General features: G+C 50.4%; 5 protein-coding genes and 1 non-coding gene across 7 annotated transcripts; 5 read left to right on the top strand and 1 right to left on the bottom strand.

The window, feature by feature from the left end:
- Positions 1–59,425: 59,425 nt before the first annotated feature.
- Positions 59,426–60,775, top strand: POU3F1 (POU class 3 homeobox 1). Its single transcript, XM_087820838.1, has one exon. It carries the CDS (start codon positions 59,426–59,428, stop codon positions 60,773–60,775), a length of 1,350 nt encoding a protein of 449 aa, XP_087676964.1.
- A 19,007-nt stretch (positions 60,776–79,782) lies between these two features.
- Positions 79,783–89,127, bottom strand: UTP11 (UTP11 small subunit processome component). Its single transcript, XM_016218753.2, has 8 exons — positions 88,992–89,127; positions 85,831–85,892; positions 84,532–84,634; positions 84,027–84,140; positions 83,464–83,557; positions 83,237–83,367; positions 80,751–80,861; positions 79,783–80,026 (listed from the first exon to the last, which is right to left on the bottom strand). Exons 1-8 carry the CDS (start codon positions 89,052–89,054, stop codon positions 79,943–79,945), a joined length of 762 nt encoding a protein of 253 aa, XP_016074239.1. The 5' UTR covers positions 89,055–89,127; the 3' UTR covers positions 79,783–79,942.
- Positions 89,128–93,951: 4,824 nt separating this feature from the next.
- FHL3 (four and a half LIM domains 3) lies at positions 93,952–101,069 on the top strand. Of its 2 annotated transcripts, none has more exons than XM_087820318.1 (6): positions 93,952–94,026; positions 98,312–98,485; positions 98,573–98,747; positions 99,687–99,856; positions 99,960–100,146; positions 100,273–101,069. In XM_087820318.1, exons 2-6 carry the CDS (start codon positions 98,330–98,332, stop codon positions 100,425–100,427), a joined length of 843 nt encoding a protein of 280 aa, XP_087676444.1. In that variant the 5' UTR covers positions 93,952–94,026; positions 98,312–98,329; the 3' UTR covers positions 100,428–101,069. The 2 variants fall into 2 exon arrangements, with proteins under 2 accessions (XP_087676444.1, XP_016074227.1); XM_016218741.2 differs by lacking the exon at positions 93,952–94,026 and adding an exon at positions 97,183–97,724.
- A 3,027-nt stretch (positions 101,070–104,096) lies between these two features.
- On the top strand, positions 104,097–104,305 carry LOC148092389 (small nucleolar RNA U3). Its single transcript, XR_015715073.1, has one exon. It is a non-coding gene; the product is annotated as a small nucleolar RNA U3 (small nucleolar RNA).
- An 8,422-nt stretch (positions 104,306–112,727) lies between these two features.
- Positions 112,728–133,274, top strand: SF3A3 (splicing factor 3a subunit 3). Its single transcript, XM_016218729.2, has 17 exons — positions 112,728–112,872; positions 113,171–113,218; positions 114,476–114,528; positions 114,635–114,740; positions 116,948–117,020; positions 117,394–117,485; positions 119,357–119,439; positions 120,144–120,282; positions 120,799–120,867; positions 121,305–121,372; positions 121,509–121,616; positions 122,396–122,465; positions 124,370–124,534; positions 124,628–124,738; positions 126,637–126,727; positions 131,527–131,582; positions 132,966–133,274. Exons 1-17 carry the CDS (start codon positions 112,777–112,779, stop codon positions 133,041–133,043), a joined length of 1,506 nt encoding a protein of 501 aa, XP_016074215.1. The 5' UTR covers positions 112,728–112,776; the 3' UTR covers positions 133,044–133,274.
- Positions 133,275–137,518: 4,244 nt separating this feature from the next.
- LOC148092388 (uncharacterized) lies at positions 137,519–140,091 on the top strand. The gene is made up of 7 exons (XM_087820582.1): positions 137,519–137,679; positions 137,888–137,955; positions 138,034–138,132; positions 138,383–138,560; positions 139,137–139,201; positions 139,358–139,453; positions 139,828–140,091. Exons 1-7 carry the CDS (start codon positions 137,553–137,555, stop codon positions 140,089–140,091), a joined length of 897 nt encoding a protein of 298 aa, XP_087676708.1. The 5' UTR covers positions 137,519–137,552.
- Positions 140,092–140,982: the final 891 nt, after the last annotated feature.

The following is a 140,982-nucleotide window of genomic DNA, read 5'->3' as shown; positions in this document are numbered from 1 at the left end:
CTGCTTTACCCATCAATCTTTAACAGGTGTACAATCACCTGGGAATCTTATTAAAGTACAGATAATGGAAGGGGGGATGCAGATTATGATTCAGGAGGTCTGGGAGGGGCCTGATATTCTGCATTTCTTAGGAGCTCCTGGGTGAGGCCGTTGGTGCTAGTCTATGGACTACACTTGAAACAGTGAGGCCGGGGACATCCTGGTTCTCAACTCTGGCTGCACTTAGAATCACCTGGGGAGCCTTAAAAACATACCGGTACCTGGGCCCTGTCTGCAGAGATTCTCATTTAATTGATCTGAGGTGAGACTGGGGCATGGGTAGGTTTTCATATCTCCCTGGGTGGGTCTAATACGCATACCAAGTTCTCAGGCCACGGTGGTGAGAAGTGCTTGTTACACATACACACCATGTCCCCAGTCACCCTCTGGGATCCCCTTCTCTCTTCAGTCCTCCTGTTCCCTTCCTCACCTCCTCCCCACATCTGCAGACATTCGGCACTCAGAAGCGCCAACGTATGGCCACGCAGAGGTGCAAAGGCAGAGCCTCAGATGCACCCAAAGGCAGGCAGCCAGGCAGAGCAGAAATGGACAACCCATTTGCTGCAAACACCCACAGGTGTATATAGATAGATGGACACACGCACAAACACACCACACCTGCAGGAGCACACACCAGCCACAAAGAACTCAGAGGGGTCCTCCGTCCATCTCCACGTGTGACTCTTGGTCCTGCTGCTCCAGGCGATGGGGCCCAGGTCTGTCCCTGACAATGCTGAAAACAGGAAGCCTGGGCTCAGGCCCCCTCCTCTCCCTCAGCACCACTGTGGCACTCTCGGCTGAGACAGGCCTCCCAGGGAACCATTATGGTGCCTGGCAGGCCAGCTCAGCCCCGGGGTCTCCAAGGAGCCTCGGGAGCCGTGCCTGGCCCTGGTGCCCAGGCCGGCCATGAAGGGGCACTGCCTCTGGGGTTTGACCCTTTCTGGGGTCTGTGGGTGTCTTCAGCCCCTCAGCTCATCACAGTGCTGCTGTGTTGGGGCCTCCTTTGAGTTTAAATTCCTGCGCCCCACCCCAGCCCCCACCCCGAATGCTGGGGCCCTCCCCAGACAGGCCTGATTGATGACTCTGGGGGACTGTGGCGGCTGCAGGCCTATTTTATGATGTCATTAGGCAGCTTCGGCAGCGGGAAGGAATCCCTCCTGACATCATAAAGGACTTGATATTTCGCTAATGTTATCTTGGCGGCGTGTCGCCCTGACATTTTCTCTTTGCTGCGCTCCCCCCAGGACCAGGAGTTGTCTAACGACAGCCTGGAAAAAATGCAAAACAGACAAATGCACCCTCGGGGGACAGCAGGAGAAAACTAATAGACCAGTCCCCGGCTCCCCACCCACGGAGGTGGTTTAGGTGGGAAGCATGATGTGTTTGTCAAAGGGGACAAGGCTGCCTCCCTCCTGCAGCCTCTCCCCCTCGGACCGCCTCTGCCCCGCAGTGGGAAGAAGTCGGTGCTGAGATGCCGCCCAGAGGTCCTGGGCCTCAGTCACCCCGTCACACCACAGGGGGATGGGCCCTGACAATTTCAAAGGCTGTCTTGGGCTCTGTCGAGGGCCTTGGAGCTGTGGGAGAGGGGAGGAGGGGGTCACAGAGGTAAGAGAGAGGGACCCCATCCTACACTCGAAACAGAATCTCTGGACACCTGGGGGAAGCTGGGTTTACAATCCCCCACCCCCAGGAGTGATTTTGTGGGGCACACTCAGGATAGCAAAAGGTTTATCCAGCCCAAAGCCCAGGGTCTTCAAAAGACTAAGACCAGTTGCTGGTTCTGAGTCAAAGTCCTTGCACAGGCCTGGCAAGCAGGGCCCAGGAAAAAGTGACTATTCATCATTCCCAGGTGGCTTGGGTGGCTCAGAGCTTGGTGAAGGAGATAGATCCAACAGTCTTGGGTACCTCCTAGATCCACCTTCGAAAGGACCTTGGGTTAAATCAGTCCAAATCACCTCCCCCCAGCAGCAATCACCCACACCACCCTCACCCCAGAATCCCTCAAAGATGGGCCTCCAGCTCACCACCTCCAGGGATGGGACAGCCCAGCCATCTTCCTCCCTGTGGCTCTCTACTAAGGGCCCAAACTCCAGCTCCTGGGCATGATGGGACATGGCTGCTCCCTCTATCCCAGGACCCTGCAGAGATAGGCACAAACACCTTCCCCTGACCCCCACCCTCCAAGTGTTCGGGAGAAGAAGCCAGGGTCTGTGCTATTTTCAGACACTGGAAGATTTGCCTTCAGCAAGTGTAACTGGCCGTTTTAACCTGGAGTCCATGGTTAGAACTGCAGGTCACTGCAGTGGGTTTCCTCTGTAAGCCTACGTACTTTATTTTATGCAGATAAAAACCCTGCTTGAAGAGGGTCCATAGGCTTCACCAGACTGCAAAGTCCATGGTTTTTCAAAGTCTGTTCTAGAATCCAACCAAAGCCATTTTAGCTATGAATGTGTCAGGTTTGGGGAGATCATTCTGGCCTGGGCATCTCCCCCAGCTCTGGACAACCTCTCTCCCACATCTGAAGAAACTACTTAAAATGAAGGCGGGCCCGGCCGGGTGTGGCTCAGCGGTTGAGCGTCAACCCATGATCCAGGCGACTGCGGTTCGATTCCCAGTCAGGGCACATGCCCAGGTTGCGGGCTCGATCCCCAGTAGGGGGCGTGCAGGAGGCAGCTGATCAATGACGCTCTCATCGTTGATGTTTCTATCTCTCTCTCTCCCTCTCCCTTCCTCTCTCTGAAATCAATAAAGATATATTAAAAAGAAAAAAAGCGAAGGCAGGCAAGACCTGCTCCCAGGTCTGACCTTCACCACCATGTTCTTCTGTACCCTGAGGTGAGGAAACCACCCAAATCCCAGACTCTGGAGCCAAACAGACCACCCAGAAGCTATTGATGGCTCCTGCCGAGGGGGAGCTCTGTTCTAGACGGGCAGAGATGGGTGGAGCCCGATCCTGGCTTCCGAAAGCTCTCACCAGGCGAGGTCCGCACGCGCCAGCCACCCCTGCTGCCCTCCCATCCCCTGCACGCCAGGGGCTTCCCGCATGCTTGGCCCTGTCCGTGCTGCTCCCTGGGCCGGAGCGCTCCACGTGAGATGGGACCATTGGTGGGTTTGAGCAGACAAGTGAGGTGACGTGACTTGAATGTCAACAGGATCACTGTGGTTGCAGTGTAGAGGGAACAGGCCACCGGGGGGTGGGGCGGCAGATGATGGCGCTCGGCCTGCTGCCGTGGCAGTGGAAGGGGTGGGAAGCGGTTGGGTTCTAGGTGTGTCCCGAGCTGGAATTATACACACCAGGCATTGCCCCTGGCCCTGTGCACCATTTTCTCTCATCTTCACTTTATGAGGGACCCCCTTATGAAGCAGGTCTTTTATCCCCATTGTACAGAAAGGGAAAGTGAGTTCAGAAAGGTCACACAGCCCGTAAGTGAGAGAGTCAGCCCAGGCTTGCCCAAGCCTGAAGCCCAAGTGCTTCACACGCCACCTCAGTGCCTGCCTGTCGGGATTCCAACAAGGAGAACGTCCAGCCAGACACCAAGGGAGGGGACAAAGCCAGCGCACTGGCCAGCCGAGAACCCCATGCTAATTGGAATTGTGCATAAAATGTCATCTTAACACACTTTCTTCTTACATTAAAGTTCAAATGATACTTATTGGTGTGAAGCGTTTTTATTTTCATTTATTCAGTTTCCATCTTGTAACCGATCTTTTTGTTTTAAATTCTATCCAAAATCGACAGTGAATGGAGACAATCATAAGGAGAAAGGGGTGACTGAAGATATGAGCGAGAGCACCCAGTTTCTTACCAGGACCATCCATCAGCACGCCTATCCCCACACTGCTGTGGGCCCGGCCTTGGGCCAGGGAACCAGGGCCAGGCAGGGGTGACTCTGGCCCAGCCCTGCAAGTGGAGCAGAAGAGACATTTACAGCCAGCACATGGGAAGAGCCCTATCCAGGGCGAGGCTGCCTGGGAGCGACCCGGTAACTGAGCAGGGAGGTCCAGCCAGCGAAGGCAGGTCTGAGCACAGGCAGGAGGAAGAGGAGCCGGAGTAAATCCCGGGGAAGGTCCACTGATGGCAGACAAGACGCCGACAGACAGCTGAGCTGGGGCAGAGGTGCCCTGAAGTCTGCGCCAGCAGGTCTTCCAGCAGGGGGTGGGGCTGTCCAGTGCCAGCCCTGTAGGAAAGCTTGGCGGGGACTCCTCGAAAAAGAAGGACAGGCTGGCTGGTGTGGCTCAGTGGTTGGAGGGTGTATGACACACAGAGAGGCACAGAGGCACTGGAAAGAACACACATGCTGTAGAGTGGTGCTAGCGTGGAGGCCAACAGGAGGACGTGGGCCCACGTACACAGGTACAGAGATGGTAAGACACGCACCAGTGTGGATGCACCAATATGGACATGCCTGTGCAGATACTGAGGGGTGTGTGCAAACGGACATCCACAGAAACAGGCAGAAATGTACAGGCACACATACATGGATGTGCACACGCAAGAAGTGCCCTTATACACACTGAACACCTTGCCACACAGATGTGCACAACTACACAGATGCACTTATTCTTGTACTGATATGTGACGCATATACACACATTTATAAGGACACATGTTCGCAGATGTATCCTCAGACATGTGTACACACACAAAGGGACACCGACTGACATGTTCAGACATTGCCAACAGCCAGGCTCAGGAACACGACTGGGCTCTATTCTGACCTCAGGCTGCAGTTCTCAGCATCCCCGAGCTGGCTGTCCTCAAGCCAGATCCTCTCGTGCCCCACTCCTGCCAGCTGCCTACCTTTGGCTAGCTCCTTGGTGCTCCAAACCTCCCACCATCCCTTTGTCTGCCCACTGGCCCTGGCCCAGGCCCCAGGCTCCAGGATGTCAATTGCCCCATTCTCCCAGGTGCCGAGTCAGCCAAATTTTATACCCAGAAGTGGAGCCAGGCCAGCAGGGCTTGTTGCAGCCCGCTTGGGGCATCAGTGAGGGGGTGGCGGCAGGGAGCCGGGATCCTGTAGTGGCAGAGAGAAGAGCAGCCCCAGCTGCCGTGCAGACCTGCCTGGCAAGGCCGCAGGCTTCCTCTTCTCCAAGTCATCCACCCTCTGCAGGCCTTAGGCTCCTCACCTCTGAAATGGGACAATAGACTTGCCCCACCGACATGTGGATTCAATACATACATGATCTCCCAGATGACAAGAGGACATTGCCCAGCTTTCCCTTGTTTTATCTTTATAATAACTCTAACACATAGGTTTTATTTCCCCTGTTTTAGACTACCTAGCTGAGCTCCAGAAGGGTAAGTGGCTTACTCAAGGGAGCAGACAAGACTGGAACCCAGGTTCCTGCTCCATCTTTCACGGTCAGTAAATATGCCGCATAAGCTTCCAGGGTCCAATCACTTGCCCATAGCAGACATCATTAATCGATCACAGTCTCCTTTTTGGTGAATCCAGACTTGGCCTCAGAATCCTTCTCAACAACACTCCAGGTAGACATCAGTAACTGGCCAGAGTCGGCACCCAGGATGGAACCCGCTGCTATCCTGTCACTACATCTGATTCACCTAATTCAGAGGGTGGATGTGACGATTCAGTGAAATCAAGGGCAGAAAGGACTTGGGAAGAGAACAGTGATGTGCCTGTCAGAGGGATTTTAGTACAGTTTCACATCCAAGGCTGTTCACATCCAAGTCCTCCCAAGTCCCCACTACCCTGGGGAGAGAATTAGGGGCAAGACAGTCACTATCATTGCTCCATTTTGCAGAGGAAGCGCCTGAGGCTCAAGCGAGTGAGTCCAGGGCCACACAGCTAAGAGTCAGAGGTGGGACTGGGAGTCAAGCGGGGCCTCCCATTTCTGTGCCCTCCAAAAGTCCACGCCTCCAGCCAGCCAGGCCGGGCCAGAGTATGTGGGCATGGGGGAGCCAGGGCAGGGAGGGGAGCAAGAGGGCCCAGTCTCTTCCCAGCAGAAAGGAATCGCCCCTACAACTAATTGGTTCAGAGTGCTTCTTTTGACCCTAATTAGCTATTTGTCATGTCTCCATTTGCATACCAGAAAAGATGCAAATTTGCATATTTGTAAATGAGGCCGGGCCTGGATGTGGGTTCTGGAAGAGCTTGGCAGTTGCTGGCAGGCAGGGAGGCAGCTGGCTCTTGCCACTGAAGCATGGGCCGTGGAACCAGGAGGTTTGGAAGACAGCTCCTTGGCTCAGGGCTAAAGGGGCTCTCAAAGGGGGTCAGACAGGCCCCCTTCTTGCCCCCCTCCCCTGGGGCTGAGTGGTGGGCACGGAGAATGGGTGAGCCTAATGCTGCTATTTTGATTAGATGAAACGAGGAGGGGGGAATATAAAGTAATTTCAGGACGCTCTGTGCTGGGAAGCCTTCTGTTCCCGTCCTTGGATAGAATCTGTAACACTTGCAAAAGGGGGGGACGTCCCCCTCCACCTCACAAGAGATGAAAAGGTTTGGGAGGGAATGAAGGTCAGGAGGAATCGCACCCTAACTCTATCTGTCTGTCTATCTATCTATCCATCTATCTATCTATCTATCTATCTATCTATCTATCTATCTATCTATCTATCTATCTATCATCTCTACCCCCTCAGAGGGACATAAATACTTTACACACACCTACAACTCAATCACACATACACATTCACATACACACATCCACACTCACACAAGCCTCCCCACCCCAGCACCCTCATAAGCGGCACCCCAGACCCACATGCAACTCTAACTGGAGAGGCGCATTCGCACATGCAGACATTCCCAGACTTCCCGCCACATACACATTCACGCCCTTACACATACAGACACACACTCAAACACTTGAACATAGATGTAGGCATACAGACTCACTTAAGCTGTGCGTAAATATTTACATACACACACACACACAAGCCATACATGAGCACATCCTTGCTAAGGCCCAATTCCCAGGCAAATTCTGGAAACTCTGACCCCTCTGCCAGAGTTCCCTCTGCTTCTGCAGGAAGAGACAAAGGAAGCCAGGGAGTCATCCTTCCTAGAAAGGGAGCAGGTCTGTCCCCGAGGAATTGGACCCCAAGTAAGGACTGGTTTCTTGTCCAGGAAAGCAATGACTAGGGAATGCCCCGGTGCCTTCTGGGCTTTGGTCTAGGACTTGGAGTGGGAGCTGGGTGGGTCTTGGCAAACAGGAGAGCATGGAGGCAGAGGGCAGGGGAGTGGGGCCTGCCCCGTGCATTGAGCAGGAAAGCCTGGATGCCTCAAAATGTCCATGTTGACCTTAGGAGTCGGTGTGGGATGGGTGGCACACGCTGCTGCACCTTCGGGCACCAAGATGCCAAGCTTACAGGGAGCCCCAGACCCATGAGGCTTCCCAGGTTGGGGGCCTGGGTGCTGACTTTGTGGCCTGGGTGCCCAGGGTCAGGGACCAAATGCCTCAACCACAGTTCCCATTGCCAGCACCTCCTCCCCAATGCCTGCATCTCAAAAGGCAAGCTAAATAGCTCCGTATTTGTAAATTAAATATAGCTGCACTCCAGCTTTCCAAAGAGCTGGGAAGGAGAGAAGGAGAGAGAAAGAGAGAGGGAAGAGCAGAAAAGCTGCCGCCCTCAGGAAAGTCTGGCTGGTACAGATTGCCTGAGTCATGAATATTCATCTGGCGAATGAGGAGAGCGGGAGTTTGCATAACAGCTCCACCCACCCAACTGAAAGAAATGTCACCGCCTTTGCCAATAAAGTGCCAAAGGAAGCCGGTGGAGGCTGCCAGCCAGACGGTGCCAAACTGCTGACTTCCACTCCCGGGCGTGGAGAAAGCACATTGTTTCCGGCCCAGGGAGCCGCCACTCGGGGCTGGAGGAATGGAGCTGGCTGCTGGGAGAGAACCAGGAGGGAAAGTTTCGCTCGCCACCCACCGGGAAGCCTGGTGGGTAGGGTGCCTGGGCCACAGCCCCTCTGAAGAGAGCTCAAACCCACTGATCGAGGGCACCCACTCTGGCCAACCAGCAAGGGCCTGGGGCCCAAAGGCCAGAGCTCCATGCTTGGGATCCCCTTAAAGAAATCTCAAGAGCGTCCTCATGAGTCCTGAGAGGTTACCAGAGACCAAGAGGCAAGGGGACAAACTAGATGTCACTTTGGGGCCTAGAAGTCCACGGTAACTTTGGCCCCATTTCACAGAAGGGAAGACCCCAACTGTAGGTGACTCTTTCCTCTCTGGGTCACACTCACTGCCAAGGCCTAATCCTACTGTCTCTATTCCAAGAAGTCTCTGACGCCCTTCCCCAAGACAGAGTCTATCTGTCCATCCTCTGTACCCCAGTCCTGAAAGTTTGCCCTGTGCCAGCCTTTTCTCTGCCCACGGCTGTTTCCTCCCCTAGGCTGTGAGCTCTGAGGTCAAGGGCTGTGGCTGATCAATCGGTCTCAGTGTCCCAGCCCAGATGGAGATTCAGAGAAGGCATCTTGAGCAATTTGTTGAATGAAACCATTTTCTTCCATCCACTTCCATCCTCTGCCTGTACCTGGCCCTGGGTCCTTTTTGCTGCCCTGAATTGTGCTCGTCAAGCCCCTGGGAGGCGACTGGTCCTGACCCAGCAGCTCAGTCGGCACCCACTGGGATCAGGATGGGTGCTCTGCAGCTGGCCGCCCATCCTCAGGCCCTACTTCCCATGAAGAAAGCAGAGAAGTTCCAGGCCAGTGGCATCCCATCCTCATGGTGGCACCTACTCGGTGGTGTTACAAACCCGCCTGCCCGCCCGTCTGCCGCAGCTGGCTCCTTCCAGTAATTACCTAAATGAATGGAAGAAGCAGAGCTGGAGAGAGGATGTTCTCTTGGTACAGAAAAGCAATTAGGGCTGTGGGCGTCTCCAGCTGCTGCTCCTGTTATGTAAAGTTTGGGATGTGTATTTGGGACTTAATGAGGATATTTATGTGTTCACATCTTACCTTCACAGGCTGTTCATTTCAAGCATCCCAAGTATTCTTGGGCCAAGTACTCAGCAATATAAGCCAGGCAATAATATAAGACAGGCTCCAAGGGAACAGTACCACCTCTGGGGAGCCAAAGAGCCCCTCTCCCAGGGCTTGTGGGCCTCCAGAAATAAATGATGACAGCCACCTGGAGCCTGGCTCCCTTCTGCAGCATCCCTGACAAGCCCACACTCTGCTTGAGGCCTCCAAGGACTGGAATTCCTTTACTGTCTCTGTTATGGTTAAGATATCTGCAATTGTTGCAAAGTTCTTCCTTGAAGTGAGCCAAAATTTGTCTCTTTGCAACATCCCTATATCAGGGCAAACTCTGCCCTTGGGACCACATGGCACATGTCACTCCCTCTGCCCCAGGTCAGCCACTCATCCTGCAGGAGTTACATTGGTGTAAAATTGAAAACGTTCCCGTAGCTAAATAAGTTTCAAAAGGTCTATGTCAAAGTTTCTTTGCCAAAGGACTTCTCAGAGCCTTTACTGTGCTCACCTGTACCGAGCTGTGGGAGCTACATTTCATGAACGCAGTTGCTCACAGAGCCCTTTTCTATAAAACAACCTCAAGAAACTAGGATTCCAAGGAGCTGTTTTGGGAAACACTGCTTCAGCAGGTTAAAAGCAAATGTCTAATCCTCGGCCTGAGCTGCTTCAAGCATTCCTCCTAGACTGAACAGGATGCCGGGGCCCCTCCCATGCTGGTCATTTCTGGAGGAGAGCTCTACCCATGCGCCTGTGTCCTCCACTGCGTCAGACAAACTCTGGCCACTGGAGCGCAGAGGAGCCTTTACCTCCTATATCCAGGACCCTATGCTCCCACTAATGCGATCAAAGCACACTGGAGACACGGCCGCTGAGTCACACTGAGTCTTTCCTAAAAGTCCTCCCAACAGGCCACAGTGGAACTTCAGTTCCTCGGTGTGCTCTCGGGCCTGCATTGGAGCCCTCAGGCAGACCCCGACGTGCCATGTGTCCCAGACAATGGGGCTCCTGCTCCGCCTTCCCTGGGCAGCCAGATGGCGGGCCATAGTGAGCCCCCAAATCTCTGCTCACCAACCAGCGATTCGCACACAGTTGGGCTTTTTTCACAGCATCGCCCGAAGCGTAAATTTGTTCTAGCATCTTGTCACCTCAGATTCACAGACGGGGCTCTCCAGTCATCCTGGGCTCCGGGCCCAGAAGTCTTCCCGGGCCGAGGCCATCGTCCACACCAGCCCCAGGGGCCCTGGATCCACAGGCCTCCTCGCTTCTGCACCTTTAATCACCCTTCCATGCCTTCCTTCTCATCACCCTCCAAGTATGCGTTCAAGCCCGGGCATGGCCAACAGGTTCATCTCCCTGGCCAAGCCCATTACACTGCTGGTGGCTCCCGGCCTGGCTGTCCGGGGAAAGATTCGGAGGCTTCCTCTGGGCTTGACAGAAGGATTAGTGACGCCTGCCCGTGCTGGGGAGTGGGCAGGGTGGCTCACGTGCCAGCTATGGCCATCCCTGATCAAGGCTCAGTCCCTCACCCTCAAATCTGCTACCCCAAGCTGCAACCCTCCTTTCCCCCAGGACAAACTGTCCCCCACGCCCCGCACACACTCTCCCACCAAGACTGCTCTCTCTGGAGTCACCAACAAACTCCTATTTGTCAAGTCCTGTGCCCCCTCTTGGTCTCAGTGCCTTTGCTGCATTAGATACGGTTGACCTTTCTCTGGAAATTCGCCCCCGCCACCACGGAATTCTTCTATGCCGCCGGTGGTCCCTGGCCTTCCTGACCACTCATCCTGCTGCTTGTCCCATCTCATAAATGTGGCCGAGCTCCAGGGCCCCGCTCAGCCCTCTCCCGGGCCTGCTGACGCGCTCCCTCCCTCCCTCCGAGGTCTCGTCCACAGCTTTGTCCCCGGGAAGAGAGGCCCCTGGGCCCGGCCTCTGTGACCAGCCTTATAAGCCACAAGCCCACCCCCTGAAAACCCGGCGCCTTCTCCTTCCCCCAGAAGCAGCTCTGGCTCTAGCTTTTCCACCAGGCACAAAAATCAAGTCCTATTTAATATTTATCAAATATCCAAAACGAAAAGAGCTTTTTTATTTGTTCCAATTGAAAAACATATCCTTTTTTTTTTTTAAATCAAACCAATACTTAAAAGTAAGAAAAAGAAAGTAAAAAATCACCCAAAATCCTACCTCCCAGATAGAGCCACTCCCAGCATTCTGGTGAACAGCCTTCCAGACATATCTCCATGCATATATACACACAGAGATCTATGTATATAATTTTATAGACAAGGGATTGTATTACACATACTGTTCTCACTGACACCTACTTTTCTCTCTCAACAATATGTCATAGACATCTTTCTGTGTCAATAAATAGAGCTCTACAAGATTATTTTAATTCCTTCATGGTGTTTCATTGTATGTATCATACTTTAACTGGGTCTCTATTGATCCTTTAGAATGTTGTCAAGATTTACTCTCCTAAACAATGTTGTGATAAATAGCCATGTGCTTGTCTCCTTGCTCATTTTTGTAACTATCTCCTTAGAATTAACTCCTTCAAATAAACTGCATCACTAAGGGTGTGTTTTTTCTAATTTCATCAGTCTGCCCTTCAGAAAACTTCCAACAATGTGCTTCCCATCCACAGTGCTCCAGCACCTGTCTGCCCGCACCCTCGCCAACCCCGGGTTTTAATATTTGGCCAAATCGACAGAAGGCAAATGACACTCATTTTTATTGGCATTGCTTAGATTAGTGAGAGTAAATGAATATCTTTTCATGTGTTCTGGTCATCTGTAGTGATTTTCTTTTCGAATAACCTGTTCATGTCCTTTACCCATTTTTCTAATGAGATAATTATCTTTTTCTGAATGCGTTGTAAGAGGTCTTTGTACATGGAGGTCATATTAAACATTTGTCTATCATATATGTTTTCTCTCTTTTTTTTACTTTCATTTTAATGATCTTTCAGGTATTAAATGTTTAAATTTTATATATCAAAATTTCCAGTCTTTTATGGTTTCTAGATATCAGATCATGCTTAAAAGGACCCTCCCCAGCTTAAAATGACCAAAATATTCATTTCTATTTATATCTCTGTGGTCTTCATGGCTTGATCAGAGTAAGGTAGAAAACCAGTTTGTGTTGTAATGGCTGGTCTGTTATCCCAACATCATTTATAAAATAGCCCATATTTTCCCAAATCAATGGAAACATCATTTTATCACATATAGAATCCCCTAAAATGCTTAGATCCATTTCTGGGACTCCATTCTGTCACAATTACCTGTCACTCTTACATAGAATTTTAACTATTGTCCCTTTATAAAACATTTTAATATCTGGTAGCATAAATATTCATCATTTTTTTTCAGCATTTTTCTGATTGCTCTCATTTTTTATTCTTCCAGATGAATTTTATAATAATTTTGTCAAATTCCAAAAACAAGAATCCTGTTGGGGTCTTGATTGAATTGCCTTAATTTCGTATATTCATTTAAGGAGAATCGACATCCTTTAACTTTTATGTATCAAAATTTCCAGTCTTCTATGGTCTCTAGATAGATCACGCTTAAAAGGACCTTCCCCTCCTTAGAACGACCCAAATATTCATTCTTATTACATCTCTCCACCCAAGAACTAGGTGTGTGTCAGATGCATTCCAGTCTTTCATATCCCTCAGAAAAAAATTCTGGTTTTCTTCATATAAATTCTAGATGCATCTTATAAAGTTTATTTCCAGGTATTTTGTATTATTGTTTTATTCTTGACACTGTGGGTGAGGTTTTTTGTTTTACCTCCTAGATAGTCATTTTATAAATAAAAAAGCTATTTGGTTTTGTTCATTGTTTTGCTACTGGCATTTTACAAAACTCTTTATTCTTTTTAATTTTGGGGGGGAAATTGAGTTTTCCAGATAAACAATCGTCTTCTCTGAAAACTATGATTATTTTCTCTCCTCCCCCAATATTTACGCTTTCTATTTCATCTTCTTATCTAATTGTAACATCCAGCACTTTAGGGAAAGTCTATTGTGAAATATTGATACCCTGGTCTAGATTCCAAAAAGAATATACATAGGGTTTCACCAGCCTAATGTCTATTGCCCATCCTTTCCACCCCTGTGATCACTATTCTAGTCTAGCCCATATTAATTTGTCACCTGTTTTATTACAAGTGTGAGGAGTTAGAGTGCAGAGCTGATTAAAGCCTGCAAGAACACTTTATGCAAGCTAGCCCTTCTGACCTTCACAACAATCATCTAAGACTCAGAGAGGTTAAGTGACTTGCCCCATGTCACACAGCCAGAGACATGATGACATTGCCCCAGAGGCCTCTACAACAGGTGGCCTCTTTCTCTCTCTCTCTCTCTCTCTCTCACACACACACACACACACACACACCCCTTATCCCTCCTCCACTCCCCCACTCAGGCCTGACCTGAAGATGCAGAAACCCCCTGGCACTGCCTCTTTTTTCCCACTTCACCTCAATTTCTAGAGCTCTGAGACTTCCTCCAAAAAGTACAAAGTTTTCTTGCCAGACAGCAGTTTCTAAGATTTGTGTGACAAGGCCGGGTAAAATTCAAATGACTCTGGGTGATTTAATCTGCTTGGGGCTGGGGTGGTAAATCAGCTCAGCCCAGGCTGCCACCGCCGCCCCAGAAAGCCACAAGCCGAGCCGACGATAGGAGTCTATCTGCTGATCTGCAGGTGAGGGCCCTGGAAGCGTGAACTGCGGCCTGGGGAGTTCCCCTCCACTGTGCTCAGAATACATTTGAGGGGCCTACAGCCCACAGCCTCTCCCGGCCTACATGTTCCACCAGCAAGCACCTCTCCCAAGGATGCAGCCCTGATTCCCCCCTCCCCCGCCTCCCCCACCGGCAGAGCTGCCTCCCAAGTCCACACTGGACTCTTCAGGGAGGAGGCCAGCATTGGTCAAGCTTTCACTGAAACTGTGGCCTCGGTGCCAGGCCCTTGCACACCCACACACCCATTACCTCATTTCATCTCCACAACAACTTAATGAGAGAGGCATGTCCATCCTCAGTTTACAGGTGACTTAATTGAGGCTCAGAGTGATTAAATAACTTGCCCAGGGTTATTACATAGCCAGCAAGAGGCAGATCCAAGATTCAAACCTAGATTCGTAAGATTCCCAAATCCCTGTGCTTTTGACTCCACCCCTCCGTGGAGGCCAAGGAGAGATGACAGCTTTCCCGGGAGCCACGTCGCCTGAGATGAGAGAGGGGACAGCCCCTGGCTGAAGGGGAGTTGTTGCTCTGGACAAATGGAACAAAAGCTTTTCCTGTACGAGGGAAATGCCGAAGGTGAAGGCAGTGACTAGGACGCACCGCTGCGTGAGCCCAGGCAGGGGCCGTGGGCCCGCAGCTAACCGCACCTGCGCAAGCAATGGGATGCTCGCAAACATCGGCCAACCAGCCATCTGGAGGAAAAGGCAAGCCCTGATTTACAGCGTCTGCCAATTTCTGTGGTGTCAAGATTCCCACCACGGTCAGGTGCAAGCTACCAATGGATGTCGCTGAATACGGGGTTGGAGAGAGATGCCCTCAATCAGCTCTATAGCCATAGGCGTGGAGCACGGGGAATACAGCGAATAAGACGGTAATAGCTACGTCTGCTGGGTACTAGACTTAAAAGGGAATCACTTCCTAAGGTCTATTAATGTCTAACCACTATGCTGTACACCTGAAACTAATATAATATTGAATGTCAAAGCACAAAAGCCAGTAGGAGCCAACTCCAGCACACCACTGCCTGTAAGAGAGGTTTTATTAAACCCACTTAACAAATGAGACCACACAGAAAAGCACTCGGGCTGAAATCCATTTCTTTATAATTTTCTAAAGTCTGCATTCTCTCCACAGCTCCATGTTCCCCGAACCAGAGGTGATGTGGGAGCCACGATCACTGATTTCTAATCTCTGAAGGACGGTAGACTCTGGAGAGGTCCTGAAGGGCAGAAGAAAACCAGTGGGTAGGTCGAGGTTCAGCTTAGGAAAACTTCCTAGATGGACGGCTCTGGGAAGCCAGCATCCAGCTGTGCCTGGCACATAGTAGGTGCTCAATAAATCATGAATGACTAAATAAATGCAAGAAAAAGCCTTCACATGCATGTTCCATTGATACCTCCAACTCACCTAATCCATTACAGAATTCATCATCTTTCCCCCAAAATCCTATCCCCCCTCCTGTGTTTCTTGCCTCAGTGGGTATCACCAAGCCAGCAACCCGGGAGTCCTTGGCTCTCCCTCCCCGTCAGCCTCCACATCCAATCAATCACCAAGTCCTATCCATTCCACACCCTAGTCTCTCTGGAACAGACGCTGTCCTCAACATAGCCACTCTGCTCCCTGCCTCAGACGTCACCACCTCTCACCGCGCTCACACCAGAGCTTCCTAACTGGTCTTACTGCACTCGTTCCTGGCCTGGACCACCTCCAGCCCCCGTCTAATCCATCAGCAAGGAAGCTGCCAAAGTGATCTTTCAAAACTGCCCCTCTGAGTGTGTCCCATCCCTTCAATGGCTTCCCATGGCCCAGAGGATGGAATCAAAGCCCTTGTTCGTCCAAAGTCTGGCCCATCTCCCTCACCCGTTTGACCACTTAGCTCTTCCTCCACCCACGTTGTTATTTACTCTTCGACCCCACCAAGCAAATGTCCTGCCTCCATTCGTGCCTTTGCTCAAGCTACACTCTCTGCCTGAAATGCCCTTTCTTCTCTTTTCCATCTCCCTTCCCTTCACCTCCAAAACAAATATTCACCCTTTCAGACATAACGTAAGACGGCTCAGTAGATGATTCCTTTTAGCACTAACGTCTCATGACTCTACTGATAAGAAGGCCTTCTGGATTCTACAGTCACCTTCTCTCTTCATGGGACCCTGTAAGGATCATTAAGGATCCTCTGGTTCAACTCCATCATTTTACAGACAATCTAAGACCCTGAGAGGGAAAGGGACTTGACCAAGATCATACGGCAAGTCTGTGGCAGAGCCAGGACCAGACCCAGACACCTGCCTCCCAGCTCAGGGCTCTTTCTCTGCAACACACTCTCCAACCTGATCACCCCCCATCCACTTCAACACTTATGTTCAAACCATCACTGCCCCACCCCAACTTACCTCCTCACACCCAAGCCAGGCTCTGCAGCAAGGCCATTCCATCTCCTCCATTCAACTTCCAGGGCCCTGCACCTCCGGGAAGCCCACCCTGGTTATCAAACCAAACCCACCCACAGCCCACACCCTTCCCCAAGTCACCCATATTTATCAGAACCCAGCAACCGGGGCTTAGTTCACTCACAGCGGTCATTGTCTTGTATTATCTCGAGCCGGGTAGGATGTCCACTCCTCAGAGCTGGCCGGTGTCTCTGCACCTTCTTTCACATCCCCAGCTCCATACACAACTGCTCGGGTGACAAAGTAGAGCAAAAAGAGGGTCAGATAGACGGAGGCTCAAATCCCAGCTCTGTGTCCCTGACTGGCTCACCTTGGTCCATTTGGGCCTCAACTTTCTTTATCTAAAAGAATGAGCTCGCCCATAGTACAGGCCCAGCACTTAGTAGGCTCTTGATGAATGACAGTTCCCTTCCCAAGTGAAGCCCCACGACCCTTGGAGGAGGCAGCCCCTGAGGGCTGGGAGGTGAGCAGAGTCATGAACATCTCTCCTGCTCCCGCCCTCGCCAGGCTATGAGCAGCCTGTGCGCAGAAACTGGGGCGGCGCCAACCCCCGTCCCCACCCCCAACAATCTGCTTTAACCTTCCTATCACAAATGCCTTGTTTATTTCAATATCATCCGTTTTACTTTTCCGTTCCTGCAAAAAAAAAAAAAAAATTTACAAAAACAGATTTAAGAGGAAAAGAAGTCTTTAATGAGTAAAACTGTCTGCAGCCCTGTTTCTTTCTCAGGAAAAAGTGGCTGTGATTCTGGCATGAGAGGGAAGCTCAGCAGCTTCACTTCACCGCAGCTGCCAGGAGAAGTGCATTTCAGAGTGGAACAGAACCTCCAAATTAAACAGTACGCCTTTGAGCCAGGCGCTTCCTGTGCCGGATTCAGCTTGGCAGGTGACACCCAGCTCAGGCGGCATCCAGCCCCGCTGTGAGCAACTGCCAGGCTCTCTGTCCCTGCCCGCCGCCTGCCTGGGGGAGGCGGCCCCGCCGGGCCTGGCAGACCACTGACCAGCAGGTAAGGGCTCTGAGACGGGAAGGAGACAGCGGGAGAGGCGGCGGGCACACCTGGCCGGTGGCCAAGGGGACCAGCACCTCTCCCGGTTTCGGAACATTCAGGGACCGGCGCTTCCTCTCCCCCAATGAGGGCAGTGTGACATAACGATCAGATCCGGGACTTGCTGCTCAAACAAAAGTTCAGAAAATCTGCAGCCTCGTTCTCTCCTTCAAAGGTGTCATTTCAGGGGGCTGCTCTGGGTGGGATCCAAGGGTCAAACTCCAGAAGTGCTCTGCTCCTCTAAGCACCACCCCCCCCCCCAAAAAAAAGCAGAGGAAGAACTGAGAAAAAAAAAAGAGAAAAAAAAACAGAAAAGCACACATGACCTTCAAATATGAACAATAGTGACTGCCCCAGGGCAGAGAGCAGGCCAGGTCAGGATGGTGGTCCCCTTCCTTGTCCCAAACGTCATACCTTTATTAATGTAGCCCACTGACTCATACTGAACTTAATGGCCCATGACTACTAAATCTCTTTCTCTTGAGCTGCTGCTCCTCTCTACAGTTTTTCCTGTAGTTAAGATGGGCCCCAGCATTTGTACCTGTGACATTTCATTGTGCCATCTTGAACCCGAGCCCATTTAGATTTAGATCTTTCTGGGTCCTGATTCTGCTATCTGACCTTTTCTGGGTCCTTTTTCTCTGTTTTACCCCCTCCTACTATTATAGGGCTGCACCCCTTATGTCTTCTCTGGATCTTTGGCATATATTGGTCAGAACAGGGTAGAAGGCAGAGCCCCCCAGCAGCTGCTAAAGACCTTCACAGGCTGACCTGGTTCCATTTACATGAACGTTCCATGGCTGTTGTTCAGCCAGATGGGAGGCCCCTCTGTGCCCTCACAGCCATTCTCATGTCCTCAAGAGGCATGAGGGACCTGTCCTGTCTTAGGAGGCAGTGTGATATGGCAGAAAGGATCGAATAGATCCAGGCCTAAATCTCAGCCCCACTGGTCTTGGGCAAGTTATTTATCTTCCTGGAGATTCAGCTGCTCGTCTGCAAAATGGAGACTGTCACATCTAGTGCACACGCATGTGAAGATTAAGACAATGTATTGAAGTATCCAGCACACAGTAGGTGCTCAATAAATATATTCTGTTCCTCTCCTGTATGGGAAAGCCCAGTTCGAGATATTTTCCCACTAACACTAATTCCCACGTTGTTAGATGCTCCCAAAGACCTGCAGAAGCTACCAAATGCAGTGAACGTGGAACACTCCTGGCAGGAAGGCCGAGCGATGTCACCAAGTCAGTGGATGATCACCGGATCCTACTGCCTCTTCCAGCTAACACCATGTTTCCTTCCTTCCCCAAGTACTGTCTAAGCTTTCTGTCTTTGCTCTGTCTGCTCCACCTCCCTTCCTGGCACCCTAAAATCTCTTCTTTCATCCTCAGAACTCCATCAGAACTGTTCCTGGAAAGATAGGCAACTCCCTTCCTTTAAAGTAACTTTCCTCTTCACCTTGCTTTCTGTGCTTTTTCTGCATTTTGGTGATATCAGCTCCTACTGGTCCACACATAGTATTTTTATGATTAACCACATTTGGGGTGGGGGGGGTTGACACTGAAGGGAACTCTTGAAGAGGTGATAAAGTTATTCATTCATTCATTCATTCAATAAATCTTTATTGAACATCCACCATGCCACTGTGTGCCGGAGATTGTCCTAATAGGGGGGATACAGACATGTACAACACAGCTAAAATTCCTGCCTCATAGACCTCACGTTCTGGCAGGGAAAGAGAAGCCATAAACAAAATAAAAACCCTTATCTGAGGTTTCGCTTTCCACAGTTTCAGTTATCCGTGGTCAACCATGGTCCGAAAATATTAAATGGAAAATTCCAGAAATAAACAACTTGTAAGTTTTAAATTGCACACTTTTTTTAATCACCCCTTTGTCCATCACATCCACGCTGTAAACACTCCCTGCCAGCAGCTGGACAGTCAGATAGACTGTCGTCATATGGCAGTGCCTGTGTTCAAGTCACCCTTATTTTACTTAACAATGGCCCCAAAGTGCATGAGTAGTGATGCTGGCAATTCAGATATGCCAAAGAGAAGCCAGAATGTGTATGTATGTGTAGGAAAAAGCATGGGGGGGGGGCTTCAGTCCTATCCTCAGTTTCAGGCATCTTGGGGGTCTTAGAATGTATCCCCCCTGGATAAGGGGGTCTACTCTAAGCGAATATATAGTGTGGTCAGTGGTGATCAATGTTACGGAGATTAAAGAAGAGGAGTAGGAAGGGGAGAGGGGTGCAAGTTCAAGCAAGGATCGAAGGCCTCCTGTCCTCACCTCAATCTTTCCACTAAGCAAAACACACCCACAGAATATTTCCCAAACATACCATCACACACTCACACTAGACTCCACACAAACACAGGCGCACGGATATCCTCTCTGCTATGAAAAGTGCCCTTACACACACACACACACACACACACACAACACGCTAGGCATGAACATGCACACAAGCACACTCAGCACACACACGCCCAGTTCACTCAAACCTGAGAGGAACACACCCTCAGATCACACAAAGAGACTAGAGAGTCAGAACTGGCAGAACCCTCCACAGCCAGAAGGAGCTGAAGACCAGAGAGAGGCGCCAGCTCCCCCAAGGCCAGCAGCAGGCCAGCGACACGGCGGGTAAGACTCCAGTCCCGAGTCCTTCACAATATACCATTTCCTCCCCTGTCCACACACCGTCAACCTCAGCACCCAACAAAGGCACCCACACTTGTGAACGCCCACAGGTGAGCACACAGGCTTGCGCACAGGGACACACATGCAGACACACACATTCACTCACTCATTCATTCCCTCTTCCGGGCGACGGGGAGGGGTGAGATTTGGAGAGCCTCTTGCAGTTTCAGCATTGCTTGTCCACTTCACCCCCTCCCCCCCACCCCCCACAGGTGCCAGCTGTCCAGCCGCCACCACATTTCCTCCTGCCCTAACCTGTGGCCAGGAGCTCTCTGGATGGTATGAGTGTGCACACAAAAGGACCATATGTGAATGGGTACACATGTGGTTTGCAGATGGGGTGGGCAGGTTTGTGTGCAAGTACTCACGCATGGGGACTCTGCCATGTGTGAGCACCTTGGTGTGTGCGTGCAAGCGCGTCTGTGCACATGTGTGTGCATGCTCCCAGGAAGACAGGGAAATTTAGAATCTAAATCTGGCTTCTCCCGGGAATAAAAGCAGAGTAAAGTTCAGGTTTAAGTCACGCCACCACGGGCAGGAGGGTTCCCTGGCCTTACGTGGCTATCTGCAGTGTGCAGTGGAATGGGCTGGCAGGCGGGAGGCAGCCAGCAACCCATCAGCAGGGAGGCATTTGTTGTCTCCAGGCCCCTGGGACCTGCTATGACTGCTCCAGGAGCGGGAGACCTGGGAGTGCAGCAGCGACAATCACACTCCCGGCCCAGGTGCTGGGGATGGGGGGAGGAAGCGGGCTGGCATCCGGCTCAGGCTTCCTTGGGCTAAGGAAAAGCAGAGGGAGAAATGGCAGGAACCCACAGGCAGGAAAAAAGCCCAGGCACTTCTTTGCCTGGATGGAGAGAGAGGGTCCAGGCAAGAGGTAACCCTGGCCCCAGGGCAGACCCCACCCTGCCAACCTCTTCACTGGCCAGGAAAACATCCTCAGGGCTCCAGGAAGTCAGAACCTTAGGCACCCCGAGTTCACCTGGCTCTCTTTTCCCTGTGACAGTCACCCGTGCCCTCTTCTCTGTCTCTCTTCCTTTCTTTTTGCTTCTGTGTGTTTGCTCTTTGTCTCTCCCTGTCTCTCTGCCTGGCATTCTTTTATGTGTGTGTCTGGCCTTCTCTCTCCATCTCTCTATTTTGCACTCTTTTTTTCAGTCCTTCTATCAACCCTAACCTCAAGACTCCCCTTTGCTGACCCCCATCACCTATAACCTCGCTTGCAACACATCACACACCTCCCAGACATGTCAGGACCTGTGAGCCTCTCATCATTTGCAGGGGAAGGCTGGGAGACTAGAAATCCCATTTTACAGATGAGGAAACTGAGCCCCCAGAAGGCTTACCCAAGGCCACACTGTTGGCACGGCATTAAAAATCCAGGTGTGCCCTGATCGGTGTAGCTCAGTTGGTTGAATGCCGTCCCATGCACCAAGAGGTCACCGGTTCAATTCCCGGTCAGGGCACATGCCCAGGTTGTGGGCTCATTCCCCAGTAGAGGTGGGCCTCCAGGTAAGAGGCAGCTGATTGATGTTTCTTTCTCTCTCTTTCTCTCTCTCTAAAATCAATAAAAATACATATTTTTTTAAAATCCAGGTGCGTTCCCACTGCATGACCAGCCTCCCATGACTCCACATCACCTGGAAGCAGGAGCAGTTCCCCCAGTACCCCAAACCCTGAAGGGAAAAGAACTTAAGAGCCCAGTGCCACAAAGCAGCTCATCCCAGCGCAACCACTAAAACTGCCTTCAATTCACAAAAGGTCCTAGAAAACATAAAGGCTGAGGTGGGAGGCATGAAGACTCTCTGTATGTCCTCCCAAGGATGCCCATCCCAGCCCCACTCTCTCCCCGAGTCTGAAGTGCCTGTATGTTCCATATTCCCCAGGCCCCCTCGGGTAAATGGGCTTCCTGCTTCCTCAATAGGTGCCTTTTGAGGTCTCAGTCTTCCCATCTGTGCATTGGAGCCGAGGAGATTGTAATGGTCACACTGCTGAGCTAGGCCCCTGCTCCAACAAACATACCTCTCCCCCTCTAGGACCCTGATCCCTAAAAGACCTCTGGCTTCAGCCACCAAGAGCCCTCAGGCGCCTCTGGAGATCGCTGTGGTTCCATGGGCCCAAACAGGCTTTGCCCACATAGGTAGCTGGGCGGCAACGGTGAAGCCACAGGCCCAGAGACAGAGCTCCATCTGCAGCGAGGTCCAGCAGCGTCCTAACGCCTCCCGGCTGCCTCGGCCCCACCGAGAGGCGTCGGCGTCAACGACCCGCCAGGGCCTGCCCATATTCCTTTCTTTTCATTGCCGGCTCCGCGCGCGGTTATAGAACCAGGTCTCCACAGAGTAATTTACTGGCAGAATCTCTCCCAGAATCCAGCTTGAAACCAAGCTGTAAAAACAGCTTCGAGTGTAAATAATTCATGCAGACAATATGACTTTTTTATGTAAATTCGGTGCATTAACCCTCTATTATAATGATGGACGACAGATAGGGGCGACGTTGCCTTGGTAAGAGCTAATGGATGGCCGCCATAAATTCACTGCACATTTTATTGTGTTGCTGGAAATTGTGCCTTCAGGCAATGCTGTTTACTTTTATGTAAAACTCTAGGTTCCCTAAATATTACAAATATTTTACATCCAGCTCCTCAGCATTTGGGCTCGGCCCACAAATCAAGCTTTCTCCATGTGAGTTGTAATTAAAGGTTTGTTGTTTTTTATTTTTTTTCCTGGGACAATTATCTCCTACTATAAAGAGAAATATTTTTCCCCTTTAGATGTTCCGTCATTGACTTATTAACAAATCCTTTGAAGAAGGAGGTTGTCAGCGACTCGCTGTGATACTTGGCACGAGTGGGTCGCAGGAGAAGGGGCGCTGTGGGTACAAGAGCTTGGTGGCTGGCTTTTATGTCTCGCCGCCGCTCCGGTTTATTTACACATATGATATTCTGGGTCTTCCTCCCCCCTCTTCCTTTCTATAATTCATGACCACTTTAGCAGGGTAATTCCTCCAACCACCTTTGCAAGAGATTGGCCCCTTGCAAGCCCCCTGCCGGTGCTCCCCCTGGGATACAGACAGCTGGGCCTTATGCCCAAGAGGGTCAGAAGTGGAGCCTTCACAGCTGGCTGCCCATAGACAAGCCAATTCCTCCCTCCTTGCCCCACACCGCTCGCATGGCCAGAGCACCTTGCGGGGCGTAGGGGGGGTCCTGCACTGATTCTCCTCCAATCCAAAGTGCGGGCAGTGCCTTGGCCCAGTCCCTGCCCAAGCAGCAGTCACGAAGATGCCACTGAGTCTTGCACGAGGTCTGGGGAGAGGAAGGCAGAGCACCTCAGAAGCTTCTTAAGGAAGGGAGGCAACAGCTGGAGCAGCAGCCCTCTTTAAAAATAATCCTCACATTTGTTTATTATTGTCATTAATATTAATGGCCACGCTGTTAATATTCATATAGCTGCGTTAATATCATCCAGGAGCACCTGGGATCTCTAAGCACTCCGAATGGCATGTGGATGCTGCCTTCAGGGCCCCGCCTCTCTGCAGGTCACCACCCACGGGCATGACACCCATCCTACACAGGTTGCAAACCACCCTCCTCTCTGACTGGCACCTGCTTTTGGAAACCCACCGCCACACAGATCCGGAGCCACCTCTAAGTCACCTTTGCCGGGAGGATGGGACTATGGGCCAGGGACCCAGGACATTTCCTGCTTCTCCAAGGGGCACAGGAAGGTGTCTGATAAAGGTGACTTAAGAAAGAAAGATAGTTCATTTCCCTACAACAGCTCAATTTCCTGGAGAGTCGGAAAGGACACTTTGGTTAAAAACAAAGATGAGATATCACTTTTCACTAGATTGGCAACAATAATTATAATGATAATGATAACAGCAGCGGCCAGCTCGCTTCCTGTGGGCAAGTGCTATGCTTAACCCCCCTCACCTACCCTTACCAAATCTTCATGACAACCCCCCATATGCCCGCTATGGGATTGTAAATTCGTAAAACCTTTGTGGAAAGTGATTTATAATATGCGACTAAGTGCGATCTGCTTACCCTCTGACCCAACAATTTTATTTTTAGGAATTTTCTGTGTGTTAATAATGGAAGCACTTCTCCAAGTGAAATCCTCTTTCGGTTCCTCTCTCTGCCCACCCATCTTCCCCTTTCCATCCCCTGACCCTGACTCATCTGTCAACCTGAATGTTACCTCGTCAGAGAAGCCCTCCCTGCCTCCCACATCTAAGTTACCTTCCCTTTTCTTACTCTCTCATAGCCTGTAGTTTTCTTCGTAATATGGGTACTTTCCCTTTGTACTCCATATCACCTGTTTCTTGGACAGCTATCTGTGTGAATGCTTAAGACATAAATCCATTGCAAAAAGTTGCTGTCTGGACTGCTGGCAGGGGCTGGATGTCCTGTCTTCCCATTACATCAAAAAACTCTATAGAAGCAGGGACGGACCATGTTGTTTCATTTATTATTTCTGTCCCCAACCTGGCACTAGGCTGGTATGTAGAATATACTCCATAAACATTTATAGCTCGAATGAATGAATGAATGAATGAAATACACAAAGATATATGTACAATGATGTTGGCTGCAAGGATGTTTATAAGAGCAAAACAATTGGGAAAACACGTATGGCCATCGGCTGGGGGCTGGGTGAGGTTTAGCCATACACACAATGCAGGCATTAAAACCACAAGGTGGATCTATATGTACTGACATGAAGGATGTCCGTGACATATTGCTGAGTGGGGAAGAAAACAGGTGACAGAACAGCGTGTGCCGTCTGATCTCGCTCAGGGTGGAACTGCATGCATGGAATCTATTTGTGTGTATTTATGCGCTGAGAGAAGCCTGGAAGGACGTTCACCAAAATGTTATGTGGTTATCCCTGGATGGCAAAATCCAAGGGGATTTTTACATTTTTCTTTGAACTTTTCCATATTGTCTGAATTTTTTTGCAGTGAGCATATGTATCCCTTTTTTACAAAATTATAAAGCTGCTTTCAAAAGAAAAAATAGTATAGGAACATTGGGAAAGGAGGGGAGGTGCCTTGCGAGGGGTTCATCCTGAGGCCAGGTGAACGAGACAGAAGCTGAGCCCCAGGGGCCCGGGGCTATCTCCCCTCTGCACGGACTGGGCACCTGCCTGGCTACAGGGGAGGGGTCAGGGCCGGCCCCTGCCCCATCCTTTCTGCAGGCACCTCACGCCTGTCCAGCATGGGGCTTCTAAATAGGGATTTCCACATTTGATCCTTCTGACATGCTTTACCGCCTCAGAGCTGTTTTGCAAAATTCATAGCAGTTTTCGCAGGCTCCAGGCTTCCTGGGACCAATTCCATTTTGAACAATAGGGGAGCGTCTGCGAGCGGGCGCGGCCAGCCCGCCCCAGAGCAGCCTCCCAGCCTCTGCGAGCGGGATCCAGGGGCTGAGCGTCGAGGCCACGGCATGAAAATACATGAGCTCGTCCCTGTCCTTGTCCTCACCCTTCTGTCAAACAAGAGGGGAAGAGGGAGGTTGCTGCCCCCCTTCCTGGCCCTCCCGAGCCCTGAGGGGACTCCCCCCAAGGAGGTGCCAGAAACAAAGTCCTTCCCAACATCCCCCCTTTCTTCCTGGATCGCATGCTGCAGGTCTCCTAACCCAAGCATCACCTGAAACCCTACAAGATAACTGGCTTGGCCAAGCCAAGGTCACGGGGCAAGACATGGTAGGGCCTAGGGCCGAAACCCGGGTCCCTGCTGCCTGCCCTGTGCATGCCGTAATTTAAAAAGGCTTGGTGCCCCAATCCTTAAGACACGGCAGCACAGCCATTACCCCAAACTAGGCCACAGGAGGCCCCATCGCTGGCCTCTCTGGCCTTAGCCCTGCCCTCCCTCAGTCACCATGCAGCACTCAGTATGCACGGTGATTTCTGAAAAACACAAAACTCACCAGCCATTCTTCTATTTAAAAACCTTCTATGGCTCGACGTTGCATATGGAGGGGGGGGCATCTATGTTCCTTAGCCGACGGTCAAGGTCTATTGTGATTCGGCCTCTCTCCCACCTCCCTCTCTAGTCCTTCCTGCAGAAGGCAGAGTGATGTTTCTGCTCTGGTCCTGACCCTCTCCTTCTTAAAGGCCTTCCGCCTCCCCACTGCCCTCGATATACACCTGCGATCTACCCCAGCCCCCTTTCCTGCAACTTGCTCCTGGCCTCCAGCCACTGTGAATGGGCCAGGCGGTCCTCCAGCTCCATGCCCGCGCACCCGCTGCTGGCGCACTCTTCTCGGCTTCTCTGTCTGAGTAACTAAGATTCTGCTCAACAATCACCCCCTCAGAGAAACTGTCCCTAACCCCTCCCAGCCCCTGTCAACTACCCGGAGCTAAACAACGGTCCTCGAGCACCTGTGCTTTCCCCCCATTAACCTTGCTGGCGCTGCCTGTTGGTGGGTTCATCTCTCCCACTGCGCTGTGAGCTGCTCAACAGCAGGGTGTATTTATTGTTATGATAGGAAACGTAGGTTTCCTCAGTCCCATTTTACAGATGGGGAAACTGAGGTGCAGAGAGGTAGAGAGACTGTCCCAAGTTCGCAGAGCTAGCAAAGGCTGGAGGCAGAGTTTGAACCCAGATGTCACTGTTTCCAGTGCGCTGCTCTCGCCACTGCATTACAACTTCCCTTCAGAACCACTCTAGCAAGCACTTCATGCAATACACACTCACACTTCAACATCCATAGGAATGAACATGAGTATATCAAACATATATAGAAACACACATCGTCCCACTGACACACAGATGCACGTACACAAATAGCAGACCCCACAGTGCACCTAATGACTCACACAGACACTTACACATGAGCATCCACTGATGTACCCATATGAACATGAACTTACATATTCGTGCACATATGCATGTGCATGCACACCAACACGCATGAAAGGCACACATACATAGTGCATACAGACATGGCACAGACACATACATTCATGCACACAACCCAGTCACAAATACACAGATCCACAGACATGCACATATAGGCACGCAGAAATGTACACACGCACGTTCAGAGGTGCACACATATAAAACCACACTCATATGCAGTCATACCCAGACTAACACACAGGTACACACAGACGCAGGCACACATTCATATGAAAACAGGCAGCACATGTGCACACACACAAAGGCACATATGCACACCCACAGATCCTCCCAAGAAGAAGCATATACACTGGCCGGCGCACACAGATGCACACGTGCAGACACATTCCCTAAGACACGTTAGTGAATGGCACAGGTCAAACGGAGCTGTCTGCTAGGGGCGGGGGCCTGTCTGAAGTACCTCGGGGCGCTCGCGTTTTTGCAGCTCAGGAAGGCAGCTGACATACCAGCCCGGCTGTGATGGTATTTTGCATAAATGCTAATGTATTAATTACCATGTACAGTACACAGAGCTGCCATTTAAAAGAAAAAGTTAAGACTTTTTAATTCAAAAGCCCCATGTGGGGTGGGGGTGGGGGGCCTGCCCTGCATGGTGGGTGGAAGCAGGCAGGGCAGCCAGGCCCGTGCCCGCTGTCCCCGCACTCGGGTCCCCACCTGCAGGCTTCCAGCCCAGCCGGCCTGGGTCAGCCAGCAAGACCTCCGCCTCAGGAGTCCTGGTGCTCTCTGGGGGCCATGCACATCTGGAGCCCTGGTCTGGAAGAGGGATAGAGGCGCACGGAGAGCAGGTAATGCCTAAGCTGACGAGGGGTGGTCCCCGGATGGGGGGCGGACTGGGGCAGAAGAGGGAGCCGGAGATGGACAGCCATCGGGATTCTTTTCTCCATTCATTTCATTCTCTGCACGGCAACTGAAGTAACCTTTTAAACCAGTGCATGGGATTATGTCATGCCCTGACTTTAATCCTTTCAAAGGCTTCCCATCGCTCTCAGAGTAAAGTTCACACTCCTTAAAAGGGCCTGCAAAGCCCAACAAGAGCTGGCCTCTGCTCCAGCGCTCCCCCTTCTCACTAGGCGCCTGAGCTGGCCAGTGCTCCCTCAGCTTCTCTAGGCTGGCTTCCTCTCACCAGCCAGGACTCAACTCGCCTGTGGCCATTGTAGGGGGACCTCCCTGAGCGCCCCTGACCACCCCATCTAAAGGAGCCCCTCCCCCATCGCTCTTGCTTCGCTGGGGGCTTTTGTCTTTGCAGCGCAGCTCTTTGCAACCCTCTTCGTTGATTTGTTTTACTTGGTAACTACATCCACAAGCCCCACTGTGAAGTGAGCTTTGGAGGACTCCGCGGACCTTGTTTCATCACTATATTGCAGCCCCCTGGACAGGGTCTGGCACTTAGTAGATGTTCCGTTAAACGTTTGTTAACTGAGTGAAAACTGGAATGAACGAGAGGCGCCCTTTCTGGCCAGCTCCATCCCAGGTGCTCGCCTCAGGCAGGAGTGCGCTCCCCACCTGCCGTCAGGACAGCCCCAGCTTCCACCTCCCATGGGGGCTCACGGCCCAGAGCAGGAGGTGGAGACCCTGGCAGAAGGCATGTCCAGCATCACCTGGCATCTCAGAGACGAGTGTCCGGGCCTCCTGAGTCCTCCCCATCACGTGGAAGGGAGCCTCGAATGATGCTATTAAGCAGCAGCAACAAACTGCTCCTCAGCCCTTTCCCCTTGCAGCTGACTTTCACATCCACTGTCTTACGTGGGCCCTGTGAGGGAGGCATCATTTCCCCCAATTTCAGAAGAAATTGAGGTTCTGACACATTGGCAATTCTCCCCACGTCTCACAACTTGTCAGAGGAGGATCAGGGTTTAAATGGTGCCTGATGCCAACTCAGGGCTTCCTCCACCGTACCACTGGTCTTCTCTCCCCCTGAGCCCTCAGGGTTGCTCCCGACACTAGAGCACACAGTGATGGGAGGCCCAAAACATGCCCCGTAGGCAACTCCTCCTCCAGAGGCAGGAGAGGCAAGGTGGTCCTGCCAGGCAGGCCAAGAGGGCACTTTGGACCAAACTGGCCCACTCCCCAAGCTCAGGGCGAAGTCCCCAACTCTACCCTCACCCTCACCCTCACACCCATTCAGCTGCCAACCCCGTCCTCCCCTCCCCATGCCCCCTGCTCCGCCCTACTCGAGGCCACATGGCCATCATCTCTCTATGTGACAGCCTCTAGTCTAGACCCTCACATCCACCCTCCACCCAGCAGCCAATGTGATCTTCCCTAAGCTTAAATCCTTTGTCCCTCCCCAATGGCATCCCCACTCCCCACCGCAACTCCCTGTCACTGCCCTTACAGTGACTTGTAAATATGCGTCATTGTTAATGCACACTGCCCTGGCCGGTGTGGCTCAGAAGGTTGGAGCATCATCCTGTACACTGGAAGGTCACGGGTTCAATTCCTGGTCAGGGCACATACCTGGGTTGTGGGTTCGGTCCCTGGTCGGGGCGCGTGCAAGAGGCAACCAGTCAATGTTTCTCTCTCACGTCAGCGTTTCCCTCTCTCTCCCTCCCTTCCTCTCGCTCTGAAATCAGGAAGCATACCCTCAAGTGAGCACTTACAAAAAGAAGAAGGCACACTCCCAGAGTTCAAATTCTGGCTCTGCCACTTCCTAGCTGTGTGGCCTTGGGCAAGTTACTTAACCTCTCAGTGCCTCAATTGCCTAATCTGTAAAATGGAAATAATAGCAGTATCTCCCTCACAGGGCTGTTATAAGGATGAAATGAGTTAAAATATGTAAATATGTATCTAAAATATCTAAATATGTATCTAGAATCTGAAAAACACTACATAAGAGTTTGCTGTCACTCACATTTGGTTTTTGATTATTTGGTTTGTGACTTTGTCCTCCATGAAGCTATAAGCTCCCTGAGGAGGGAGGTTAGACTGGGATGGCTGCTCAGAGGAGTCTGAGCCCGCGACCCAAGTCCCTTTGTCCCGTCTTCCCCTGTCCTGGCTGGGTGTGGCCCTGGAGGGAGAAGGGCATGCCCTCGGCAGGAAATGCGCTCAGCGTCAGAGTTCCGTCCCCATGAAAGTGACAGGCGGCCCAGAGAGGACTGCTCCCCGTGGAGGGCTGGGGAAGGGCTGTACCCTCCGCAGCCCCAAGTTCCCTGGGAGCCCCCCCAGGGCCAAAGCTCCCTTTGTCCGGAAGGTCAGGAGCAGCTGGCCGGCCGTGGGGGAGTTCCGCTGCCCCGCTCCGGCCCGCAGCCCAGATGCGCGTGTTTGCACAGCCGAGCCCGGGCTCTGAAGCAGCCTTGTTGAGCATCATGAAAGGGGGCTTGTGACAAGGCAGGCGGCCTCCGCACCCCGGCCTGCCCGCCTCCAAGACAGCAACCAGGAATGCAGCCCGCAGGAAGCCCTTCCTCCCGGGCCTGCCAAGTGCCCTTCTACTGCCCGGAAAGTCGGGGCCACTGGCACGAGCAGGTTGAACTTGCCAACTGCAGAGGAGATGTCTGGGGCTGTTCCTGCCTTGGTCTCCTCTTCTGTAAGATGGGGAGAGGCCCCAGTGTCCCCCTCCTCTCAGGGAGGCCATGTGATTACGGGAAGCCTGCGGCCGTATGGGCAGAACAGCAGCGTGGCTAAGAGCTCGGGGGTCAGAAAGACCGGGAAAGAATTTTAGCTCTGCGAGCCTCGGCTCGTGGGGTTGTCCTGGGGAAGAAGTGGTAATGAGAAGGAAGGGCCGAGGAGGTGCTGACATAACAGGTGCCAACAGCTCCGTGTTCCCTCCTTCTCCAATCACCAGGCCTCATGAGGAGCCTGAGGTTGCCTGCATGGAGAGCAGGGGATCCCTTCCCACTGTCCCAGAAGAGCTGCTGCCAGAGGCCCTCACACCAGGCGCGGTGCCATGCAGCTGGGCAGTGCTATGCCAGGCACATGGCTCTACTTCCATTAAGAAGGGTTTCTGCCTCTCCCCGTAGTCCTCGGGCACAGCTGGTACCTGGGCACAGTGGGTCTTAGAGCTCCAGATACAGTTCATCCTGGTCTAGTCCAGCTCTGGGCAGGGCCACTCCCTGAGCTCAACCGGTTTGCCAGGTACAGCTGTCCTTGGACACAGTTGGTCACTGGCAACGTCAGTCTCTGGACACAGCTGCTCCCCGAAACAGTCTCTGAACACAGTCAGGCTACATACAGTCAGCCACTGGGCATAGATGTTCCCTGGCATAATCAGTCCCTAGGGATGGGTAGCCCCTGGGTCCAGTCAGCCCTTGGGTGGTCATGGTAACAAAGTCAGTCCCTGGGCACAGATGAGCCCCAGTCCAGACACAGGGAGTCCTCAAAGGGTTTCAGTAAGTCCCAGGCACAGTGTGTCCCAGGGCACAGTCATTCCCTGGACAGCTGGTTCCTGGGCACACTTGGTCTCTAGGCATGGTCAGCAGTCAACGGGCACAGTTATTTCTGAGCTCAGTTGCTCCCCTAGAACCTAAGGTCAGTCTTTGACCTTAGGACAGAGCAGACCTGACATAGTTCATTCAGATGCCCCCTGGATTAACATTCATAAACCCACCACCTGCTTCTCTGTGGCCCCCGCCCCTCCTCAGATGACCTGGAGAACTGGAACCCACAGAAGGGATAGGAAGTGTCCTCAGGGTCCCAAGAGCCCTGGCATGGTCTGCTTCATGACAAGTGGAGGTGGCCGGGCAGAACTGTGGTGGGGAAAACTGGAGGACTGGTTCTCAGGAGCAGAGTTTGCCCTCAATGCGGGGGTGGTGGTACAAAACACAGTAGAAAAGCCCTGGGCTGGAGGCAGGAGACTCTCCTTCTCTCTACGCTGTTCCCTCTCTATGCACAGAATGGATCCCACAGCTCAGTGGGAGGAGCACAGCTGGCCTGCTGTAAATCTCCGCGTGACCGTGGGTAAGTGTGTTAGACAAGTTTCTCCTAGTTCTAAAGATACAAATTCCCAACCAGGTGGCCATCCCTGTTCTCCAACCACATACTCACAGCCTGAGGTGTGGTACTCACAGGGAAGGGGGAGATGGCCTGTCCTGGGGGATTGTCAGCTCCAGGAGACAGCTGGTGCTGGATTTCCAACTCTTCCTAAGTCTGATCAGTCCCGAGGCTCCATCACCACCCAGTCCAGCTGGGAATAGAGCAGCAAGCCCAGGGCAGGGGTCCAGCTGCATGGAGGTCCCATTCCCCAGGCCTGTTGGGTACTCGTTTCCTGATGGGGCACAGCTCCTGCAGGATGGTAATGCGATGTGGCATCCCATTAGCCAGCACCTGCCCTTCCTGCCCACCTTCCTCCCCCAGCCCCCATGCACATCAATGTTTAATTGAATTGCCAGCGTAGTGGTGCAAGTCACATCTGTTTCTGGGTCTGGGAATGAAGCAAGTAACACGCTCCAGTCACCCATTATGGCGACACCATCCACACATGAGCCCTGCCATCCCAGACAAACCCCAACACTCAGGGACATTCGGATCCCCTGGGCTTGTACCTTCAAAAAGAAATTGAAGGAAAAGTCTGCGTCTGGGACAGGAATGGGTAGGGAGAGCTCATGTGAAGGGGACTCCACAGGGACAGTGTAGGAAGAGGAATGGAAGAGGGGGTGCTTGGGCAGAGTTGGCCAAGCCACAGCCCAGCAGCTGAGGTCTTCTAGCTGCACACGCCTAAGGGTCCAAGAGCTGGTGAATAATTTACTTACACTTCCTCTCACTAGTGACTCAACCAGGGAGTCCAAGAGAAGAAAGTCCACAGGGAGTGAAAACCCTAAGGCCGAGCAGGAAGTCAACCTGAAGAGACGAGCGGCCTTAAACTAGGTCAATCCAGTTCAGGCTGATCCCGGATGGCTGCCACTAGATCTAACTGATTCAAGCCGGCTCCGGTCGAGCCAGGCCTGTCGGGGCCAGCTCAGATGTGTGGAGCTGGCCAAGACTGGATGCGGCTGAATTCAACTGGTTGTGACCTGCTCAAACCACCTGGAGCCATTGGAAGGCCAGCGATTCAACGCCTACCTCTTTCGCGTTGGCCTTTGCCTAATATATCCTTACGTTTCCCTTCCTCTTAAAACGTCCTGAGTCCTTTCCTTTTCAGTATGTATTTTGGAAACAGTTTTTAATCCAAGCATCACATGAGAGTCGTAGGATATACAATACTTATACCTTCTCAGGTACTAAGGTGAATACATGGCTAAGTTCAAGGGCCTTTGAGAACCTGGGCTCAGGTCCCCGCACTGCAGTTTCCTGGCTGTGAGATCTTGAGTGAGTTGCCTGCTTAGACTTACTCTCAATCTCATGTGTAAAAAATCCAGCTCATTACAGAACTTGCCTCGTGGAGGACAGTTTTGCAGATTGAGACTATATACACACCAGCACTGTGCCAGGCATGTAACAACCACTCGGTACATGCAAGTCATCCCTATGGTATTTTATCCCTTGGCTCTGACCTCGTACAGCGCAACCTCGGGTGACCAGGTCTCAGAGTCCAGTGTGTGAACCTGGACATTCACTTAACTTCTCTTAAGCCTCAATCTCCCCAACAGAAAGAGAGGTACTAACACCTGTCATTTTGAGGGTTCAATGAAGTGAAGAAAGCACTTAGCACCATACCTGGGATATAGTCAGCATAGTACTCCATAGTATTATCATATTAGCTATTATCATATTAATGATTAATACTTAAATAATGCTAACCCTGTGCTAAATGGTCTATGTACGTTAACTCAGTTAATCCTCAGAACAACCCTACGAGGGAGGTGCCATCATGTCCCCATTTTTAGGAGAGGAAACTGAGGCTCAGAACATAGCACAGTGATTCTGAACTATTTTAGGGAGCAAAGGAAGTTATACATTTGTCAAGGTGAAGGGCAGTGAAGACTGAGCAGAGGACAAGTCTGGGGAGGCGGGTGGTGACTAAAAAAAGGACAGGCTTTGAAGTCAAGCAAACCTGGACTCAGTCCCCAACTCACACACTTTCTAAACCTCAGTTTCCTTCTCTCTCAAATGGGAATAATAATCCTGGTCTTATGGAATTGTGAGGATAAGTATATATAACTCAAAAAAATATAAGCTCCCTCTCTCTTCTTCCACAGGGCACAGGCATCCCCAGCGATGTGCATTTGCATGGCATTTGTCTAGGGTGAGCTGTGTGTGTGGCACACCAGCATCATCTTTAGATGACATCTGCCCACATGTGCGATCCGCCTCTACTGTGGCATCTGTCCAGAAGCCACCCACCTTCCCCTACACACCGGACACCTGCCACAGAGAGACATGGCTCTTCACTATCCTGTCACCTGGCCCAGGTTTCTGCTGGAACCAAGCACAATTGTACTCGAGGAAACAACCAGAGAGATGTAACAAGCTGCACCTCCGGCCAAACATATCCGTTGCGTGAAAGCCCAGTGAAGAAGGGGAGGGCGGTCTGGAGGCGAGAGCATCCTTGGAGGGACGCTGCCACAAGCTGGGCCAGAATGCCGGGCCCTCAACCCACGAGGGTCTCCTTCATCCTGCATCTGCGAACTCTCCACCTGCCACCACCTTGGGCTGAGACCCTCCTGAATGACCCTCCTCTCTGCTTCCTACCTGGATGGATGGGGCTACAACCCCCTGGTCCCACTGATGATGACGACGACGAGGATGGTGATGGCAACACCTGGCGCTATTTACAACAAACACTGAGTGGCAGGCACTTTTCATAAAATATATTATTACATTCCCAAATTCTGAAAGACTGGCACTACTGCCTCTATTTGATAGAAACTCACAGAGGATGAGTCCTAGTCAAGAGCACAGAGCTGACCAGTGAGGGAAGTAGAGACTTGAGACGTTGTCTCGTTCCAGAAGATATTTTCTGCATCCATCTTGACGGGCCCAGAGTTCCTTTCCTTGCTCTCTTCCTTCTGCAAAGATTAATGCCCTCTGTGTGGCCAACCAGCCCTGGGAGAGACACAAAAAACAAAATATGCTCACTAACCTGAGGGGCTCAAAGTGGATTATTCCGAATCACTGCAGGGTCTGATTGAAGAGGGATGGTTTCACCTGAGGTGTTACAGGAGTGACGAGAGAGACTTAAAGTCTTACATGAGTGAGCAGCAGGGCAGGCCTGTAAGTCAGGTTTGGCTAGGCTGTGCTGCAGTAACAGCAACCACTCCAGCAAAAATGTCAGTGACTTAACACATGAAAGTTTCTTTCTGCACCTACAAAGTCCACTGTGGGTCCTGCAGCTCTTCAGGGACAGCTTCCTTTCCAGTGGTGACTCAGAGATCCAGGTTGCTTGTTTCTCATAGCAACACTGTCTGCAACACATAGCTTCCAGGTCACCATGTAAAGCAAAAAGGGCTGGAATGTCACTCACCGGCTCTTAAATGTTTCATTCCAGAGTATCACATATAGCTGCAGCTCTCAGACCACTGGCCAGATTAATCACATGGCCCCAGACAGCCACAAGGAAGCTGGGAAATATGAGGGTCACATGAATTCAATGAGAAGTAAACGTGTCTGCCATAGAATGAAGCTATTCATCCCAGTTGGGCTACTATCATTAAAGGTCTAATATCCAACCTGAAGAAGGTGATGTTTCTGTTCAGCTCTACCATTCTAGAGCCACGCCTGGAGTGCTGTGCCCAGTTCTAGATGTTGTATTTTCAGATATTCTCAAACATATTGGATCTCCAATAAAAGAGAAGACCAAGCTGAAGAAGGACTTGAAATCTAGTCGTATAAGAAGAGTTGAAAAGAAGTTTGGTCTAGAAGAGAATAAGCCTCAGATATCTAATTTCAGATTCTGGAAGGGCTGTTATGGGGCAAGAAGAATAAAACTGCTCTGTGGGATTCCATGGGGCAGAGCCCAGACCAGTGGATAGTTACATAGACACTTCCAAGGGTGAAAGTCAGAGCTGAGCACTTTCTTAAAGACTGCTTCAGGACAGACAAAATTTCCTGTTGAAAAAATATGCAAGCTGAGTCCAGAAAGCCATTGGGTTAGATGCTGTGGAAGAATTCAGGTATCTGAAGGCATTGAAATAGGCATCTAATAAGAGTCCTTACAGATAGAGTTTAAATGGCAGGGGTAGGGAACACAGCTCATTCAGACTTTAAACTTGGCATCAGAGGTATCAAGAAGGACCTCAACCCTCAGGACCCCTATTAGTCAGGTTAGGCTAGGCTTTGCTACAGTAACAGCAGCAAAAGCTCCATGGCTTAACAAATACAGGTTTCTTTCTCTGGGGCAGGATGGACTGTTCAGACCTGTTTTCTATGGACTCAGCCTCCTCCCCTCACTGCTCCTGTGGTAAGAAACGTTGCCGTCTGGGTGCCTCCCACTCTCAGGGACACTTATGAAGGACACCCAACGTGAAAACAAATAAAAAGGAAATCACCCCATCAGAGCTATAAGTAATAATCAATAATTCAAAGCCTTGATAAAGTCTTGCTGGAGAGCGCTTCAGAGAGAAGGCACAGGCTGAGTTTCATGGTTAATTCAATGTCAATTAGCTGATTGCTAACTTCCCTCCAGCGAAATCGCATGCAGTGCAAGGGAGAGAAATCAAACGTGCTCTCGCTTTAACAAGCCTGGTGTTTCAATCATTCATCTCTGGCCGCAGGCTCAGAACCAATGCCAACAGACGTTTCTTCACAGTTTTATCAACCATTTCTGCATGTCACTGTTTTCTCAGCTACCCTTAATTGTCCCAGGACCGTCTCTGGGAACCAGGGCTACTTGAAACCCAAAGTCAGAAGAGCAGCTTTCTGCTTCCTGGAAGGTGGGGGACCCACAGCTCCTGAAACTCAGTTTCCCCATAATAATCTCTTCCTCTGTGATCAGTCACTGTGGCAATACATGTAAAGGGAACAGCAGAAAACTTGGTACAAGGTACATGTTCAATCAGAGTAGTTTTTCTCTGCCAACGCAAATCCTGAGATGAGTACGTTGCTCACCTCCAGGGCTCCAAGCCCCTATAGGGGCCGTGGACACCTTCAGCACCATGGCCAGAGTCTCAGCCCAGAGGTTGGAGGTGGGAGGACAGGAACAGGATCAGAAGATGCTGTATTGGCTCAGAGCTGGAGGGCCCGTGGGAAAATCAGTGTGAAGGGATCCGATGGGTCACTGAGGCCCCTGCTTTCCTTTGCACAGGAGGAAACAGGCCAGAGAGGGCAAGGGACTTGCCCAGAATCACAAAGATGCCAGATCTCTGGGCCCAGCTACAGATGCAAAGGGGAGGGTTCTGGGTCCACTCCTCTCCTCCCTGGGAACCCCGACAGGGAGGGACACAAGAAGAGAGTTATTGATGTACAGGGAGACGGGAAGGGGCTGCCTGGGGGAATGGGTGCTGCAGGAGAGCTCAGCCCTAGTCTAAAATTCCTAGAAAGTGTCCTTTGCCTATGTCTTCTCCCCACAGTTCCGAGCTGGGGCTTCAGTCAATCATTCACATGTCTGGCACCATGCATGGCACTGGGAGGGGAGGGAGAGGCTCCTTACGCATGTCCAGCACCTTCTCCGGGCAGGCAGACATATGTCTCTCACAGTGTGCAGCATGCTGTGATCGCTAATTTTAGGTGTCAACTTGACTGGGCTTAGGGATGCCTAGATAGCTGGTAAAACATTATTCTAGGTATGTCTCCGAGGGCATTTCCAGAGAGATTAGCATTTGAATTGGCAGGCAGAGTAAAGAGGATCATCCTCACCAATGCGGGATGGCCTCACCCAATCCACTGAGGGCCTGAACAGAACAAAAGCCTGCTTGAGCTCGGACATCCGTCCTCTCCTGCCCTCAGACACCACTGTTTCTGGGCCTTGGGCCCTCCGACTCTCACTGGGACTCAGACCACAGGCTCCCCTGGTTCTCAGGCCTCCAGACTTGGACTGGGACTGACTTACACCACAGGCGCTCCTGGGCCTCCAGCTTGCAGACAGTAGATCATGGAACTTCTCATCCCCCATAATCACACGAGCCAACCTCTCACAATAAACCTGTTTCTATGTATCTATATATATCCCATTGTTTTGTTTCTCAGGAGAACCCTGAGTAATACACATGCCTGTACCTGGTGGACTGTGCCCAGGTGTGTGATGACTACAGATATTTTGTCCTATGCTAGACTGGGAATGTTCTGTCCATGACCCAGCAGTCCTCTGGGTCCCTCTCCTTCCCCTGAGGTTGAAGAAAGCCACTCTCTCTAGTCTCCCCTGCCACAGGCCACAGCTGGGACTCCCAGGCCAGGGGAGAAGACCGGGGAGCTGGGCCCACCAGCCGACCTGTGGCCCTTCCTAGTTAGAGATGTGTGTTTTGGTTTTTTTTATATATGTCTTTATTGATTTCAGAGAAAGGAAGGGAGAGGGAGAGAGAGAGATAGAAGCATCAGTGATGAGAGAGTCATTGATCAGCTGCCTCCTGCACGCCCCCTACTGGGGATCGAACCTGCAACCCGGGCATGTGCCCTGACGGGGAATCGAACCGTGATCTCTTGGATCATAGGTCAATGCTTATCCGCTGAGCCACGCCGGCTGGGCCTGTGGAGTGTTTTTAAAAGAAGAGGGAAAACCACACCTCTGCTCTCTGCTGGGGAGGATAGCATGATCCTGAAAACCTACAGAATCCGACACCTGGGTTTGAATTCTGGCTCTGCCACGTACTGGCTGTGGGATACTGTAAACGCTATTTAACCTCTCAGACCCCAGTTCCTTCATCTAGAAAGTGAGGGTGGTAACAGCACCAAACTTATAAATTGAGGGGATTAAATGAGATAATCTACGCAAAGGGTTTCGCATGGTGCCCAGCACAGACTGTTTCATGAAGAAGCAGTTTCCTAAATCTTCCTCTAGTGAAAGTTTCTTCAGGGAAAATCCCAAGCCTCAAGGGTATGCTAGGAGTCTGACCACGACAGAGCAGGTACGGAGGTACTCACGCACAGGCGAGGCCCCTGTGGCCGCCGGGCCTGGGCACTGTGAGGCTCAGCCAGGGCCCGGCAGGGACTCCCTGTGAGCCAGAGTTCAAGCCCAGTCTGGGCCCAATCAAAGCTCTGGTGCTGGCTGAGAACCCAGCCTTGGGAAAGCCTCCCCCATCAGTCTCACTTTCCTCACCTATGAAATGGAGCACCGGTCCCGCCCAGCGCGCCTCCCGGAGGAGGCGGGAGGGCGCCATCCAGCCGAGCACGTGTCCACCTCGAGGTCGGCTTCGTGCTCAGTTACTCCGTGTTCCCCTGGCCGCCGGGCCGCCGGGGAGGGACGCTCCCCTGGTTTGCATAAACCCGTGGCCGAGGCCACTCCCACACCGGGACAGGGGACAGGAAGGGAAAGGGAGGACTCCAAGGCTCTGCTGCTCCTCCCAGGAGCTGGGAACAGAAGGCTTGGAATTCGCTGCGCACATATTTGCTGACTTCTCTGCACCCTGCCAGCTCCGGGCCTTCACTTCCCAGAAGTTTATTTGAGGAGACGCAGCGGAGCCGGATTCGGGTCCAGCAGGCCTGCCCAGGCAAACAGGCCGAGCCCTTTCCCGCTGCCTCACACACGCTCCACCTCGCGCCCGTCCTCTGCTCCCTCTCCTTGGCCACCCGCCCCTCGGCCCCTCTTCCCCTCCTGCTTTTCATGCTCTGCTTGATCCCCTGCCCCCCACTCAGCCCCTGCCCTTCTCGGCCCTGCTCTGCGCCCCGCCCGGGCTGACCCCACGGACCACATTTGCCGGGCTGGGTTCAGCTGGGGAGGCGCTGGCGGAGGCTGCGGGGGGGGGGGGGCGGTCAGGGGTTCCCCCCCACTCCCTCTCTCCTGGGCAGCGTTTTCTCCATGACTCATCTTGCACGGGCATCCCGTCCTCCCCAGCACCAGCCCTCGCTGGCTGCATGACACCCTCTCCTCCCCGTGCACCACCGGCCCTAGAAGCGGGACAGGCTCCTGAGTATCGCCGGGCTCTCCTGTTCCTTCCTAAACTCCACCCATGTCTTGTAAGTAACAGATCCACCGCAGTCCCTGCAGGTAAACCACTCCAGATGAATTCTGTCCCCTGCCAAGAACCTAATCCCTAGCTCCTCGACCCCACCCACACTCTTTGGCATCCTCAGCGTCTCTCACCTTCTCTCACCTTACTGGTTCTTCTGAACTCACGGTGGGAAACATTGAGATTGCTTCTGTCACATCCCTCAGTGGAGATCACCCCAGGGTGCTGGGGTGGGAGGAGGGGGCCCCTGCTGTTACACACATGCACGTGCACACACACCACAGAATCAAGAGCCCTCGAAGCTCCCTCGCAGATCAGGCAGAACTAGGGACAGCCTGGAACTCAGTCAGAAGAGCTGGGTTATAGCACCCCCTTTGCCACAAACCAGCTAAAGCATTAAGTAACCTACATTTCCTCCTATACAGCTGAAAGAAACGCACGTGTCTTCCCAAGCTGTTAGAGGGTCTGGTGGGCTGTGGATGTGGCTGTGGTCTGTAAACCGTAACCACGATATGGGTATGAGAAATTATTACTGGGTCCCCACAAGGAGCCAACAGGCCTCCTGCCTCTCTAAGGCCAGTGGGGGAAAGGATGGCAGGTTTACAGGACAGCCAACATCCATGACCATGGTTGCTCCCTGCCCCTCTCATGAGGAGGGGCCAGTGTTTTCCAAGGGACAGGCTGGTGCTATTGAGGTTGAGGTTGGAGCTGGAGCTGGCCTGAAATTAGGAATGAGATTGTGGTTGGAATTCGTGCTGGGGTTAGATTTAGGCTGGGGCCGAGGCTGGGGTTGGTGCTAAAGTTTGGTTGAGGTCTGGTACTGAGGCTAAGGTTGGAGTTGCATCTGTGTTCAAGTTGGGGCTGATGCTGAAGCTGATTTTGAGACTGAAGTAGAGTTGGGGTTAAGACTGAGACAGCCTATGATGGGTTGGAATTGAGCTGAGGTTAGAGCTGGAAAGGGTTTAAGGTTGGGGCTGAAATCAGCATAAGAGATCAAGGCTGGGGTTGGAGTTGGAGTTGAGTCTGGGGCTACAAGTTGAAATTGGGGTAGACGCTGAGATCAGAACTGACTCAGGGCCTGAACACGAAGTTCCAGAACCCTCCCAGCCTGCTCAGACCTCCACTGGCCTTTGGGAGTCAACCAACCTGCACAGTGGGGGTGTTGACACAGTGATGTCTCCTCCAATGCTCCCCTCTGGGGTGACTACTTCATTCATTTATTATTTCATTCACCCATTCAATAAAAAATCAATCAGTCACCTAGTATGTGCTGAATACTGTACCAGATGCTGGAAATGCACTGGTAAGCCAAGGAGATATGGCCGCTGCTCTCACGGAGCTTACACTTAAAGGAAAGATAATACCCAATGATCACAGAACTGGATGCATAATTACAGGCATGCAAAGGGCTATGAATGAAAGGCCCAGGAAGCCATGTCTGAGAAAGCCCAGCAGACAGAGTCATGGAAGGCCGCTGGGTGTGATAAAAGCTCCAACGTAATTCAAAGTTCATACAGGGGGAACGGAAGACAGAGGGATTGACTCTAGCTAGTAACCAAGGAATGCTTCACAGAAGAGGTGGCATTGTGCTAGGTTCTCCATGGTTACCTCCATCCGTGAAGCTGGGAGGCAGTGGATGCAGTGCATTTGGAGTCAGATAACCTGGGCTCAAAGCCAAACTATCCAGTTACAAACCAGCTAAGCTGTGTAGCCTTGGGCAAGTAACTTTCCCTCTCTGAGCCTCAGTCCCATTCTTTAAGATGGAGACAGTAGTTCCTACTCTGTGAGACTTGTGTGAAGATTCTAGATGTGTGTAAAACCCTGGCACAGGTGAGGTGCTCAGTTAACGTTAGCTCTGTTCCCTTTTCCAGGGCAAGGGGAACAGTAGGAGCTCCATGTAAGCAGTTGACACTCCACAGGCGACCACTCAGGGTCCAGATCTCCAGGCTCCAGCTGTCACCCCGACAGGCTCAGGCGTGATTTCTCCCTGGAGTTCATGCTCCCCAGTGTGCCGGCATGATTTACACAGTCATCCGGACAACTCCAAATTGGACTAAAACCTAGTGACTGGAAACGAGACGAGTAATGAAATTCTACGCAGGAAATTTACAGGGGAGATTTATTAGGTGGGTTTTATTTACGACGCTGAGCACTTAGGGCCCTGGGGTGGGGTGCAGCATTGGACAAATAAATCCAGTGCACATCACCTGCAGGGGCACTACCTCCGCTCAGCCACCCTAGGCCCCTGCTAGGTGGGAGACCCCTGCAGATCCCCTGTGCTCACTGGACCCACAGCCCCACTACCACCCCCTCGGCCAGGCTCCTCCCTTCCTTTCCCTGTACCGCCGGCCTCTCTGGACCCTGGATCTCTCACTATCTTTGGGAAGACAGCTGTGTCCTTGGGCAGGCTGTGCCTAGAGGCTGGACCTCAGCTGGAAACAGGAACTTCAGGGGTGGCCAGTCCAGTAGTTGGCACTTAATGAACCTGACCATGGAGTAAGTGGTCCCTGAGGTGCAGGGTGGCAGGCAGAGAGGGCAACAGAAACCCAGACCAGCAGTGCCCTTGAGGTCAAGACCTTCTCATGGTCAGGACAGGGGAGCAGCTGGTAGGAGTGTAGAGGAGACCCTGAGGCAATTCTACATTGCACCTGGGTGCACAAGGGGCCAAGGACCCAGTCAAGAGCTGCAAGAGTGCTTTTAGCTACAGAAAGTAGAGCCTTCTTCTGGTCCCTCCCCTCACAGCTGTCCCTCCATCATCACCCTCTCCATGCCTCCTCCCCCACTGGTCCTTTCTTTCCTTCCACCTGCTTCCCTTGACTCCAATAACTCTTTGACCTATTTTCCCCTCCATTCACCCCACTCCAAGCACACTGGCCTCCTTGTTGTTGCTCCAACATTCCCAGCAAATTCCTGCCTCAGGACCTTTGCACTGCCTAGAAGGGTCTCCCCCCCCCCCCCTTAAGCAGCACAGCTTACTCCCTCACTTCCTTAAATGTCACCTTCTAAGAAACACCTGAGAGGGTCCTTACCCAGCAAAATTTCAGCATACCCCTGGATAATTCCTATCCCCCTTCCCTGCTTTATTTTTTCCTTCTTAGCGCAAATCACTAAATGCTTTCTTTATATTTTATTTCTTTATTTGGTTATTGTACGTCTCCCCTACTAGAACATAAGCTCCAAAGCGGCAAAGATTTTTGTCAGTTTTGCTTGCCACCGTAACCCACAGCTCCTAGCATAAGGAAGGCACTGATAGGCTTGATGGGTGATGGAGCTAGTCTCTGATAACCACACTGCCCCTTAAGGAGTAGTGTACCTACGAGCACTGGGGCGATGTGCCAGGCACTGTGCTGGAGGCTTCCTGTGATTACCTCTGTGAGCGGCTCATTCAGCAAGTGTCCTCAGTGCTTGGTCCTGGCCCAGGTTCTGAGGGCACCAGATGAGTCAGACCCCAGCACTGAGCTCAAGGAGCTCCCAGTCTCGGGGTAGGAGAAACTCAGACTTGGGAAGAGCAGTTTCAGGCGTCCGATGCACAGCCCCTGGGAAACGGCAGAGGAAGTCAGCCAGGGAGGCCTGGATGCCAGGACCGCCAGAAAGCAGGCCTGGCAGCCACGCAGAGGCAATACAGGAGCTGGCAGCAGAGGTCCACGGCGCCAGGTATGGGTCTCAGCTCTGCCGTTTACCAGCTGTGCGACCTCAGATGTTCCTCAACCTCTCTGTGCTTCATCTCTAAAATGGAAATAATAGCCTACTCATTGGATGGCTATCAAGATGAAATGAATCGAATTTGCAAAGCTCTTCAGACAGACCCAGAACATAAAAAGCATACAATAAATGAGAGCCATCATTATCATTGCCAATGAAAACTGACAGGCAGAGGGAAAGAGAAAGAATTCCGGGGGACAGCCTGGGCAGCGGCTAAAGGCAGAGTAAGTACAGGCACGTTCAAGGTTAGAGCAGAGCCTTTCAGAGTGGTCTCGGGGCTGTGCTAGTAAAAGTCTAACAAGGGGCTCTGTGGTGGGGGGACCCTGATTTGCGGCTTTTGTCAATTTCTCTGAAATCAATACTCCCACCAAGGTCAATTTCAAACTATCTCAGTGACATCACTGAACAAGAAATGTACATGGAAAGAGGTACACAAGTGACACTTTAGGCACACACGTGTCCTCCAGCCTGTAGACTGGCTCAAAGGGGATGGCCTGTGTCCACCCCAAACCACCACAATCCCTGGCAGGGCTAGCTCTGTCTGTATCCCGCCCTGGGCCCTCAAATTGGGCTCTAGAAAGGAAACAGATTAGGCATGGGGTAGGAGGCAGGGAGAGACCAGCACAGATGTGGCCTGAGGTCCATGTGTGGCTAGACCTCAGAGATCCCTGCCCCAGGGAATCTTGGGAGTCAATCACACACACACACACACACACACCCCTGAATCCACAGCCCTGAGCCCCGTGGCCTTCAGGATATGGCACATCTGCCTCTGGGGAGGCCAGGGTGATTTTAGCCCTTGGTACCCTAGATGGAGAAGGGAGGGAGAGGTCCTTCTTCAAGCCACACGTTCCAGCCTCCCACATGAATTCCCTTCTGAGAGCCCTGGTCCCTGCCTGTGGGCTCTGATGAGGGAAGCTCCAGAAACCAACTTCAGAGAGTTGGGGCTGGGCCAGCCCCCGCAGAGCTGCTCTGCTGCGGGGGGAGGGGCCCTCGAAGCTCCAGGGTTTGCCACCTTGCTCCCTCCCTCCCACCTGCCCTCCCCAGCAGGTTATCAGCGTGAAAACAGGAAGGCTGGCAGTGCTATTAATAATACATGAAGCCAGCTCTGCCCCTGATCTGGCGGGCAGGCAGAGCCGGGGAGGCAGCTCCAGCCCCCAGGGAGAGAGAAAGCCAGGCTGGGGGGGCCTGCCTGCCTGGGAGGTGGGGCAGGGGTGTGGGAGCCCCTCTCCCTTCTCCCATTTGCTTTGTGCACATCCAACATGCAAGGCCAGACCCTGGTGCTCCCTCCATTTCACTGTCATTTCTCTCCTCAGCCTCTGCCTAGGTCCTGCAGAAGCTGCAGCCAGTACAGAAAATCTGGCCTGGGATGCATGAGACCTGGGGATCTGGGAGGCCACAGATGACAGAGGAACACCTCAAGCTTTGTTGTCAAACAGATCTGGGTCTGAACCCTGGCCCAGGACCACTTACTGTGGGGCTTCAGACAAATTACTTTACCTCTCTGAACCTCTGATTCTTCATTTGCAAAATCAGATACTACTAGGGAATGATGCAGTTGGTTGGGCATCATCCCATGCACCGTGCAGAGGGGTTGCTGGTTCGATTGCCAGGCAGCACATGCCAGGTTGTGTTGCGGGCTCGGTCCCTTAGTGGGAGGTGTGCGGGAGGCAGCCCGATCAATGTTTCGCTCTCACTGCTCTCACATCGATGTTTCTCTCTCCCTCTCCTTCCCTCTCTCTAAAAATCGGTACACTATTCTTAAAAAAAGAAAAATGAGGGAGTGAGCATATGAAGATGTAGGAAAATAACTCCTGGCAGAGAAAACAGCAAGTGCAAAGGCCCTGAGGTAGGAATGACCTCAGCAAGTTTAAGGAGTTACAGGGTGGTCAGCATGGCTGGAATAAGGGAGCAAGGGAGAGGATGGCAGGAGGGAAGATCAGCAAGTAAACAAGAGAGTGGCTGATCATGCAGGGCCTTAAAAGCCATGGTAAGAACGTGTGAGATGCGAACATTTAAAGGATTCTGAAAAGAGGAGAGACATGGTCCAACAAGGTGTTTTAGGCTCCCTCTGGCTGCTAGGTGGATAATGGACCCTTGAGCAGCACTGCTCAATGGAAATATAATATAAGCCACATACACAATTTAAAGTTTTCTAATGGCCACATCAAAAAAGGTAAAGAAACAGATGAAATTCATCTTAATTATATATTTATTTCACCCAAAACATTATCATCTCAATATGTCTATATAAAAAATTAGAGATATTTTACATTCTTTTTTTCACACCAAGTCTTCGAAATCCAGTGCATGTTTTATACTTGCAGCTCATCGCAGTTTGGACCAGTTACATTTTGAGGGCCTGCTGTATTGGACTGACAGCTCCAGAGGGCAGGAGTGAGAACAGGAAGGTCAGGGAGGAGGCAGTGGCCAGATGCAGAAAAAAGAGGCTTATAGTTAGAGGTGGGGATGAAGGTCAGGAAGAAAACAAGGCTGGGGGGCCCCATGGTTGGAGTCAGTGTCATAGGTCAGATTCCCTGAGAATGCCCTGAGACCATGAGGTTTGCATGAAGGGGTTAACTGGTGAGTACTTGCAGGAACAACAGCAAGAGAAGGAAGTGGCATTGGGGAAAGGGAGGAACTGGTGGGCAAGACCATCACACCAAAGGCCTCCGCCTGTCTCAGTCTCACAACGAGCTCTGGAGCTGGGACAGCCCTTCAGAAGAGTCCCAGGTTGAAGCAAGGGGGCCTGGCCTTTGCACACTCCCTTCCAACTGACCAGCCACTGGATGCAGGCTGCCCCATGGGGCAGGCACGACTTTGGGCAAGGTATCCACCTTCCTCCCACCAAAGGCAATTCCTGGAGATGGATTAAGCTGTGAGCTGTCAACCGCCCACACTCAGGAAGCCAGGGGACAGGAGAAAAAGGACAAGAGAGGCCTCCTCACTCGGACAACTTCTTCCTCCCAGGAAGAGCAGCAATGGTGGCCTGGCAGGAGCATCAGGCACAGGCCAGCCATGTTCTGTGGGTAGCCTCTGAGCCCAGCTGGGGAAGTTGCAGTCCCTGGAGGAACTCAGGCCCAGCCTGGGAAGGGGGGGGGCTCTGTCTCTAAACCACCCCCCAACCCCCACAATGTGGGACTCATCTCACAGCCAGTCCTCAGGTTCCAGTCCGGCTTTGCAGCTCCCCCTCCTGCACACTGCTCCCCACCGAGGGCACATCCCACCCCCATGCTGGTGGAGGACTCCAACCGCCCCCCCTCAGCCTCAGCCCAGCTATTGTGAGGCTTGAATGAGCTTAAGCAAGTGGAAAAGTTTTGTTCACTGTGGGGTGCCATCCACATCGGAGGGGGCTGTTATTAAGCTCCAGACTTCCTGCCTGTGGAAGAGCTGTTCCCCTGGGCGCACCACTTTCTTCCCTTGCCCTGTACCTCCTTCCCTGCCCTTTCTCTCCTCAGACCTTTGAATCTTCCTACTCTCTCCTCATTTTCTCTCTCTCCCTCCACCTATATCCCTCTGCCTCTCCGCATCTCTCTCTGTGTGTCTTGATCTGGGTCTTTGTCTATGGCCCCTCCTCTGAGTTTCACCTTCAACCAGGGCAGCTCAGAGCCACCCCACAGGTGTGCCCTGGGCAGGGAGGAGGGCAGGAAGAGTGACCACAGGCTCAAAGCCTGCCCACCCACCCCTCTGAACCCCACAAGGCTCCTGCTCTTGCCAACACAGCAGCCCCCTTGACCCTGGTTCCCAGCCTGTTTGTTTCCCAGAGCAGTGTGGAGAGGCTCTGCCGCAGCTCGACTTCACCGCTCTGAAAGCTTGGTGCTGGCAAGGGGCCAGCAGCCCCTGCAGCACACAGGCCGGCTGCCACGCAGCGAGGCCCTGCCCTGGAGCAGCTCAGCATCCTCCAGGCTGGGTCATAGTGAGGATCACAGGCCTCGCCCAGTGGAGGTGGGAACAGCAGGCAGGATCCCCACAACCCTGCCCCCCCAGGATACCCAAGCCTGGCAGCTGCTGACAACCCCACAGCAAAAACAGAGCCTTGGCTCTGTAGGGAGGGGTCTCCACTTCTCAGGGAGCCTCTCTAAGGAGCAGGTGGGGAGAGGAAACACACAAACAGAACTGAGATACAAATGTATAAACACTGACCAGCTCTCCAACACACACACTCAATAAGTATAACTGAACTGGTGGTTGTGTTAGGCATTCAGAGAGCAGATGGATGGTTGGATGAATGGATGGGTGGGTGGGTGGGTGGGTGGATGGATGGGTGGGTGGGTGGATGGATGGATGGTAGATGGATGGGTGGGTGGATGGATGGATGGATGGATGGATGGATGGATGGATGGATGGATGGATGGAAGGATGGGTGGATGGCTGTATGGATGGGTGGGTGTATGGATGGATGAATGGATGGGTGGATGGAAGGATGGGTGGGAAGCCAGATGAAGTCACAGTTTCCAGGTTAGCGTAGCCCATCAGTACAAGATCTTTCTTCGTCTCACCCAGAACACACCCTTCACTGGGTTCCTTTATTCATCAGACTGACTGAAGAGCTGAACTCCTTCCTTGGCCCCTGAATTTTTAACAACCTTTCTATTTCCTCTTCTCCATCCCTTTTCCTGCAGCAGAGGGGATCAAGTCCAGGTCATGAGCATGGCTAGGTGGTCAGACACCAAGAAGACCACCCTGGCTGAGGCCTGTGCACTGATGTTCTTAAGGAAAGGTCAGCAGGAGTCAGGCAGGGTAAGTATGGCCCCTGTTGCATCTAAAGCAGTCTTATCAGACAACAGGTATGGAACCTTCTTTTTTCCCTGCCAGGAGCCTCAGCCCTAGGCTCTCTGAACAGAGCCCATAGGACTGAGAACCCCCCACCCCCAAAGTCATCTCTCCTTCCCCAGTCAAGGACCCTTACCAAGTATGTACACACACACACACACACACCCGGACAATCCTAACTAGGCAACCCAGGTCTAGGACTTGAGCCAATGGGGCTCTGGCCTGGCAGGTGGTCCCTCCCATTCACTGATAGCCATCAGTATCCAAGCATGACAAGGGCTCAGTCAACCTACCAACCACCTGCTCCTCTCAACCAGCTTTGGCAAGAACCACGGTACCATCAGAGTCCACTGGACCAGCTCTAACACTTAAGGGAAAAGAAATCTTTTATTAAGCACTTACTGTGTGCCAGCCACTGTGCTAAGATCCATACACACTTGAGCTCATTTAACCCTCACAACAATAAAACAAGGTAGGTCTTATCCTTATTTTACCCCTGGCCAAGGCAGAATAAACTGGCTAAGTGTTTGGGTTATTGAATGAGCTGCATTGAAATCTAGACTCTTCCACTCGCTGTGTGACCTTGGGCAAGTTACTGCAGCTCTCTGAGTCTCTGCTTCCTTCTCTGTAATGAGAAGATAAGACAGCCACTGCCTTTGATCCTCACGAGGATCAAAGGAGATAATGGATGAAAGTGTAGCGTTGTGCCAGGCATGCAGCCTTCAATCAAGGTCAGAGCCTGCCCTTCCCTCCTTATCTCACCAGCATCCCTGCCAAAGTTTGCAGGCTGGGACTGGTCTCATGGTGCCAGGCACAGGGCTGGGCACAGCCAACACACAAAGAATATTCTTGCTGATTGGCAGATTTCCCCAAGGCCTTAATTGCAGAGAGCACTCTCTTTCCCAGAGCACCCAAGCAGGGGATTCCTGCCCCCGGCCGCACCACGGGGAGGGGCCCAGGAGGAGGCCCCTTCCTGCCTCTGAGCTTCAGCTTGTTTGGAATCCCTCACCACCACCACCTGACCCACCCTGGACCCCAGATCCTGTTCTGCTTAGATCAGTCTGAGTTCTTACCTAGAAAGCTTGACTGGCACCCTGGCTTCTCCAAGATCATGGCCACCTATAGGCCCACCAGTCACTCACTCAGCACCTGGAGCTCACGATCCCTTAGCTGGACCATGCCATATGCTACTCATGGGCACCTCCCACTCACACCAGCTCCAGATCACCTGCTCCAAAATCCCGGGCTCCAGTCTGCCCACTACTCAACCCTCAACCCACAGTCACTTGCACCCCACCCAAAAGTCCCCACACAGGCACACTCAGAACTTGCAGCAGGCCCACCCTAGCCATGCCCTCTGCAGGGCCCTGTAGCCTGGCAGAAAAATCACCAAGACGCTTTGACATTAATCAAAGACACGCATAAATAAATATGTGTAAATCACATGCAAACCAACGTAAAAATTTACATCTTTCACTGCTGAGTTAGCATCTCCAGGCATCCAGTGGGGTGGCTGCCTGCAGCTCAGGAGGTTTGGGACAAGAGCCCTCCCCCACCATCGCCATCTAGGGGCCCACTGACTGATCCCAGATTCATCATCTGACATTCTCAAACTTCCAAGTTGGGAGTACCAACCACCACTTAGTGACTGCCTACTACACGCCAGGCATTCTCTTACCCACTAGCTTCTACAGGCATTAAAGGTGACAACACATGAAGTGCTTAGAATGGTGCCCAGCATGCAGTAAGCACCCAATATATGTGGGCTATTATTATCAATATCATCTCTGAGCCTCAGTTTCTTCATTTGTAAAATGGGAATAATGGTTCCATCTAACCGCTCATGTTTTGGTGAGGATGCAATGTGAAACCCAGGTAGAAGCACAAGTCCTGCACATAGTAAGCACTCAATAAATCTTAGCTATTATTATTAAATAGTGTGTGTCCACACCAACAAGTTCTGGAAAGATATAGCCAATAGGAGGTAGTTATGAGGGGTGAGGCAGAGAGATTCGGGAAGGACTTCCACTTTCTGTTTCATATATTTCTAAGGTAAAGAATTTTGACAAATTAATTTGTATTGCTTTTATCATCAGCAAAAACAATAAAGATATTTCTATCTGGGGAATAAAAGCCAACATTCACGTCTTTGCTACCTTCTACGGTTCTGCACCCTTCCCTACTCGGCCTCCCTCCCCATATGCTCTCCTGGGGATCTGTGTTCCTCCAAGCCTGGCTGGGTACCAGGTAGGCCTGACCAGGGACAGCAGTTTTCTCTGGACACAACATTCATATAAATAACAGCTTACATGAGTCTCCTCTCTGGCTGGAAGAGCAAGCCTCGGAGCCCTGGAACATTTCCACATGAGCTAAGCCAGGCCTCATTCTCCCACCTGGCCTCAAGGATTTGGGCCTGGACCCAGGCAGAGGTTCTCTTTCTTAGATTTAGTCCCTCCCCCGCAGCCCACAGAGAGGCTATCAGGTCTGGATTCAATGCTGCCCCTGACCTTCCCTGCTCTTCCCTGCTCCTGTCAGCAGCAAATGTATTGAATCTTTGGATCCTGTACATCTCTATCCCGGTCACGGATAAAGAACACTGGGCAGGACCGGCTCCAAAAGGCTCAATTGGTTGAGCGCATCCCCTGCACTGAGAGGTCGTGGGTTCGATTCCCCGACAGGGCACATGCCTGGGTTTCGGGCTTGATCCCCAGTGGGGGGCGTGCAGGAGGCAGCTGATTGATGTTTCCCTCTCATTGATGTTGCTCTCTCTCCCTCTCCCTTCGTCTCTCTCTAAAAAAAATCAATAAAAACATTTTAAAACTAAATAAAAATTAAAAAGAAGAAACGAAATGAGATCACAGTGGCACAACCACGTGGTCAATCAACAGGTATTCTTCATTGGTACCACTGCGGACCAGGAGCTGGGCTGGGTGTTGGGAGACGGCGATGAGAGAGCCAGCTGCCCCCAAGAGCTCACAGTCTGGGAGAGACAGACACACAAAGAGTAATGACAACACAGGCCCAGAAACACTAACACAGAGGTGTCTTCACAATACGGTGTGAAAGCAGGTCAGAGGTCCTGGCTTAGTCCAGACAGGGAGCAAAAAGACTTCCCAGAGCAGGTGACCCTTAATCTAGGACTTGAAGGGTGTGACGGGGAGAGAAAGGGCATTCAGAGGACAGGGAATTGCATATGCAAAGTCAGGGAATCGTGAGGGTCTGGTGTGTTCATGGGGATAGGAGCTCTGAGCTGCTGGATTCCGAGAGCAGACGGGGCAGGAACACTGGGGGCTTTGGGCCCGATGATGTATACCAGGGAGCAATGGAAGGCTTTCCAGGAAGCAAGTGACATGTCTGAGTTGTGTCTCAGAGGAGCACTCAAACTTGACTCAACAAAGGGGCTGGAGGAAGAGAGAATTGTCCTAGACCTGTCACTAGATTTTATGAGCTATCTGCTCCCCTTATACATTCTTTTAACATTGGCTTCCTGGAGCCACTGGGGTGTAGGCTTTGGCTGTCCCTTGAGGTACCCAAAGCAAGCAGGCCAGTAGGCCTATAGCTGGAGGTAAACTGAGGCACTACCTAAAGCCCTTCCCTGGTAGAAAGGAGAGCAGGGCATGAGTCTGGCACATGCTCTGTTCTCAACCACAAACCAAAGTTGATACTCAAGGGTGATTTTATCTGCAATGACATGTCCACCCCCAGGCTCAGACAGGTATTGTTCCAGGCTCAGCAAACGTCCCCAAGTCAGACAGATGTCCAGGGCTCAAACAGACATTGCCCCCAGGCCAGGAAGATGTTGCACCAGGCCCGGACAGATGCTGTGTCAGGTTCAGACACATGTCCTGGGCCCAGACAGAAGCTGTCCTGGGGCCAGATAATGTGCTGGGCTCAGCCAGGTGTCCCAGCCTCCAACAGATGTTGTCTCCAGCCCAGGCAGATGCTGCCCTAAGCTCGACAGATGTCTGCCACTAGAGATACATAAAGATGCTAAGAGATCCCTGGGAAAATATAACTCCTAAATCTTCCTTTTCCACCTTCACCCTCCACCTGCCACCCCTAGGAAAGCTGAGGCGCACAAGCATGGAGTCCAGCCAGCTCGCCCCAGGGTCTCCCGAGGAGCTGTGCCCTCCTGTTCTTCCCCGACTCCAGGCTCCTGCATGAAGGGAGGGTGGCACATACTGTGGGGCAATGAATGAGGGACGTAAACAGGAATATGAGCATCTGTGCCATCTGTGGAGCGGTTAATAGTGATGCCCAGGCTACCCGAACTGACTCTGCAGGAAGTGAGGGGATGGGGGGGGGGGCGGTTTAATGTAAGGACCAAGCCCACTAAGATCTACCTCAAACCCTATATTCTGGGACTGGAGGGGAGGAGAAGCCTTGTGACCTCATCCCCACAGTCATATCTCTGGTCAACACCCAAAGAATGTCATTACTGGGCGATCTGAAGGTAATTACTGCTCCAAAGCTGGCTGCATTAAGCTAGAGAGAGAGCAATAAGGAGGCCAGCCCAGTGTGGACATAAAGTGGGGGACAGTCCCATTCATCAGCTAGGTCCTGGTTGGAAGAATGACTTTCCCAAGAGCCTTCATAGGGGTCTTCGGACAGGGAAGGAAAAAGAGTTTCCCTCTCGGCCACACAGCTCCTATCAGGAGCTACAGGTGGGCTGGGTATTCCTGGCCCATGGAGGAGGCAGTCATTAGAACTCAGACTGGGGAGTGAGGTGTCACAGTGAGAGCCTGCCCTCCCCAACTACCCTCAGAGGCCTCCTCAGACTCTAGTCTGGAGCTGAGCCCAGCGGCATGGCTCAGGAATATGTCAATTGACCTTGAGCTACGCCCCCAGCAAGTCCTACTGGGACTTCCCTCCATCTCCACCTACTTCCCCTCGAGAGCTACCTGGAGGCTGAGGAAGGTGAGGTGCGGTCCTTAGAACCACTCTCAAAAGGAAGCACTGTCTGACACGCAATGCACACACATTAGCACACGCCAAGCACGAGCACCCTGACACAGGCACACAAATACTTATGGGCATCTGTACAGTACAAACACAGGAGCCCGTGCAAGCATGCTAACATACAGTCACCACACACACACGCCAAGCCCCCAACACACTACTGCAAACACTGTACCGCACACTAAAGCAAGAGAACTCTCGTCCCACCCTCCCACCCCACCCAAGCTGCGCCCCCCAAATCGGTACACAAAGTCAACGCCAGCCCAGGAAGGGCACCTTAGTCTTCTTATGATGGTGACAAGGACTTATATTATCACTCGCTGTTCCCACCCCACCCTGTGGTGGTGAATTTTGCAGCCATCCAGATAAAAAGTGTTAAAAAAAAAAAAAAACCACCTTAAACCCAGCCCCAGCCTTTCAGAGTGATTAATCCCACTAATGATTTACCGATTTGCAGAGAGCGTGTTCTGCATAGCTGGATTGTGGGCATTAACACCAGCTCAGAGACTGCCATTCTGCTAAAAATGAAAGTAAATTTCAAGAGCAATTGGCCACCCCTTGTCTGACTATTCTGCTGATGCACTGGGAGGACCCCACCTCCGCCCACAGGCCTAGGGGGCTGAGGGGAGGGAGGGGAATACAAGGAAAGATTCATCCCTAAGAGATGTTTCACCTTCCATCTCGCCTTCGCTTCACCAAGACTGAGAGATAGGGAACTTCAGGTTAAATAAGGGAGCCGGCTTCTCTCTCCTCTACCCTCTGCCCCTCTATTAAGAGCTCTGTCGAGCGCAGGAAGGACAGAAGAGGTGCAGACACCTGGAGGATCTGAGTTTAAAGGGGGAGGGCTTGAGAGCTCAGAGCAGCAATCACATGCCACGTGGGAGAACTTTCTGGATGTGGTGAGCACAATGAATCTGTTTAAGTGAAGCCAACCTGCACCAAGGCAGCCAATGGACAAGATGACTCTGGCGCTGCCCTAGGTGGGAATCTGTGACAGCCAGGACCCTGCCAGACTCTTCCAGTTGAAAACACATTCCAGTCCAGAACAACAGGGTATGGGCGTGGTCACTCTTGACATGGCTTAGCAAGAACTGGTCGGGGGAGCAGGCAGGTTCTGATCCTGCTCACATAGCCTCTCACCCCAGGCAGCTGCAGAGAAAAACCAAGCTGCACTTTCCCTTTCCAAGTTTCCATGTGGGCAGTGATCTCACCCCGCCTTCACAAGAAACCAACAGAGACCATCCTGCCCAGCTTACAGATGAGGATGCTGAGGCTCACAGCCATTAGGAGGCTGAGACTGGTCCAACGTCATCCAGCAGGCCTGAGTCTGAGCCACAGTGGAACCCAGATCTGTTGATGCTCTGAGAATGTGGGATCTAGGGCACGAGGAGAAGACTGGCAGAAGGGAAAGGTAGCGAGCTGTGAGTGCTTCCATCCTGTCCCTGCCCCCAGCCTGGTCCACTCCCAGCCTAGTCGGACCTGGACAAAGACTTAAAGCCCCCGTGCACAGGAGGGCATCCTAAAGCCACCAGCTCCTCCAGCAGCCTTCCCCATGGGCCCTCCCTTTAGCTCCTCAGCACTCCTCACTTAAAGGGATCCAGGTGGAGTGTCCTGGAGCCTGTCTCCCCCCTAGAACTAAAAAGGCCTTGAGTCTGCAACTGCATCTGCTTGCAGCGATTCTTGGACTCCAAGTCCCCACTGACTAACTGACAAGACATAGCACAGGGCTCACAGTCCAGAGGGAGAAGGCAGCCAGACCCAGCTGCCCCCATTCCTCCCTCCCAAATCTAGCTTGGTGTGCCACTGTGCTCGCCTCTCGGGGGAGGGTGGGGTCTGGAATATTACAGTGCATGTGTGGCCGAAGGGTGCTGATGGGGAGTGTGGTTGTGTTCCAGAGGCTGTGTCTGAATCTCTCAAGAGGGAGTGTGAACGTAGATGGCAGAGATTTGTGTCTTTAACTTGGGGCTCTGCAGAGAAAGGATGTGGGGCTGGAGCTTGTGTAGTTGCCATTCATCCCTGCAGAGCCTCCCCCTGCAGCCCCTCTGGCTCTGAGACCCCCCACAGTGAGGGCCCCATCTGCTGGAGGCTCGGTGACCTGTGTCAAATGAGCAGGCGCTCGGTCACACTCCAGGGCCTGGCGGAGGCTGAGCCACTCTGGGAAAGCCCTGGCAGCTCCTGGCCTGGGGGTGGGCTGGGCAGGGGCCCCGCTGGGGAGAGATGCCTGGGAGCCTCTGAGACTGGCGGCGGCCTGGCTGGGAGCTGCCCTCCACAAACAAGGGGAGTGAAAAAAATATGAAAAGAAAGGGCTTTCCTGCTTCCTTAGGACTAGCACTGCTGCTAAACCACATGGACCAAACTCTGGGCTGGGCATGCCCCTTCCTCTGCTTCTGATCCCATGCAGATGTATAGTTCCTACAGGATGTAGGTGCATGTGTGTACATCTATGTAATGTGTGGGGTGGGCCTCTTTGTATCTGTGCAGTGGGGACGGGTTGGGGGTGAATGTACGTGGCTGGCTCTATGCTCATGTGTGTGTACATGAGTGCGTGCCTATTTGTGTGAACTGGCACGCCAGTTGAGAGCCTCCATGCTTGTGGCCCAAAAGGCCTGTAGGTCTCGTGTATTTCTGTGTTGCTGAAGGAATGCCTACTTCAGCCCAGTCCAGCCTACGTGGAGGTTCTGTGTGTGTTCCTGTTTAGATGCCTGTATTTATCACTGTGTGTTGGTCTGTGTGAATATGAATATCTATGATATCCAACCCACTGGTACAAGTCCATGTGCCCCTATTGTGAATCTGTGTGTTTGCCTCTGAGCTGAAGTGCACGTGTGTATCTGCGTGTGTGTGTGTGTGTGTGCGCATACACCTGTTCACGTGTCTGAATCATTCTGTGTCTGTGTGATGAGCTGGGTGTCTGAATTTTGTGTTCCATGTCCTCCCCAGGGTCCGTGAGGGTAGGGCTCTGGGAGAGAGGGGCTGTCCTGCAGCAGGTGTTCTGCCAATGGCCATGCCACAGTCCACAGTGTCCCACACAGGATCTCTGGCAGCAAGGGCCTGGAGGATGTGGGGACTTCCTGGAGAATAAAAGTCCCAAATACAAGAAAATTTTAACTCAAGACCAAACCCTTATCATTGTAAAGGGTCTAAAACTTCCCAAGCAGAGAAAGGAAGAGTATCCTTTCCTAGTTCACACTGCTACTCACCCCAGGGGCAGCATGTGACATTCAGAGGGCATCTAAATAATGTGCTTGGCTTCCTCTCCAGGGCTTCAAAGCAATCCTGAGAACTAGGCAGTACTGCTTCTGTTTTAAGATGAAGGATCTGAAGCTCTGACAGGCAAAGCAACTAGCCCAAAGTCACAGGGCTGCTAATGGGAGTAAAGGGATTGCAAGTGAGATTTGCTGACTGACAAGCTGGTAACCTAGGAGCCTGGTTTTGCTACAGACACCCCTCTATTCAGCACAGATCTGAAAACCCAGCTTAGAAGCACCAGCTGGCCTGGCTTTCTCCCAGAGAGCTCCCAGAGATAGGGTGGTGGGCTCTCTGTGCTGTGATGGCCAAAGCCACCGCCTCCACAGGCATCCTTCCCCATCCCACTGGGAAGAAAGATGCGGAGTGGGACCTTTATGAATTCTGTGTCCCCGGACAAGTCTCAGTTCTTTCAGCATTGCGATGATGATAGCAATCTCAGTACACTCTCACGGGGCTGAGAGGTGTAGGCACAATGAGGAATGAAAAGCACTTGGTAAAGCACTGTGCCATCGTTCAAGTCTCAGCGACAATTCCAAAGACTGGACCTGTCCACTGTCCAGACATCTCCCTTCCTCCAACAAAAACTGAGACAGATTCATAGAATCATAGACCATCAGGGCTGAAAGGGCCTGAGAAGTTAACTGGCCCAACCTCCAGAACTCCACTCTACGAATGAGGAAACCAAGATTTAGTTAGAGCAGGGGAGTAACTTGCCCATTCACTGGGTACTAACAATAGAAACAAGCAGGGAAAAAGCCCTTTCTGAGACCCTTTCTCCCCCATTGTCTTGTACCACCCTCTGACTCGCCTTAGTGAGACAGGTGGGCTGCCTATGGTACTGTTATTCCCAATTTACAGATAGGAAAACCAAGAGCTAGAAAAACTGAGCCAAAGTTATCCTTGCCCAAGAAGATAGTGGCAGGTCTAGGTTGGAAGATCAAGCATCAATGTCATGCAGGTCTGATTAGAGCTGGCATGAGACAGACCTTCATTACAGGATTCCCGGCTGCGGTCCTACCTCCTGGGGCTGGGAGAGGGGCCAGGAAGGCAAAGTGGACCAGGAGCTCTGCTGCTTTATGATCATATGAAGGAAATGTGATTCAAGGTGACCACTTTCTGAGCCATAGTCCAAGAAAGCTCAGCATCCCTAGCTGGATCCAGACCCTCTTGAAGCGAGGGTGATACCTAAGGAGCCTGCTCAGGACACTGGCCACTGGCCAGACAAAGACCTTGCCCTGTCTCACACCCTCCCTAAGGTGCTCAGAGACTGAGTGAGCACAGTTTTTGCCCAGGATGACCCTTGTCACTGTGGACTCTGTCCCAGCCACCCCTGGGATCATCATACCCATGGCAGCTGCCACCAGAACCCCCATCACCCTTCTCACACTCTGAGGCTTTATTTCACAGTCCTAACTTGCCCAGTAGGGCCCTAGCTGGTCCCCCAACTCAGTCCTGTGACTGGGACCTCAGAGCCCTGGAATCTATGACCCCATTGGAGGCAAGATCAAAGAGAGAAAAGGGGCAGGCTAGCACTGGAAGACTGTGCCAGCCAACCCCAGTGTGGGAAAGAAGTGGAGGCCACAGCTCACTCCACTCCGCCTATGACTCAGTGTGGGGTTTAGAGGCACAGACCGGCTGATGCTGAGGTCCGAGTCCACTCAGGGTCCTTCAGAGAGTCCTCAAGGGGGGAGAGTGGGGAGGTCCCCGAATTGCATGCCTCACTATTCCAAAAGGCCTTCTCTATCTGAATTCCCTCTTCAGTAGCCCCAAGCAAGTCGGGTTAGATCCAGCCCAGGGCTCCACCGCGGGCTGGACAGCTCCCGGACTGCACGCTGGATTTCTGACGTGCCAGACGCCTTTCCCCAAGTCCGTGCCACTCCTCACCCACAGCAAGTTTCCCGGAGCATGACCCCGCCGTGACCCCGGCCGACGAGTCGGTCAGGGAGGGAGGAACACGAGCGAGAAGGCTGCGTGGGACAGAAACCGATGAGCCCAGCGTATCCACCGCCCCTGTCCGCCGCGTTTTCCGCGAAGCCGCAGTGGAAGACCTCTCACTCCGAAACCGCGGAAACCCCGCGCGGCCTGACGACATCGCCGCCCCGGGCCGCCCGCACGGTTGCACTCACCTGAGCCGGGGAGAAGGGGAGCCCCCGGGAGGCGCGAAGCCGGGGCGGGTCCGACTCTGCCCGCGCCGGACGCGCTCCCAGGGCAGCCGAGGTCGGCGCGGTTGCGGCGCTGAGTCTAGGAGAAGAGGGGAGAGGAGACGCGCCGGGGAGGCGCGGGGGACAGCCCTGTTCCCGCTGTAAACCGCGGGTGCAAGGCGGGCGAGAGGAGCGGCCGCCCGGAGCCGAGTCCGGGACCCGCGCCGCCTCCCCGCAGCCGCCGAGACCCGCGGGAATCCTAGCCCGCCGCCAACGGCCCCACGGAGATGAGAGCGCGGCGCCGCGCTGCTCCTCGGAGCCCGAGCGCCTCCCGTAGCCCGCCGTGCTCGCCGCCGCCTCTGGCTTGCCGGGCGGGAATTCAGCTCCCGTGGAGAGTGGGACCCGCCGGGCTCCGAGCATCCAGCGCGGGGGGAAAGAGGGGCCCACGCAGCCAGGACGAGAGGGGGTGCGGTCCCACCGCCACCCCCGCGCCACTCCCCCACGTGGCAGCCGCGCCCCCGGGGCGTGAGTGTGTACGCGGAGGGTGGGGGCGCAGTGAATGAAGCCCCAGCGGCCAATCAGCACCGCCGGCGCGCGGGACCCCGGCAGCGAGGCCCAATGGCGAGCTCGGGGCGGCCGGGCCGAGCGGCGGGCGGGCGCGGGGGGCGGGGGCTGAGGCCGGGGGGCGGGAGGCGGCTCCGCGGGCAGCCAATGGGCGGCGGGCGGGGTGGGGCTCCGGAGCGCTGAGCGGGTCGGGGCTTTAAGCCGGCGGAGCGCGGCGGCAGGGCCCGCAGACGGAGAGGAGCGGCGGCGGCGGCGGCGCGGCGCAGGGCGCGGGGCGGCATGGCCACCACCGCGCAGTACCTGCCGCGGGGCCCCGGCGGCGGAGCCGGGGGCACGGGACCGCTTATGCACCCGGACGCCGCGGCGGCAGCGGCGGCGGCGGCGGCCGCCGAGCGGCTGCACGCGGGGGCCGCGTACCGCGAAGTGCAGAAGCTGATGCACCACGAGTGGCTGGGCGCGGGCGCGGGCCACCCCGTGGGCCTAGCGCACCCCCAGTGGCTACCCACGGGAGGAGGCGGCGGCGACTGGGCCGGCGGCCCGCACCTGGAACACGGCAAGGCGGGCGGCGGCGGCACTGGTCGAGCCGACGACGGCGGCGGCGGCGGTTTCCACGCACGCCTGGTGCACCAGGGGGCGGCCCACGCGGGCGCGGCGTGGGCTCAGGGCGGCACGGCGCACCACTTGGGCCCGGCTATGTCGCCGTCGCCGGGGGCCGGCGGGGGCCACCAGCCCCAGCCGCTGGGGTTGTACGCGCAAGCGGCCTACCCGGGGGGCGGCGGCAGCGGCCTGGCCGGGATGCTGGCGGCGGGCGGCGGTGGCGCGGGGCCGGGCCTGCACCACGCGCTGCATGAGGACGGCCACGAGGCACAGCTGGAGCCGTCGCCTCCACCGCACCTGGGGGCCCACGGACACGCACACGGACACGCACACGCCGGCGGCCTGCACGGGGCGGCGGCGCACCTGCACCCGGGCGCCGGCGGCGGCGGCTCGTCGGTGGGCGAGCACTCGGACGAGGACGCGCCCAGCTCCGACGACCTGGAGCAGTTCGCCAAGCAGTTCAAGCAGCGGCGCATCAAGCTGGGCTTCACGCAGGCCGACGTGGGGCTGGCGCTGGGCACGCTGTACGGTAACGTGTTCTCGCAGACCACCATCTGCCGCTTCGAAGCCCTGCAGCTGAGCTTCAAGAACATGTGCAAGCTCAAGCCGCTGCTCAACAAGTGGCTGGAAGAGACCGACTCGTCCAGCGGCAGCCCCACCAACCTGGACAAGATCGCGGCGCAGGGCCGCAAGCGCAAGAAGCGCACGTCCATCGAGGTGGGGGTCAAAGGCGCGCTGGAGAGCCACTTTCTCAAGTGCCCCAAGCCCTCGGCGCACGAGATCACGGGCCTGGCCGACAGCCTGCAGCTGGAAAAGGAGGTGGTGCGCGTCTGGTTCTGCAACCGGCGGCAGAAGGAGAAGCGCATGACCCCCGCCGCGGGAGCGGGCCACCCACCCATGGACGACGTTTACGCACCGGGCGAGCTGGGGCCGGGCGGGGGCGGCGCGTCGCCTCCGTCCGCGCCCCCGCCGCCCCCGCCGGCCGCGCTGCACCACCACCACCACCACACACTGCCCGGCTCGGTGCAGTGACCCCGCGGGCCGGGTCCCCGCCGGCGCGCGGCCAAGCGCCGCGCGGCCTGGACTCTTTTTTGTTGTTGTTGTTGTTCGGTTGCTTTGGATTTTACAAAAAGCCCAGAAACTTTCGAACAAAACCAAACACCCGGACGACCTGCTCCGGCGAGCGGAGAAGACGACGGATGTGCTGCGTCGCCCGAACCCCGAGGGAGAGGAGGGAAGCCCCGGACCGCGCCAACTCCCCCCGGGCCTCCCGCCCGCCGCCTGCTCCCTGCCCCCACTCCCTCGACGACCCCCGCCCCCGCCCCCCGGGCTGTTCGGGGCCGGATCCCGGCAGCGGCCTCCCCGCAGCGACAGGTAACGCGGTACGGGATTAGGAATTCCCCGGGAGGCAGGACGGAGCGAGAAGGGCTCCCCGTCCCCTCTCCGCGGCGCGGATCCCCGAGCCTGCGGGTCGAGAGTGGGGGACTGTCACTTTATTCGCTCTATGCCTCTTCTCTGCCATGAAGATGCGCCCCATCCCCCTGATCCTTCCTCCGGGCTTGGTTTTTTACGGTTTTTATTTATTCATGGAGCCTCTCGGCTCCTAGGGACCTTCTAACTCCGCCCGCGCCCTTAATTTAAATCGCTGTATACTGTATTTATCGGGGCCCCGGAGGGGAGGCCGCGAGAGCCGCGTCTGTGTATAAAAGCAGGAAATAGCCAAAGCTTTAATCTAGCCTAATTTATTTTTTCCTCTTACCTTCCCAACCCTACCCCACAAGAGCAAAACAAAAACAAAAACAACAAAAAAAAAAAAGCGAAAACTAACAAAAAAATTTCGAGTGCTCATTTTCGTTTCGTTTTACCCGAGCTCCAGCTCGGTTCCCGGCCACGCCGGAGGGGTCTGCGCTCCCACCCACACCCCGACGGGAAGGGGCGCCTGCCCCGCTGCGCGCGGAGCCCCCTGCGCGCGCCCGCCGCTCCCCGCGGGGCCCGGCCCGCCTGGCCGCAAACAAACGAAACTTGGAAAAGTTGGAGGTATTTTTTAAAACAGCTGTAGAAATAAGCCGTTCCCTGAGCGCCTTCTGCCTGAGTCCCTGCAGCTGCCGCCTGCTCCCTTTGCAGCCCCCTGGGACGCGGGAGGCTGGGAGAGGAATTACCCAAGTTTGGGGTGAGGTGGGAACCATGTAAATATGTGAGATATGTACACATTGGCGGGGAGAAGAAACATTTTGTGCTTGATTTTTATTTTTGGTTTTCCGGGTTGCCCTCGGTCCCCATCCTAAAGGATTTTGTACACCGACTAATCCGAAAAAAGATATTTTAATATGATTTCCAGATTTCTGACCCGTCTCTATTTATTTTCTGGATGTGTTTGGAGCTTCCCCCTTCTCCATTTCTTGTTTTGTTTGTTACCGTTTGAATTTACATTTTGTTATTTTTATTATTTTTTGGAACAATGTTTTGGTGCATTCTCTTTGTATCTTTATTGCAAAAAAAATAATAATAATGTAGACTGGGAAGTTCCCTTTATATTTATGTTATAGTAAATATTTTATTACTCACATAAACATGTACCCCAGGGCTGTGTCCTGTCCTCTTTACTACCAGGGCTGGGTGGGTTTGTGGGTAAAGTGTTGGAGTACCCTGGCTCACCTCCCCTAAAGTGCTGGCCTCGGTATTTTAGAGAAAGGTAACCACACAAACCTTCTTCCAGACCAGCATCGGTACAGACTGTTACTTGGGCAACTGTTGGGCCCCTGCCTCCAATGAGTGAGTTTAGGGAAGATGAAGCTGCCTCGTGTCCCCTCCCATAAACAGACTATCCTGAGACGGGACCAGGGCCTGAACAGTGAACCGCAGACACCATGCTGAATTCGGGTCAGCCGTTCCTCAGGCACAACTCCACTGCTCTTCTTATCCAAGGAAGAAGACAACCTTGACCTGGACCATTAGTCTGACATCTTTGTATCTCCCTCCGGAGACCCCAACCCCTGCTTTGGTTTCACTTTGCGCTCCGCATGTGGGGTCTGGGCTAATTTCACCATTCCAGGTCCTGGGGCAGCTGGAAGCTAGGTCAGGCCCCACCAGCCCGCCCCAGCTGGCTCTCCAATCTCAAGCAAATAGTCCCTAAACCTATCTAGATCCACTGGCAGTTCCCTCAGTGGTCCTTCAGGAGTTGAGTGGGCCTAGGGAGGGAGCCTTACCTGTTTTGCTTCAGCAAAGGCTGTCCTACCTCTCAGCAAACAAACCACCTGCCTCGACTTCTCCTGTGGAAGAGGGGGGGTATAAACAATTGTGCCACCAAAAGCCCTTCCATCTCTCTGGGGATGGATACCCAAGGACACCCCCCCACACACACACCAGGGAGTGATGCAGATGCCTATGGGAGGACCCCACAGTGTGCAGTCATGACCTGGGTGGAGGGCCTAGATATCCTCAGACATCCCCCTCTCAAAGCTTCAGCAGCAACATGCCCCTCCCCAGAGTCAGGATGATGGAGGCAGATCAATATTCCAGGCCCAAAGCTCAAGACTACCTGTGTACCAGCCAAGATCTTCCTTTAAAACAACTCTTCTTAAAAATACTAATAAAAAAGCCCTCTTTCCTACGTAGATTCATTCTTTTCCCTTCTCCGGAGAAACTACATGAGGTTTCTTTTACTCTGCATGGAGACAGAGCTTGAAGGCACAATTGCTTGACTGGGGAGAAAGTTGTGTCCCCAATGAGGGTGTATGTGTGTCCCCCCTCCCACCAGGGAAGCTGCCCACGCCCAAGCCCGTGAGAGGCCTTGGCTCCAGCCAACGGCACCTGGGGTGCCCAGAGAGGTGTTCCCAGGCCCCTGAGTTGGTGGTCCCTGCCCACGCTGGGGCTTCAGGATGACTGTGCCATGCTGAGAGTTCCAGTGACTTTCTGGGCTCTGCCCCTCAATCTTGGGAGAATTGTCTCTACAAGTACAAAGGCAACCTCGGTTCTCAAATGCTCAGCCTCTCACTCACTGCTCCCTTTTTTTTTTCTCCCTCCTTCACTCCAGCCTAGTGAGCAATTAGCCCTGTAATTGGCACCCGTGTCCCAGCCAGTCCCCAGTGAGCCTCCCATATTTCTTAAAGAGGAGGCCAGGAATTTACGGGCCAGCAGGGTGACAGCATGGCCCAGAGCAGAAGGCTACCCTACCTTGACCTCTCATTTCCTGCTCCACGAAGTATAGAACTTCGAAGCAGTCCCACACGCCCTCCTTACGTCTCTATTCCTGGATCTGTCCCAGCCCCAGGACCCTGAAGCACACGAAGCTCAGAGCTCCCTGCGGCCTGCGCCGCCTCGAGCCTCAGCAGGTTTGGAGGCTGCAAAGGGCGACGGGGAAGACAGGCCCTTTCACTGGCCTCTGCCTGCAGCTGACACCAATTGATTGATTGATTTCCTAATTATCTGCTTAATCCTGTACAAGAGGGTGGATTTATTATTTAAGCAAGTCAACTCAAAAACAGCAAAACAATGTGGCCTCCCAAGAACCAGCAGCAGCTGACAAGTAGAACAAAAAGATGAAAAAAAGTAGAAAAGGGGATGGAAGAAAATCTTCTACTTTGTGAGAATTTTGCTTAATGAGACACCAGCCTGGGACTGCTACCCAATAACCAACCCCTGGTCACCGAAGGCCCCCCGGCTCCTTCCCCCCGTCTCCAGCCTGGGATGAGGGTAGAAACCACAGCACATTTGACCTTATAAGGAGAAGCTATAGGGAGAGAAATATTTTACCCTGGAGTCTTGCTCCCTGAATAGAGTTCAGGAAAGGCGCAGTCGGCTATGAGCTTGACCAAGCTGCTTGTCCATCCCATGCCTATATGGATCTACCTGCTCGCTCCTGAGAGCCTCAGGCTGCCTTTCGTTCAAGAGAGGGAGAAGTCTGCAGCACCAACCTCCGAGGAAGCCCAAGCTTTCCCTAGATGATTTGGCATTTTCTGATCCCACCCTCCTTCCTCATTTGAACAAAATTACTTTCTATGATCATGTGGCCACATGTTCTGTTAGTTAGAGCTTCGCTCTCCCCATGTGAACTTCTGTGTGTTGGTGTATGAATTTCTGTGTGTGCCACTGTGCCCGCAAATCCATAGCTGCTCCCAGAGGTAGGAGGGGAAAAGAAAGTCTGTGCTATGCTGCTAATGCTTTGAGCTGGGAGAGCATTTGCAGGGTCGGAGGGTGGCCAACAACAGGAAGAAGAAAGGTGGCCATTGTGGTCACCTGCGGACATCCAGGCAAACCCAGAAGGTGCCCTGTACTGTCCCTCAAGGACACCCACCTCCTGTACCGTGAAATTGCACTAGCTTATATGTTGCCTGGCTTAGGTCTGGTGCAATCATCCCTTGACCCCAGGACTTGACTGCATGTCCACTGGACTAGCTGATCCCAATCACAGCTACCCACTTAGAGCTGTTCGGAATCCAGTCTCCTCTGGAGAGGCTCTGGGCCTGCATGTGGGAGCAATCAAGACCCCAGTGATGCACCCAGGCCCAGGCTTTCCCCAGCAGGGGTGGAGCTCCAGAAAGGAGATGCACCTGAGCAGGGGGAGGAGCTCGAGGAGGTTTGTTATCCCGGCCCAACTGCTCCTTGTAAGCTTAACGAGGATTCACCCAGACCTCCAGCTTAGTGACTGAAGCCAGAGCAGGCGTCAATCTTGTCCTTGCCTAGCGTATTGAAAACCCTAGGGTGAGTGTGTGGCCAGCCTATCTGGGCCCTTCTTGCTGCCTGGGAGGCCTCCGTGTGGGAGGACTGCCCTCTATTGGTCCCTGAGCTGGGACATGGCAACAGGCACCAGGGCCACCTCACAGCTGAGTGTCCCCCCAAAAAGTAAGCTTCAAGTTGTCTACTTTATGGGAGCACCAGGTAGAGCAGAGGCAACTGTCACCTCCAGGGATGCAATCCTGTTTCACATACACAACCGGGCTTGCCGGAGATCCTTCCTTCTCCATCTACCACCCCACCCGTTCCCATGGCCACTCTCAGAAATTTGCCATCACAGCTACCTCTTCTGCCTGCCTCCCACTCACACCCATCCCCATCACTTCTGTCAGCCAGCTAAAACCCCGCCGCACACTCTCACCAGCTTGCTCACTCACACACTCACACACTCGTGGTCATGCCCATACCACTGTTTGGCTGCCCAGTACCAGTTTTGGGGTCTTTGGCACTGAGCTCTCCAGAGTCCTCAGATACCAGGCACTGGTAATATTTGACTAAACACACACAGTCTTCCTTCGCAGCATTTGATGAGGCCCCCCTACTCTCAGGATTTCCGAGCACTTACCCCACAAACCGCTTTCCAAACACATCCATGCCTATCATTGTTCTCAGCTCCTCCCAGCTCTCTCCTCCCTTCAGATAATTAAAGTTAGGCTGTGTGTTTGTATGTATGTGTGATCTTATTTTTTAAACACACACCCCCACACGTACATATGCGTGTATATATACAAACACACAGCAATTAGATCTATCCATTCCTGCCATCGCTCCTCTCGTGCAGTAAAACCTCAGCTACTCACATGTCCCCACATCACCACTCGATGAACCCAGCATCACCTAGTCACGGGCTCTGATGTCACACACACACACTGGCACTTTCACACAATGACACCCACCCCCAGTTCCCCGGTGTTTTTCCAGGGGCACGACCCACCTCCTCGGCATCTGAAAGGGCGCCCCTCAGATGAGCTAAGTCCCGGGAGGGCTGTGCTTCAAGGCCCCCCACACATACGCCCAGTGGCCGTGTCTCCCACTGAGCCTGACCAGGGTGGGTCTCGGTATGATTAGGCTGCAGAGACAGCACGGAGGCATATGGTCTCGTACACAAGAAATAATGTTCATGTTAAATCAGACCTCATGCATAATGCATGGTGCCTGATCTCACATTATTTTGGGTGTTCGTCAAAATCAGTGTTCTTTCTTGTGAGGGCTTCTGAAAAGAAGGGGGGAAGGCGTTTGCTAATTGCACCTGCAGCCTGGACCCAGGGAGCCTTCCTCGGCCCCACTTCACCCACCAGTGGGTCTCATCCCACTGTCCCCTCCGTCTTTCCACATGGAAGGAGGGGCTGACTCAGGTTTGTAGCAGGCGGAAGGCCCCGTGTTATTTTTATTTCTTTTCTCTCGGCGCTCTGTCCCCAGAGGGTTCTGGGGAACAGCAGTGGCTCCATCGTTCTCACACCCGATTCATTTGCCGTTTTATGAACTCCCCGTTGATTCATCGCCTCCCTAAGTCAATGATTCACTCCTGATGGCTTTTCAGAAATCCTTCTTCAAAGGCTCCAGATTATTCAGCTCTGAACAGGAGCAGAGCTGGACCCTGCGCTGCTACTGTTCCCCTTGCTTAGGGTGGAAAATTGACACTGTCCTCACTCAGCCTTTCCCTGGGGCTGGCTCGCCTGGGATGGGGGGAGTGCCCCCTCTATGCAAAAGCTGCTACAATTGACCCCAGCAGCTCATGGACAGACCTCGCCTTCCAACAAGGCCCTGTCCAGCCAGTGTGGGTCACCTGCCTTCTCCCGTTGTCATCAAAGTCCTTGAGGAAGCTCTTCATGTCTCAGGGGGAGGCAGAGAATAGAACAGTGAAATGTGGGGACTGTGAGACCAGACAGACCTGCATATAAATCCTGGCTCTACCTCCTATCAACTGTATGACTTTAGGCCAGCTACTTACCCTTTCTGTGCCTCAGTTTCCTAATACAGCAACAATGGCAGTTCCTACATCATAGAGCTATTTTGAGAGTTAAGTGGGAGGATGTGCATAGAGTGCTTAGCATGAGTAGGTGATGAATGAATGAAAGCTGTTCGATTGTGGGGCCTGGGCAGGGCATTGTACAAAAACAAGGGAAGAAAACCAAAATGTAATGAACTTTTACCACAGATCCCACTCTGTCCAAGTGACTTGGACATAATACCTATCCAGCACTTATTTTATTCTTTATTTTCATATCTCATATTAGTTATTCCTATTTTGCAAATAAGGAAACTGACGTCCAGAGAGTTGTAGTGACCTGTGCAGAGCAGGAAACTAGATAATGATAGAATCTGGGATAAAATCTGTTTTACCTGACACCCAGTCAGTGCTCTTTTTATATTCCCTGCTGAGGCGAGCAGCACTGTCCAGTGCTTGGGGTACTTGGGGCACGTGCACAAAGCAGAAGACGTTTCAGAGCTCAGGACTGGGCCAGGGAGAGAAGCTGTGAACCAAGGGTGTTGGAGCTAATTGGCTCAGATCTGCCCCCCTCTCCACCGGCTGCCATCAGGTAAATCCCATGAGGCTCAAGGAAGTTGGATGGCTTGCCTGGGGTCACCAAGCAGGTCAGTAAGCCCTCCTGATGCACCCATTCAGAGTGCTGCGTACTCAGCAACCCATACAGCAGCTAAGAATGTGGGTCCTGGTGTGTGCACAGGCTTTCATCCTGGCTGCACCACCTGCTACTCATGGGACATTGGACAAGCCACTAAATGCTTGCCATGCCTCAGTTTCCTCATCTGTCAAAATAAAAGAATGATAGTACCTGCCTGGTAGGACTGCTGTGAGGATTAGATGAGAAGTGATATATGTAAACACTCAGAAGAGTCTGGCAGGTTGTAAGTGCACATTAAGCTTTAGCTATAAAATTAATTTTATATGCACAATATATACTGTTATATTATTGCTGGGCTGAAGCAGTGCAGAAAAATAATACCTGGTGCTCACCCCCCCCCCCCCCAGATTATTTCTCTTCCTTCTCAGAACCACTCTGGAAAGAAGAGTCCAACCTGCCCACCTCCAGTTCACAGGTCCGAGGAAATGGAGGCCCAAGGATGGTGAGGGACTTGCCCAAAACCACCCAGAAAATAGTGATAGGTGTGCAGTCTGCCAACCTCTTCCTCACTCCTGCCTCTTTGTGGCAACCACATGTCCCCAGTAATGTACACTGAGCCTCTCCCAAGCTCTATGCTAAGTTCTCGGGGAAAGCACCCAGAGGGACAGGAAGGCCTCATAGCTGGTGGTACCATTAAGCTGGGTCATGAAGGATGAGTAGGGATTTGCCTCAGGGGCTCCCGGCTCAGGGCCTGATCCCAAGGAGGCGAAGCCACTCAGCCCCAGTGCCCTCAGACCCCACTCATTCCCCCTTCCTGAACCTTCCTGCCTCTTCCTGCCCTGCTCAGGACCTTCCACCAGCCAGCTTCCACCCCCTCCTTTGACCCCAGCAGAGAAGGTTCAACTCAGGATCAAGGCCCTAGACCTCGTGGAGCCACCTAACATGAGATTAAGTCTGACTATAGATTCCTTCAGGTACCGACTCCTGGTTCTACTGCACCCCTGCCCAGGAGCTCACCACCAAGCCATGCCACAGGGCATCCTGGCCTAAAAGGTGGGGGTCAGTTACCTGGGTCCAGGCCTCACTCCACTGTTCATCCTTAGTATGACCCAAGTTGGGTCATCTGTCATCCTGGGATCTTGATATATGAAATGGCCATTTCCTCATTTAAACATCCGTCTATCCATCCTACATCCAACCATTTATCCATTCATCACCCCACCCACCCCTCCATACAACCATTCATTCATCCATCTGCCCACCCATCCACTCATCCATTCATTCATGCAAATCTCAATACCTCTTCAGCCACCCACCTATCCAGCCATCTACCCAACCACCCATTCCCTCATCTAACCATCCAGTTTAACAATCAATCCCTATGTTGAGCAGCAGGAACACAGACATAAAACATATATATACATATTAGTCCCCCATCCTTAAAACACTCCTGGATTAGCTTCTTCCCCTCCCTACCTCTCAGCCATCTAGGGTAGGCATTTGAGGGCCCAAGTGGGGTCATTGTTTGGGAGGAAACAATGAAGTCTATTGTTGCATCTATGATTCCTGTGTGTCAGAGCACTGGGAACCTCCGTGCCCTGCTCGTTTTCTAAAGGGCCTTCGGAAGGTATAGTCAGTATGGCCTCTGCCTGGCCCTAGGATTTCCCTTAACTCTAATTTCTTACTCCAGAAATGCCAGGTGCTGACCTGAACTAGAGGGATTTCAAAGGAATTGGGGGAGAGGAAAAAGCTTATGAGCATAACTTCTACAAAGATTGAAGATCACTGCTGGACTGAGTTTTTCTGCTGGAAACGGCAGCAGCATCTCAGCACTGGGGAGATATGGGGAGATGCTCTGGTCCCAGGCCTGTCACCACCTAGCTGTGTAACCTTAAGCACATCCCTGCCATTCTCTGGACCTCAATTGCCCCTCCAGTGCAGTGCGAGGGGTGGCCTGTGGGTCCTCCCAGCTCTGAGATGGCCCCTCTTGATTCTCAAATCCCTTCCAGCCTGGGTGGGCCTTCCCCTCTGACAATGGAGCCTCTCTGACCGGCCCACACACAAGGAGGGGTAGGAGATGACGTGGTTGGTGTCTAGGGCCCTGAGTCCTCTGGCTATTCAACCCTCCCTCCCCTGACACAAACAACCCTCAGTCACCTCCCCCTCCCGCCCCCCAGAATCTGGGCACAGCTGGGGCTTGCTTTGCCCTAGCCACCCCATGAATTACCCCTCTATGGTCCCCCGGGGGAGTGGTCCAGGGAGCATCCTACGCCCCCTGCGGGGTGAGAGCCAGAATCTCGGCCCTCAAGCAGGCAGTGTCTACAGGAACAATGGGGGCCTGTGGCTGACAGCCGGAATGCAGCCATTGTCCTGCCCTGGCCCCCAACCCCAAGGCCTCAGGTCCCCAGGCCGGGCAGGCAGGCGTGGGTCGGTGCGTCAGGCGCTCGTGTGCCAGGGCCAGGACACATGGCATACCGCTTCCCTTCTCTGGGCAGGCTGGCTGGTGGGCCAGTGGGCCAGACCCCACCTCCACACACAGCCTCACAAAGAACCCCACGCACAGGGTGAAAAGCAAGACAGGACCCAAGGAAGCCAAGCCGGCCTCCAACCCACCCATCCCCGGGGTACCCGGAGCAGCCTCAGAGAAGGGGCCTTGAAGCGGGAGACCCAAGCTATACATCACAGTGGGGAGGGGGACCACATTAGAATAATGCAGGATTAGAATGGGGTTGCTATAGCGACGTATTAGGGCAATACATCTAGGGAGTCCCAGCCCCTTGGTGATGTACGACTCTGCTCAGCTGAGGGGAGCAGGGGGAGGGGACCTGTCCCGCTGCTTCCAGGGGAGAGCAGACACCAAACATTCTCTTTATGGACTCCAAATATAGGCTTCTCAGAATTCTGTCAAGACTGAGAGAGATACCCTGCCAATCCAAGCTCCACCGACCCCACTTTAGTCCATGCTCAACTCTGCTGCAACTTCACAAATCAGCTCCTGCTCCCCCAAGCACCCTGCCACGCTCAGCCCGTCTCCATCTCAGCCCCTCCAGGCTCTGTCCTTTCTGCTTCAGTGCTAAGGACCATCCTTGTACTCCCTCCCAGCATCCAACGGGATTAATAGGACTATATCTGGGGAGGGAGGGGGGATTGTCTACAAACACTCCTTGGTCAAACCACTTGAAGCCGTTAATTTGAGAGACACCCGGAGACTAAGTCTGAGGGCACACAGGCTATCTGTCCCCTTCTCACCAACAGGCCTCCTCATGCCAGTATCTGGGCACCCCACCCCCACCCCATCCCAGGTCTGGGAATTTACCTTCCCTCCACATACTCCCAAGGCCACAAACAGGGTGTATGGGTGACTATCCCTAGCAAAAAAATTGTATGGGGCTCCCAAGAAAGAACTCATTTAAAATCTGCACATAATGTTTGTAATGTTATACAACAAAGTCAACCATGGACTCCCTTTCAAAGTGTTGTATCGAGTCATTTGTACCGGCTGACCCCATTTCAGAGGCCCTGGTCCTCAACCCCCAGGGCACTTTGGGAAAAGATTCTCTTGAGATAACCCCCTTTGCTATGCCACCTTAGCATCTTGGTGAGAAATAGGAGGAAGGACCAACTACCCCTTTTAAGAATCATTGGTGCCCGGCCAGGTGTGGCTCAGTGGTTGAGCATCAACCTAGGATCCAGGAGATCAGGGTTCGATTCCCGGCCAGGGCACATGCCCCGGTTGCGGGCCAGGCAGCCGATCAATGACTCTCTCATCATTAATGTTTCTCTCTCTCTCTCTCTCCCTCCTTTCCTCTCTCTGAAATCAATAAAGATATGTTTAAAAAAAAAGCAAAAACAATAAAAATTAAAAATTAAAAAAGAATCATTGGTGCCCGGCCAGGCATGGCTCAGCGGTTGAGCATCAACCTAGGATCCAGGAGATCACAGTTTGATTCCCAGTCAGGGCACATGCCTGGGTTTCGGGCTCCATCCCCAGTAGGGGGCGTGCAGGAGGCGGCCGATCAATGACTCATCACTGATGTTTCTCTCTCTCTCTCCCTCTCCCTTCTTCTCTTTGTGAAATCAATAAAAATATATATTTTAAAAAATCATCAGTGTACCTATAAGTACATCCCTTTCTCTATCTTGACTTACACTCTGTGTATCCATGCCTGTGTGTAACTCTCACCGTGTGCATGTGTGTGCACATGTGCGCACGTGCACACACCTTGCTTCCTCACTGAATGGTCATTTTTAGTTAACTCAATTGATTACAATAATTACACAACCCAAAAGAGTCTTCCTTTTTCCTTTTGAAAGTGACACTCTGGTCCTGTGCCAGAGAAGAGTGTGCGGCTCCAGCCCAAGCTGGAAGATGCTGACCATAGAAGTCACCCCCTCCCATCAGAGGTCATAGGACAAGGCAGAGTAGGAAACATAGCTCTCTGCATGTGCACACGTGCACACTCCTGCCCATGAACACATACATGTATACTGTGGCCCTGCCCCGGTGGTGTCCTCACAATGGGAGAAACTAGTTTCATCCTTGATTGGAAAGAACCGACAAAGGGAGTCTCTGCTCTCGCTGTCCTTCACTTCTGGCTGTGTCCTTTCTAACACAGAGAAATACATGCTCACACACAATATGCACACACGTTCACACGCAGCAGAGAGAAGAGAAAGCCTAAAAGAAGGTAGGTGGAGACAGTGCTCAGAGGGCAGTTCCTGGGGCGGGGGTGGCAGGGTGCCCAGGGCACTGAGTGGGCAGGAGAGCTTCATGGCTTCCTCTCTTCCCTAGCCAGCGACCAAAGGTCAGCCCAGGCAGCTTAGCCACGTGCGGTCCATCCACCCCCGTTCAGTCATGTGAGACCAGAACCAAAGCCTCATCAACACGCCATTGTCCTCCAGGGCCCAGCTTTGTCTTGAAAGGAACAGGTCCCCTCCAACCCAAGGCTAGTCAGTGCCCCTGTGGTCCTTGGGCCTAAGGGGACCCTCTGAGGGGGGCTCCTAGCCCCACCTTGAGGACAAGCTGGGTGATGCTCTGCAGAATCCTATCCCTCTGTGGGACTCTCCATTCCCTCCTGAGAAATGGGAAAGAGCAGCTTTCCACTTGGTCTAAGAGTGCCTGAGGTGGGAGCAGGGAGAGGAAAGACCCACTTCCTCATGTTCCCTCTGAGGAGTACATATGCCATCCCATGCCAATTCCACCACCACCCCGCCCATTCCCCAAATGCTCTGGAGAGGAAAGAGAGCAAAGCAGAGAGGGCCGAAGAGTAGCCCTGAAGGTCATCTTGCGCGTCAGCACTGGGATGGGCCACAGAGCCCCTTGCACCCTGGCTCCCAGCCTGGACCACAACACAGACTCCATTGACTCCTGGGCACCCTCTTTCCCAAGATGCATGCAAAGCTGTGGGCTCACGGTTCCTGCCCACAGGCCCCTGGCCCCATAGGACCCACCCAGGGAAAGAGGTCAGAGCTGGACGGATGGCCATGGGTGGACGCAGTTCCCAAGGAGCTGGCAGAAGGAAGGAAGAAGGAAGGGATGGATATGGCACCTACATCCTAATCTCCTGAATCTGGGCTGAAGGCTCCTATGGCCAATGTCTAGGCCTGTTCTACCCGGCCTGGAGTCGAGTCAAAGACCTTGGGGACCTAGCTAGGACAGACTCTGCCAGTGTCACTTCTACCCATTCCTAATTCATACTTATTCCTTGCAAAAACAGGGCCCTCCCTACCCCCGACACTGAGACTAAACCTGGGGCAAAGCCAGCCTGGCCCACCCTCTGTCTCCCACAAGGGAAGTCAGGTGGGGAAAGATGGTTGTGTCTGGGGGAGGAGGGCTGGAGGAAAGCCGGGGCTCCAGTAAGGGGAGGGCTGCCCCAGCAGGATGACAGAGAGATGATTAAACCCACAGAGAAGATTGATAAGGGAGCTAAACAGCTGCAGCTCTGCAAGGTGGGCTGGGGACAAATCTCATCTTGTCCTGGCGGCACTCAGAGCATTGGGGGGCTGGGCCAGCAAGACTGAGCTCATGACCTACACGAGCTCCAGAGCAGGGATGGGGGGGGCCTGCTCCCACCTTCTTCCCCCAAGGCCTCTGAGGGTGGCTTCCCAAGCCCAGCCCTCATTCTTGCCGACCCAGAGCTGCCTCCCCACCTCACCCCCTCCACACCTGGGCAGCATGCCCCTTCTCACCAGTGTCCCCTGCAACCACAGCATCTCTGCCACAGCTCTCACTCTCGTTATTATTAGATGTGATTTACAGCGGAAATGCTTAGTCAGACAAACCAAGACTCCCCAGAAAGAAGGGGTGGGAGAGGAGAGTCCAGGGGAGGTGGCCCTCTCCAGGCAGGGTGGTCAGAAGAGGGAGGTGAGGTGGGGCTCTGGGATGAGCAGGAGGTTCATCTCTCCTATTTCTGCAATCGGCTCCAGGCCCAGGAGCCTCACAAGAGTCTCATGGACATCCTGACCCCTTTCTTGACCTCCACTCGACCTTTCAGCTTTATTCTCTCAGTCTCTGATCTTCCTTGGCAAAGGAACAGCCCAAGGACCTGGAAGTCTTGAAATCAAGGCGGTTCTGCTGGGCCATTTCCGCGTACAGGGCTCACAGTTCAGAAGGCAGCCCCTGACTCCCAGGGATGGAGAGAGGCAGGAAAAGTGCATTGCTGGAGCCCGGCCTCCACTGCAGGCAGGGAACATGGGCACCGTGTGTTCATGTGGACATCCAAAGGCACAAGAATTCATGGGCAGCACACACTCATTCCTGCTTCCACCTTGCTCAGAAGAGCTCGGCAGGCAGGTCTGTCTCTGCTCCCTGGGTCTCTGACTCCCTGGCAGGGAGGAACTGGGCATTGTTGCCAAAAATAAACGTTCCCTCTCCCGCTCCCTGGCTCCTGGCTCCCGGCTCCCGCTCATTAGGATGCGTGGCGTTTGGCTGCGGTCCCACACCTTGCAGCTCATTATAAATATGCAGTCGCTGCTGGCGCTACCCCAATCATCTCTGCAATCAGAGCTTTTAATTAGGTTAATTAAATTGTATCAAATCTCGCAGGGACGCAGTTCACTGATGCTGATGAGGCAGCCAAAACAGACCCCAGCTCCTCTGCTAATGAAGGCCGCTGCCTGCCTGCGCAGTGAGGGAGCCCGAGCGCATAATAAACGGAGCGTCCTCTGGGAGGAGCTGCTGCCCAGGCCCTGAGCTCCCAGGACATGGCAGGGGGTCTGTATCAAGGTCACCAGGCTACAGCTTGGGCAGAGCCCCCAACCTGGGGACTATCCCCTTCCCTGGAGAACGAACTGGGGCAGCTTCAGGAGCCAGGGCAGGTGAGCAGTGTTAGGGCCCTGAGCACCTGCCACCCCTACACGGCAAACTTAGGTGTGTCCCCAAGATCCACCGACTCCATCTGGGGTTCCTTTTCTACTTTCCCCCCCCAGAATGGCCCAATAAGGCCAGGACTCTGTCACATACACACAGGGCCCTGTCACTGCCCCTCTGGGTTGTCTTATTAGCCAGGGAGGCCAGGCTGACACTAGAAAGCTCATCCAGCCACTGGCGGCCTAGTCTCCATCTGCCATGGAGGCCATCTGCCCCTGTGGGGAGTGGGGGTGGTTTATAATGCTACCAGCCAGTAACAGGAGGGGGTGGCACCCCCATCTCCATATGCCAGATGGACCCCGCATCTTCCCACCCACCACTCTACCTAAAGAGCCCTCTCTAAGGGACCCTTGCCCCCATCCTCCTGGGATCAAATTGGCTCCTTCCCTGGCCCCTGCCCATCCTGGCTGTCTCAGGCCACTGGCAATCCACTGCTGCCCACTGGAGACCACAGGCTCCAGAGTGAGAGGGCCCTGCAAAGGTCCTCCCCTGCCTTTGAGCAGGAAGACAAGTGCTGCCACCTCCAAAGGGGCTGTCCCCAACACACTACCCAGCCTGGTTCCAACCCCCCCCTCTTAACCCCTCTGGCGCTGGTCTGTCACAGAGCAGCTGAGATAGGATGGGGAAATTTTCAGTGCTCTCGGGACATGTTGTTTCTGCTGTAGAAGCTGTTTTTTTGGTTTGGAAAGGGTTTTTTTCCACCCAGTAATGTGAAAACATGAAACCTGAAACCAACCTCCCCACATTTGTCACCTCAGAGCCTTTGGGGTAACTAGGAGAAAGCTGTAAATGAGTCAGGCTGATTCAGAGCAGGGGGGTGCTGCCCAGGTGCCTCTGGGGCTCCACAATTTCATTAACACTTATGATCTGAGCATGGCCGTCAGGTGACAGACGACAGGAGGAAAGGGCTTCCTTCCCACCCTCTTTTTTACCCCAAGCACAGTTCCCAGATGCACTCCTCATGCCTAGAAATAGCTAGGTCCTTGACACTGTTCTGAGCCAGCCCCTACGACCACCCCAAAGCAGGGGCTTGGCTCCAAGCAGTTTGCTTCTCTCCCAAGAGAGGGGAGATGGCAACTGCCATTATTCGGGCCATCAGGTGAAACAGGAGAGACCGGACAGGGAGAACTAGGTACAAACTCTGGTTAGGAGAGATGCAGATTAGCCAGCACTTTCCAGAGGCAATGAGGATGGTTCCAAGAATAAGGAACAGATGGCTGCTTACAGGAGTCTGAAGAAGCAGGAGAGATTTCTTTCCTTGGACCAGAGCAGTTTAGAAAAGACCAAGCAGGAGCATGAACAGGTCAGTCTCTTCAGCCTCCTAACTCTTAGTGGGCTTGGGAAGGACGCTCTGCCCTCTTGGAGTTTCATAACTTCTCTCTGATCCTTCCCGGCACTTTCTGCTGAGACAGACTCATGTTGCTGGGTGGGAGCCCTGCCAGCAGGGAGGCCCCGTGACCTGGCTGGCGAGAGTGCACCCTCTGACCCCAGGAGGCAGCTGCACAAGCCCAAAAAACCTGCTGGCTCGGCCCCAAGGAGGTATCTCAGGCCCACCCCCAACCCTCCACTCACCTGGGGCTTTGGGCCAGGGCTCCCACCCAAGCTTTGGCCCGTCCTCCCCGACACCCGGGGCACAAGGCTCTGTGAACTGACGCCCTGGGAGCGCTTGAGGAAGAAGGGAGGCCAGCACCATACACCCACTTGCCTCACTCTTTCACGTCCCAACAGGCCTGTCCTCACCGGCCTCCACAAGTAGGCAGAGAGTCTGAGTCTGCTGGCTGCCTTCCTGCTGGAGGACGTGCAGCTCTCATTGCTCACTGCCCCACAGCCAGCTATAAACAAACACTCCATGCTGCATGTGGGGAGACCCCTACCAGGTCTTGGTGGAACCACCTTCTGGAAAACCTGGGATTCCAAGACATTTCCTCCAGGGTCCTCACTAGAAATGTAAGGGGAAAGCCCTTCCCTGCCCAGTCCTTGTCTTGGGACCACACTAACCTCAAGCTGGGGGAGCAGAGGTGACAGAAAACTTTTTTAACAAGAGCTCTCCCCAATTAAATCCAATAAAAAATATACACTACGCACCTAATGACTACAGATGCTTCTGACAGAGGCAAAGTGTGCTAAGTTGGGTGGACATCAGCACCCTGAGAACTAACCCCAGAAAAGGGGCAGCAGCTCCACCTACTGGACCTTTTCCCATCCTGTCACCAGGAATTAGTTCTCTAGTCATAAGGTTTTATTCAATAAAGCTAGGGCTTGACCCTCCGGCTTTGGTCAGAAGGGCCCTAAGCTGTGGCAATGGACCAAGTGTCTGCTGGGCAGACTGGAGGGAGGAGAGGGGTTCCATGTGGTCCAGGTAGTTGCTGCTTTGGAGACTAGGGTTGCACAAGAGACCTGAACCACACAAGTTCTGACTCACAGAAATGTTCCCCACCTCTGTAGGCTGCCCACATTTCCCTTGGCACACACAGCCAGGGCAGGAGGCCAAGAGTGCAAACTACCCTTGGGCCCGGAGGAGTGGATCCTAAGGAATCAAGCAATGAGCCAGGAGTCTGAGGTCCCACCGAACACAAAGCCATCAAGGCCCTGGCCTATTTTCAGGACTCCAGGCTCCTTGAGGCTGGAGCCTTTGTCTTGGGTTAGTCACAACGGACAGCCAATCTCTTCCCTTAGAATCCTTGGGTCTCAGAGACAGCCCTCAGTGTGAGCAATTCTAGACACCTAGCTTTATTCCCTACATATCTGATGATCTCCAGCCTAGACCTTATGCTACTCCAAGAGGCTGGACTTCCAGCTCCTTTTGGCCTGTGCACATGCCTCGACTGGAGTTGTTAAAACTATACACTATCACTGGACACCTACATATCACATGAGGACTTGTGGGAAGTACAACCTCTGTATGTGAAACCCGGCAGTGTGTTCGTGTACCAGAGGGTAAGTAGATGTGCACACACCTGTTCACAAGGCCTGAGCAGTACATGCCTTGTGCCATTTGTTAATGTGAAAGCCTGTGAAGTATGTGTACCTTTGTGTGGGCACAAGCTTAAGAAGGCATTTGGGTAAACTCCCTACCATCCCCCACCTTCCTAACCAGCACAGGCAAAGGATAGAGTCAGAGCAGTAATCAGGCTGCTCTGTCCCAGGAACAGATTGCGATTGGTCTGTTCACTCCTCTAACACCTATGTGGCGAGTTCCTTCCCTGGCTAGGACTCAAGTCCCTATGTCACAAGACTATAGACATTTACTTAGCACCTCCCCAGAAGGGAGTTCACCTGAAGACTGGGAAGCACTTACTTTCTAAAGGGAAAAGCTGCTAGTTCCTATTCCCCTTCTTCCTATTTTCCAGGGCCCCCAGATCTCAATCCCAGCGTATACCAGGAGGTAACAGGCTCTCATTTCAGACTTTGTACAGGAGCCTAGCTAGCAGTCATGGGAACTCAAGTTTTAACAATTTTTTTCCAATCCTTAAAATCCATGCATAGCTGTTCCCCCTCCAGGGGATGAGTTGCAGCAAGCCTCCCAGAACCCTGCTCCTCCCACATTTCCTCTGAGCATGCTCAGTGCTGCCCTACCGGCCTTCGCCTACAATCCCAATATGGGCAGGTTAGGGAAGGGTGGGACTCTGGGAAGAGAAGGAAGCTGCCACACACACCCTAGGTCCACTGAAGGTGAAGGAGGGCTGTCCCAAGCCATTTATAGCCTTGGATTCGTGAGTTGAGGAGCGCAGAGGGCAGAAACGAAGAGCCACGTCTGTGCTGATCTGAGCTTCGATAAAGAGGTGCCGCTGTGGGTTCCTAGTTCCAAGCGTTTCTATCTGCAGCTGTAAACTGTTAAGTGAAAAAAAAATCCCTCCTTGGCTAACTCATGAAGCCACCTGAATATCAGCATGAATGAGGGTAAACCCAGTCTATTCACTGGATAAAACATTATGCAAACATTAAAAATAATATTTATTTTATTTTTTACTATGAGCATATATATTGCTGTTTTAAAATTTAGTGATGTAACGAAGGGATAAGAGCAAATGATTTTTAAGTGAAGAAAACTAAACTATAAAATTGTTTACTATAATTACAACTACGATACACAAAAACACACACAAAATCAGGTGTCTGTTGTATGGAGGAGATAAGCCAGAATGCTCACATGGTTCGCCTCCACTGGCCTAGCTCCCAGCACTGTAAGTGTGCAACAGCTATTTGTTGCTCTTGAATAAGCACTGGGATTAGGAATGAACTCTATTATTTCCCAAACTTGCTGTAATGAGATTATATAACTTTCATAATTTTTTAAAAAGTATATAAAAATAAGTCTACTTTCACAACCCCGAAACAATAAGGAGAAACAGTAAGAGGCATTAATGTTGTTTATATCAAATGTCAGATCCACAATAAATTATAATTACAAACAAGAACACATGTCCTTTACAATAGTGGAATTTGAAATTACTGGGGGAAAATAACACAATTCTTTTCTCATGCGGAATGACGAGTATTATCTATAACACTTCAACGTTTCCGACGACTCTGAAATTTATAAATAGCTGGGGAGTTCACCGTTTCTTTCTTCACCTTCACTTTCCGAGTTTTATCCTATAAAAAGTAAAAAGGTTACCAGTAAATAGTAGGAGAGGGTTTTGTAAAACAGGAAAGTTCATAAACTACCTATTAGGAAACCCCTAATTCTGTCCTTCTCAAAGGGCAGGAGAGACAAGCCCATCGGCCCTAAGGCACCCCCAGGATACACGAATCAACACCCCCCGGCCCCCCAGGCATCTGCAATGGCACTAGTGTGCAGAGGTTCTTGAGAAAACGGAGAAGGTACTCAAATCATTTGGGGGTGGAGGTGAAGGTAAGGCTTATTCTCTCAAGTACCACAGTTGAAAAAGGCACAACTAAATGATCTGCAAAGCTAAAGAATTTGACATTTAGAGGAATCATAATATGAAAGGGGCATCATATATTCCTCAGCTCTGTTATTTATCTACACAATGTTGCCTATTTTTAAACACCAATGAGAGGCACGCACTGTTTTGTTAACCTGTTTAAATGTTAAAGATAGCTGCTCATAAGCTATAAAGTTCATATGCTACCTGATCCTACCCTTTGCTGTTCCAAAGCACTGACTAATAAGCTTCTTATTACCTTCTTAATCAAGGCACATTTCAACACTGTCAGAGTAACAGACACTGGCTCAAACCACTGCCCCTGAGGAGCAGACATTTTCACTGGGGTTGATTTACACACAGCTGAAATCAGTCTCAGTTAAGACCTTCACAAGGGGAAAAAAAATGAAGGCCTAAGGCTCTCTCCTCACCAGAAGGTCTTTGCGGGTTTGAATTTTCTGTGCAATAACGAACAATTTCTTCTCTCGTTCAATCCGCTGTGTCAGGCAGTTATACTGCTTCTGCCTTTCTTTAGCTATCCGCTGCAGAGGAAACACACATTTTCAATAAAACACACTTAACAGGATAAAAAATGAGTTAGAAACCGTTTCTTAACACACTTAGGCCCCAATGCACAAATGGTTTTACCAACCCCCTTCTAACTCCACAATCAATACTATAAAGTTGTCCATTTCAGGAACATCACATTCTAGAGCTGAACAGAACCTTGGAGACTTGCCCAGGACACATGGTTCACCTGGAGCAGAGTCAGGACTGTCCCGAGCCTCATAGGCCTCGGGAATCTGTCCGCTGCTACTACACTAAGCTGCTTCAACCTTTCTGTGAGCGTCCGGTTACCTAAGGTGATGCAGAAATGAACCAGTACCAGAAACCCTACACAAAGTGAGTAGAGAAAAAGAGAAGGGCACCAAGCAGTGTGCTGGTGCCTGAGAACCGCAGCCCAGAGAGTGGACAGTTTGTCGGCGAAGTTGACTGGAGAATTCTCAGTGCTGACAACGCCTTAGAGACCAGAGGCCCTTCCACTTGGGGGAATTGTAAGCCTCTGAGAAACTGACGAGAGTTTTGGATTATTTCTTGAAATGAATGTACTTGTGTGTGTACAAATTTGTAAGGCTTATTCGCTCTGGAACCCCAGCTGAGAGAGGCACAGCTAGATGATCTAAGTTTGTACACACAAACATACCTATTTGCTCAAAATTTCAGTGTGTGAAGAGGGTGTCCAGAGACTTCCTAAAGCCCATTCATGGACTGCCCACCCCCCTCCAACTTACAGACTGAACATTCCTTTGCAATCCACCCACCAGCAGTCTCTTAATAAAAAAAATTTTGCTTTAAACACAACATTAAAAGAAACAACACTACTACACAAAAACGGCAAGATCCAAACTTTCCCAATTTCTCAAAAAGTATTTTAGTGAACTATCCTACACAGGAACTTGGTACACTCATCTCCTTAGGGACCATCACAATACTTGAAGAGCATCAGTGACACAGCTAATTGAAAATACAACTAATTGGCAAACAGGGTTATCACGAGAACACTAGTCAGCAGGCTCCTCGCTGGAAGTGTTATCTGCATAGAGGGGAATATTACTGGGCCCCAGACTTAAACAATTCCCTAATTCTAGCACAGTCTCACAGCAGTGGTTTCAGACAGCTTTTGTTTTCACTTTATTGCACAGACTGTCAAATTTATGGGATTACCCAATATAGTCAAACTAATTAGGGGTATTTATATTACTAAAGCAAGTTTAGCTGCCTCTGAGCTAGAGAAACTGCTGTGAAATTAAACATTGGAAGCAAAGCTGATGCGGTGTAAATGATTCAAATCAAAACATAACAGCTGTCTGACTGAAACACATTGACAGCATTTTTTTTAAATGATTCAGTCAGAAGTGAGAGTTCAACTCCAGAAGGCTTTGAGAAAAAGCATGTCTTCTGCACAAACCCAGTTACAGTGATGGAAAACACCATAAGGAAAAGGCAATACAAAATTCTCATACAGCAAATGCATAATACGAAGACTTTTTGATACATGGATCCATGCTAAAGATTCAGTATCAAAGTATACCCAAACCCTTAATTTTTAATGCCCCCCCTTTCCCTGTATTTTAAAACTGTTTGGCACCTGTTCCAAGCATTAAAAGTACAAAGCCCAGCCCTGGCCGGTGTGACCAAAGGGTTGCAGGTTCAATTCCTGGTCAAGGGCATGCACCTGGGCTGTAGGTTCATCCCCTGGCCCCAGTGGGGCGGGGGGAGGCAACCAATCAATGAGTCTCTCTCACATCGATGTTTTTCTATGTATCTCTCTCCCTCCCTCCCCCCCCACTCCCTTCCACTCTCTCCAAAAAGCAATGGAGCCCAGATGGTGTGGCTCAGTGGCTGAGCATTGACTATGAACCAGAAGGTCACAGTTCGCTTCCTGGTGGAGCATATGCCCGGGCTGTGGGCTCGATCCCCAGTAGGGGGTGTGCAGGAGCAGCCAATCAATGATTCTCTCATCATTGACGTTTCTGTCTCTTTCTCCCTCTCCCTTCCTCTCTCTGAAATCAATAAAAACATATTTTAAAAATACAAAAATAAAAAGCAATGGCACAAATATCCTTGGGTGAGAATTAACAACAACAACAACAAAAGCACAAAGCCCAGGGTCAGAGCTCGGATTCAAATTCAGATCAAAGGCTGAAACCTACACTCCTGACCACTATGCTACTTGTCCTCCAATCTTAGAAACCAAGGAACTCTGCTCCACTCCCATCCCCATCCTCAAACCCTCCTTCCACTTTTCTAAGGGAACTTGATGAGTTTTCCACAAATAATTATATTAAATTTGGTGGCAAAAAAAGGAATCTAGATCCCCCTAAATTCAGACCCAAAGAAAAATGGAGTAAATTACCTTAAGTAGAGTCTGATGAGTAACTCCTTTCACTTTCTCTTTCTGCAAGGTCTCTATCGTGGGTCTATTAAAGACTCTGTCCACTAATTCCGGGGCTGTTCGCAGGTGAGTTGCAATATCAAACCGTTCAACTGAAAGTCAAGACAATCCTTAAGGCACTGTCTCTAACACCAAACAACACAGACAAATATGCTAGAATGTCCCAGGAACCTTCAAACATTTCATACCTTCCTTTTTAGTGTCAAAAAAGAACACATGCTTATTCTGTTGCTTCCCCTGGAAATCCAGCAGATGGAGCTCTGATTTTAGTCTTTCAATTTTCTAGAATACAGAATATAATCTTATTTTATATTGGGTTCTTATATTTGCAAAAGTTTAAACCATTCCAAATTATTATCACCAACCAGCAAAGAAAATACTTCATTCTTTTAAAGGAAAGGACCAGTAAAATTTACCAAGCACCAACCACGTCAGGCTTGGCATAATCCAACACTCATTTAATCCTTACAACAATCCTATGAGAGAGAAATGAGGAAAGAGCTTCATAGAGGTAAATTTGTCCATAATCTTGGGGCTAATAAACGGCAGAGCCAGAATTCAATTAAGTCTGTTTCATTCCCCACATTAAACTCTTTCTACTCCACCATGCTTCTAAATCACTTTCCCAATTACGCATACTTCAAGACTGTAAGTGCCAGAAGAAATCAACGTATAACTTTAGATTGAAGGACTTATATTTCTCTTCTTAACCAACAAAAATACATCAGAACAATGAGTTTTCAGTTGTTACCTTAGCTTCTGCAACCCTCTTCATTTCTATGTATTTGACATCCTGAGTTCTCATCAGTTTCAGCTGTTCTGGAGTTACTTCTTCCTTAGTCTCCTGAATAACATGAACTCCATCCTAAAATTTAGATTTAAAAGATACATTCCCTATTAGATTTAAAGTCATTTCCAAGTTGTTGACATAGTTCAAGGTTGGAACAAAGACAACCAAAAGCCTTATGCAATGGCAATTCCATGCACTAGGCCCTCGAGGTGCACAGTCAATTTAGCACCTCCAGTCATCCACTCGCAGAATAGCTCCAGGCATAAGGCAACTCAGAGCCCAGACAGAAATGCATGCTGCTCACAAAAGGGCAGTTTTGTCTTGGATACTGGCCAAGAGCAGCACCTGGATCAACTAGAGAGAGGCTAAGTAAAGGCCAAGATTCTTTCTCTCCATCTCCTCCCCCATCCTTAATTTCCTTATGAAGCTGGGGCTCAAAACACCAACTGATCCACTGGACACCCACCTGGAGTTTAACTCGAGTCATTTTATAGTAGAATTCATCTGGATTTTTTTCAAGAGCTTTCTTTCGGAGAGCTCTGAGGTATTCTTGCTTTTTCCGGTAGTCACTAAAAAGCAGATTAAACAAGGTTCACAGCGAAAAAGAAAAGAAAAAAAAACACAACAAGCAAACTTTACAAGCACCTAAAATTCACAGAAAATGAAACTCATAAAAGCCAAAGCAATGACTACATTCAATCCACACTCCAGTGTCACTGATGCTGAGCTCCTGTCTCTATAGGTCCTCTTCTAGCCCAGTCCTACCTGAAATTAACTGCCCCTACCTCACATATGTCTTAGTGCCATTTATATCATTACAAGGAGAGACCAAACAAAGCACAAATTAAAACTGGGTTGTGATCCAGCTTGGGCACCAAGTGACCAAATAAGATTCAGAAATTACACAATGCAATATAGCACAGTATAGCAAAGTGACTAGAATCATGGACTCCGGAGCCAGACACCCTGGGTTCAAACCCTGACGCCACAACTTCCAACTGAGTAGTCCTGGGTAAGTTAGTTAACCACTCTGTATCCCCATTTAATCTGTAAAGTGGGTAGGATAACAGCAGTACCCCAGAAGGTTGCTGAGAGGAATAAATCAGTATAAAAACTGTACTCATTTATTCTGGCCCAGTAACAGCCCTCAGTTAGTATTATTAGCCTTAAAAACTCTGGGACCCAGAGCAATCCATCACCCACCATCTGTACCAGGAGCATAAAAAGGACTTCAGCTGACATGCATGGCTAACAAATAATCATAAAGTATTTTGCAAATAAAGTGCTAAAGAAGAATGGGGATAATTGTTTTATCAAATGTTTTCAGAATTCATCATCACCCACGCTCAGTCTCATGAGTCCATCTTTCACATCTCTTCATTCCACACCACACACATGGTGATGTAAGAGACTCAACAACTGGAATTTTAGATTTTATCTTGCACTTCAAGAAAAAGGAGACAAAAAAGACTCAGCTTTTGGCTCAAACACCAAGGCAGAGGCAAATCAAAGCCACTGTGAGAAAACGATCTGTAGCAACATAATAAAAAAAACTCACAATGCAGCTACAGTTAAATAAATAATGCTCTGCCTAAACAAAGACAGAAGTTTAGGGTCACAGACAAGTATATGACAGACTGCCAGAGCTTTGGCCATTTTATCAATGGCAGGAAATTATACCATTGGACACCCAGTCAATTCGACTGCAATACAGGGAGGTTGGAAGCTTACTTGGCAGCATTTCTACCAGAAAGACTGAACTCACTTTGCACGAAGTTTGTAATCTTTCTTTTTCTCCAGCAGGCCCAGATGTTTTCGAAAGCCAGGCTAGAAGACAAAAGGAAAAAAAACAGTATTACGTTTCCTCACAACATGAAGGGAATGAGTATCTCTGCAGTGCCCAGTCAATCCATGTCCTTGGAGCCAACACCATATCCTGTTCCCTCCTGTCCCCCAACTGGGCTCTGCCCAAGGATGAGAGGAACTGCCAGAGAGGTCACAAGCACTGCCATAGTAGGCTTCTTGGCCTATTAAGGACAGAGAAAGGCAACAATGACTCGGCACTAAGCAAGCAGTTGCCAGTTGTACTAAAATTACTACGGACTTAATCCAAGGGTTTATAAAATACTATGAAGGGAAAACATAGTAACAGGCAACTGTGGTAAGAGAGCTAAGTTTAGAGTCTGGAGAACTGGATTCAAATTCAAGCTTTACCTCTTAACAATCTGTGACCTTGGGCAAATCACTTAACTTCTCTGAGCTACTGTTTCCTAACTATAAAATGAGAATAACAGTACCTACTTCTCATGGCTATTATGAGGATTAAATGAGCCTCTGTAAGAGGTAGTGCTGGCACATGGCTTGGCACACAGCAGGTGCCCAGAATATGTTTACAGTTATTACTATACCTTTGGTACAAAATATGAGAAAAAAACAAGTATGACAGAACATACTTTCTATGACACAGAACTTGGAGAGCACAGAAGGTACAAGGATTATATCTTGCTATTATCTTTCTACAAACTACCATTTGTTGAGCATCTAATATATACCAGGATCTGTGCTAAATGCTTGTGCCTACATCATCATAACAGGCCACATTTATTAAGTACTTACTCTGTTACAAAGCAATCTGCTATGCTCATTACTTATGATCACATTTAATCCCCATAACAATCATAGAAAGTAGGTAAAGCAGACAAAGAAATGGTTATACCAATATTCCAAAGGGGAACAGGTTTAGAGAATGACTTGCCCAAGAACAAAGAACTAGTAAGTGGCAAAGGAGAACCAGAACCCACTCTATCTGGAGCCAGTCTGTGCTCTTCCCCTCCCCACTGGACTGCATCCTCTCCTGCTCTGAATAATCTTGACTTTTGAGGAGCTGCATGCATATACTTCTCTACTGTTTAAACTTGTATAATAATTTTGGTGGGATTTTTAACAGTCACCTTTCTCATCTTTCATCTTTGAAGTGATACAACAAATAATTCAGTATTTTAAAATAACATCCAAAACCTCACCTGATCATTTTTATTTTAATTGTAGCAGACAAAGGAAGACTGACAGAGAGTGGAGAAAGAAAACTCAAGGGTCAAAAGGGCAACACCACGAGGCAGCAATCTTGAAAGCTGCCACGTCCACTTGAATATACACTGGCATTATAGAAAAAATCTTGGCACCGCATCTGAAACAGTTCACATAATTACACATCCCCCTCCATAGAGAATATCTTCCATGGCTCCCCACTGCCTCAGTGAAGGACCTATAGGATAAAGTCCAAACTTTATCCAAATAAGGTGTGTTCTTGTCAATGTTTTTACCAACCTTTCCAGCATGGCTTTCTCCATACCTCTCCCACAAAGACCCTCTATTCCTATGCAGACATGGCCATGTCTTGTTCATGACCAGCCTTGCAAGCCCTCTGTCTTCTCTGCTAATCCAAATCAACTACTTACAACTGTGACTTTGGACACACTATTCAGTATCTTTAAGTTTCAAATGCCTCACTTGTAAAATGAGGATAACATCCACGCCATAGGAATGCTGTAGGATTGATTATATGCGATAATCCTTGTACAGCATGTTGGGCTGTACCTAACATATGGTCAGTGCTCAAAAGTGACAGCTACCATCATTGCCTTCCAAGTCCAACAAGTTTCATCACGATGCTTTCTCTCATCATCATCTCTACTCTTTCCACTCAAATTCCTCACTTGGCATTTTTTTATGTGCCACCTCACATAAAGTAGCCTCTCTATTCATCTTTTAGTAGCCTCTAGATTCAGAACACTTGATCTGATTCCTGGCTTTGCCACTTGCCAACTATAGCTGTAATTTGGGCAAATTACTTAACCTATCTGAACCTTAGTTCCCCATCGGCAAATGTGAAATTACAATAGTACCACTTCCACACATCGTTGGGAGTTAAATGAGATAATGAGGAGACAGCACTTTGCACTTTTTCTGGCTCGGGCACACAGTAAGCACTTCTAGCTATTATTACTTTTAGATAGATCCACACACAGGTCCAAACAAGGTGGCAAATTACACTATTGCTCCCAGCACACCACAGAGCACACTGCAAGTAAACAATAAATGTCTAATAAAGGCTATTAAGCAGGAAAACTGAAGTGTGGTTAAGAGGCCTTATTCCAAACCATCAGTTGGTGACACATTAGATACATCCTTCACCCTCTCTTTCCCATCTGTAAGATGAAGTTGGACCAGACCTCTCTAAGGGCCTTTCTGGATTGGATGTGTGATTCCATAATTTGTCTTGCACGTGTAGGAGTGGAATAAACCGATTCTGCATACATTAAGCGAATTTCTACTCAAGCTCCACACACACACATCCTCCAGAAAAGTATTACAACTGTTTATTCAGCCTGAATTTGGTGTTTGTGACTGAGCAAGTCACTTTAGCTCTCTGGACCTCAGTTTCCCCATTTGTGTAATGGGGATGGAAAACACCAACTTTACAGGGTGAGACATAAACAAAAAGCCTACGATGATGACACCACATTTATGACACCGGTTCTCTTCTGTCGCAGCCCCTACACTGCAGCGAGCAGAGCTAAGCACCTTTAGATGTGGGTGCCAGTTCAGGCCGGGCACATAACTGGCTGTGTGAACTTTGACCTCAACTTCCGCAGAGGTCAAGCCCTCTACACACACACCACCCCACTTAATTATCTCACCGAAAACTCGCAAGGTAGCTCTGATTATCCTGTGCCCTTCCCAAAGAGAACGACAAGCCGCGAGGCTCCGCCCCAGCCACGCCAGTGTCATTACCATATATTTGCATTTACATACATGGAAAATCTACGTCAGGAAAAGACCGGGACCTGCAGGCAAAGAGGGGGATGGGGCGCGAGAAGCACATGGTGCCACGAGCCAGCACTCGAGAATCCTGTGCGGTCCTACCTGGCTTCGCTCTCGGTGTTCCCGCTGTCGGGACTTCGCTGCCTTCCGAAAAGCCGCCGCCATGTCTGCTCACTCCAGGGAAAGCTCAGCAGACAACGCCAGGGACGCACTGCCTCAGTCGCAGCGTCCTCCGATCCTACAGGAAACAGGCCTAGCTGCCGGTGGCTTAGGACCGCCCACTTCCTCTCCACAGCCTATGCGGAGCCTGCTTTTCCGGAAATACGTCCTCTAGCAAAGGCGTCAAGCACAGGCTGCTGTGGGAAGTGTAGTTCTCTAAGTCTAGTCTCGTGACTCGACAAGAGCCGGTTCTTATTGGCTAGAGCTTGTCCACGTGTACCTTGCCTTCGCGCTCGGCTCCGCGTTGGCACCTGGGAACACGTGGCTGGCACTGCCCTGCGAAGAGCTGGGCTTGGCGTGTGCGCATGCGCAGTCGCGTACGGCTGTACTCCGCTTGCGGTGTTTTCGCGGTGCGTTTAAAGCCAGGGGCTGTGTGAATTTTACACTGTACTGGGAAAGAGCACTGGATAGAGAGACAACAGACCTTAAAATCATGACTGACTCTGCCACTTACTGGCTGTGTGACTTGTGACAAGTCATTTGACTTTCATAAGCATCATTTTTCTCATCCATAAAAACAATAATACTCGCATGCACTGCTTGCCTCACAGGGCCATCAAGGGGCTCACTGTTGAATGGAGGAGTCATATCACGCAATAGTTGTAAAGTTCTGAGCCTTACACCCTCGAGAGAAAGGCTGGTTGCCAGGATGAGCGCCAGAGGCAGTACAATGTAAATGGTTAGGACCATACCCATGGAGGTGTGTCTTGATCCGAACTGCTACCAGCGACAAAGTTAGCTTCACTCAACCTTGGTCTCCCCATCTGTAAAATTAAGGTAATAATACTGTACCCACAGAACGGTGGTGAGGATTAAATGAAATAATATGTTTAAAATGCTGTGTTCAGCCCGGCTGGGCTTGGCTCAGCGGTTGAGCATCGACCTAGGATCCAGGCGATCAGGGTTCGATGCCCAGTCAGGGCACATGCCCGGTTGCGGGCTCGATCAACGACTCATCGTTGATGTTTCTGTCTCTCTCCCTCCCACTCCTTTCCTCTCTCTGTAATCAATAAAGATATATTAAAAAAATAAAATAAAACGCTGTGTTCACAATCAATTAGAGCTATTATTGTTATTATTACTAAGCCTAACTGTATGGACAGAGAGAGGGTTGGACACAGCAGAGCACTCCAGAGGCGTTTGGTTTCTTTTCCACCACCTAAAGCTAGCCTTCAGCAAGTTCTGAAATTGTACCCATTTCACACTACAGGGCTCACTCCTCCAGCTGAGAAGCTCTGGGGAGATCTCTGTCCCTGGAGGTGTGAGTCCAGTAGACCAGTGGACATGAAAAAGCTGAAAGCTGAGATCTGCAGTGTAAAAATTTTTTTTTCTGCCTCTGAGTCTGAGCCTTGCACAACTAGGGCCACAGGCATTAACAAAATTCCATCTCATTTGTTTCTTAACCATTGAAATACAAGGCCCTTCATGATCTGGCTGATGCCCACCTTTCCAGCCTCATCTTGATTAAGAAGCCCAGCCATCAGGCAGAGTGACCAGGTGGCAGCCCCAGTCACTCCTGCCACTCCCTTTGAAGAAGGCATTGAGTGACGGGTATACCCAGGAGAAGGCAACTCTGCACACTGAAAGGGGGAAGGAGCCCTAGGCAGCCCAAAGGGTAAGAGTGAGCAATATATCCAAAGAAGGAAAGAAGTTTTCTCACTGGGGGAAGAAGGGCTTGTGGTTACAAGCTTCAGAGAGTGATTCAGCACCCAGAGGAAACCATGAGAGGCCTGTCAGTCACCACCCAAGGCCTCCTTCTGGAAAACCTTCCAAGGTAAGAGAACAGCTGTGAGACCCTGAGCAAGCCCCCTTCTACCACAAGTTAAGGAAGGGTGTGTGTGGACCTCCTGGAGGGGGGTGTGTGAAAGGATAACCAGATCTCACTTACCCAAGGCTAGTCATCCAGCACTCAGGCTCTGCTTCCAGCCCAGGCTCAGGCACACCTGTTCTGTGGGGGGGAGGGGGGAGACTGATGGGAAAGAGGAACAGGGAGTCCATGTGGCTTATCCCTAGAGCTCCCTGGGGCACGTACTCCTGGGTCACCGGAAATAGAGCAGGCAGGGAAATGTGAGCCCACTGGGGAGCTGGAAATGGAGAAGGGAACCGGAGGGGCACTTACAGTTTAGGCATTAAGAACAACAATGATAAACAGCCCCTGCCCTACACCAGTTTCCCTTTCCTAGGCTGGGCCAAGTCAGAGATCTCCTAACTTTTTCTGTTCTCCAGACTCCAAGTCCAGCAGCAGAACCTTAACACTTGACTATGAAAGGGAGTGTGTGGGGGGTAGGGGGAGGTCCCACATATTGAATATCTACCGTGTGCTCTCATCCAATCCTCACAAGAATACCGTGAGACAGGAAGACAGCCACTCTTAACAGATGAGGAGACTGAGGCTTAAAGAAGTTAAATGACTACAGAGGTTGTAGAGGCTAACAGTTAAGCTCTTGGAGGGAACCAAATTTTGTCACCCTGAAGCTGCTTTTTTGGGATATTGATTTTAAGCTGTTTATTAAGAAACAAAAGACTCAGAAATCTAATACCCCATCTCCCCCCCTTTCTCCTCTGTCCAAAGAGGTCTTATATACCCATTGTTGCCTTACTGTCTTTAGAATTTTCATGCCTATGTGGATTCCCCATGCACATATATTAAAAACTTTTAATCTCTCCTGTTAATCTTCTCTGCTAATTTGATTAGCCCAAGAAGAAGAACTTAGAAGGCGGGAGGAAAAGTATTAATATTTTTAGCCCCTCATCTTTTTTTTTTTTTTTGGCATAAGGAGTTTTGACATTTGATTGGATTTGAATCCAGCTTGCCGTTATTAGCTGTGTCGCCCTTGGCAGGTTACTTACTCTCTCTGTGCCTCCATTTCCTCATCCTTAAAACAGGGATAAAAATACACATTTCGAAAGTGGTTGGAAAATCAAGTGTATTAATATTTATAAAGTGCCCAGATAGGCCTGGTGCAAAGTAAGAACTCAGGAAAGATGGGCTCTTATAAAGGCTGTTCAAGCCATGAGTAAAAACCAGAGACCCCAACTCTGCCTTTGATCCAGCACTATCCATACTCACTCATAACCCCTTCCTTTCTGAAGGCTGTTCACCTGTTCCCTTCCCCCAGAGCAGACTTTTTTGCCATCTACTCCAAACCAACAGTTTTCCCTGCACTTCCCACAGCTAGGAGTCTCCTACACCTGCAGGACATATCCCAAAGGAAGGGCCCACACATTGGCTGGCTGTTCACTCCCTGGATTCCAGATAGCAGGTGCCTAGGTCCAAACTAGGGGGGAAGGAGGGATCCAAACTGAAGCATGTCTGTCATTCATGCATTCATCGAACATTTGTTATCCAGACATTGGAGTAGGTATTGGGAATGGGGCGGTGATCTTGAAGGACCCATTCCCTGCCCTCGCAGCACTTACTGTTTAGGCATCAAGTACAACATAATAAGAAAGCAATTAGTTAATTTTGAAAGGAAACCTGGCTTCAGGGGTGACTTGGGATCCAGTAAGGCAGGCAAGTAATTCAGAGGTGGGAGAAGAGGATACTCAGGAGCCCCAGCCTGGGAGGGAATGAATCTCTGCTCTGACAGTTTGGCTGGACCCAGCCTGGGGATGGAAGAGCCTCTGTGGGAGCCTGAATCTCTACTCCAGGTGCTGAGGTGGTTTCCAGGACTGGTTTTGTTGTCTCTTGTTTTGCAAACAGCACAGCAGAGCTGCCTCCTCCCTTCTCCACCATTTCAGATCAAGGCTATTTTTTCCTAGTGACAAGCCTGAGGATCCCAGGGGGGATGGCCTCAAAGACCTGCTGGGGCTTTGTGTCCCTGGCGGCGCCAGTCCTCCCTCATGGGCACAGAGAGGAAGCCAGAGGGCTGGAAACTTTAGAGGTGAAGAAGGAGGGGTTCCCTCCACTTCCCTCCACCACCCCTGGAGTGCCCTGACCATGCACACTCCTCACACTCCTCCCTGAGCTGCCCAAAAATCATGGGGCCAAGGATTAGGATCTCCCCTGGGCTTCAAAGGCCAAAATTATTCCTGGACACTGTGGAAGCCTAAGCAGGACTTCTCAGTCCCAGGATGCAGCTGGAGGTGAGGAGGCGGCTACTTCTACTTTTGCCACTCAGAGCTGTGGAATAAAGCCCTTGGAAAGTCAAGGCCCTGTTGGGAGGGGGTGGGGGATCCTCTCTTCACTCCATGTTTCCAGAGATGACCTAGGTCGCTGACAGGGCTATGACAGCGCAGTCAAAAACCACCCTCTCATCCAGGCTGGGTCAAGGCCTCTCTCACCAACTGGGGCTGTGTGACCCCTGGGGGTAAACTGGGGGGGGGGGGGGGGGAAGGACACGAAGAGGGCATGAAGACCTTTGGTCCCCAAATGGACCTGGGGGGGCTGGGTCCTGTCCCCCTTGCCTGACACTGAATACAGCAGTCTCCCGCTTGCAGCTGAGGGGGGAGGGAGGGTGTTGCGGGGGGCGGGGGGAGCAGGGAGAAAGGACAGCAAAAGCTCGGTGGAGGGGACCGAGGCGGGGTCCTGGCCGCCGAGGAAGGCTGGGAGAGCCAGGTTAGGCTGGGCTTGGGGGGGGCTGGAGCGGGCTCCCAGTCTACGAGCGAGGCGGGGCGGGGTCTGGCCCCCGCCTCGGGTACGGGGGCCGGGGGCGGGGTCCGCGCGGGCGGCCGGGGGCGGCCGGGGGCGGGGTCCGGCGGGGCGGGCCCGGCGCTCACTTCCTCGGGGAGGGCTTGGGGCCGCGCTCCCACTCGCCCGCACGGTCCGGTGCCGCCGGCAGCCTCGCCGGCAGCTCGCTCGGCCTCCGCGCGGCCGGGCCCGCAGGTAGGAGCCGCGGAGGGACGCGGGCCCGCCTTCCCGCACATCCTCCCCCCCGCGCCGCGAGCACCGCTCCCCGCCGCCGCCGCCCGCTTCGAGGTGAGCTCCCCGCGGAGCCCGGCTCCGACCCGGGCTCCCGCCCCTGCGCGCCGGCCGCGGGGGGAGCGGGCGGCCCCCCCGCCCCCCTGCCCCCCTGCCCCCCTGCCCCCCTGCCCCCCTGCCCCCCTGGCCCCCTGCCCCCGCTGCGGTGCGGCCGCTGAGCCCCGCAGGGCGTCCCCCGGCCAGCTCCGCTCTGAGCCTCCCGGCGCGGCGGGGGTTGCGGCGGGAGTCGGGCGGGGGAGGGGGCAAGTTTGAAACAGAAAAGCCAGAGCCTGGAGATAGAGACCCGGAGGGTTCTAGAAACTGAGGTTCCCAGAGAGCCCAGCGGAGCGGGAGACCGGGACCGGGACCGAGCGACAGGCTTAGACCGGAGGCTGCAGAGTTACTCGAACCGGGCACGGAGCATGGACGTGGAGTCCCTGAGACACAGACCCGAGGCATAGGCAACGGCCCAGGTTTTGTGGAGCATTTTAGGAAAAAGCGAACAGTGACCCCAGTGACCACTCCATAGCGCCCTTCCCAGGGCCTGGAGGGTCCAGGGCGAGCGAGGGGCCCAGAAGCCTAAGCTTCCTTAGCCTCGTGGTGAATCAGCCTCTGTGAGGCCGGTAGAGACATTCAGAGACAGGAGACAGAGACACTCAGCATGCAGAGATGCTAAGAGGTAGAGAAGTGGGGTGGGGTGGGGACCAAGACATTCCTCCCAATAGAGACACTAAGACCAGACGTGGGTAGAAATTCACAGAGGCGGGCTGTTGGGAGACAGCCAGTCAGAGATACAGAGACACCCACAACATACAGACAGCTGTGAAGTGTGCAGACACACAGACACAAGCTGAGTGGAACAGCACTAGGCAGGAGAGCCTGAGATTTAATGGAGGCGCACTGACGGCTTCCAGGACAGGCCAGGAAAATTGGGGAGCAAGAATGTGGGGAAACACAAACTCCAGGCCAACTGAGTCCCCAAGAGGAGAGGACCTGAGACAGTAAGATTGAGATCAAGCAAGAGCCCCAGGCATACACTAAGACAGGCTCAACTTATTTTTAAACTCAGATCTTGGACGGGCTGCTTCAGCCCTGGGGGACCCGGGGTGAATGAACTGTTCCTCTCTTGTCCCCAGAGCAGCTGCTGGATCCTGCTTCCCAACCCCCCCCTTCCCCTAAGCTGCTCTCCCAGGCCCCATGGGGAGGGAAGGGGAGAGTTTGGGGTAGGTGCCTGGTAGCAGGGGGTGGGGTGGGGGTAGTTCAGTTTTCCCCCCTTTAGTCTCCTGTCAACTCCAGGGAACTGGCGGAGGGGTCTGTTCTGTTCCTGACTCACAGCTGTGGGGCCTGGCCAGGGTTATGGACAGTGGGGGCTGGAGGGGGTGCAAAAGGGCTGAGCGGTTGGCATGGGTAATTGGAAAGGCTTCTGGGTGTCTTCCAATGGGAGGGCTGGCAGCTGGGGAGAAGAGCCCAGCTCCTGTACTTCTGATGTCACCCAGCATCTCATGTCCCTCTGCTCTTAAATGCTGACCACCGCCTCCACCACCACTGCAGCATTTCCAGAAAAAGAGAAACAGGAAAGGGTTCCTGGGCTCCCTGATACCTGAATGACCTTGAGTGTGCCCCTGCCCTGCCCCTGGCCTCTGTGCTCAGCTGTAAATTGGGGATCAGTTGGCTGAGAAACTATTGTCTGACCCCAGTATGAGGGAGGGGCTAAAATTAAAAACACTGATATCCTCCATTTACTGACAACTAACTAACTGAAAGGTGCTTCCCAAGTATCATCACATTTTAGCCTGACAGTAACCCTAGGAGGTAGGAGGTAGTATTAGATGGGAAAACAAGCTCAGAGAGCTTGAGTGACTTGCCCAAGATCATTCAGGTTTCTATTTCACAGCTCAAGCCTCTACACACCACATGCCACAACCACGTCCAGCTTTTCTGAGCTCTGAGAGGCACCAGATGTGTGTCTAGGTCAGGTGTAGGGGTGCGGGGGGGGGGGCGGGGGCAGAGACTGAGAGCCATCTGGCCAACTGAGTCTCCCCTGCACAGCCCTCCCCACCATGAAGGAACACAAGACTGGCTCCCTCAGTCCCCCAGTCCTGCCAGGGAAAGGGGGAGGAGGGAAATGGGCAGAGACAGGTGGGCCTTGATAGTGCCCTTCACTCTGTCCTCATTAGAGCCCAGCTGGACAGACTAGGGGATTCTGGGAAGGAAACAGAAGCCATGCTCATACCCTATTTGGGGTGCCCCTGTCTCAGAGTGGTGACTGCCTCCCAGGGGGTGGGCCCAAGGCTAGCATGGCCTGGGAAAGGTAGTGGCTGTTTAGGGCCAAGCCAGGAAGGAAGGAAAAGGCCCAGGGCACTCCTGGACAGAGGCATGGCCACACTCCACCTGTGTGGCCCCCTGCTGCCCAATGGCTGACAGCCCAGGCAATCCTCAGATGTTGGGCCAGAGGAAACCCAGGTCTGAGTGGTGGGGAGGGGACTGAGAAGGGAGGGTACCTTCCACCCTACAGCAGAGCCCCTGCCTCAGAAGTTCCTACTCTGAAGACCCCAGCTTCTGGTGGCCTCATGCCCTGGCCTGGGGTATGAACTGAATGTCCTCCCATTGTACAGGATAGCTATGAGCTCACAAGCCATCCCTTCAGAAGAGCCAGACCCTACAGGCTTGGGGCGTCTGCTGGCGCCTGGAGTCTGAACACCAAGCCAGAGCAATGCTTGTTGGCGAGAATTTCCCACTGGGGGTGGCTGAGAGGAGGGCTTTTCCTTCAACTTGAGCCAGGGCAGGCTCTGGGGACTGCCAGTTCCTGAGGTCTAATGTGGAGAGAGTAGGTTGGTGGGTTCCTTTGTACTCCCCAGGTTCATCTGCAGCTGTAAGAACATCTCCTTCCTATGGGTCCTCACCAGGTTCCTCTCCACCCATTCCGGGATCCCAGTCCTCAGAGAGCAGGCTTCATGATGGAGGAGGCTGGAGATGGGGAGCTCTGAATCCGGGTCTAGAGACTGGAATCAGGGGCAGCAGAAGGGACCAGGAACCCCATTTCCCTGCCCCCCCCCCATGCTCCTGTTCCTGAGGCAGCTGTGTAGATGACCTCATCCCACAAACATGCTTTGTTCCTGAGAAAATGGAAAGTGTCTGAGGTTTGGTGGGGGGGTGGGTGTCTGCAGCAACAGCTCTTAGGGCTCCCCCTTGCCTGACTCCCCATCCAAGAGGGGGCCTGACTGGGGAGAAAATGTCTTTAGTGACTCCCACTTTCACCTTTTATTTCCCCTATCCCAAACCCTTAGAAATCAGAAAGGCTGGGGAGAAACTGTCTCTCCCAGAGGCAGGAGGAGAGAAATCATGACCCAGGGGATGGAAAGATTCCTGGGTTTTGCCAGATGCTGCCAAGAGTGATGCCCCCCAGCAGGAGATGGCAGGGAGGCACGCTGCATAATCTGTCTCCAGTTCCCCTCTCCCTCCCCAGGCATCTCATTTCCCTTTTCTCTCCCCTGTTGCTGGCAAAACCTGACATCTGGCCATCTGGGCTGCTACAGCTGCTGCAGATGTTGCAGGCCAAGGCTGCCCAGGCTGGTGTGACCAGAAACCCAGCAGGGGGTGAGAGCAGAGGGTCCAGCTGGGGAAGCTTGGCTGGGTCCAGCTTGCAGGATTTCCTTCCTGCTTAAACCTGGGCTGAGCCTCTGAAGTCCTTGTTGCTGGGCTGAGTCTCCTGGGAGGTGAGACTCAATGACATCGCCTCCTCCAACTCCACCATTCATCCTCCCAGCATACCTCTAACATTCCACTGTTTCCTGGATGGGGCTGTGCAGGAACAGCCCATTCCCATCCCTAAGCTCCCCACTCCAGACCTCTGGGTAGGGGTTCCTTTTCCCATATCCCAAGGGTCTCTTCCTGGGAGTCAGGAGAAGGTAGGAGTACTGTTCATATGGGATTGGATGGGGTGGCTCTCTGCCCCTGCTCTTGCCCCCTTGGGGACAGTAGGGACGGTGGAGGCTAAACTCAGGCTGGGGCAGGAAATGAGTCACTGACCCAGGAAAAGCCCCCTCCCCCCAGATCTGCCAGGGCCCAGATAAGAAAACAACTTCTGCTTCCTGATTTTTTCCTGACCCCCACCGTTAAATACAGAAATAAACATGCAGGACTCCTGGGTTCCCAGGAGCACCCCTTGGCCCCATCACCGCCTACTCTGACCTAGCATTTTCTGTGCCCGATCTCTTGTTCTTTATTTAACGCCAAGGGCTCTTGCAAGAGGCTAAGGCACAGCCCCTCTTGGTGACCCTGCTGCACCTTGTGTCCCTAACAGAGCTCACTTACAGCCACCATGAGTGAGGCCTTTGACTGTGCCAAATGCAGTGAGTCCCTGTATGGCCGCAAATACATCCAGACAGACAACGGCCCCTACTGCGTACCCTGCTATGACAATACCTTCGCCAACACCTGTGCCGAGTGCCAGCAGCTGATCGGGCATGACTCGAGGGTAAGGACCAGACCAGACAGGCCAGGGAGTGGGTGGAGGCTGGAGGGAGGAGGTCAAGGTGCCAGTGCCCCGCCACGCTTCCGGCAGGAGCTGTTCTACGAAGACCGCCACTTCCACGAGGGCTGCTTCCGCTGCTGCCGCTGCCAGCGCTCCCTAGCCGATGAGCCCTTCACCTGCCAGGACAGTGAGCTGCTCTGCAATGACTGCTACTGCAGTGCCTTCTCCTCACAGTGCTCCGCCTGTGGGGAGACCGTCATGCCGGGTATGTCCCCGGGGGCTCATGGTGTGTGGGACCGGCATGCCTGGCATCTGTGTAGGGTTCGTGCACGTGCAAGGGACTGGCACACGTATCTGATACATACGTGGAGGTTTATACGGTAAAGACCTACACAGGCAGCATGTTCCCGGAAACTTCGTATACGTAGCATCTGTTGCGCTTATGTGATCTTGGGAACTTCGCATGCATAGAGACCGGCATGCACAGGTACACACATGAAAGCTTAGCGTGTGCAGGAACTGGCAAGTTTGGTACATTCTTGAGGGTTTAATGTGTGCTGGACCGGTGGGCCTGGTATACACCTGTGGGCTTACCGTGTATGGGCAGACTGACACACCGAGGGGCTTAGCATGTCTGAAGAGCTGCATGTTTGGTACATATAGGAGCTAAGGAGATGCTGAGACTGTTATGCTTGGTGCATTGGGGCTTGGTGTGTGCAGAGACAGGTAAACAGAGGGCTTAACATGTGTGCTGAGCTGCATGCCTAATAGACATATGTGAGGATTTAGAGTGTCTGGAGAAGGGCATGATTAGGATATGCAGGGGCTTAGCATGTACTGAACCTATCATGTCCAGAACATTAGAACTTTGTGTGGGCAGAGACTTGCTTACCTAGTATAAGTGGGAGCTTTGCGTGTGCGCTAAAACCATCATATCTGGTCCATATGGGGGCTTCACATATGCCAAACCCTCATGTCTAATGTATGAGGGCCTAGCATGTGCTCAGCCGGCACGTCCAGTGTTTGGGGGAGGTTAGCATGTGCAGTGTATGCTGTGGGGGCCCTGGGGGCTCATTGTGCATGGACACCACCCTGCTTGGGCTGTGGAAACCGGGGATTCTCCCTGGGAAGGTGGGGGCATGGAAGAGGGTGGCACTCAGAAGCTTGGGACACAGCTTCTGAGGGGGACCCCTGTTCCCCACAGGATCCCGGAAGCTGGAGTATGGAGGCCAGACGTGGCATGAGCACTGCTTCCTGTGCAGCGGGTGTGAGCAGCCCCTGGGTTCCCGTTCCTTCGTGCCCGACAAGGGCGCTCACTACTGCGTGCCCTGCTATGAGAACAAGTTTGCTCCTCGCTGTGCCCGTTGCAGCAAGGTGGGGGCCCTGGTCTCCACTGTATGCGTGGGTGGGGGTGAGCAAGGCTCTGTGTGGGGTGGGAATCCCCACTCCCCACTGCTGACAGACGCTGCCCCCACAGACGCTGACACAGGGTGGCGTGACATACCGTGACCAGCCCTGGCATCGAGAATGCCTGGTCTGCACTGGGTGCCAGACACCCCTGGCAGGGCAGCAGTTCACCTCCCGGGATGATGATCCCTACTGTGTGACCTGTTTTGGAGAACTCTTTGCACCCAAGTGCAGCAGCTGCAAGCGCCCCATCACAGGTGGGATAGGGGTCAAATAACCGAGCGGGTAGGGTGCAGGCAAGGGCAGGGGCTCTGGGATTGGGTGAGGCTGAGGGCCAGGACCGCCCTCTGCATCTGCAGAGCTAACTCCCAGCCTCCCTCCAGGACTCGGTGGGGGCAAGTACGTGTCCTTTGAAGATCGCCACTGGCACCACAGCTGTTTCGCCTGCGCCCGCTGCTCCACCTCCCTGGTGGGCCAAGGCTTCGTGCCGGACGGAGACCAAGTGCTGTGCCAGGGCTGCAGCCAAGCAGGGCCCTGAGCCAGGACTCCTGGGCCCAGGCCCTCCCAAACCAGGGCTTGAGGACTAAGGCTCCTTTTCCAAACCACCTCTGGGACCCAGCCTCTCCCCAGATTGGGGCACCCCCTGGGCTCCAGGATTCAGCCTCCCTACTCCAGTGTCCCCAGACTGGTACTCCCTGACCCAGGGCCCCGACACCTGGGCTCTTCCAGAGCCTCTATCATTCATACCCCCTCCCAAGCCTGTTCTCTGGAACTCAGTCCTGTCCCCTAGAGTTGTGGTTCCCAGACCAATCCCCCTGCCCAAACCAGACCTCTAGATCCCAGCCCTCTAAACCTGGACTCTGGGACCCAGGCCCCTTCAATCTAGGCTTCTCTGCAGACTTTAGGTCTCCTAGGGGTGCCTGAGAAGTCCTATACTCAGACTTGACCCTCCCCACCCCCATTCCACTCCTGTCCCCAAGGCTGGGGCTATTTGGGCAGCAGGTCAGGGGTTCACTGGTTAGGAGGTCCTAGGGTACAGGGTTTTGCCCAGCCCGCATTCGTTGAGTGTTTTCTCATTTCAGCTCCATTTTGCCCAGAGATGGGCAGAGGGGTGAGAGCGGTTCACCCCCTTAGAGATTCTGCAATAAAGCAGCGTGAGGTAGCACAGGCCTCTGTGTGTCTGTCCGGGAATGGAGGGGGAAGAAGGTTCCTACCCGCCCGGGAGACTGAGGCTATTTCAGAGCCCAGTGCAGGGCGGAGGTGGGAGCTGCGGGCCACAGGATGGGGAATCTTTCCGGAGAAAGGGGATCCCCGCCGCCGCTGCCAGCGTCCCTCTAGGGCTTAGGCTGCCTTCCCCCGCTGGCGAAGGGCTTTTACCTCCCGGGGGGGGGGGGGGTTTCCGAGCGGGAGGGGGGAGTGCCGGTGGGTTCCCCAGTCTGGTACAAATCACCCCCTCCCTTCACAGCCCTTCCCAGCTCCCGCGGAGCCCCGGTGCGTATCCCCAGTCTGGGCCCAGACCCTCAACCCCCTTCCCCCTCTTCCCGAGGATTAGCGGAGGCGGCCCGGGATCCGCTCGCGGCCGCACGTTTTTTGCCAAAAAAGGCAAGGATGCAGCTGCACGCGCCGCGGGAACATCTGGATCCGATTCCCGGCATGAATGGGTCACGGCCCCGCCCCTCCCCCGCCCCCCCTCGGTTCTAGGGCGAGGGCGGGAATGAGCCAAGGGGGCTGGACCCCAAAGTGGGGAGATGGGGCGGAGCGCTGCCCTCTCGCCGTCAGACACCCCCGGCTCTGCCCGCGCCGCCGCCTGCGGTCTGGGCTCCCGGTCGGGCTGTCGGAGGCGGGAGACCCGCGGGGGCGGCGGCTGCACGCGGGGCCGTAGGTGCCCCGGGGCGCCCGCCGTCCCCCCGCCCGGCCTTAGGCGCCCCGGGGCGCCCGCCGTCCCCCGCAGCCTCCTGGGTGGGGGGCGGGGCGGGGAGCCTCGCGTCCCGTGGAGGAGGGGCCCTCGGGTCTGGCGGGACCGACCGCGCGATTCTATGTATCTCATACGAAATCCTCCCAGGAATCGCGTGGGCGGGCGTCTTCCCGCTTCCCAGGGGTGCAGGGGGCTCCGCCTGCCAGCTCCCCTAAGGCAGGTAGGTGGTCGCTGGCACGCCAGGGCCCCGGCCCGCTGCGCTCTGCCTCCCCGGCCCTATTCGAATTCTGAACCTTCCGAGGCCCCTGCTGACATTTTCCACAAACCTTCATGAACGCCCGCCGTGGTGCTTGTCATTAATGAGTATGTTTTTATTTTTGTCTCTCCCACCAGCCTCTGAGGTCTGGGCTCAGGCTGCCTTGCTCAGCCCCTCCATTCTCCGCTCCCAGCACTTACTACGTGCTCAATAAAGACCTGGTGAGGAGGAGTAGTCCAGGCATAGAAAACAGCTGGTGTAAAGGCCTGGAGGCCTGAAAAAAACATAGGGTGCTCTGAGGAAACAGCCAGTAATTTCATTTGGAGGAAGTGCCGAGACACTAAACTGGCAGGCAGAAGGCCGGGCATGAAAAGGCAGATGCCAGGTAGAGCAGCCAGTGGAAATGTGTAAGCAAGGAGGCGAGAGGATCACTAGGCTCGTGCAGTGGTCCCGGGGAGAGAGAAGGAGGCAGGTGGCAGCACCCGTGGAAAAGACAGGGCTTGGTGACCGGTGGGACAGAGTGGGGAAGAAGCAGGTTTTAGGGAAAGGAAAGCGTCTGGTGAATGGTGTTGCTAAGGTGAGCTTCCCGCCTAAGAGGAAGAGATGTGCGGATACAATACTGTCATCGATTTCAAGACAAACATTTTTCAGATTTATCGTCTCAGAAACCCAGGTGCATTGTATAATCAAAGGTGTGACATAGCTTAATTGACAATTGTTTTCTTTCTTTCTTAGTGGAACATAAAATAATGGTGGGGTTAACATTTGACAGGAGCTCATGTTCAATAAAATATGATAGATCCCAAACCTGACCAAAAAAAAAAAAAAAAGATACTTGCTGAGCTTCCGCAATCTTGAATGGAAATTTCTCACCTCTTTGCCAGTGGTGCAGGAAAAGCCTCTGATGAGTTGTACCTGGGGTCCTCTCCCTAACATTGAGGCCTTGCTTAAATTTTTAGACATAAATATAACCCTCCCAACACCCCACGAGCAGGTAAGACAAGAGTCATTATCTCAATGTTATTTTTCAAACTTTAAAAACAAAAAGTAAAGAAAACAAAAGTAAATCACTAATAATTTCTCGGTATTTTATAGCCTCTTTGTTGTTGCTGTTGTTTTGCTAAGCATGCATGTGCATATGTATTTTCATTTTTAGTTTTAAGTTTATTTGGAAATTGAAAAAGTCATATATGTATATGTTTAAAAAACAAGAACTTATCATACTATACTTTGGGTACAAAGAAAAATTCCCTCCCATACCAGATCTTCCAAGCTACCTCCTCATAAACAGCCACTGTTTACTCGTATTTGGATATCCTTAGAGAAATAATCTCTTCATACATACTGTTGTACATCAGGCTTTTCACTTTGTGTGACTGTCTTTCCATAGGAGTTTATACAGATTTTTAAAACAGCTTTATTGAGGTATAAGTTATGTGGACCCCAGGAAGAGAGATTCGTTTGGTGTGAACCCCAAGAAAGAATTTATTTGCTGAGTTGGAATCCATATATTCAACCGAGGACCCAAATTTTACAAATAGAGCCTAGCAGCCATCTGCTGGCAGGGGCTTCTCCAATATTCTGTACACCAGGAAGAATCTCTGATTGAACTCTCAGTTTCCCGCACTATGCCTCCTTGTTTATGTCATCTGAGTCAATTATATTTTTTTCCCTAATCCTTACCGAAGGATATGTTTTTTCATTGATTTTAGAGAGGGAGAGGAAGGGAGAGGGAGAGAGAAAGAGAGATACATCAATGTGAGAGAGAAACTTCAACAGGTTGCCTCCAGCATGTGCCCCGACTGGGGATTGAACCCACAACCTTTGGTGCATGAGATGAGTTCCAAACAACTGAGCCACACAGGCCAGGGCATGAGTCAATTATTACAAAAGAGTTCCTGGCTTCAGCTTTCAACCGATGGACTGAGACCAGCCTCAGCCAATCAGAACTGTGTGAATTTGGATACCTCAATTACATAAAATGGGCCTAATTAGGAGCCTGGGTGGGAACTTAGGGTATAAAGAACATCCTCCCCAAGACGATACTTTCAGGGATCATTTCTATAGTTTGTTACTAGAGAAGTTTCTCTGAGTGTGTAGAGCACCCAAAGCCACAGTGAGGAGGAGCAGCATTGTCTCCTGAGTGTGAACCAGCTCTTGGTGGTGTTTTTTCAACTGCTGTTGGGCATTAAGACTGTTCTCTTCTGGGGAAACAGTAGGAGGGAGAAGACACAGTCTGAGTGGTTTTTGTAAAGAGCCTCCCCTTTGTCTCAGGTGGAGCACATTTTCACTTGTTTAGGGGAGGCTGTGTCTTCCCAGTTTGCAAACTGTTTGCCTGAATAAAGTTTCTCCTTTTTTTATTCTAATACCTTTTGGATTTGTTAACATTTTGGCGGCAGTGGTGGTTATCTGAAGCAGCACCCAGGTTCTCCTCCCAATGCCACCTCAGAATCAATGCCCCGGCACCAGCAAGAGTCCTTTGCACTCAGTTGTTTCCCAGAGGTACTGAGAGCCTCAGGTAAGTGTCCTTTCAGTTGAGGTCTCAGAGACTCTATTTATTTCAAGGAAGGGACCTGTCATAAGGTTCAGTTTGGGTTTGGTCCATATGGCTCTTGGGACCTCATCCATAAAGCTCAGACTCCATATAGTTCTTTGGACTCTGTCCATAAAATTTTGTGGGGACAGTTAGTCTTAAGGGGCACTCAAGGGGATGAAAGGACATCTTTATTAGGTGAGTGTAAATGGGAAGCCCACGTTCTGAGCTCTCTTTCAACGACCAGCCACCCTCTGGTACCCCAGTCAACTTTATGCACAAGACCTATGGCCCAGAAAGTTGTAACTGGCTGGGTCTTTGGACAAAAATCACTTAGACCCAGAATGATATTAAATTTTGCTGGTCCAGATGGGGCTCTTTGGAAATTTTGAAACTTGCTTATTTGCACCCACAATTGGAACAAAGAAAATACTGAACCTCCCAAAGACAATGGGAAGCTTTCTTTAACTGATACCTTGAGAGTGCTAAAGGAAACCTGTTATCACCTCTCTTAAAGAGAGTAATTCTGAATTGCACAAACGCCTTGATAAATTAGAAAAGGGAATTTGCACTTGTGAAATGAAGTTAAAGAGGAACCATGGGGGAACTCTCCCTCTAAGTTTTGCACATGTTATTATGAAGCCAGACCTACTAACAAGCCTCCAGAAAAACCACCTCTTCAGCTCTCCCACTTCACACCCCACTTTCTCCCCCCTTTCCTGCTCTTTCCGAACGTCTCTGTTTTTCCTCTCCTGATTATCTCTACTTCTCTTAATGCGCCAGACCTTCCTCCCCCTTACATAATAGCTCCTTTTAAGGTCGAATCGGATGATGGAGACCACCAAAATTCTTATGCCTGTTTGGACTAAATCCGAATTTATGACTCTAGTAAAGGACTTCCCTGACCCTGAGATTAATTCCCTTGAATTTGAACAGCATTTCAATCTCATTATCAATGCCTAGCAGCCTGGTTTTTCTAATCTTTATCAACTTATTCGCATGTTTGTAGGAAATGTTTAGCCTAGAAATTTTTGTTGGCCAGTGATTGGAATGAACCTCTGGAGGACTTTAAATTAACTGGTGCCCAGGGCTTTGAGAAGGCACAACAACAGGCCACTAAATTAAGAGTTATTCCCTAAATTTTTCCTTGTCAAGTCATTTGGAAAGCCATACACCTTTCTATACAGAAAAAAGGGACAAGCCTGTTCTTGACTATTTTGATAGATCTGAACAGACTTTCCAACAAAATTTGGGGATAAAAAATTTGAATGATGAAACTCTCAGTCTGTTCAATTCTGTATTTGTGGCTGGCTTTTCTGAAGCCTTCAGTACTTTAGTAAAACAACATGATCTTAACTGGGCCTCAAGACAACCCCATGATATAGCCTCTTTTGCTAACCAGCTACCTAAGACTTTAGAGAAAGACTGGGAACCTAGGGCTATACAGCCCTAGATTATCAGGAGAAGACTGCTAAGCTTGGTACTCCAACTACAACAATTAAAAAGAGATGCCCCACTCTTTCCAAAAGCAGCCAGTAGTGACCTCTGAAAATGATTCATTACTCATTGACCCACAAAATCATGCAAATCAAGAGGTTCAAATTTTTGTGTTCACTTTATTTTTTTAAATATGTTTTTATTGACTTTAGAGGGAGGAAGGGAGAGGGAGAGGGAGAAACATCAATGATGAGAGTCATAGATTGGCTGCCTCCTTGGGGATCGAGCCTGCAACAAGGCATGTGCCCTGACCGGGAATCGAACCATGACCTCCTGGTTCATAGGTCAACACTCAACCACTGAGCCACGCCAGCCAAGTGAATCTTCATGTTCACATTAATAACACTCGTGAAACTGCCCAGGCCATCAAGGATATGCATATTCAAAGATCCTCCAGGTATCTGAAGGATGTCACTTTACAGAAGCAATGTGTGCCATTCTGTAGTTAAAATGGTGGAGTTGGTAGGTGTGCCCAGGCCAAACTATGGGGCTGGACACAGGGTCGTTAGCCCCAAAAAATACCGTTGAATTTTTGCTGCACGTGCTTAAAAATGCATTGAGCAATGTTGAACTTAAGGGTTTAGGTGTAGATTCTCTGGTCATTGAGCACATCCACGTGAACAAAGCTCCCAAGATGCAGCACAGAACTTACAGAGCTCATGGGCGGATTAACCCATACATGAGCTCTCCTGCCACATTGAGAGGCTCCTACTGAAAAAGAGCAGATTGTTCCTAAACCAGAAGAGGAGGTTGCACAGAAGGAAAATATATCCCAGCAGAAACTAAAGAAACAAAAACTTATGACCTGAGACTAAATTCAGCATAAAATAAATACTAATAAAGTAAAAATTTAAAAAACAAAAGAGACTGATGCCCTAGAATTGTCAGCCCTTCAAAATCAAAATTAGAAACTTGTTTTTTCTATAAATACCCTGGACAGTTTAAAAAGGGACTGTCTGGCCCTACCCGGTTTGACCCAGTGGTCAGAGTGTCAGCCCACAGAGTGAAGGGTCTCGGGTTCGATTTCTGCCAAGGGCGTGTACCTTGGTTGCAGGCTTGATCCCCAGCCCTGGGGCATGTGAGGGAGGCAAGCAATTGATGTGTCTCTCTCACATCGATATTTCTCTCTCTGTCTCTCACTCTCTCTGAAAAGTAATGGAAAAAATATCCTTGGGTGAGGATTGAAAAATAATAATAAAATAAATAAAAGGGACTGTCTCAAATACAAACAATGGCTATAACTAAACCCTGATAAAGTTTACCAACCCTCATTCTTTAAGCAGGACTGGGGATGCTCCAGGGACATTAAGGGGACATTTCCTCTACTTAAAATGAACCAATTAGGGGAATTAGATATAAAGATTGGGGGTGAACTGGTGTGAGCTCTAATTGACACTGGAGCCACGCTGTCACCCCCAACATGCTTTCAGAACTACCCAGAGCTCTGAATTTATCCAGATGGTCAGGGTAGCCAACCAACCTATGACAGTCCCTAAATCCTTACCCACCTCTTTTCAATTGAGACCTCTTACTGGTGATCATCATGTATTATTCATTCCATCAGCTCCCATACATCTCCTGGGAGGAGATTTTTTAGAAACCTGCCAAGCCCACATTTCCTATTCTCTCCACTTTATGAACTACTCAAGAATTCCTCCTCTGACCCCCTACAATGGACCTCTGATGCCCAACAAGCTTCTGAAAGACTAAAAACCCAGCTTACCTTAGCTCTGACCTTAGGGCATCCAAGTGATAACCTCCCCTTTTCACCTCTTCACTCATGACCTCCAAGAGAATGCTCTAGGCGTTCTTACTTAATCTCTCCGGGGACAGAAGAGGCCTATAGGATATTCTAGTCACCAGTTAGATGGAGTCGCTGGAGGACTTCCCCCTTGCCTTGAGGCTGTTGGGGCTGTTTACACCCTTATAATGCTACTGAGAAGATGGTGATGGGATCGCCTCTTACTATGTTCCACTCTGTTGAAATTCTCCTTAATTCCTATCGTACTCAGCACCTTCCTGCTAGTTGTCTCTCGCCAAATACAAAGTCCTCCTTCTGTCTTCACCCCCCCTTACTATCACCCGATGCACCTTCTTTTCTCCTGCACCCTACTTCCTCTTATTATGTTGACTGACCAACTCCTTACCCCACGACTGCATATACAAGAAACCCCATTTCCTATTGCAGACTACGGGTGGTTCACCAACGGATCCTGTTTAAGGGGAGCCAATGGCAATTACTGAGCTAAATGTGCCATTGTTTCCCTTCATAAAGTCATCTATGATCCATCCAGTCCTCTCCCTGATGCCAAGCCCGCCCAACAGGAAGAACTACATGCTCTTACTAAGGCATGTTTATTAGCCAAAGATAAAACCGTCAATATCTACACTGACAGCAAATATGCTCTTGGAGTGACCCATGATTTTGCTCTGGAAACAACCAGGTTTGCCTACCTCATCTGGACAGAAGATTAAAAACAAACTATGTCCTGCCACTCCCAGATGCCACAGTGACTTTCAGAGCCTTTGTTGTTATTAACGTTCAGGGAAATTCTTCTGTCCAAAATATGGAACACAAGGAAATTAAATCGGCTGCTTTACAGAAGATAACAACAACTCTGCCCCTAAAAACCTTATTTACCCCTGCCCTACCTTCATTTTCTCTAAACCAAACACTAGCTAGATCTCATGCCATTTTTCTGGAGGATTAAGGGGGGAAATGGATTAAACCAGGCTGCCCCTTGGATTCTTCCCGATACTTATAGATAGGCCCTACCAACCGCCCTTTCTTCCCCAGTGATCTCCAAAAGGAGATTCTAAACTTCATCCATGATTTAACTCCTTCAAACAGTGAGAAAATGATCCAATGAGCAAAACAATATTGTTGGGGCCCTTCATCCACTCTTGCCCACCAGACATATCAGATGTGCAAAATTTGTCCAAAATCTACCCCTGGGAAACTGTTACATCCCTCTCTGGGCCACTTTCCATTATTAATGGGCCCTTTAGAGGTATGGCTATTAGACGTTACCCAGCTTCCCCTTCTCCCACGCTTGTAAATATGTGCTGGTCACACTCGGTGTGTTTTCACATTCGGCTGAGGCTTTCCCTTGCCATGGCCCTGGCAGTAGCAGAGGCCCTATTAGAAAAAATTATTTTAACTTCAGGAATCCCGGGAGAACTTAATAGTGATTGAAGAACTCATTTTATAGGACAGATTGTTCAAACATTTATAAAATTTGGGGTATCTATCAGCATTTCCATTTTTCTTATCACCCCCAATCCTCTGGATTGGTAGAACCAACCAATGGAATAATAAATTCCCAGTTGGCAGAAATTTGCATGGCATTTAGTCTGTCATGGCCCAAGGCCCTCATGAACCCTCCTTAACTTTTGTTCTACGCCCACTGGAAAACATAAATTTTTGCCTTTGGAGACTATCACAGGTCATCCTGTGCACCTAGATGAAGAACTGCACCAACCGGTACTTACCAAAGGAGATCTCCTACATTACTGCAAGGAGCTTATCAACACCCTACAACATCACAGTGCGCTCCTGGGAGACAAGGAATGTCCTCAGAGCCTCGGGCCCGGGCGTTCTGTCTGCTGGAGAAGACACCAGCCCAAAGGCTCTCTTCAGCTCCAGCTGGAAAGGGCCTTATCAGGTACTTCTGACCAATCCATGTGCTGCTAATTCCATGGTGTTGACTCATGGATTCACGTTTCTCGTTTGAAAAAGGTCCCAGGGCCTGGCCGGTTTGGCTCAATGGTCAAGGGCATGTACCTTGGTTGCAGGTTCCCTGCCCCAGTCCAGGCGCATGTGGGAGGCAACCAATCAATCTGTCTCACATCAATGTGTGTGTGTGTCTCTCTCCCTCTCTCTCTCCCCCTCCTCCCTCCCTTCAAGTCTCTCTAGAAATCAATGGAGAAAATGTCCTCACTTGAAAATTAAAATAAAATAAAATAATAAAAAGGTTCCCAGACTGTGTGGCCAAATGGGCTTCCCAGCCCATCACTGAAACAAAACTCAGACTGACCAAAATCCAGGCAACAGGATGAGAGGAAACTGGACCAGGCCTGTGTCACACCAGTTCTTACAGAGATTCTGAACTTAAATGCCTCGTCTCTATCCCGTGCTGGTCTTTGTTTATAAGGCTACCCTGTATTTTAGAGATTGTTCTTCCTTTTCTGTCTTTCTTTTTTTGTTAATCCTCACTCGAGGATATTTTTTCCATTTTTTAATTTTTTAATTTTTTTTTTTTAGAGAGAGTGGAAGGGAGGGAGAGAGAGAAACATCGATGTGAGAGAGACACATCGATTGGTTGCCTTCTTCACGAGCCCCAACCAGGGTGGGGATCCAACCTGTAATCCAGGTCTTTGCACTTGACCGGAATGGACCCCAAGACCAGTGTGCAGGCTGATGCTCTAACCACTGAGACACACTGATCAGGGCTGTTCTTCCTTTTCTTACTCTCTCCCTCATTTCTCTCTCTAATGCTTGGAAAGACAATAATTTACTAAAACTCTCTGAGAGTGCTGCTAAGGTAGGAAATTTAACTGATTGTTGGATAAGTCACCCAAACCCTAAATTGATAAAAGACAAATACCTGCCACTTGTTGGTCCAGTTACCAACTTTAATACTGTTCCCAATGTCACTGTCAACCTATGTCAACTTTGCCTTTCAGGTAGACATTATTTAAAAACTAGAGCCCGGCCGGGCATGGCTCAGCAGTTGAGCTTCGACCTAGGATCCAGGCGATCGGGGTTCGATTCCTGGTCAGGGCACATGCCCGGGTTGTGGGATCGATCAGTGACTCTCTCATCATTGATGTTTCTATCTCTCCCTCTCCTGTCCCCTTTCTGAAGCCAATAAAGATATCGTAAAAAATAAAAATAAATAAATAAATAAATAAAATAAAAACCAGAGACATCTGCCCTCTGCTTATTTTTATTCATTGTCTCTGTTGTCTCCACTGAATTTAAATTTAAATATGCCCCCCACCTCACCCAGCTGGCATAGCTCACTGGTTGAGCAAGGGCTGACCTATGAACCAGAAGGTCATGGTTGGATTCCTGGTCAGGGGCACATGCCCAGGTTGTGGGCTTGGTCCCCAGCATGGGGCATGCAGGAGGCAGCCGATCAATGACTCATCATTGACGTTTCTCTCTCTCTCTCCCTTTCCCTTCCTCTCTCTGGAATCAATAAAAACATTTTTTTTAAATATATATCTTTATTGATTTTATTTTATTTATTTTTTTATTATTTTTTAAATAATTTTTATTTTTGTTTAAAGTATTACAGATGTCCCTTTTTCTCCCAATAAAAACATTTTTTAAAATAAATAAATATGCCCCCATCTCTTCCTTACTTGATCTCTAAATATTTAAGTGACAAAATTAAAAAGAAAGATATAACCAAATTATGCAAACTTGTTCCTTCAGTTGATTACCACTCTGATGGATTTTGCAAAGCATGCAAATGTTTTTACCCTTGTTTGGAAAAATTCTCTGAATCGTACCTATCAATGAATCCACAAAGGAGAATACTCGGGAGGGGGTATTGTGCACCTCGGGGTTCATTTTATTTTTGGTGTGGGAGAAAATACCCTGACTAAAGGATGAGCACATTAATATGTAGACAGTTGCCTGTTGGGGCAGTTTGTCACTTTTTTATCTATTCATAAGAACCCCAGTCTTTCCATAAGTTCCCTTAACAAAGAACCATTTCCACAGGACCAAAGGCCGATCATGAGAAATGGTGGCTGGTTATGCAGACAATATAGGACAAAGCATACTCGGCATATTAATCCTGAGTGCTAGATTATGTCAACAGAATATAATTAGGAATTTGTCCACCAGCATCGGACAAATCGCTGAAGAAGTGGCTAAAACCATTGCTGCCCAACCAAAGTCCCTAGATTCCCTTGCTCTGGTGGCCCTTGACAATCCCATAGCCCTTGAATCCTCGCTGGCCAAGAGGGGTCTGGAAAAGAGTTACTCCGGTATTTCAAAGGTGTGTTAATCTAGGTGCACTAGAACAGGAACAAGGGCACAAGAACCCTTTGCTAAAAAGGTTATATGCCTGTGGCGTGACTACTCACCATGACCTACCCAGTTAGGAATTCAGGAGCAGATCAGTCTGTGAGGTTACATTTTGTCCCTGGGCTTGTCGGTTTTATTATAGGTTCCCTTTTTCATTTGCAAAAGAAACATAAAACCACTATCATCCCCATTTCACTGACAAGGACACTGAGGTCCAGAGAAGGAAAAATGTTGTCAAAAGTCACAAAGAGAGCTAGAGACTGAAGTTCCAGTCCTCCGACTCCCAGCCCTGCTCGTCAGCGGCTCCTCAGTTCACAGAGTCCCCCCTGCCCGCCTGGGGGCCTCAGGAAGGCGCCACGAAACGTCAGGTGCCTGGACTTCGGTCTGCCCCCTAGAGGCACCTGCAAACCTGTCGGCATCACGCGGCCCCTCTCCCCGCCAGCAGGGGGCACTGCTGCCATCCCGATAGCACAGACTGGATCTCCTGGTGGTGCTCACTTTTCCTCCAGTCCCCGAGGCACTTCCGGCACCGCGGAACTTGGGTGCAGCGGGGCGCGCAGCGTGGGGACGCAGGCGCGAAGGCGGCAGCAGTAGTTTCCGGCCCTGTAGGTGGTCTGAATTGAGTTGCGGCGGCTGAGGGAAGATGGAGACAATTCTGGAGCAGCAACGGCGTTATCATGAGGAGAAGGAACGGCTCATGGACGTCATGGCCAAAGAGATGCTCACTAAGAAGTCCACAGTGAGTAGGCCTGGGCAGGGGCTCCACCTGCGGCTGGGCCCTGTCCCCATGTGTACCTTCTGAGAGCTTTCCTTGACCCTCAGACCCGCCCCCCGCCCCTTCCCCCTCCCCCTCCCGGGGCTCCCTCTCCGACGTCCGGCCTTGGTGACCTCTTCCCGGGACCCAGCGCTCCAGGGGCCTCTGCTTTAGCCCCTAAGACCTGAGCGGGTAAGCTCCGGGTAAGCTCCGCCCTCGGGCGGCCTTTGCAACTCCAGAACTCCGACTAACGGCGTCCCTGTCACCCTTTGCCTTTCTGCAGCTCCGGGACCAGATCAATTCTGACCACCGCACACGGGCCATGCAAGATGTGAGTGCCCCGCTGTCCGCTTCTCTTTGCGTCGGAATGAGCTGGGAAAGAGAGAGAGGGAAGGCGGATTGCAGGGTCTCTTGAGCCCTGGCCAAAGGTAGCCAGAGTGGCCAGTAGCGGGTTGTCTGCCTGGAGATGTGCACGCGGCTGCTAAGCTTGAGGGTGCTGAATTGCCCCTCCTCACTTCTCTGAATGGGAACTCATTCATTCTTCATTTCTCGGAAAGACACCCCTTCTTATAGCATCCTTTGTCCCATGGATGTGAAAAGAGTAGTTATGAGAAGTTGATTACTCAGGCGCAGAAGGTACTCTCTTCTCTCCAAAAGAGAACACACCGCTTTCAAGTATTTGAAGTATTTTTGCCTATATTGTCTGCATTTGCCTAGAAATAGTTCAATTTATTACTTTTAGAAAACTAATCGGAATGTTTATTCTCATTAAAGCTGAGTGATAGGTAAATGAAGGTTCATTATACTATGTTATCCTGCATATGTTTGAAGCCTGTTAAGAAAGAATAAAAGATCTAACCAGAGCTTCTGATTTTTTTAGGAGATAATTAATATTACACGTCTCTAGTTCCGTATATAAATACCCAAGTCCAAAATATTCTTAAAACAAACGGGTTTTTTTGTTTGTTTGTTTTGGTAATTATTTGGTGCAAAACCTCAGGTGAACAGATGAGAGGATTTTATGGTTTTTACCCCACTTAGTAAATAATGCATAAGTTTTACTGCAGAACTATTAATGTTTGTTCCAGATTCCACTAGGGATATTACAAAACATACAGTACCTTTCTGAACCTAAAAATTCTAAATTCTGAAAAAGATCTGGTCCCAAGTTTTGGAGAAGGGATTATGTACCTGAGTTTAAATCTAAAGGAAGCTCTATGATGTTTAATTTAGCCTGTGCACTCCTCAGTCAAGCTTTTTGAAGAAGTGAAGATCATCTTGGATCACCCTTTTGTCTTTGAGGGTCTTAGGTTGGAACTGCTGTTGAGCATATGGCTATTATGACTCTTAGGGGAAAGTTAACCATCAGTTGCATGTAAACATAGGAACCCTCTGCCACCCCTTAAATTGACCTCTTTTAGAAACTGACCAGGAATCAGTGCTGTCTATTAAAGGTACCAGAAAGCACAGGAACTTTTAACACCATATTTCTTAAGGTTTCCCTGGACTTTGGAGAGTCCTTCTTGGTTGCTTAGCTCTGTGGTTGTACAGAGTGCTTCATTCTGATGGGTTTGTGTTTGTCTTTCAGAGGTATATGGAAGTCAGTGGGAACCTGAGGGATTTGTATGATGATAAAGATGGGTAAGTGATAGTCACAGTCAATCCAAGAGTTAGTGCTTCAGAGAAGTCATTGTTAAAGGACTGATTTTTATACTCTATGTTCTCTGGATTTTTTCTGAAATTGCAGGTTACGAAAGGAGGAGCTCAATGCCATTTCAGGACCCAATGAATTTGCTGAATTCTATAATAGACTCAAGCAAATAAAAGAATTCCATCGGAAGCATCCAAATGAGGTGTGGCTTCAAAATGTATTTTCTCCAAACGTGCTTAAAAAGCTGCTATAGAAGAGGTATAAGGAAAATGGAGATCTGCCACTTAGATGTGCCTTCAGAAAAGAACTTGTTATTTAGCTGCAAGCAGTGTAGTTAGAGAACATCCTACAAATCCACTTCTTTTAAGATCCCTCTCAGCTGTAAGCCAAAGCCATTCTCTTCTTGGGCGGTCCCCAGCCAGTGACTGAGCACAGTGGGGTTAATACAGCCTGGCTTTCTGCCCAGTATGAGACTCTTCTTACGAGTAATCTTTGTTCCATTGGGTTGGTAAAGATTTTGTCCTACTGGTTTCATGGTCTAGGCTTTCCCTGCCCAATCATTCTCTCCCCATTTTATCTTTCGTGGGTATTACTCCCTACCCCCAATGAATTGCTTGTACTCCTTGGGGAACATAGAGAAGGTACTTAAAAATAAAATACTTAACTGAAAAAAGCCTGGGAAGATTTCCATAACAGAAGTCAGTTGACAGCTCCAGGTAATGTTGTCGTACTGAAGCTAAGCAAAAGAGAGTTTCAGAAAGGAAGTCACTTTTATCAGCTATTGTTGGTTGCTAACTGCTAGGATTGCTGCTTCATTGATGTATTAGGAATGGATATCTGGTCACAGGAGTAAAAGTGGGTAATGGGGAAATACTATAGTAGTATGGAGTGTGGAACATGCATTTGGAAGACTGGCAGAAAATAGAAGAGGAGAACAAGAGGATCATAAGAAAGATAAGGAAGATGTACATAATTAAAGGAGCAGTTGGAAAAAAGGAAGAGACTGAAAATACCAGAAAGGAAAGGCTATTTACTGAAGTTAAGCAGAGGTAGATGAAGGTTCTTTTACACACCTACATGTATCATCCCCACCTCCCTTGGAGGGTAGAGTATGAAGTCTTGCTAACCAAGTGAGAAGACATGAGTACCATTTTGGTGTGTTGACCATGCTCCAGCCCTGGTAGAAAGGCGATGAGGAATAAATGCTAAATGATTGGAAAGATGCTCAAGATATAATATGTAGAAAAAAATAAGTTTGATTATGTGAAAAACAAAATAACCTTGCACCCACTAGTATGTGCTTGTACAAATACAGGGTGGGGCAAAAGTAGGTTTATAGTGATCACATGAAATAGTTTATTTATGTTATTTATTAATTATGTTATTTTCCATACAAACAACTATAAAACTACTTTTGCTCCACCCTGTATATTTAAATACATAGAGCAGCGGTTTCCAGATTTTGCTGCATGTTTGAATCACCTGAAGATCTTTAAAAAGTACTGATACCATCCTAGTCAGTTTGGCCCAGTGGTTAGAGTGTCGGCCTGCAAACTGAAGGTTCCTGGGTTCAATTCCGGCCAAGGGCACGTACCTTGGTTGCAGGCTCAATCCCCGGTCCTGGTTGGGGCACGTGCAGGAGGCAACAATTGATGTGTCTCTCTCATGTAGATGTTTTTTTCTTTCCCTTTCACTCTCTCTGAAAAGCAATGGAAAAAATACCCTTGGGTAAGGATTAAAAAAAAAAAAAGTACTGATACCTGCCACCCCACTTCTGATTTAATTGGTGTCAGGTGCATCAGAATTTTTTTTTAATCCTCACCCAAGGATATTTCTTTCCACTGCTTTTCAAAGAGAGTAGAAACTGCGGGGGGCGGGAAGATAGAAACATTGGTGTGAGAGAGACACACTGATTGGCTGCCTCCCACTCTTGTGCTGACCGGGGCCGGGGATTGAGCCTGAAACCGAAGTACATGCCCTTGGCTGGAATAGAACCTGGGACTCTCAGTCTGCATGGGCCGATGCTCTAACCACTGAGCCAAACAGGTCAGGGCCAGGATTTTTTAACACTCTTTTAGATGATTCTGATGTGCCGCAAAGTTTAGGAATGGCTGGCATAAAAAAGATCTATTAACAGTGATTACCTATTTATAGGAGAATTAATAAAAGGGGAAACTGATTTTTCGTTTTGTATTATTTGAGTTTTTGTGAGCGCATGTTACTTTAGCAATATTTAGTCAAACAATACACAAAAGGAAAAGGAAAAGATAAATGGAAAACAGTAGTAGGCTCCTAAAGTAAAACAAGACCAAATAAAGTGTCGGAAGTCCCACTTTCTGTACATTTTTGTGATACTGCAACTTTTATATTGAATGTTTTATACTGAATGTTTCTCTTTTTTTCCATCAGATCTGTGTGCCAATGTCAGTGGAATTTGAGGAGCTCCTGAAAGCTCGAGAGAATCCAAGTGAAGAGGCACAAAGTAAGTAGGATTTAATTTGCCTATCCAGCACTAGCAGAAGTACAAGTTCATGACAGATTAGTTTGCCCTCAGAGTCCTAGAAAACAGGGCCCTGGAGAAACTTATAGCCAGGTTCTCTTACTAGCTTTCTTTATCCTGGTTTCTCTGGGCTAGATTAACCTCCACAATGGCCTTGGGTGAAACATCAAATTTTGTGCTACCCTATCTCAAATTTACTGGCCTAGAAAGCTGATGTCTCTTCACTTTGAACACAGAGAGGACATTTGGGTGGAGAGCTGCTTCATGAAACAGGGAACTAGCAGTCCATTTGAAAAGGCAAGTCCAAGGAAATGGTCTTTATTATCTGAATCATTGGTATCTTTGATTCCTTCAGATTTGGTGGAGTTCACAGATGAAGAGGGATATGGTCGTTACCTGGATCTCCATGACTGTTACCTCAAATACATTAACCTGAAGGCCTCTGAGGTAAGACCCAGGAGGGGAGAAAGTGGTTCTAATTCTAAGGGTGAGTCAGGACACTGGGCTGGGGCTAGTAGACATGAAGCAATTAGAGTGTCTTCCTCGTGTTTTGTAACTGCCATGTAAATTATAGAGGTAATGCATTTTTTTTTTAATGAAACGGCGTTCAAAATGTCAGGTTTCTACAGTGACTATACTAAGCATATTATTTTGTTAATACAAGTATATTTTGCTTTTGTAAAAATGAAAACCTCACAAATACATATCACACTCCTGTGTTAGGCACATGTAGGTACCTACATGGAAGATAGAAAACAATCTCACCAGCAAAGAGCTAATGTTTTTCCTTTTTTTTTTTAATCCTCCTCTGAGGATATTTTTTCCATTGATTTTTAGAGTAGAAGAGGGGAAAGGAAGAGGGTGAGAGAAAGAGAAAGAAACATTGATGTGAGAGAGATACATCAATTGTTTGCCTCCAGCACGCACCCTGACTGAGGCCAGGGATCAAACCTGCAACCAGATACGTGCCCTTGACAGGGATTCAAACTCACGACTCTTCAGTGCCTGGGCCAACACTAACCACTAGGCCACACCAGCCAGGGCTAATGTCTTTTTTTTAAAAAATGTGTGTGTGTGTATTTTTTTAATCCTCACCTGAGGATATTTTTTCCGTGGCTTTTAGAGAGAGCGGAAGGAGGGGAGAGAGAGAGAAACATCGATGTGAGAGAGACACATCAACTGTTTGCCTCCCACATATGCCCCGTCCCAGGCCAGGGATCGAGCTTGCAACCCAGGTACATGCCCTTGGCTGGAATCTAACCTGGGACCCTCCGTGGGCATATGCTTTAACCACTGGGCTTAATATGTTTTTATTGATTTTAGAGAGAGAGGAAGGGAGTGGGAGAGAGAGAGAGAAAACATCGGTGAATCAACACAATCAGCTGCCTCCTGCATGTCCCTGCTGGGGATTGAGCCTGCAATGTGGCATGTGCCCTGACCAGGAATCGAATCAGGGACCTCTTGGTACATGAGTTGATGCTCAACCACTGAGAAACACCAGTGGGGCACTAATATCTTTCTTAAAAGACACTGTAAAAATAACTTACACCGTGGCCCATGGACCAAGGGGTTGCAGGTTCAATTCCTGATCAAGGGCATGTACGTGGGTTGCAGGATCCCCCCCTGGCCGGGCATGTGAGGGAGGCAACTGTTCAGTGTGTCTCTCTCACATCTCTCTCCTCGTGGCTCTCTCTCCCCTCTTCTCTCCCCCCTCCCACTCTCTCTAAAAAAAAAAAAAAAAAATCAGTGGAAAAAATAGCCTCGGGTAAGGATTAACAAAAAAGATAACTTACCACAAGAGATGTGATTTAATGTGACAATCTCAGAAAGGTCTCAAGAAAGTGTAAGATTAAGTTCTCTTGGAATTGTCAGGAAATGTCCCAAAAGTTCACTGACTAAACTTTAAGCTTCATGAGGGCAGGTTCCGTGTCTGTCTCGTTCTCATCTGTATCCATGTACTTGGTCCAAAGATGCTCAATAAGTGATTGAATGGCTGAATAATGGCACCTTCCAGAACCTTATTTTAGGGTATAGTGGCTACCAGAGCCTTGAACCAAGTGCTTGGCATTGAAGTTTTCAACAAATACTTCCTTTAGTTCGCTGCTTATTAACTTGATCTTTATTTTGCAGCATTAATTGTATGTCTGCTATCCTCCCCAGCTAGTGTAGGAATTAAATGATAGAATAGAAAATGACTAAAATAAGCCAGGCCTTGTGACTTTGTTAGACAACACTAAATTTTTACTTCATTTATTGGAGATTATACTGTAACTTGGTGAAAACACCTAACTGAAGCCCTTATCACTTCTCCTTTCCAGAAGTTGGATTATATCACATACTTGTCCATCTTTGACCAGTTATTTGACATTCCTAAAGAAAGGAAGAATGCAGAGTACAAGAGGTAAGCGTTAGCGTCTGGGCCTCTGCTGGATTATGTAATGAGGAGAATTGAGGGCAGAGTTCTGAAATCTGGTGCCTGAAAGACCTTCATGAATGACTTCCAGGTTTATTGAAGGGTGGGGATTTTGAAGACATGGTTTTAAAACCTTTGTAATACTCTGGCTCTAGAAGAACGTGTGTCTATGAGCACATCTGTGATCTTATACCCATACTGTTCTTAATTTTGCCTCATTGTAGAAGAAAGTCTGTCATCCAGGGACCTCTGTGTCTTCGGAGTTTAATGGGAAAAATGAAACTTTCTTAGATTGCGACTGAAGTGAGGTGCTTGGGTCTGATGTGTACATGTTAAGTTTTGTTTGTGTTATACCCCTGGTTAGTGATAAAATTTTATTTTTACCTGAAATAAAGTTTCTTTTACCTGAAATCTTTTATATGTGAGTTAAGATGTTAGTATTTGGAATTGATCCCTGGTAGGGGGCGTACAGAAGTCAGCCAATCGGTGTTCATCTCTCACATTGATGTTTCTCTTTCTCTCTCTCCTGTCCTCTCTCTAAAAATCAAAAATATATATATTTTTTAAAAAGTAGTAGTGTTACTTTTAAAAAACTAGTATTCCTAGATTTATAAGTATATTTTACAGGGCATAACAATATATTAAAAATAGAAATCCTCTTTGCTTTTTCTGTGCTGCTTGTTTGTCTGTAGATACCTAGAGATGCTGCTTGAGTATCTTCAGGATTATACAGATAGAGTGAAGCCCCTCCAAGATCAGAATGAACTTTTTGGGAAGATTCAAAATGAGTTTGAGAAGAAGTGGGAGAACGGTACCTTTCCTGGATGGCCGGTGAGCTTCAGTGGGGGTGTGGGTGGAGGACATACCCAGGAATTAAAATAACTATTTTACTTTAATCTAGAGCCTCTGCTTTAGGGCATTTTGTGCTGATCCCTCAGGATCAGTGGTAGCCATGAGGAGTTCTCTGCCCAGTGTGCTAGATTTTCTCTGTGTACTTTGGAATGAGATTTCTCAGGGTCCACTTGCCATTGGCTAGGCCCAGGATTTTCATCACCATGTCATTACTGCTATGTGGTTCCTACTGACCGAGAAGAGATAAATGATGTGCTAGGACTCTATTCAGTTCGTGTTTTTGGTTTTTTTTACAAATCTTGGGAATAAATAGTCTTCCTGAAATCTCAGGAAGAGAATGTGCCATCTGTTGTTTTTTGGTTTTGCTCTGTTCTTACAGGAATTCGATTCTTATTCCTACATGTATGTACAAACGGCCAACCAGCACTGGTCATTTAGGTGACTCCGTTGCCTTCATAACCTCGATCTTAATAAACATTGTATTGTTCTTGCCAGAAAGAGACAAGCAGTGCCCTGACGCATGCTGGAGCCCATCTTGACCTCTCTGCTTTCTCCTCCTGGGAGGTATGTTTTCTTTAGTCACTGTACTGGTCTTGCCTGTTTCCTCCTCAGAGGGACCACTTGGTTTTCTGTTTTTAATGCCATGGACTTACTCTGATAAGACACCAGTTCCTGGGACCAGGCATCTAAAAGAATGTGAAAAAAGGGAAAGAAAACAAAAAAACTTAAGTACTTTGAGAACTGTGAAATAATAATTCAAACTATATTCAGCTGTGGTGGAGGTAATGGAACAGTACCAGTAATGTTATTAATGAACTTGACCACAGAGTCCACCCTTTGGAGAGCTGAGCTTACTGCTAGGAGGTTGGCTGTGGAATATGTGGTATTGCCACAGCTTCAGGAACAGCCGCACCACCAGCTTGCAGAGACCTGAATTTGAGCATTTGTTGTTTGTCAGAGTCTGTTTAAGTAAAATTGTAACTTGTCTCTATTTTATATAGGAGTTGGCCTCCCTGGGTCTGGACAGATTGAAATCTGCACTCTTAGCTTTAGGCCTAAAGTGTGGTGGGTAAGAGACTTTTTTTATCATAACTTCCATTTTTTTCTGACACCATTTTTTCTGTCATCCCCCTCCCTACTGCAAAAATAATCACGCCTGTATGGTAAAGTAATCCTGAAATTCTTTTTCCCTCTTCTGTCCTTAGGACCCTGGAAGAGCGAGCCCAGAGGCTATTCAGCACCAAGGGGAAGTCCCTGGAGTCACTTGACACCTCCCTGTTTGCAAAAAATCCCAAGTCAAAGGGCACCAAGCGGTGAGTGATTGGGGAGCACCTCTGCTCACATTTTTTAAATGTTATTCCCATGCAGCATTTTTATCACAACAGATACTTTAAAGCCTATTTTATCACCATTACCCTTAAAAGTCCAGTCTGCTCTTTTTCCCTGCTGATGGCAGAGAGTACTGTTATTGTTATAAACCAGGCAGTTTGTACTCAGGTGATTGAGAATCGGTGAAGTCTCTAATGCTGAAACTGCTCTAGGTACCCTTTGTTACCTTAATAGCTTATGGGTAAGTTCAAAAAAATATTTCCTAAATCTGTTTTTCTTAACGACAGTTGAATCTGTTCTTAAGCCACATGCTTATACAGGGTATTTTTTGTGTGTTTTTTCTAATTCTCACAACACTGAAAAGTACTTGTTATCCTGATTTCTTTTACAGATAAGGACTCAGAAAAATTATGGGATGTGTCCACTTTCTCAGTTACTAAGTAGCAAGGCCAGGATTTCGGCCCAAATCTTCCCGTTCTGGAGCATGCTCTTTGTACCACATTTCCTTTGTAAATTATAATGATAAAAATTTAAATATCCGGATATGTCTTCTACCTTCTAGAATGAGGTCAAAGGAAGCTTCCATGCATTCCCAGAAATAACCTCAGTACTTATATCAGCGAGTCCTGAGCTGAACAGAGCATTTGCTTTTTCATGTGTTTATAATTTTTAATGTACCTGTTGAACAAATGTTCTCAGATACAGGGAACACGACATTGATTAAAAGAACCCTTGAGTGATACAGCTTGTTTCTTGTTCTTAGAGACACTGAGAGGAACAAAGATATTGCTTTCCTCGAAGCTCAGATCTACGAATATGTAGAGATTCTTGGGGTGAGTAACTGCCTCTGGGGAGGGCTATAAGTGCTACAAGGTATAGAAGTAAGAGAAATATGAACTCAGGATATTTTTTCTAGAATTGAAAGAGGAAGAGTAGGAAACTAGTTCAGCAGAAAATAGAGTTCTCTCAGGGTGCTTGGCCCTTCAGAGAGGTCCTGTTCTGTTCTCGGGTGTCTGTTGTTAGGTGATACTCCCAAGGCTGCCCAATTCCCGTGAGGCTAGGCAGAAAGAATGGCCTGCCCTCTCAGTATAGTATTCAAAGTGGTGCAGATTCTTTGCCTGAGCTCCGTAATATACCCAGCGGGTAACACAAAAAGCAGACACTCAAAAGGCAAGTAAGAGAAAGGCTACTCACAGCAGCTTTTCAGGTCTGACTGATTATGAAGAGGCATTACTTACATGTTTACAAAACTGTGAGAAACTTACTAGGGCTGGTACAAAGCTGTCTGTGAACTGCTCCTCAAATATTCTTTCAGGAAGGAACTGGAGGGTTGATTGGGATGGAAAAAGGCCTAACCTGACCAAGATGCTTATCTCAGAAAGCAGAGGGAGGAGTAGGAGGAAAATAGTTCTCTTTCAGGGAATAGAAGGTGGAAGAAAGGGCAGCACTCATCCGAAGAGGACAGCCAGTGTCCTGCAGTCGACCAGCCTGTCCGATGTGCCTGCTCTGTGCAGTGTTGAGCTGTTCTCAGAGCCTTTCCCTTTACCAGAGGCTCAGGTGGTGTTTTGGGTGGATGGCTCTGGCTCAGATAGCTTGTTTATATATCTTTGTCAGTTGCCATGAATGTTTTCATTCTGCCCTTGTTTGAGGACCACACACAATAGCTATAAATATAGCGAGAAGAGGAGGAGGAAGAGCAGATCAGTGAGAGCGAAAGTGAAGATGAAGAGACGAGATCATTAGCAACCCAGAACAGCTCTGTTACAGCTGCTTTCGGTAAAAGGAGGCTAGGCAGACATTGGACACTAGGGACACCTTCTCCACAGTGAACCTGGGCTTTGCTATTGTGGGCAGCCGTCCAAGTTGCCCGTCCTCTGAAGATGACTGGGAGGCTAATTTGTGCCCTTGACATAAGGCGTACCCATTTCTTTCTCCCTTCTTTGGGAGCATTTTGCTTTCCCTGCCATGAGGTGGCACCATTCTCTCTGGAATTCCAGAGAAGATGGTTTCCAGTAGTTGCTCTCATGTACTGATACGGTTTTTATCATTTCACCATTTATCTGTTGGTTTCCAGACATTGTGTTGAATCTTTAGATACAATAGTGAACATGACACAGCCTTCTGCCCTTGAAAACCCCACTTTGTGGTTGGGAGAGAGAAATGAGATACATGCTGTAATACATTGAGATTGAGTTTTCTAAGTAGAGGGAGCAAGAATATTTCAGGTAGAGGAGATGGTAAGCATGACAATTTTGGTGAGTTATTTTAGAAATTTGGACTTTGTCCTTTAAACAGTAGAAATCCAATAAAAGTTCTTTATGCAGAGTGTACCGTTCAATTGGTTGTTTAAGCAGATAAGTCTGGGAACAAAATGGAAGCTAGACTGGAATGAGGAGAGACTCAGGGCAAGTTAGAAGATTCTTATCTTGGTGAGGGCATTAACAGTGGGAAGGGGGAAACAGTTTAGAGAGTTTGTTCTCTCTCTTTCTGTGGTAGTCTCTGGCCTCAGATGAGTAATTAGGCAAGTGACATATAACCTTTGACTTTTTGCTTTGGGATCAGGGAGGGCCTGCTGATAGGAGTTATGATATGAAGGCAGACTTCCCTTTATTCTACGAGAAGGAAAACCTTGTTCCTGGAAGTGAGGGATCATCAAGGGTTACAGGAAAAGAGATTTCCCTTCTTGTTTTTCACTACTTTTCTCTGACTTCCCTTTTCATTTTTGGACCTGACTTAGGAACAGCGACATCTCACTCATGAAAATGTCCAACGCAAGCAGGCAAGGACAGGAGAAGAGCGAGAAGAGGAGGAGGAAGAGCAGATCAGTGAGAGTGAAAGTGAAGATGAAGAGAATGAGATCATTTACAACCCCAAAAACCTGCCCCTGGGCTGGGATGGCAAAGTCAGTCCCAGCACTACCATCTTTCTCCCCATTTCCCTTTTTGGAAGCAGATGCATACACTCCTAATACTCTTTCTTTTCTGATTTCTTTTAGCCCATTCCCTACTGGTTATATAAGCTTCATGGCCTAAATATCAACTACAACTGTGAGATTTGTGGAAACTACACCTACCGAGGCCCCAAGGCCTTCCAGCGGCACTTTGCTGTAAGGAATTCAGAACCATTTCTCCTGGAAATTGAAGTATAACACACGAGTCTTAGCAAAGAGGGTAGGAGTAGCCTGAGAGGGTCACTCATGTCCAGAGCTTAAGAAAATCAGAGAAGGATTGGGTCCAAAGTCAGGCATGCAGCCTTGGGCCTTTGATGCCAGTGCTGGCCTGTGTCATACCCAGGACACCGTGTGGAGGCATTCTACCACTCATTTCAGTTTTCTCTTGCTTGTTCTTGAACTTCTCTCTTTGTCTTTCTGCCAGCATCTTAGATCAATCTCTCTGATGCCTTAGTCATTTATCTATCCCTTTGCTAACAGGATCAAAGAAGGGGCTGACTGCCTTCTTCTTTGAGTCTTTTTTTTTTTTAATCCTCACCCGAAGATATGTTTGTTTTTTAACTGATTCTAGAGAGAGAGGAAGGGAGAGGGGAAAAGAGAGAGAAAGAAAAACATTGACGTGCCCTAGCCCGTTTGGCTCAGTGGCTAGAGCATCAGCTTGCAGACTAAAGGGTTCCAGGTTCGATTCCAGCCAAGGGCATGTACCTCGGTTGCAGGCTCAATCTCCGGCCCTGGTTGGGGCACGTGCCCTGAGGCAACCAATCGATGTGACTCTCACATCGAGGTTTCTCTCTCTCCCTCTTCCACTCTCTGAAAAGCAGTGGAAAAAATGTCCCCAGGTGAAGATTTTATTTTATTTATTTTATTACTATTTTTTAAATATGTCTTTATTGATTTTAGAGAGAGGAAGGGGGAGAGAGAGTTGAAACATCAATGATGAAAGAGTCGTTATTGATTGGCTGCCTCCTACACGCCTCTGACTGGGGATCGAGCCTGCAACCTGGGCATGTGCCCTGACCTGGAATTGAACCTCCATCTCCTGGATCCTAGGTCAGTGCTCATCTGCTGAGCCATGCCAACCGGGCCTCAGGTGATTTTTAAAAAAGAAAAGAAAAAACATTGATGTGAGAGAGAAATATCAATTGGTTGCCTCCTGTACATGCCCAGACCAGGGATGGAACCTGCAACCTGGGTATGTGCCTTGACCGGGAATCAAACCCTTGACCCTTCGGTGCATAGGACCACGCTCCAACCGACTGACCCACACCAGCCAGGGCTCCTTCTTTAAGTCTTAAATGGGCCTTTGCCTTTTGGGGGGAAAAAACTAAAGGGATGACATTTATCAAACTGTTTTTGAGACAAGGCAGCATCTGGGTGGTACTCCAGTGAGTGGATTCACCCTTGTTTTGTTTCTGCCTTCAGATCTTAGTACATGGAAGAAAATTTTATAGAATGGAAAAGACATGCTAGACCAAGGGTGGCAAATCTGTGTGAACTCCCTTCCTCCCTCAGACATACATATTGCTAATTGGTCCTGGGTCTTTTCTGCGGAGCCCCTGAGTAGTCTCTGAATCTTTCTCAACACTTCCAACGAATTGAAATTGGCATCCCTGAGCCAGAATTGTCATTGTATCAGCATCTCTCCCTGCTCTCTTTCACATCCTTGCTTATACCTGATAAACAGTCTGCTCCTTATAAAGGTGGCACTGAGCTGCCACCAGCAACGCTTACTCACACTGATGGTGGGAGTTGCATGTGAAGTGACTAGTTAGAGTTGTGATGGTCTTCTGTGGTCTTGACGCAGGTTTTGTCTGAAAGACTCCTGCATCTGGGATCTAGATTTTATAGACAGCCCAGTGAGATAAGCAGTGCAATGCTGCTTTGAAATACCTGCCTCTTGTCAGTCACAGCCAGCTGTTCACAAGCATGAACCTAAAAGAAGTGCAGCCTGTAGGTGGAGTCTTTTGCAAGGGTCAGGTTAGGGCTTATGAGGGGAGTGGAGTGAGTGCTCTGTGTTCAACTCTTTCCATTTCACGTCCTTTTCTCTCTTCCAGGAATGGCGTCATGCTCACGGCATGAGGTGTTTGGGCATCCCAAACACTGCCCACTTTGCTAATGTGACACAGATCGAAGATGCTGTCTCTTGTAAGTGAGCTTTATTTTTTTCTAGACCAGTCCAAGTTGCCACTGGCCCACCACCCTGGTGTATCCAGGTCGAAGGGCAGCTTGCGTATATGTGACAGCTACAACAGTCACACACTGCTGCATGTTCGAGCGTCAGCAGCACGGGCTGTTTCTCCCTCGGGAAAAGCTCTATGCTGAGTATAAAACAGGGCTTATAGCTGAGGTCTGTGAACACTATGCAGGATTTTGAGTGAATGGGTGTATGTATATTTTCCTGAATTGATTTTAATATGTTAAGTACTGCTGATATGAAGGAAAAAGCAGAACTGGTGTCAGGAAGCTTATTTCTAGGAGACAGGCCAGATACACAGAAACACAGCAGCAAAATACCTCTTGGAGAAGGAGCAAAGGAAGCGCACGTCAGGGGGGTGCTAAAGCACCCAGGGGTCTGTTAGGCTTCCTGTTGGCCTGCAGTGGTAGTTTTTACTGCCACTAGCATCTTCCTTGCAGGCTGTTTCCTTTTAGTTTATCTCTCATCTGTTGTGTTTTCACTTTCAGCTGGTTAGACTGAGAAGAAATGAATTTTACCTCAGCTTTGGTAAATTTCAGACACTCACTCTCAAGTGTACATGTCACTCTGCTCAGCTGCTTGGTCAGCTAACTCTTTTGGCTCCCATCTCTGGGGCTGTTCAAATCCTCCCTGGCAGAGCCAAGTGGAAAGGGCCTTGTAAAGAGCTCCCTGATCCCCAATTAACCCATGGACTCTAGAGAATCATTACGTTTTTTTGTGTTTCAGTCATCTTTGAGGACTCCTTGCTTTCTTGTCTTTCCTTATTAGTTTAGGAGTCCAGATTATACCATTTCTCCAGTCAGAATGATAACGTGCCTTTATTGCCAGGTTGCCCAATTAGCCTTTTTACTTTTCATTTTTTGCCCTTCCCTTTCAGGGTGGAAATTAAAATAGTGAAATTTCTTAGAATCATAATGCTGCATTTTGTTTTTGTGGTTTTTTTCATAATGCTACATTTTGAATGCGGTCTCATTTTTAGATGTGTTTCCTAGCTATATACCACAATAAATAGGTCACAGTTCATTTTTTGTCTGTTTTATGTCCTACAATTTGCCTGAGTTTAAATTTAATCTCGTACCTCCAGATCGATTTATTTACATCAGTTTAGGCTCACAGTTCATGCCAACTGCAAAGCAAAGAGATATTTTTATTAACTTTTTCCATGTATTTTCTTCATGGATAGTTATCCCCAAGTCTTATGTTCAGTAGAAGCAGGTGATAGATAGGCCATCATTGACTGGATGCTGTTTTTAAAGGGAACAATGCTTCTGCACCTACACTGATTTTAAGATTAGCTCATGATTTTATTATATTTTAAAAAAGAAAAATTACATTTTAAGTACTTTTATCAGGCATTGAATGAAACAGTATTTCGGGATTATCTCATACTGGGTAATATTCTCATTGTGCATTCTCATTAGCCATACAGAGATTTTTAGAAAATTTTTATTTTTTCCCAAAATATTATTGGCAAATTCATCATTTTTCTGTTATTCATATTATTTTCAGAACTTATCTTTTTATTCAGATGTCTAGGTTAATCAGTTTATCTCATGCATGTTTTTATTATTTCTTCTTATCTTAATATCACTCTTTATTTTTCTTCCCACCCCCAATAGATTATTGATAGGTTTACTACAAATTTTTTTTTAATATATCTTTATTGACTTCAGAGAGAGGAAGGGAGAGAGAGAGAGAGAGATAGAAACATCAATGATGAGAGAATCACTGATCAGCTGCCTCCTGAATGCTCCCGACTGGGGTTCGAGCCCGCAACCCGGGCATGTGCCCTGACCAGGAATCGAACCGCGATCTCCTGGATCCTAGGTCAATGCCCAACCACTGAGCCACACCTGGCCAGGTGGTTTACTACAAATTTAATATCATCTCCTCCCTCCACATTTTTTCCCCCAGGTATCTTAGGTTAACTCTGCTTCCTTTCATACTTTTAGTAGTAACAGATAGTTGGTTGTATATATATTGACTCCATAAGACTGTCGCAGACTTTATCTCAGGCATCTCACTAATAGTAAGCGTCAGTTAATTATTGAATTTAATTCTATTCTGTAGAATCTCTGTAATTTTTCCTCATTTTCTATTGGAATTTCTTTTCATTAAACTTGGATTGTGCTTTTTATTTTTTTAAAGCGTCTAAACTGGACATCTTAGGGATTTGGGTTGTAAGGAAGTGAGCCTGTTAAAGCTAACTTCATGCCTCTATCCTGTTTGCAAGAACATGCTTATCCAGCTGCGCTCCTCTGTCCATATGCCTTCTTCACTTTCTTGTGTCTTCGTTGTAGCCTTAGCTCACAATGAAGGCACCTCTAGTCCTGTGTGACCTTTTTCAGTTTTCAGAGCCTGCCGTCATCCAGCTCCTTCAGTTCTGTGTTCCAGTTTCTAATACCTGGGAAAGTCAAGAGGTCGACACAGCTGGGTTATGTACTGTCTGTCCTGCAGTCAGCTGTGTCTCCTGTAACTGGTGGTGAAAGTCGTTTCCTATTAGGTAGGACTGTTCCTTTCAGAACATGTAAGGAAGACATGTCTTCTAAGAATGGGGCATGCAGGGACATAGCCGCTGGCACAGTTGTTACACTGGATTTACCTGTTTGTCTTTGTTTTAGATCATTCTGTTGAAGTTTTTCTTTTGGAGTTTTTAGCCAGGAGGGAGGGTTTCAGTGCTTCCATATAAGTTATAGTAGTGTTTTTGTTTTTTGGTTTTTTACTTGAAGGATTTCACTTATAAATTTATTATGTCAGTTATTCCATTGTTCTAGACTTATGATTTTTAAAAAAAGTTGAACAGATAACAGCTAAAAAAGAGCCCATGGAATTGCTACCAGAGATCCCATTTGGGTGGTTGGTCACAATTGACCAGTATTCACTAGGTTTAAATTTACCTAATTAGTAAACTAATATATCAAGTTCAGATATCACCATCTTGTTTATAATAATAGCATAAGAGATTTAAACATTTTAATGAACCCTAGGGACATTGCTTATGAGAGCAATTGCTTTGCTAAAATGGCTTTTTATTAGGTCAGCTATCCCATCAAAAACAGGAGATTCAGTTAGTTTGCTGCACATATTCTTGGTGAACGCACACTGGTACCCAGAGGCGACCCCCTTCTTTTCTAATTGTTTTCAGATCCCCCTTACTGGTCAGTTTCCTACATACATTTTTTTCTTTAAGAAAATTATGACAGTATTTTCAACCTCCAGTATCTTAGTACCACTCTGGGTTGGATTCTTGAATGGCTTGAACAAAGAATGTCACAGGGCCCTGCATATTACCAGGGTCTGAAGACTTCAGCTAATTTAAAGCAATTAGCAAGAAAGGAAAACATGATTACTTGAGCACCTGTATGCTAGGCCAGAGCTAAGCACTTTCTCATGCATTGTCTCCGTTACTATTTCTTTTTTTCTTTTTTTAGTCTTTATTGATTTCAGGGAGAGGAAGAGAGAGGGAGTGAGAGAGAGAGGAACATCAATGATGAGCGAGTCACTGATTGGCTGCAGCCCGCAACTCGGGCATGTGCCCTGACCGGGCATCGAACCCTGATCTCCTGGATCCTAGGTCAACTCTCAACTGCTGAGCCATGCCCGGTCGGGCTCCATTACTATTTCTTTAACACACCTTAGACTTCAATTTTCCCTATGGGATATTTCTTCTAATCTTGTCAAGTTCAGAGATTGTCCTTCTTGATGGAAAATGTGGAAGCATATAGGAAACTAGTAGTTGTCCCTTCTCACCTTCATCTATTAATATTTTATCAGCTTCCCTCTCTGGCAGCAGACCTGTCCTGTTTGCTCCACGTAGCCCTTTGTCCTGAGACTGCACCTTCCTGACACCTTTCTTAGAGATCTAAGTCATTCTGTCTCTCTGGTTTTGTATGTGCCCCGTTTGTATATGTGTCTGATCACTCTCTCTGAAGCTGTGTTGGTGTCTGTAGATGTCTTCCCCCTTTTTGTCTTCATTGGGATAATTTTTTATTGAACTGTCAGAATTCTTGTTGTAATGTCTCCAGTGTTGAGCCATCTTATCTTTTAGACTCTTTGGCCATGATATTTCACTTTTTTTCCCCTCGAAAGTCTGAAATATATCCACCAGATTTTAAATAAACATATTTGGTAATGTCTGGTTTCCCTTTTTCTTCTATCATAGCGATTTTCAACCTTTTTCATCTCATGGCACACATAAACTAATTCTGCGGCACACCAAAAAATAGATTATATTTTTTGCCCATGTGACAAAATAAAAACAGGTATAATTTTGATTCACTCACACCGGCCAGCTATTGTTGTGTTGGCTGTTGTCATTTTTAATTTGACAATCTAAGGGAAAAGAGGTCTGTGCCCTTGACTAAATAGTCAGGTATTCTATGTTTTAGAAATTCTTGTGGCATACTGGTTGAAAATTGCTGTTCTATTATGAACTTTAAGACAGTAAGGTCACTTTCTCCAATAATTCCCATAGGTTGTACCACATTTTCTTCTTTTTTTGAGAGTATCAGTTATTCTAAGAGTTCTTTGGTTATATTTGATCCAACATTTCTTTTACAGCAAAGCAGAGATTGTGGTAAATTCTCAGTGGAGGTGTCTACAAGTGGTCTGGAACCAAAATTCCAGTTTGGAGCAAGCAAAAGCTTCAAAAGCAGAGTCATCCAGGGGAATCCTAATTGGGAGGGATGTGGGAGGTGTTGTAACACTGTGTAGTCAATGGATGCTCACACTGCTCATTTCTTCCCGGCAGTGTGGGCCAAGCTGAAACTGCAGAAGGCATCAGAACGATGGCAGCCTGATACTGAGGTGGGTGCTAACGTACCATCAGGAATAGCATCAAATGACAGAGTCCCCTCACCATGTAGCGGGGAGGTGAAAAATGGTCCCTGGTTCACTGCAGTATAGAGTGTAATATGACACTATCTGTAAATTGGCTCTTGCCGTGTAAGCCTAATTTATTTGTCGTATTAATTATGTCAGGCTTTATTTTTTAAAATATGTATTTATTGATTTCAGAGAGAGAGAGAGAAACATCAATGATGAGAGAGGGTCATTGATCAGCTGCCTCCTGCACGCCTCCTACTGGGGATCGAGCCTGCAACCTGGGCATGTTCCCTGGCCTGGAATTGAGGGTCATTGATCAGCTGCCTCCTGCACGCCTCCTACTGGGGATCGAGTCTGCAACCCGGGCATGTGCCCTGACCGGGAATTGAGGGTCATTGATCAGCTGCCTCCTGCTCGCCTCCTACTGGGGATCGAGCCTGCAACCCGGGCATGTGCCCTGACCGGGAATTGAACAGGGACCTCCTGGTTCATAGGTCAATACTCAGCCCCTGAGCCATTCTGGTGGGGCAGAATACATCCGACTTTAAATCTGTGTCTTAAGACAGATTGTATTCTCCCACTGAATTGTTTTCCCCATCACCAGCTTCACCTTTAATGAAACATGGAAGGCTGTGAGACAGGGCCCACTGAAAGCCTGAAGTGGCAAGAGGGGAGCCCAGCGTCTTGTTCAGGGTCAGGGACTGGGAAACTGGGAATCCAAATCAGACATCAGGTCTCCATTGAGGGTAGCAGCTAATGGGGTGGCCCTCTCATGGGGCAGGGAGGCGTCCTGTTTGGTCTTGAGATAGTCATCCCAAACAGCAGGTTTCAGAGATGAGGATGACAGGTATATGAGATATGATAGCAGCTTTTTTTCTTTTAGGTCAGTGGTTTTCAATATTCCTTTTTTAGTAGCAATGCTCTTCCCACATTGTAATGTAGAATTCCAATGTATAAAGCAGAACTGCTCTGAAAGTGGGGACGCTCGGCCTAGTTGGCCTCCCTTTCAACCTACCTGACTACAGTGGCCTCTTGGGAACCATTTGAACTGTTTTAAGTCAGCCTTTCTCAACTAGGGTTCCTCATCTTAAACACAGGAAGTGATCTGAATGTATAATTTTTTCATATAGCCCAAGGATGAGTCACAAGAGGTTCCATTCTAGATCCCTAGGAGAGAAGCTTGTTCATTACACACAGTGGATGCCTTAGGGCACTGGGGCTTAATTTTCTTCCAGAATCCCAGTTGAGAAGGGCTGTCTTGATGAATGCCATGGAATTGAGCCAGGGTGAGCTTGGGTAGCCAGTCACTGGTTCCAAACATTTCTCCCAGGAGGCCTAGCTAACAGTGTACCCCTTCTTTTTTAGGAAGAGTATGAAGACTCCAGTGGGAATGTTGTGAATAAGAAGACATATGAGGATCTGAAAAGACAAGGACTGCTCTAGTGTTGAGGAATGCATTTCAGCTTTTGGGCTTGCCCAGGCTTCCCTGAGATCTGCTTTTTCTATTTCTCCCAACCAAATGCTCCTAAAGACTCTTTGCTACTTAGTCTTACGGTCTAGCATGCATCTTGTGGAGACAAGGCATGCCAGCTGGTTACAGAGTTGAGATGTGTTTTGTCTTTGTTTTATATTAAAAAACGATTGTCAGAAAATAAAACCGGCCCTTGTTCTAAATGTGTCTTGTTCTGAAGCCCTGGATTATGGACTAACTCAGTCCTTTAGTTCTTAACACATCCCTACCACTTTCCCATCAACTTAGTAGCAACTGAGGTTTAATGAGCACCTGTTAGGTTACAAATATTATGTTAGCTATGTCTGACCTAACCTCTTCCCCCATTTCCTCAAATGAGCATCACCCCAGGATAAGCACTCCCTTGTTGAGTCAGCCGTTTATGCACATGCTGGCAAAGATGGGGAGAGTGAGCCAGGACCTCTGCTAGGAACAAAATTGTTAGGTTTGCTTTGCCTAAAGGAGCTGGGCTATTTTGGAATGGGCTGCAGCCCTGCCCCTTCCCCAACCCTCAGCAGCCTGGCACATGATGGCATTGGGACCAGCAGTGATTTTACCCACTTGCTAGTTCAGAATGAGAGCCTTTGGGGATCTGTCTGTCTCTTCTGCAAGATCCCTACTTGACTGAGAAGCGGCTGGTATTCTTGTGTTCTCCAAGCCCAGATAGCCAAGATTTGGGTGGAGTTGAGCTCCGGCTCCAGGAGCTGAATCTGGTAGCCCAAGTGGAAAGAACTAGGGGAGCCAAGGAGGCACTGACCTGCCCACTGGCACAGCCGCCTAAAGGCCAGGACCTGCTCCAGAACAAGATTTCCCCAGAGGCCCTCTGCCTCTCAGCACTCGGATTTTTGGTTTGTTTGCAATGCATGTACTTATAATAATCCTGACTCGGAACTGGCCCTCTTCCTCACACCTATTGCACTAGTCATCTCCATGCAGTAGGGTTTCACCACCCCAGCTTCTGCAGCACTTAACTCTCAGTTTGTATTTTCCTCCCTGGTTCAACCCATCCCTTGGGCTGTTCCTCACATGTTCTTTGTGCTTTGGCTCCTCCAGGTGCTTAAAATCCCAGCAGAACAACCTCTTCAGGGCCTGAGCTTCTGAAGCAGAGTGAGTGGATAATTAAACCTAATTGAGCCAACTAGAAACATTGATTACTGAAAACTAGCCCAAAGTGCAAGGAGACATTGCCATTTGGGAAAAGAGTTAAACAAGCCTTGGAAATGAGAGATGTGGGGCCCTAGCCAGTTTGGCTCACTGGTCAAAGCGCTGGCCGTGGACTGAAGGGTCCCAGGCTCAATTCCGGCCCAGGGTACGTATCTTGGTTGCAGGCTCAATCCCCTGCCCTGGTCAGGGCATGTGCAGGAGGCCACCAATCGGTGTGTCTCTCTCACAGTGATGTTTCTCCCTCCCTCCCTTCCACTCTCTGAAAAGCAATGAGGGGGGGATAAAACACCACCCTGAGGATTAAAAAAAGGAAATGAGAGACGTGGGGAGGAAAAAACCCTCCAGCCTTCCTGTTGGAGCAGTAGCAGCATGGAGGGTCCCAAGGAATCAGCTGTTGTGTTCCTCTTTTCATGTTCCTCTTTAAGAGTGGGTATTGGGCCTCTAGGGTCAACGCAGCATACCAAGAACTTGTTTTTGTTCCTTACAGTGTGGAGGGGAGATGGGGCCAGGTTCTAAGGAGCCCTGCTCTCACACTTGCCCAGATAACTGCAGTCATCCTGTGAACTATGAACCAGAGCGGTCCTGGAGGAAAACTGGGGCTTCCCTGTCATAGCAAATACTTTTCTTCATTTGTTACATTCATCCAAAGACTTTGTTTTAGTGTTTTCCATGTGCCAGACAGACCTAGGTTTGCAGACCTTGAGAATTAGGTGGAAATGAGATGGTAGGAGCAGAACCAAAGGTAAGGAGACTCATTAACAACCTCGTGGGCAGGCAGGAAGAGCCATGTGGCCAGTTCCAGCTCTGAGGAGCACAGAGCTGTTAGGGAGGTTCAGGTAAACTTGGCATCAGAAGTGGTTTTCCCCAGACGTGACTCCTCAAAGTCTGAACTTCAGGGGCTCTGCTATGGGGAGATCAGGATTCCAGCTGAGCCCACTGACCAGGCTGGGGAAGAAGTGGAGGGTTGCTTTTTCTTGGTTTAGATCAGTAGTTCTTAACCTTTTTAGGATCAGAGATTCCTTTGAAAATACAAAGATAATTGTACTTTCTCCCTAGGAAAATACACATGCATAGACATTTCTGCACAGAATTTTAGATGAATCTCCAGAAGAACATCCTTGGTTCCTGAGTCTTAAAAGAACCTTTCCTATAGACATGGAGCCTGCACCTCTGCCAGGGTGCTTTCTGCTGAGAACAGGTGATTCTCTCTTCAAGGAGCAACACTGCCCCATCAGAGAAGCTGCAGGACTCTGCTGTCCCTCCCAGCCCTGGCAGGAAGCATCTGGGAAGTTGTTTCAGGGATGGACCCCAGGCTCGTGCTGCTGAACCCAGAAACTGACCCTGGGATAAACCCTCCTGGAGCAGGAGTCTCCTCACTCACCACCTCTGAGAAGAAAGCGAATACATCTGTGGCCAGCCTCAACTGGTCATCCTTCCTCCAAGTTCCTTCTATTCCCCACATGGAGTCAGCAACACCCTAAAGATAACCATGTGATGGGGAAGTAAGGGGCACAGTTCTGAGATTTTCCTCCCTCTGCATTTCTTTTTTTTATCCTTCAGATGATAGCTACTCTCCCCTCAGCTTCACCTCAAAGTTCTTGTGCTGGGAATGGGCCTGTCACCTCTCCCCACACACTACTCTTTCCACTATCAGCCAGTTCTCCCATTCCAGGTGGCCTGCGAGGACACTGCCCACCCCTCCCTCCGATCTCCTCTGAGAGCCCTCTCCACCTGCCAGGTTTCTCATCCACGCAAAGACACGTCCCAGTGGGATGTTGGGATGGGAGTCCTTTGATCTGCCCCAGCTGCCAACTGATTTTGCCTCCCTCTTGCTACAGTCTGGATATGGGCTGTGCTTCCTTCTTTTGCCTGTGGCCCTTGTGTGTCTCCAGTGGCAGCAACATCAGAGGGAATTCCCAGAGCTGGCAAATGATTGGAGGGGAGGAGGGGCAGCCACCGGCTTCCAGGGGCTGTACTAGCAGCCTCCTGGATTCTTGCACACACACTTGCTGCCCTCCACACCTGCAGGTGTGCAGGTAGGTCTACAGCTGGGAGGGGGTGGGGCACAAGGGATACTGGGAAAATTCTCTGGAGCCATGGACAGGGGTAAAAACTAAAGTAGATGAACAGGGAGCCAGAACTAATACAGACTAGGAAATAACCATGCAGGCTTTACCGGCTTTCTGATTCTGTTGAGGTTTGTCTGGCCCCCCCATACTCCTGGACTGTCCTTGCAGCTTCATCTACCCACACCAGGGAGGAGGAAGAGGGGTTTCTGTGGGAGGCTTGGGCCCTTCCTTTCACAAGGACACAGGGACCTGGGTAGAGCCTTGGGTCCTTTCCTTAACCTATTGGGGAGGGAAGTCCCATTGAATAGGTACTGACTGGATGAGGCCTGCTTCTTGTGTGTAGGGAACACTGGAAGGGCTGAGGCTCCTGGTGGTAAGAAGGGGTGAGGGTGGAGAAAGAAGTGGCCCTTATTGCCAAGGGGCCCTATCCTGCCTCACTTCAGCACCCTGAATCCTGAGCACCACTGCCAGAGGGCTGTGCTTCCTAGGATCCAGCCCAGGGTGGATCCTAGCTTTAGCTGTCACCTGAGAGAGATCCAAGTGCTGATGGAGGACTATAGCCATGAGGGCAGGGTAACATGCCCTGTTAGCCCTGGGAACATTGGTGGCTTGGTTGTGCTCAGCCTCCCAGGGTTGGGTGGGAAGATGGGAGTCATACCCCATTCTCTCATCTCCAGCAGTTTTCTGCTTTGCATGGAAAAACCTGAACTCAGTACTGGGGCAGGTAGAGCCAGGATTCGGATACCCAGGTTTCTGAGAACTACCTCCTGGCCTTGGCTCAGCTCTGATTTAGGAACAGGGTGGGGTCAGAACACTGAAGAACATGGTCAAGGTGAGCCCTGACTTATGACCTTCTCTGTGACCCAGGGTTTTCCTGTCCTGGGTTCTGAGGCAGCCTGTCATCCCTACCCTACCCTCAGCCCAGGCACTGTTGGAGTCAGATGAGGCCAGATCAGTGGCAGTGGCACCGGATGTCTACTTCCTGTCACTGCACCTGCTCCAGCTCTGTCTCCCTGGGCTGCTGCTGTTGCCATGCCAACACATTCACTCTCAGAGGAGCCATTACTAGGCTGCAGGCCCTGTTGTGCCTGCGTCAATGTCACTGACAGAATGACTTTCGGGAAACAAAACCTCAGCCCCTGGGACCCCTTTTCCCCTACATGTCCTCCTACTCCCCAGCCTCAGTTTATTCACGTGCATGGTGCAACAATGGGACTCTGTTTGCAGCTCTCACCTGTGCCGCCCGGGACTGGTCCTTCCCTCTCTCCCGCTCCTGCAGCACCTCAACAGAAGATGTCTCTGGACAATAGTAGCCATAGGGCTGCTCAGTTCAGAGGTAGCTGTCCTCGACCCAGGGACCTCAGCCTTTCCTGGACTTCATGACCAACCCTAACCTCTGACTATTGCTGACCCTGGGACTGCTCCTTCTTTGCCCTGATCTCATGACCTCTTCCACTTAACCACTGCATGACCTTTCCTTGACCTGTGACCCTGGAGCTGGTTACTCCCTACAGTGGTCCCCTCTCTCCTTTTCCTCTTCCCAGTCCTCCTGCTGGTCTTACTGATAGCCCAGAATCTGGTCAGAAGTCAGCTGACCCCTGCTCCTGCCCAGGTAAGCAGCATATGAAGGAGAGGCTCCCAAATGCTTCACCCAGGGGAACAAGGCCATAGTGTTCAAACCCTTCCACAGATTTGCCACAGCTTCCACTGCTTCGGGGAGATGTGCTACAAGGAGGCAAAGTTCTCCAACCAAATGGCCGAGTGTGAACCAGGGAATCACCACTGTGAGGTGCGGGTGGGGCTGTGTGGGGCTCCAGTGTGTGGGGGGTAACTATGGGGGGCTGCTGCAGGGGTTGGGAGGGGGGCCACTGGAAGGGGGCTGATGTTCATATACATACAGGAAGGTGCTGGGAGAGACTGAAGCGGGAGGGAGAGGAGTCAGTGTTTAAGATGCCGGGAGAGGTTGAGATACAGCCCAGGACTGGCTGTCTGTCCCCCATCTCCGTCCTCCTGGACCCTCTGGCACCCTCTTTATCCAGCTGATTCAACTCAACACTTCCCACTACATGGCCCAGTGCAGCCCTGGCTGTGAGGGGGGAAAGGAAACTGCTCTGAGCCCTTGCCTGCTGCCCAACTCGGCCCCCAGCCCAGGACCCTGCTCTCTGCAGTGCTGCCGTGGCAGCCCACTCTGCCTGGTGCTCAGTGACTTGGCCTCGGGTGAGACGGTCCCACCAGCCTGCAGCTCTGAGCCCCTTCTCCATTGCCCTCCAAGTTGGAGCTCCTGCTCTGACTCCTGCTCCCATTGCCCTCATAAGCTCTAAGCCCCACCCTTCCTCTCCCCAGCCTTGCCCACCTATAACCTCCCAATTCTGAACCTCACCCTTTGACAATTCCTCAAATCTGAGTTCAATTTTCACCAACTCCCCAACCTCTTTCAATACCCTAATTTCTAAACCTTGTCTGGCTGACCCTTAGCTTTGAGGTCTACTTTCTTCATCAACTCCCCAAGTCTGAGCTTTCTACATTCAGTGCCCCACCCCTTCTAGATTCCCCTTCCCAATCCCCCCACCTTTCCCCAGTCCAGCTTAACCAGTGCCCCCTCCCCCCAAGCTCAAAGGCAGTCAGAACAATTTCCAGTGCTTGTCTAGGGTGACAGCAGGGGGCCAGTTTCAGGTTGTGACTGTCCACATACAACATGCCCTCCCTTGGGGGGCGGGGGGGCTGAGACTTTGCAGAATTGTTCCCAGCAGAGGTGTCACAGCACTTCCCTGGGCAACCCTGCTCTGCTCCCAGATCTAGGCCACCTGACCGTCCCAGAGGACAAGCTTGTTCCCATTCCACCAGCCCCCAAGAGAAATGTGAGTGTATCATTGATACCTACCTGCTCTGGGAGGTGGTGGCTGAGGCCAGTGGGACAGGCATGATGGGGCTCCAGTCTCGCCTCTGTCTGCCATTCACCACCCCCTGTTCAGTCTGAAGAGAGCTTCCTATTTCCCCTCCACTTTCTCTTCCAGGAGAAAATCTGTGCCACCTTCTCCTGCCAAGGCAGCGAATGCTTCAAAGGGCAGAAAGCTGTGGCCATATGCTCTGAGGGCTTGGACTTCTGTGAGGTGGGCCCCTGGGGTGCTCCAAGGATTGGGGTGCTGTCCTACCTTATAAATACAGGCCTTTCTCCTTCTGCCTGGACCGAGTAGGTCAGCAGCTCCAGTAGACTGGAGCTGGACCTGCTGGGAGCCAGGCTGCCTGGGGTCTAGCATGTTTGACCTCAGCTCTGCATTATGCCTAACCCAGGGCAGCAGCTGGAATTTTCCAAGTCTCGATGGCATGCCCCTTGCTTCTGATCATCCTGTAGATTCATTCTCTGGGGACTGGCTGGCTGACCTCATAGGGAGGGAGCTAGGGGCCCAGAGAGGTTCACCTCAGCCATGGCCCACTTAACACAAGGAGGCAATGGGGGGATGAATGGTCCCATTTCTTCTTGCAGCTGAAACGGTCCAGCTCAGGCTACACTGCAGGTTGCAGCCAGGCCTGTGTGGAAAGGATCTACAGGTGTTATGGGGCCGAGGCACAGTCCTGCTCCCAGGAATGCTGCCAAGCCTCTGCCTCGGGCAGCTGCCTCCAGCTGGATGGGAACCTCCACTTCAACCAGGCAGCCCCAGGGACCACCAGGAGGCCTCTGCACTGGTCCCTGGCTGGGGCCATGCTGCTGCTCCTCCACTCTGCCCTGCTCCCGTTCCTGCTCTCCTAGCTGCTCCCAGCTGAATTAGGGAGCAGCAGCAGGAAGACCCTGCAGGCCTGGCAAGCCCCCAGGCCACCCCCAGCTCTGATTCCTGTAGCTGTAGAGTCTTGAGTGAAAGGGTTTTATGAAGTCCACAGCCCTGGGCTCGAGGCTCCTCACTCCTGCCTCCTAATGTCTAGGCCTAACCACGGTGCCCTCTAAGGGGGCAGGGCATTAGCCCCAATTCCAAGGAGAGGCTGTGGTTTATCTGGAAAAAGAGAACAATTGTTTTTTCCAGCCTGACCCCCATCAAGCAGGAGGACCCCAAAGTCCTACAGGGACAGATTGTAAAAAATGCCTGGCCCCATCCACTTTTCCCAGACCCTCCTCCCCAGCCTTTGACGTTGAGTGGAGCTGGAACTGGGGGCCTGCTTTCCTGCAGTGACATCCACCCCCTTTATCTCTAAGGGTATAAATCAATCCCCTTTTCCCTTATCCCCCACACGACTTTGAAACCAAATTCAAATAAACTTGAGCTCCATTTGTGCTGTGGATATTTCCAGGAAGAGAAGATTGAGAAGAAGGTGGTATCTGTTTCTGGAGTTGATTTACATACAGAATTGGATTTGTCATTAGGGCAGCAACTCCCAGCTTAGGGAAAGCAGAGGGCTGCTGGTTAGAAGTCACAGTGGTCACTCCTTCTCCGGCACTGACCCTTCAGTTTGGGTCAAAGCTTGAGAGTAGGTATATTCATTAAGATAATTCATTAATTCTGAGGGCCAACTGTGCCAGGGTGGGGAGGAAAAAATATAGCCCCATCTCCAGCAAGGTTACAGCTTAGAGAAATGGCCAGTAGGCCATTCTGTGTCAATGGCACAGAAGTTGGGGGCAGACTTTAGCTGAGGTGCAGCTTTGCCACCG

Source organism: Miniopterus natalensis, chromosome 9 (assembly GCF_054644295.1).
Source record: "Miniopterus natalensis isolate mMinNat1 chromosome 9, mMinNat1.hap1, whole genome shotgun sequence".
NCBI lineage: Eukaryota > Metazoa > Chordata > Mammalia > Chiroptera > Miniopteridae > Miniopterus > Miniopterus natalensis.
The sequence above is the reverse complement of the archived record's forward strand: the minus strand, read 5'-3'. Positions and strand labels throughout refer to the sequence as shown.

Coding starts and splice junctions, on each gene's coding strand:
- FHL3 (XM_087820318.1), top strand. CDS start 98,330: ATGAGTGAGGCCTTTGACTGTGCCAAATGCAGTGAGTCCCTGTATGGC. Junction 98,486..98,572: donor TGATCGGGCATGACTCGAGG/GTAAGGACCAGA, acceptor CGCTTCCGGCAG/GAGCTGTTCTACGAAGACCG. Junction 100,147..100,272: donor CTGCAAGCGCCCCATCACAG/GTGGGATAGGGG, acceptor GCCTCCCTCCAG/GACTCGGTGGGGGCAAGTAC.
- POU3F1 (XM_087820838.1), top strand. CDS start 59,426: ATGGCCACCACCGCGCAGTACCTGCCGCGGGGCCCCGGCGGCGGAGCC.
- SF3A3 (XM_016218729.2), top strand. CDS start 112,777: ATGGAGACAATTCTGGAGCAGCAACGGCGTTATCATGAGGAGAAGGAA. Junction 121,373..121,508: donor TTAGGCCTAAAGTGTGGTGG/GTAAGAGACTTT, acceptor TTCTGTCCTTAG/GACCCTGGAAGAGCGAGCCC. Junction 122,466..124,369: donor AATATGTAGAGATTCTTGGG/GTGAGTAACTGC, acceptor GACCTGACTTAG/GAACAGCGACATCTCACTCA.
- LOC148092388 (XM_087820582.1), top strand. CDS start 137,553: ATGGGACTCTGTTTGCAGCTCTCACCTGTGCCGCCCGGGACTGGTCCT. Junction 138,561..139,136: donor GCTCAGTGACTTGGCCTCGG/GTGAGACGGTCC, acceptor CTCTGCTCCCAG/ATCTAGGCCACCTGACCGTC. Junction 139,202..139,357: donor CACCAGCCCCCAAGAGAAAT/GTGAGTGTATCA, acceptor TTTCTCTTCCAG/GAGAAAATCTGTGCCACCTT.
- UTP11 (XM_016218753.2), bottom strand. CDS start 89,054: ATGGCGGCGGCTTTTCGGAAGGCAGCGAAGTCCCGACAGCGGGAACAC. Junction 83,558..84,026: donor AGAGGGTTGCAGAAGCTAAG/GTAACAACTGAA, acceptor TCTGTATTCTAG/AAAATTGAAAGACTAAAATC. Junction 80,027..80,750: donor AAACCCGCAAAGACCTTCTG/GTGAGGAGAGAG, acceptor TACTTTTTATAG/GATAAAACTCGGAAAGTGAA.